This window comes from Archocentrus centrarchus, chromosome 4 (genome assembly GCF_007364275.1).
Source record: "Archocentrus centrarchus isolate MPI-CPG fArcCen1 chromosome 4, fArcCen1, whole genome shotgun sequence".
In the NCBI taxonomy this organism is placed as follows: domain Eukaryota; kingdom Metazoa; phylum Chordata; class Actinopteri; order Cichliformes; family Cichlidae; genus Archocentrus; species Archocentrus centrarchus.
The window spans coordinates 15,381,626-15,496,560 of NC_044349.1; the positions used below are offsets into that span (position 1 = coordinate 15,381,626).

A 114,935-nucleotide genomic window follows, 5' to 3' on the forward strand; every position below is an offset into this window, starting at 1 on the left:
ACACAAAAAAAAAAACTGTGCACCCTTCTCTTCTATGAGGCTAAGAAGCATGGTTCTTTTTCTAACTTCGTTCGGTGTTTCACTATGGGAATCGCCTTGGCGTGACCAACTACGGAAGCTCCAATGACACCACGTCTGTCTGCGACAGACCTGTCAAGCGGTGCTCAGGGCCCCGCCCCTCCTACTATCACGGTTGACCAGCTCCTCCCTACTCATTCTCGCTTTCTTCCCGTGAGAAACTACATCGGGCTCCCTCAGCGCGTCCAGGCTAGCTTGGTTAGCTGTTTAACAGTTCTCAGGCGTCCCGTAGAGGAGTACGTCGCCGAACGCAGTTCTCCAGTTTTCAGTCTGGATTGTGCTGAGTAAGTCCTTCGAAAGAAGTGTACTGGTAGTTATACACCCTGGATAGCGACCGCGTCGTGGTGAGCTGTCTTCAGCGGTCGCCTGGTTTTAATTAGCGGGGTAGCCGTTGTGTGTGTGTGTAACTTGGGCTAACGCGTCACGGCGAGCTTTTCGGTGTCCGGCTAGCATTAGCTTGTTAGCGGGCCAGTACCGTGTTAGGTCTGGCTAGCATTAATTTGCTAACCGACCCTAAACAGTGTTAGGTTTCAGTTAGCATTAATTTGTTAGCTGAATCCACTGGTAGAGCTCAGCTAACGTGTCACGACAAGCTGACTCTCACGGCGACTAGCTCGGACTTAACCCCGTTGCTAGCGCTAGCTACAAACAGGCTAACGTGTCATGACGAGCCTTGTATAGCTCAGTCTCACCATCTTTCCGACCACGATGGCTACGGCTCCTACCCCCGCCAAAGGGTCAGAACCGAAGGCCAAAGAGGCTGCATCCCACCCATGCCCCGCATCATGCGGTGCTTCCATTTCGGGCAGGGACTCTCATCCGATGTGCATAGCTTGCATGGGTGCTAAGCATGCTCAAACTTCTCTGGCGGACCTGCAAGGTTGCTCTCACTGCGCCTTGATGCCAGAGAAAATCCTGGAAAGGAGGCTGAGAGTAGCAGTGGCTAACAGCCAGGACCCCTGTCTGTCAGCCAACAATGCTATGATTGATATCCATCAGCTGACAGCCACAACGAGCTGGGCGGACATAATGGAGGAAGTGTCCCCGGTTATGCCCCAGTTGTTCGAGGGGCTCCTCGACCCAACTGAGGGTGAGCCGGTGGATGAGGATGCGGATGGCGATGCCAACTCCGACCTCCTCAGCCTAGAAGACATGGAGGAAGAGGAGGATGACTCCACCTTCCCTGCCCAGCAGTCCAGGCCCCCAAGTGGGGCTGAAGCTGTACCCCCAGTGGACAGCAACTTGTATGATGTTTGCAAACGGGCTGCTGCCAGGCTGGGCATCACATGGCCAGCAGCCCAGGTGGCTGAAGGGGCAGAACGTGACCTGTATGATGGCAAGAGGCTCCCTCCAGCCTCACCACCTGCAAAGCAGCTTCTGCCAGCAGTGCCTGCTTGCATGAAAGAAATGAGTCGCTATTGGTCTAGCCCTTTTAAGAGCAAGCTTCCTACCCAGGGCTGCTCTAAGCTGGAGATGCAAGGAATGGGTGAGCTGGGGCTGACCGGACCCCCAGCAGTTGAGCCTTCAGTGGCTTATCACCTTCACCCTAACCGCAGGTCAGTTTCAGCTTCTTCTAATATTTCTCTGCCCAGTAAGATGGATCGCCTCACTGCATCCATCTATCAAAGGATATACAAATATTCAGCACAGTCAGTGTGTTCCCTTAATGCGGTTACACTGCTGTCAGCTTATCAGGCAAAGATTTTAGAGGACATGGGCCGTCAACTGGACTCGGGGTCTCCAAACCCGGCCCTCTGGGATGAGATCTGTGTGGTCAACGATCTCATCCTACGCTCCTCCAGGGGAGCAGTCCAAGGTTGTGGGCGTGTAATGGGTCTTGTAGTCTCAGGTGAGAGAGCTTTATGGCTAAACCTGTCAGGATTGGGAGACACTCAGAAGGCTGAAGTCATGGATGCAGCCTATGACCCAGCCAAGGGTCTCTTTGGCCCAGCTTTGGAGAAAATGAGAGAGACAAGCACTCTCAGAAAGCAGGAGGGAGAAGCTTTCAATCTCTGCTTACCCAGAAAAGTGAACCCACAATCTCGCCAGGTGCCTAGAGTAGGCTTCGCAGCAGCACCTGCATCCGCGAGGGGTAGGCAGAGTGGGGCTAAAGTTCAGAGGCAAGCGGCAAGACTGCAGCCTTCCCACGAGGTCAAGGCAGAAAACCCAAGGCCTTGGGGCAAACACTCCTGTGCAGCGGCTGCTGCAAAGAACCGAACGTCACACCCCGGGGAAGGGAAGAAGAAGCGTTCAGCCTAGCAAGCCTGCAATGTTGTGCATCACCTCTCTCTCCTCCCCCAAAGAGGAGGAAGGTGCTGGAAGAGGCAACCACACCTCCCAGGGTTCATGGTTCAGAGGCTCCTGGGGTTCCCAGTTCATCAGGAGCCCTCTCTCGGTTCCCACACCTAGTTCAGAGAGAGGAGATGTGGGGTCAAAGGTCGCATTGTCACCATGCACTACCCCGGTTTCATTATTCACTTCAATGCAATCTATCAGTGTCACCAAGCACTGCCCAAAGTTTTCAGACACTTCATTGTGTTTCGGGGGTTCAACAAGAAATAAAGAAGAAGAAGAAAGAGCTTTATTTATCACATACATATACATGCAGTGAGATTCATTCTCTGCATTTAACCCATCACACACATGGAGTATGTAGTACACACAGCACAGCATGGAGCAGGGGGCAGCCAAGGGGCGCCCGGGGAGCAACCTGGGGGGGTGGGCTTGCTCAGGGACCCACAGTGATGCCAGCCCGAGGATTTGAACCAGGGTCCTCTCAGTGATGAACCCTCTTCTTCTCCCCTAGGCCACCACTTCCCATAAGTGTGCATTCCTGCAACCAGGCAGTTTGCCAAGGGCAGAATGTCCCCCCAGTTTAAAGAAAATGGAAGAAATGAAAGAAAGTCAGTGTCACGTCACTGTCACGACCACAGATGCATCTCTGTCAGGGTGGGGCGCAACCATGATGGGGAGGGCAGTAAATGGTGTTTGGTCTCGGAGGCTCTCTCGGGCTCACATCAATATACTGGAGCTCAGTGACGTGCGGTAAGGGTCGTGACTGGTGAGGCACTGACGTCATCACATCAGATTTACAAACATATAGCTTATTCACCATTTGATTGGCAACAGTTGTTTTGTTTAACATTAACATAGTCTGAAGCAAACCTTTTAGCTCCGGTGTTGGTCTTCCTTTAATTATTATCTTCTGCTTCGATTGAAAGTCCAGTTTAGAAAATTCTTTCAGTTGAGTTATGTAATCTTCCATGTTGAACATAAGGCCAAGCAACAGGAAAAACTAACTGGCCTTGCTAACTGTTTATGGTAGCTTGCCGCCGAGGAGTCGTAGAGTCCCTGGGATCACCAGCGCCCCCTACCATGAGGCACGAGAACTGCGTGCCTCACCTAGTGTCTCTTCGCAGCAGTTTCATGATCGCTCAACACAAGAATGCATTACACACACATACAGTTGTTAATGAAAAAAAAAAAAAAAAAACTGTGCATTATATACACCAGCTAAAATATGGAAATTTAGTTCATATAGTAAAAGTGTTAGAACATTTTAATAGCCACATGCAAAGGGAAAGTAATCCGGTCTCACTGCATAGCATGCCAGCACAGTTAGTAGTCATTGGCAATGACTATACTGAGCCGCACCACGGATTGCGCAATCCGTGGTGCGGCTCGCCGGGCTGGTGCCTCACCGTTCGTCTCTTAGTATTTGACCGGCAAATGCGAAAATTCAGCGATTTTGAAAAAACTAATCTAAAAATGGTGTAGTTAAATGGAAAAGAACTTTAAAATACAAATCACTGAATGAATATAACCATTTAATTTATTTTTTAATTTTATATTTCCACGATGACAGGTGAGGCCGTGCCTCACCTGCCTCCCCTGACTGCACGTCACTGCTGGAGCTGCACGCAGTGCGCTTAGCTCTAAGGCATTTTCTGCCGTATCTCCAGGGTCAACATGTTTTGGTGAAAACAGACAACTCTACAGTAGTTGCTTATATCAACCGCCAGGGTGGTACTCGTTCCCTGCAGTTGCACAGACTGGCCAGGGAAATAATTGTGTGGAGCAGCACAAAATTCCTCTCCCTTCGGGCAACTCACGTGCCGGGTATTCTGAACAGGGGGGCGGATCTCCTGTCCAGAGGGAACCCGTTGTTCGGAGATTGGCGACTTCACCCACAGGTGGTGGAGCAGATATGGCAGAAATACGGCCGGGCTGCCGTAGATCTCTTCGCCTCGCAGGAAAACACACATTGCCCACTGTTTTTCTCCCTGTCAGACCCAGTCGCCCCACTGGGCATGGACACTCTGGCCCACCCATGGCCAGACACACTGCTATATGCCTTTCCGCCTCTCAGCCTTATCTCTCCAACCCTAATCAGAGTGAGAGATCAGGGGCTGTCGCTAATTTTAATAGCTCCACGGTGGCCGTCGAAACACTGGTTAGCAGAAATAATTCAGCTCCTGGTGGGCGAACCGTGGCCGCTCCCCATCCGCCGGGACCTTCTATCTCAGGCGCGAGGGGAGATATATCATCCTCACCCAGACCGGGTGGCTCTCTGGGCCTGGCCCATGAACGGTCGAATTTGAATGCTGCAGGTCTGCCTCTGAAGGTTATTGACACCATTCAGAATGCAAGAGCTTCCTCCACACGCTCTCTTTACAGTTGTAAATGGCGTGTTTTTGAAGAATGGTGCTATGAAAGGCAGGTTATCCCTTTTCAGTGCTCTGTGGTGGAGTTGCTGTGTTTTCTTCAAGATTTGCTGGACGGAGGGAAAGCTTTTTCCACAATAAAGGTCTATTTGGCAGCTATTTCAGCCTGCCATGTGGGATTGGGTGATAAACCTATTGGTCAGCACCCTCTTGTGTGTCGCTTCATGAAGGGGGCACGCCGTAAGCTCCCAGTCTCAAGGCCACTGGTCCCATTATGGGATTTATCACTGGTTTTGGATGCACTCTCCTACCACCCCTTCGAGCCAATCGAGGCTGTAGGGTTGAAATTTCTCTCACTTAAAACCGCTCTGCTGCTGGCTCTAACTACAGCCAAGTGAGTTAGTGAGTTACAGGCTTTGTCCATTCACCCCTCTTGTTTGCAGTTGGCCCCTGGTCTTACTAAAGCATGCCTGAGGCCAAACCCGGCCTTTGTCCCTAAGGTGATAGAGTCATCATACAGGTGCCCCACAGTAGAACTGCTGGCATTTCACCCCCCGCCTTTTTCCTCTGTAGAGGAGCACAGGCTTAACACCTTGTGCCCTGTGCGGGCCTTGGGGTCATATGTGGACAGAACAGCTGGGTTCAGGAAATCTGATCAGCTGTTTGTTTCCTGGGCCCACCCCCACAAGGGCAGGCCTTTGTCCCGCCAGAGGCTGTCTCATTGGATTGTAGAGGCTATAACTCTAGCCTATAGCTGTAAGAGTACTCAGCCCCCGTCCGGGCTTTGAGCTCATTCTACTAAGGGAATGGCTACATCCTGGGCTTTGTTCAGAGGGGTGTCAGTCCAGGATATCTGTGCAGCAGCAAGTTGGGCTACACCACACACATTTGTGCGGTTTTATAGACTGGATGTCGCTCAGTCATCCCTGGCTCAGGCAGTCCTGGAGTCTAGTGCCTCAGGTCTGAGCTGAGATCCTGGGCAGCACTGGAGCACAGCTTCGGGAGGGCTGGCGCAATCCGGGAGTGGGCTATATCTCCCATAGTGAAACACCGAACGAAGTTAGAAAAAGAACGTTGGGTTACTTAACGTAATCCCTGGTTCTTTGATAACAGAGTGAGGTGTTTCACCATCACTTCCCTCCTTGCTTGGGCACGGAAAGAAATCTGCTTAGAATGAGTAGGGAGGAGCTGGTCAACCGTGATAGTAGGAGGGGCGGGGCCCTGAGCACGGCTTGACAGGTCTGTCGCAGACAGACGTGGTGTCATTGGAGCTTCCGTAGTTGGTCACGCCAAGGCGATTCCCATAGTGAAACACCTCACTCTGTTATCAAAGAACCAGGGATTACGTTAAGTAATCCAACGGTTTTACTGCTTCAAAACACAATGAGACAAAACAAAGAAATAATCTATACTACTATAGAGCTATACTGTTTAAAATCGGCCTCAGTTTTACACAATGTTGTGGGTTGCTAGTTGGGCTTCTTTGGGGCTTGTTTTCATAGAGCTGGTTGCTTGTTTCTGTCACAAGATCTGGCAACACTGATTGTTGTTTGTTGCTCAGGTGTCACAGGGCGACGGGTGGGTACACCATGTGCAGGTCACCAGCCTGTCGCAGGGTATAATATGATTTATTATTATCTCAGATCTCCTTAGCATCTTGTCTCAAAGGTGAAGAAATGAAGGAGATGGAAAAAAGGTGGAGGAAGAGCAGGTTATTGTACTCCAGGTTAAAGTGGAGAAACAGAAGAAACTCTGCAGAAAAAAACAGGCATGCTTTTGCTTCTTTTTCAGGCAGTGTTTCTGTAAATCTTTGTTCTGCAGTGTGAGGTTTTCGACCTCTTCAAGTTCCTTGCATCTTTTCTCAAGTTCTTGTAAATTTTTTTTCCATCTCTGCATGCTTTTTCTTCAGTTTGTTATATTTTTCTTCCAGCGCTTTCTTTGCCTCATGCAAGGCTTTATTGCTCTGTATTACTTTGCCATGCATGTCTTGCAACTGCTGATTTCTCTTCTGCATTTCTTCAACTGCATTCTGCATGTCTTTGTGTGTTTTCTCATGTTGTTGTATCTCCATTTGCAGTTCAGTGTTTCTGTTACGTACTTCTGTACATAGTCCTTGCAGTTGTGTAGTTTTATGAGCCATTTTTTGGATAATACACTGCATCTCATTGCATGTTTTTTCCAGTTCTTCTATTTTTTTCTCCTTCTCTGCATGCTTTTTCTTCAGTTTGTTATATTTTTCTTCCTGTGCTTTCTTTGCCTCATGCAAGTCTTTATTGCTTTGTATTACTTTGTCATGCATGGCTTTTAACTGCTGATTTGCCTTCTGCATTTCTTGAAGCTCACTCTGCATTTCTTTGTGTGTTTTCTCATGCTGTTGTATCTCCATTTGCAGTTCAGTGTTTCTGTTATGTACTTTTTTACATAGGTTTTCGTAGTTGTGTATTTTTATGAAGCATTTCTTGGACACTACACTGCATTTCATTGCATCGAACCAGCTCTTCATGCTTGATAAATGTGTCCTTGTCTTGCACAAAGTCTTGCACTTTGTGCTTCAGCGATTTGTTCTCTTCCAGCAGTTGTAGAATTCTCTTCTGTGCGCCACTAAGCAGTTTTTCCCAACCTTTATTTATGATTTGCAAGTTGGTTTTGCAGATTTTGGTCCTGTTTGGAAATTTCTCTGAGGTGCTTATTTTGGGCCTCCATCTCTCTGTTCTTCTCCTCCAGTTGACTTTTCTCCTCCTGCATTTGTTTAATCATATTGTGCAGCTCTTTATTTTCTTTCATAATGCAATAATATGCCCTTCTCAGGGCTGTATTGTCACCTGGGCCATTTGGCTGACCACTGCAGGGAGGAGGGTCAACGTAATTGCTCTTTCTTTGGCACTGAGACATTTTCTTGAGATCTTGAAACACTGGTGCTGTAAAAGAGTTGATTTGATTGCTGTTGTGTAGACTGAAAACTTATGTCTTAAAGGTTATCAAAGGGTTCTGGAACGTAACAAAGAATTAAAAAGAATTGTGTCGTCATCAGCCCTGAGGCCTGTGGCGAACAAATGGGGCGTGTACAAATGAAGCCTGTGTCGTGGCCCGTATCGTTTTTCAGAATATGACATGACAAAAGCCAAACGCGGCACCGGAGCCTCGTTTTTCATCCGATGGACCGAGGTTCTCTCGTGTTAGTGTGGAGCATGACGAGTCACTGTAATCAGCTTGACCCACTCTGTCACCATCACAGACAGGCTAAAAGTTTGTTATAAAATATATAGTTTATTTTATAATGCCTGCTGTCATCATTCAGACAACTTGAATTTTTATCCGATGAAGCTGAATCCTAATTTTACATTTATTTTAAAATCTAATTTAGGGGTGGGGCTTTAACGCGTTAATTTCGATTAATTAATTACGGGGAAATTAACGAATTAAAAATTTTAACGCATTTTAATCGCACTTTGCACCGGAACGTTTCTCAGTGCACGAGTTCCCGGCATACAGATTATATCGAGGCACGATGTCAAAAATTCAGCGGCCGCATCGTTCAAAGGACCCGGCCCACGTCCTTCGCAGCCCACGAAGACCACAAAGGCCGGAAGTGAGCGGCTAGCCTTCATATCAGCGTCGCCTGCCCTCACCTCTGCGTAGCTCATGTCGCCTAGCAACCGTGAGTGTAAAAGCAGCTGGTTAAACGGAGAACGAACTTTTTCTCCTTTTTGTGGTTTAATTTTAAGTCTTTATTCAAAATAAGCTGTTAAAACAAGCATAACACGTTTCAACATCAAGGAATACAGCTGAGTGAATGATTAATTTCCAGCTATATTAAGTGAGACATTAATGTTGAATAAAACTATCCAGTTATGATGCTTAACTTTAATTTCAGGAGTTTGCTTATCACAGGAGCACTTCCACCCTTCGTTGGTCTGTGAAGTAGACTGGTGGGAAAATAAACACAATTTTGAAGTTTAAGCTTAGGTATATTGATTCATTCATCAACCAAACTTAAATTAATATTTATCATGTTAAATATTGAAATGTGATTAAAATGCGATTAGTTTCGATGAATTAATTACAAAGCTCCTAATTAATTAGATTAATTTTTTTAATCGAGTCCCACCCGTAATCTAATTATTCAGACAGAAACTCAGACAGAGAGAAAGTGAAGATTAAAAATGTGGAGAAACAGGTCAGACTGAGTTTACTGACGGACCTGTGTGTTACAGCAGCAGACCCCGAGGGTGGAGCTGACCTCAGGTCAGTTTTTATTTAATAAAAACTCCTTTTATGACCATTTAATTGTTTAAATAATAATCCAGTACAAGTGGAATCTATTGATGGAATAGCAACCTTGCTTTATTCATTTTTTTAATGGAGAATTTCATTATTTCTGCCATTACTGGATAAAAATGGGTAATGAGATTTACAGAAAAACTACTTTAATATTTCCAGTTTAACCGTTTCTAATCTGATCTAAGATCAGCTTCAGATAGATGACGGCTCTCTGACAGCCACAGCAGAGATGTTTCACTAAGTTACTGTTAAAGGTCAGAGGTCAGTCATAGTTTCACATTTAGCTGAAAACATGCAGGGCAGCTTTCCAAGTCTGTGATGAATGTAAAATTTTACCAATAAAGGCAAACATGTTATAAGAATGCTACAGTTTGCTACATTAACTACAATAAATGTTTCAGACAGGTGGTTCAGGTGCCGCAGGAGGGGAGGAGTCAGAGAGACACTCAGAGTTTGTCGGATAAAACCTACCAGCGAGCAGGTCAGGTTCCATGGTAACAGACTCAGATTTGGCAAACCCAAACCCAGAGTTTTTAGCTAAACCTGAACAGGGCCGTAGTATCATTTAAATAGCTGAAAATCAACAGAAAAGCAGCAGAAGCTGTTTGCTGGAAATTAAATATCACACTCCGCTGGTACTGCAAGTTACTGCAACATCCTGCTTCAGTAACATCTCCTTGTGCTCAAAGTGTAAAAAGTTTTTTGTGGCAACCTGTTGTTTATGGGTAGGTCAGCAGGATTTTCTTGTCACTCTTTGAAGACAGCTTGAAGCAGCTTGTTTTTAATTGGTGGATTCAAATTCAGACACATGAGGCAGGTGGTTCAAATATGGGCAGTTAGTGCTATGTTTTTTTTTTTCCTGCAATTAAGTTTGTTCAGCAAATTAAGTTCAATTTAGGCCCTTCACTGAGAATTTAAGCCGTTTTGGTTTCCAGCTGTTTAAGCTGGTTCAGCAAATTAGGTTTCAGCTTTTCAAGCATTTCTAGGCAGCTTTCAGCATTCACATTGCATTTTCACAAGGGAAGGCTTTTTTCTAGTCATATCTAGAAAAATATCACAGGTTTTCTTTTTTATGCCGGACGTATTGATTATTTTGTTGTATTGATCCACTGAAAAGAAGAGTTTATTTGACTGTGTTGCTCATAGCAATTACTGTATTTTACATATATAATCAGTGGTGGACAAAGTACTCAACTCTAGTACATGAGTAAAAGTAGTGAAAATACTTAAGTATTCAAAAGTACAAATTATATTTTCTGATATCAGTACATTGCTGTATTGTTTTCTGAGTGCTTTTACAGAACCTTGGTAACTTGCTGAAACCACCTGATGTATTGACATGTAGAACCACTCTGCAACAAGAAGTTTACACCACCTGTAAAAACTTGAGCGTAAAAATGCAATAAAAAAGGACGGACAGCCATTTTTGTCATTTTTCCCCATTTAAAACATCCCCACCCCCCAAAAAAGAAAAAAACAAAGAACAAAACAGAAGACTTTTTCTCCCAACTAACAGTAACACTGGTAACTAGAACTACCATACTTAACATAGAAGCTTACGAAACAGTGAAAGCTCTGCACAGATTAATCTAGATTAATACCTGAATCAACAACTTTTTCAGCAAGACAAACTCAATAAAATAAATACAATTAAAGGACAACAATATTTTATTACTGACTAAAACAACATCCACTCAGTTTTTATAAGATGAATGTAGTTCATTTCTATAGATATCAGCCTGGTCAAACTATTCAAATTTAAAGAAGTCCTTATTCAACTTCAATAGAAGCCGGTTTTCAAAGTTGTGCGAGTCTATTCTTCTTGGGCTGAAGATCGATCCAGCTACACTGCAAAGCCTTTCACAGGCAGCAGAGGCTGGTAGGGCAGTGTTTACCTTGAGTGACAGGCTGGATACAGATGGGTAATGTGGCTTTATCAAGCTTGCGCCGCACAGTAGTTCGAGACATGATGGAGCAGTTTGGCTGCAGATCTTGGACAAGGCTCTGAAATGCAGGCTGCCCAATAAGAGAGAATGGCTGGAGACCATGAACTATAAAGTTGAGTACTGCCTTGCCGACGTTCTTCTGAGAGACTTGCTTTGTTTCTTCTAGCTTCATGGGTTGAAGATTCGTGGAAGATGTCCCACCCTCAGATTTTTTCTCACAGACTGCTGTAGTCAGTTCACTATATTTCTCCAGCTGTCTTGTATGCTTCCTCTATAAAAGGGAATCTTGAACTTCAGTTAAAAATAGCTAACTCAAATTGGCATCAAAAGGATAACACATATTGATAGTGGTAGGCAACTAAATAAAGAACAAAATTTCAATAAAGTTTATTACTATTACTCACCTTTAATATATTAATGCAATTTCACCATACTGTAGAGTAGGGCTGGGGGAAAATTACTTCAAATAATGTCACAATTAATTTAACATGTTACCTTGTTTACCATAGCCTCACCGAACTCCTCCTCCCACACCCGAGTTTTTGCGTCGGCCACTGCCCGAGCTGCGTTCCGCTTGGCCTGTCGATACCTGTCAGCTGCCTCCGGAGTCCCACAGGCTAACCAAGCCCGATAGGACTCTTTCTTCAGCTTGATGGCTCCCTTCACCTTCGGTGACCACCATCTGGTTCGGGGGTTACCACCACGACTGGCAAACCATCAGGCGACTCAGGAGGGGAAAGCAGTGCTCCACTCACACGGTTTATAGTGCGGGTGGGGTGCTGCTGACCTCAACTGAGGCTATAGTCGGGCGGTGGAAGGAATACTTCGAGGACCTCCTGAATCCCACTGACACGCCTTCTGTAGTGGAAGCAGAGTCTGGGGACGAGGGGGATGACCTGGCCATCACTGGGGGTGAGGTCACTGAGGCAGTTAAACAACTCCTTGGTGGCAAGGCCCCTGGGGTGGATGAGATTCGCCCTGAGTTCCTGAAGGCTCTGGATGTTGTAGGGCTGTCTTGGTTGACACGCCTCTGCAATATCGCGTGGAGATCTGGGGCAGTGCCACTGGATTGGCAGACCGGGGTCGTGGTCCCCATCTTTAAGAAGGGAGACCGGAGGGTGTGCTCCAACTTTCGAGGGATCACACTCCTCAGCCTCCCCGGAAAGGTCTACGCCAGGGTGCTGGAAAGGAGGGTCCGTCTGTTAGTCGAACCTCGGATCCAGGAGGAACAATGCGGTTTTCATCCTGGTCGCGGAACGCTGGACCAGCTCTTTATCCTCTCAAGGATATTCGAGTGCACATGGGAGTTTGCCCAACCAGTCTACATGTGCTTTGTGGACTTGGAGAAGGCATTCGACCGTGTCCCTCGGGGTATCCTCTGGGAGGTCCTGCGGGAGTATGGAGTGTCTGGCCCGTTGTTGCGGGCCATTCAGTCTCTGTACAACCGCAGTGAGAGCTTGGTCCGTATAGCCGGTAATAAGTCGGATTCGTTTCCTGTGGGTGTTGGACTCCGTCAGGGCTGCCCTTTGTCACCGATTCTGTTCATAACTTTTATGGACAGAATTTCTAGGCGTAGCCAGGTGGCGGAAGGCTTCTTCCTTGGTGGCCTCAGAGTCTCATCTCTGCTCTTTGCAGATGATGTGGTCCTGTTGGCTTCATCAGGGGGTGGCCTCCAGCTCGCAGTGAAACGGTTCGCAGCCGAGTGTGAAGCGGCCGGCATGAGAATCAGCACCTCTAAGTCTGAGGCCATGGTCCTCAGCCGGAAAAGGGTGGAGTACCCTCTCCAGCTCAGGAACGAGTTCTTGCCCCAAGTGGAGGAGTTCAAGTATCTCGGGGTCTTGTTCACGAGTGACGGGAGAAGGGAGCGGGAGATCAACAGACGGATCGGGGCTGCTTCTGCAGTAATGCGGACGCTGCACCGGTCCGTCGTGGTGAAGAGGGAGCTTAGTGTAAAAGCGAAGCTCTCGATTTACTGGTCGATCTACGTTCCTACCCTCACCTATGGTCACGAGCTTTGGGTAGTGACCGAAAGAATAAGATCGCGAATACAAGCGGCAGAAATGAGTTTCCTTCGATGGGTGGCTGGTCTCTCCCTTAGAGATAGGGTGAGGAGTGCAGCTATCTGGGAGGGGCTCAGAGTAGAGCCGCTGCTCCTCCACATCGAAAGGAGCAAGTTGAGGTGGCTCGGGCATCTGATTAGGATGCCTCCTGGCCGCCTCTTGGGTCAGGTGTTCCGGGCATGTCCCAGCGGGAGGAGGCCCCGCGGCAGACCCAGGACACGCTGGAGAGATTATATCTCTCGGCTGGCCTGGGAACGTCTTGGGGTCCCCCCGGATGAGCTAGAGGAGGTGGTTGGGGAGAGGGAAGCCTGGGCTTCTCTGCTTAGGCTCCTGCCCCCGCGACCCGGCTCCGGATAAGCGGAAGAAAATCGATGGATGGATGGATGGATGGACCTTGTTTACAACTAATTAACAATTATTTTAGTATTCTTTTATTGCTAGTAGTCATAGATAACTTAAAGTTACTGTTGCAAAAAAATGTATAATAGAAGAGCAGATATTGTTTTTAAAATAAGTGAAAGGATGCAGAGTTTAATTACATATGGTCATTTAAAGACTATTTTAAAACATATTTAAAAGAAATAATTTGTATAACTGACATGAGCAAGACTACATTGATTATTGGTTCTGAATGTTGTTTAATTGGCCAGAAGAGTCAAAACTCAGTCAATATACTCCCCCCTGTGCAGATGTGTGGATGGATGAAGATCTTCAGTTCACAAAACACTCTTGTAGTCTCACAGCAGAAAACAGCCTTGCAGCCAAATCCAGTTTTCTGCTGAGACTCCATGCGCCACGGTACTTTCTGCCTCACCCTGTGTATTTTCACCGTACATTTATGTCTGATCACAAAGAATAAACATGTCATTCATTCCATATATCCACGGGTTTCTGGAAGAGCGTACGTAGGGTGCCATGACAGACTGCTACTTCCGCTGTTCGGTTTTATACTTCCGGTTACCCAAAGTTACAGCCAGAGTTAATGACAAAATTAGGTTACTTTGTGCTGTAACAGGCGGCTTTATTAGTTGGAACATGAGCTCAGATTCAACTTGTGCTGTTGTCGGTTGTCACTACATCAGTCTGTAAATTTTTTTCAAATTATTTTATTCTGTAAATTTGTTCTTTCCCCCCCCAAATTATTCTACCCAGTTGCACATCCTATTACTGTATTTTTTCCTTATGTTTTTAAGTTTTCCTTTAATGTACAGCCTCTTATTTTTTTACGTTATTTTATTTATAGTGTGACACTACAGCATACAGCCTACACAAAGCTTAAACAATGCCTGCCTTCATGTAAACACGTAGCAGTTAGCAAGATGACAGCTGCGTGTCTCCTCGATCACAGCCTTCAGCCAGTCCAGTGTTTATGTTTCAGTGATCTGAACACTCTGATATCCAGATCAGTGATTTACCTTCCACAGAATAGCTGCAGCATCACTACATGATTTCCCTAATCAGCAAGACTGGAACAGCTGACTGTCTCCACCACTCCACTTTCCCTTAGCATGACCCATGCTAAGCGCTTAGCTTGGCCGATGCTCTACAGCTGCTTTAAGGAAAACATTGCCTTGTTTGTTCAGCATTACTTCGTTGATTTTATTGCTTTGAAGGTAATCTGGTGCTCTTATAATTATGTGATTCCTCGCCATCAACACCTTCGGAAAAAACAAGGTAACTGATAATGTGGATGTTGCTGACTTCAGGCCATAATTTCATGTCATTTAGACAAGTGACGGGTGAGGCACTGTTACCTTGCTGCTTTTTTAAAACATCCTTGCAATATATCCACCTCTGATGTGGTACCATTTAGGCCAGGTAAAAGAAACTGCAGTGTCAAAATGTTTCAATGAACGGCAAGTGTGTAAGCCCGCAACCTAAACAACAGCGCAAACGGAAGGAAACTACCGGCTTCCGCTATGAATTATGGGTAGTGGCGCGAAGTCAGGAATACTGTGGATAAGACAGACTGTGGAACATCAGCATGTGTAGAACGTGTAATCAAACATGTATAATGGCTATATAAAGAGAGAGCAATTGGCACGCGCAAACTGTCTGCTTCATTTAATGTATGTGACACAGCACCACCAGAGGTAAGCCGCAGCACTGCTCTGTCTCACCCCACATTTCTTCCATGTGCTTGAACAGGCGATGGCTAAATTCCGCATTTTGACCATTAAAGTGGTGAAATAATTCAGAAAACACTTTTATAGAACAGTCAAGTGGTCAAATATGTTTTCATTGTTAGTATTTTACTTGTCATGATGACAGGGAAGGAACTGCTTCACCTGCCTCTTCTGATTGTGGGCAATATTCGTAATTTGGGCGCCGAAACAACCATAGTTTGCCTTTCACTTGTCACCAAGCTTAGCACACTAACGGTCGGCTTTATTTCAATTATCGGTCATGGCATTAAACCACAACCACTTAAACCTCAGTCAACTTCATTTAAACTTTTTAATGTAAACTGAAAAAAGTTTGCTTGTGCTCTCTCAGGATGAATGGCGAGTTCTTAAATGCAGAAATATAGTTTGTTCGCAGTAAACACAGAAGACATTTAAACTGATACAAACTATGTTTTAGCCCTGAAATCTCAAACATCTAGCTGATGCGATGGTTTCTCCGCTTCCGTCTCCATTGCTAAGTTCTCTTTGAATGAAAGCGCGAGCGAGTCGACGGTGTCGTAATTCCAAATCCCAGGTGTGAGCGGCGACTGTGATTGGTTCCCCTTCTAGCGAGGAGCATAGCCTGTGGCCAATTGCATTTCAGTAAAGAGAAATAGCGACTACAAAGCTATGTTGAGCCAAAAGGAACTAGTAACGATAAGCTTGCTAGAAATGTAGTGGAGTCGAAAGAACAATATTTGTCTTTGAAATGTAGTGGAGTGAGTCATAATCCCCCCCCCCCCCCCCCCCCCCCCCCCAAAAAGGAACTTAAGTACAGTACTCAAGTAAATGTACTCAATTACTGTCCTCCACTGCCTTCTTTTGTAACCCAGCCACTGCCGACTGCAGTAATAACACCCACTCCTCTGCGCGGCTGCCTCTGCATCCTCCCTCCACGCTCTCGGGACTCTGCTGCTAACAGAGTTAGTGTACTTCAGCAAGGGACTGTGAGAGCACAGCAGAGAGGAAAGGTTTGTCAAACTTTACAACTTGAGATGTGAAGACGGCGCAAAAAGGAGAGAACAGTTCAGGTAAAACAGCTGCTTTGCTTTAGTGAAAGAGACTCGCAGGACCAGGAAATCGATTTGGATTCTCTGCTAATGTTTCTTTTTTTTCTCTTCTTTTTTTCAGGATGCACAGGTTATTGTTCTGCATTCTGGTCCTGCTTGTGAGTATCTCAACATCTTTGTATCTATATGCTTTTCTCTTATTTTATGTTTCAAGTTACAAGTTATTTGTAAGTTAGCGCCATATTGTATACTTTGATGTATAATTTTATTCATGGTGTAAATGCACAGAAAATCCAGAAAATTATAATTTTGATCATTTTAATTTTGCTGGTAATTTTAGAGAAATACACTTAACGGCCTTCATTGAAAGTCGTCCAGCTGTATGATCAACAGTTTTAATACGGTTTAATGAATATAAAGTTGACATTTAACATGTAAATGGGTAAATGGGATGTCTGTCAAAACCACGGGGAGGCGTTTTGAAACCAGCCGAAGCTGGCAGCAGGAAGAGGTGCCACCTGCAGTGTTTTATCTTATTAGAAAAGAACTGTCTTTTATTGTTTCATACTTTTACAAATGAGCTACATAAACACATGTACTTTGTCTTACAGGTTTGTTTTCACAGTTATGAAGGAGGTGAGTCTCTCTCTTTCTTCACCCATAACTTAACCAAAGCAGGGAGATATTTAGGAAGTTAGTTTATACAGCTGTTGATACAGTTAGGTGCATACTTTGTTGGACGGAGTCACTTTTGTACTTTTGCCTCTGTACACTGCCACATTGAATTAATAAAACAGTCAATATGTGATTGAAGTACAGACTTTTAGTTTTCTTTTTTTTTTTTTTTTTTTTACAAGTGTAAGGATTTACAGCTATCTTTATACAGAATATCAAAATGGTTTAGGTTTATTTTGTTTTTTCAGCCTAACGATGGCCTCCCTCACTTGCACTGACATCTACTTGGGCCTCACATTTAAAATGACAGCAGGATCCTATGAAATACAAATTCAACACTTTGAATCAACTTCAGATACTATCTCTGCTTTATTTATCATAACTTAACAGGGGAACAGGCCTCACCTGGCCACCACATTCAGTTAACTGTCTCATTAGCTTTGAGCCTCTGAAAATGGAGGGATGTGTATAAAAAGTGTAATTCCTTTTTTTTTTTCTTATAAAACCCCTTAATTTAAAGCTGAAAGTCTGCACTTCACGTGTGCTAACTAGTGTCAGTAGAGATCCAAAGGCAGCAAAACAAAAAGATGTTCAAGTTAAAGTTTTTTAGTAGGGGATTTTGAGGGATACACTGAAAGGATATGGCAAAAAAAAAAAAAAAAATCACACGAAGAAACAAATAAGGTAGATTTCATACAGTAATTCTGGTATAATATCCTGATCTCCCAATCCTAGCTACTAGAGTTTTTATTTTCATCTGGGAAATATGTGTGAGGAAAGTAAAAATAAGGGTCTGTCAGAGAGGGATGCAGGACATTGGTACAGCTAAGTTTTTTTTTTTTTTTTAATGTTTATATAATATTTTGGCTGGTGCCTAGTTGGAAGTAGCATTAAAAAACAAAACAAACCTAAGTTGAGTTCAGGCAGGTGCGTTCACTTTAGTCCTCTCCTCTGTGTGAACTGAGAGGCTTGGAAAAAGGACATCATTACTTGGCTGGTGACTCGTTCTGAGTTCTGGATGGAAAATGTAATTAGATGTCATTAGTATTGTTTTACATGATAAACCACCATGTCTGGCCTATTCTCACAAATGTAATTGATCATAGGCCTTTAATCTCTAGTTTATTTATTTAATTTTTTGTTTGTTTGTTTTTGTTTATTTACTTTTATTTATTTACACTCTTTGTACAGCGTCCTTAGGGTTCTATATAAATGTAAGATTATTATTATTATTATTATTGTGTTGATTGACCCTGCTGATATCAATAATCATAATAATGATATCAGTAAGCTCCACTAAGGATCTGGACAGGATTAAAACTTCACAGGAATCTCAGATTCAAACTCCACAAGGAGTTTAAGTCTGGGCACAACCGCTCACCCATCTTCTTTTTTTTCTTTTTGAATAGTCTTTCTGCTAGAAACCAGCGCCCAGACTTGTGATGTGCCCTACTATGAGTATATTCCTGATCGCCTGCAGTGGAACAGGGCTGGAGAAATGTGTAACCAACGCTCTGGAGCTTTAGCTACTGTCTCCAACCCAGAACAGAACCGGGAGCTTACCACATTTTTAAAATCCTTGAACATCTCTCAACCTGTGTGGATTGCCAAGAAAGTCATAACACACATTGCAAGTACGTTCAGTGTCTTTCTAAACTTTGTGTTGACATATTAGTACCTGTCCTTTTAAAATTGCTTTCTCATTGCTTTTCTTGTCCAAGACAAATTCCTGCTTACTTAATCAGCTGTTTACAATAAGGATGGGATTATAAAGTGGAATTTTAAGATTAGCTCCAATATTTTCCAATATTTGTGACAGCATTTTTCCTTAATAGTTGTTTCCTTCTCTCTATGTGTGGTGACACCAAAGCTTCAAGCTCCAAAGCCCTGATTCTGAATTTCACCAGGCGCTCTAACAGGAAGCACACCCGTCTCCTGTACAAGTTCCCCTCCATGGGTTCACTGACCGTTTGCACTCTTCTGCGCTTCAATCCAAACTGCTTTGGAAATTCCACAGTCTTTTCTTATTCCATTCAGTCATATATTAATGAGTTCCAGCTCCGTGCGAACCTCATCCAGGACAAGCCTGTGCAGCTGGCTCTGCTTGTCCATGGCATTCACGGGCCTTACCAAGAGGCCTTCAACTATGATGAGTCCTGGCACTCTGTCTGCGTTTCTTGGAATCAGAATGGTGGACGCTGGGCAATATATACTCCTGGGCGTGCTGTCTCAAGTGGTGAAGGCCTAAACGGTACGGACAGCATTGGACCTGATGGCCTTTTCATTATCGGGCAGGAGCAGGACACCTTTGGAGGGTCATTTAAGAAGGACAACTCATTCTCAGGGAGCATAACAGAACTGCACATTTGGAATCGGGTGCTGAACAGCAGTGAAATTTCCAGCATGGAAAAGAAGTGCTCACCCGTTTCTTCTGGGCTGGTGTTCAAGTGGAGTGAAGCAGCCATGGAAATAGAGACCTCCCTTACAAAGCTTTGGAGTGACAACCCATGTCGAGGTACATTAGTAAGGATGCAACTAGAGGACATGGTAAAAAGCTGAAGGGTTTTTAAAGGCTATGACAAAGCAAATTTAATCACCAATTACAGGAAAGTATGGGACTTTGTATTATTTAGTGTATAAAAGACAGAAGAGACTCGATCTGTCCTCAAGATCCAGTGGTATAGCTAATTACTTATGCTTGGTGTTTACAGTTTAACTAGTTTGGAACTAGCACTGGGTGGGGCTGCTGTACAGAAAAATTATTACATAGAGACCATTTGAAAGTCATTTTTGACTGCAGTCTTTTCAGTAACATGCCAATATCTACGTTGGCCTGTTGTAGTAAACTCCACCCGATAATCAATGAACATAGTACTTTGTATCTCAATATTTTCTTTCTAACGTCTGTCTCTCTCCCTCGCTCCCTAATATGAATAGGGGAAGCTGGTGACCAAGTTGTAATTGGCAACTGGTAAGCCTTCTGACGGTTCTCGTAAATGTTTTTTGACTCAAATCACCCTGAGTCCCACCCTTCAAAACAGACGTCTCCTCTTATGACATCATGGTCCCTAATGAGCAGTGAAATTCCAAAAATCTCCCTCTCCCTTCTGGAGCCGAGCATGTAGAAAGGCAGCATACTTGCATTCAGTCAGTTATTTTCACTCACACTCTCATAATTTATTTTCCAGTCTTTTAAAGACTATCTCCATGTGTGTGATGTAGCTGTTTGAAAAGTGGCTGTTGCCTTCGGTCAGTTATGGGACTATTAAAATCTTGGCAGTGCCTGCTACTCTGTCAGGCAGGTTCATTTTTCCTTCTGTCTCAGACACACACAGTCCAGCTTCAACATTAAAACCTTCTGCCAAATAGTGCGTAGATCACCATTTATACATCTAAAACAATTATGTCTTGGAATGTGCTCCACGAGGCCTCGAAAAACATCATGTGTTATCAGGCACCGAGATGTTAGCAGCCGACCCTTCAAGTCCTGTTTGTTGGGAAGTGGAGGCTTCATGACTTTACACATGTTTTTCCAGTGCATACCAAATATGCTCAGTCATACTTGGGGAATATATGGGTCAGGCCAACACCTCAAACTTTTGCTTTTAATGTTGTGGCAACCTGGCGTAACATGGAAAAGTCCTCTACAGATGCAAATTATTAGAAATTATATCAGCTTTACACTTAGAAGTGCAACATTGTTTTAAACTAAATTAATTAACAGTTAACAGGTTATGGCCATGATTGTTCTGTAGCATAAATAAAAGTAACAACAGTGAAGTATAACTCCACTCGTGCTCATTTTGAATTGAACGGTAGCACATGTCAAAGAAGTTTTGAAATGCTTTCCATCATCAGTTATTTTCTTAACAAATGAAATGAGGAGACCTGCTGCTTCTTTTTGGGGTATTCAGCTCAGCACCTAGACTCTTTTTACTACAGAGCTGAATGTGGTTTGGTATTATCTTGCTGAAACAGACAGGCCTTCCCCGGAAATAATTCAACAAAAAGCAGACATGTTACATATATTACTTTTAATATTAATACTAATACTTTTAATATTACATGGATGGTTTTCAGCCTGCAAGCTAGTTCAGGCAGACAACCCATGCACAACATAACATGCTGGACTCGCCTCCCAATTTGATGGCTTAGTTCCTGCTATTTCAACCCCTCAGCCACCCCAGCATCTACCTGCAGGCTCTGGGGGATGTTTAGGGTTTACTCCCCAATTTCTGTGTGTAGAGCCTAGAGGCCAGACTCTAATAATATTCTTCTGCTGCAATAGGTCATTTTTAACCTGAGTTGCCTGACTGAACTCTTTTTCTTATCCTGGTATCAGATTCATAATGAGCATATATTTTTCCTAAAAAACATTAAATTTGAACACGTGTTTTATGTTTCTTCTATTTTCAATTAAATATAGGGTTTAAAGGATTTGCAGACACAACAATACAATCTAATACAGTATTTTACAATACAAGGAAAAATTTTCAATATCAACAAAACAAAACAGGTTTAAAAATTTTAAAACTAAACCTTATTTATTTTAGTATGAGTGTATTTCTTTAACTCAAATGACAAACTTATTCCCTCTCTGACCGTGGAGAGAACAGACCAGGTAATGCTTATCTGGGCCATTTTAAAATCACCCAACTTAGATCTTTCTATATTGTATAAGACTTGTTGATGAAAGGGTTTTTAGTTAAACAAACATTACAAGCATTTTAGAAGTAATTCTGTGTATTTTTAGTCTTATGTTTGTCAAGCGTTGCATTCTCCAAACTAAATAAATCAACATAATATAAAGTGTTGATATATATCCTTTTGTCATTTTCAACAGTTTAACAATATGCCTCACTGTTCCCTTCACTGTGTTTGCAGGGAGTCAAAGAATTGATGAGGATTGTGGCATTTTTGACCCTCTTACGGAGAGCACCCGCCTAGCCAAATGCAACTCCTCCAGAGGAGCTGTCTGTCAGTGTAGGCAAGGTACAGGTAATAATTATCATGCCAACTGACGTGATTGAATTTAGTGGCCAGAATTATCCAGTGCAACTGTCTTGTTGTAATTGCTACGTTTGTTTACCCTTCTGTGTCAAAATGTTGAATCCATGAAGTTTTTAGACTATTGTGTGTGTTTTTTTTGTGCTAATAGATTGCAACATATTATATTTGTGTCTGTTTCTGCAGAGAGGCTGGTTGTTTTCGGTTTACCAAAGACGCCATTCTTCACTAGGCTGAACAAGGATCTTCTCACTACGCCTGTGAGTCAGGCAATTGAGCTTTGAGCTAATTAATAATTACTTTAACTTTTACTTTTACTTATAAACCAAGAGGTATTCATGTTTGTGAACAGATCACCAACAAGATTAATCAACAAAGAATATAATTTCAGTCATTATGAAGTTTGGTCTCATTCTGTGGAAGATGACCTTTCAGATAATGTTGGAGCCATCTGATCCAATTTTAGAAGACTAATAACAGTCTCATCTTAACAGTGGATTTTTGTTTGGACTAACTTGTAGGATCAAAATCCTAGAGGATCCCGTGTGCTTGGTGAATGGATGTGATTAAACTCCTGATATGTGTGGACAGGGATCAGTGACGCTGCACTGCAGTTAAGTTGATACAGCTAAATACAATTCACAACCTTGATCTATTCTATTTGTTCAGGTATCAGAAGAGTTGAGTGCCAGCACCTCCTGGAAAAAATTGACCTTGCTGCAGCAGCTGACCCAAGCTGTCCTACACACAGTAGATGCTAGTGGCCCTCTCCTCCTGACCTCCAACGATGTCCTTTACCTCTCCCAGATGATTGACGTAACTGCACTAGCTAGCTTTCACTCCGCCGGAGATAATGCAACAGAGGTCATGGTGTCCATTGCCGCCAACTATCTAAATATTGCAAATTTGATGCTGGAGCCACGCTTGGTTGCACAGTGGATGGGTCTGACAGATGATGGGGTGAGGAATGATCTCCTTCTATGGTGAATTCTCTGTAAAATCCTCAAATGTTAAATTAAAATAATGTGAACCTATATCTAATCAGTCAGAAAATATTTCAGTTTTTTCTTATCTATATATAAGAAACTTGCATAATTTAACACTGTCTGTGTTTTTATCCTTTATTTATGATGCAAATCTAGTACAATTTTAAGAAATTACTTTAGTATAATATATCCCTTTGTGATTCCATTTTGTTAACTACTTATCCAATTCAGGACCACAGGGAGGCTGGAGCTTATCTCAGCTATCATAAGCTGGGTATACCCTGAAAACATCACAATTACATCATAGGACCAACACGTAGAGACAGCCATTCATGCTCACATACACACCTATGAGCAATTTAGAATCACCAGTTAATCTTCCATCTGAGTCTTTGGATTGTGAGAGGAAGTCAGAGTACTTAGAGAGAACATGGAAAGGCCCAGACAGGCCCAGCCAGCTCGTAGATACAAACCCAGGACCCTCTTGTTTTGAGTTGACAGTGCTAACCACTGTGTTGCTCTACCTACTTATTTAAATATAATACAGTCCAAATATAGCTATTCACCTCCATTAACTTCTGTCTTGATTGATTTTTTTTTTTTTTTCTTTTTTTTTTTCAGGTCAGCGTCGGGCCATTTACTATTGTCAAGAGCATTGATAATCTCACTGAAGCACTTGCAGACATCCTTTGTGCTGAGGGAAGAGGCTTCAGTCTTTCTACCAAGAATATAGGTAAAACACACACACACACACACACGCGCGATCACTTAATGATCCAAACATTGGTGGCTCTTGGCTTTTTAAATGTATTAGAAAAAAAAAGCTGTCCTTCATTTATAGTTATGGTTTCTGTTAGTATTTTCATTACGTCTGCCTGGTTGCTTGGTTGTCAGATGTGTACATGAAGTGGCTGAAGTTGTCCCAGAAGAGCTGTAATCAAGTGTACAAGCCATCTGCATTTGGCTCTCAGAAGCCCGGCAGCAGGAGTCTCGATGAGTTGCTCATTCCTGACACCGAGCTTCAGAGGATACACACACTAGGTAGTTAAGACACACACGCCTGCATGCCGGGAAATGCACTTGTCCTAAGCACTAGTTTTACAAAACACAACTTTTAAGAGTTGCAAATTCTATAGAATCTTAATATGTCCATATTACATGCTCTACTAGATGAAACACCAACCAACACAAACTTTGGTATTACTGTGTTTTGTCCCCTATCTCTAAACAGGATATGAGGAGGTAATATTTATTCATACCCATTACCGCCACCTCAGTGAGATTGTGCCAGGAACAAAGGAGTCTGCACTGAGTCACCAAGAGAAAGCAAAAAGGTTTTCTGTTGTTTTGTTTCACTGTTTTTATTTAATTCTACAACTTTTGGGATAAAAAAAAAAATTCTTATCTTTGTGGTCTGGCTTCAGCTACTTTAGCTTTAAAGAATGGGGATCATTCTGACAGTGTATCCTGGTAGCTTGGATTGAAGTTTTCATATATTTTTGTAAGATATATCTAAGTGGTAATTATTGTCTGTTTTTGCAGGACTCTCCCAGGACATCTAGCTTCGGCTGTCATATCAGCCACCGTCCGTGATGCCTTGAAGGCCCAGACCATACCTGTTGCCATTCAGTACACCCTTTCATCATCACAGGTGGCACATTCTATTGTGCAAAGTCTGTCACACAACATGATATTAGCAGCTATGCCATTTTGAAATGCATCATTTTATTCTATAGTAATTTTCATCTCTTCGCAAGCAGCACATGACTGTGGTTCATGTTACTTACAGCTGGTTAGCGTCCAAGGTAGTAGAAAGAAACTAGAAGCACTCAGAGAGCGCAAACCTCCGCCAAGGCCATAGGGTCACTGACGCTGTAATACGTGTATCTAAATGCTGTGAAATAATCTTTCATCTTTCCCAGACAACAATAACCCCCTATCCTGCAATAGTGAAGATTCATTAAAAAATTCCTGGATCCAGATCACCGCCAAAATTTAATCACTTCTTCCTCTTGTCATTTCCAACCACTCCACAAAATTTCATCGAAATCCGTTCATAACTTTTGGAGTAATCCTGCTGACAAACAGACAGACAAACAAACCAATGCGACCGAAAACATAACCTCCTTGGCGGAGGTAATAATAGTATGAAAAATGAGCCAAAACATGATGACCACTCACAGATGAATTAAAAAGCAGTGACTACTTTGTATGGGATATATCAAATGAAAAGTCAGTAATGGTTGGTTTTTGTAGCGAGTCGAGTATGCTGAATGTAGAAGAAATGGGTAAGTTTCTGGAGTATTGACTGCAAGCAGTGGTACTTAGAGTGGCCACAAGAAAGACAAAAGTACCAGAAATAGGGAGTGTTAGGGTACATGCTGACTGGTAGTGTCTCAAACAGGATAGGCTCTGCTGGTTCTCAAACTGTAGGACAGGACCCACTGTTGGGGCAGTCAGCCACTAAAGGTCAGGTGTGGAATCCAGATGAAAACATAAGTTGAAAGATCGTGTTTTTTTTTTGTTTTGTTTTTTTTGGAGAAAATAATTAAACATGAGTTTTCTGGTGAAATTTTTGCTGATCTTAAAATTCAGCTTTGATATGTTTTTATTGTGGGGTGTGGTGCGTGAGCTTTTTTCAGCATCTGACATGCCAGAAACCGTCTTGGTGCCAGATACTACGGTGCATTTATGAGCCTTTATGAGTTGTGGCTGTTTTAGTGGCATGCAAAGAGGACCACCAGCATATTAGTCAGGGGGTAGTCATGATGTTCTTGGCTCATCAGTGTGGATAGTGAAAGAGGAAAACAAGTGCAAACATATGATTTTTTTTCTAGGTGGAGTATTCAAAGAGAGTTACTCCTGTTTGTGCCTTTTGGAATTTCACCCTGATGTAAGTTTGACCAACAGCACAGTCACACAAATATCCCTGAAAAATGAGTTAATTCAGTAAAGGTGATTAGATAAATGATGGGGGGGAGGGGGTAGTCTATTGTTTGATGTTCATTTTATAAGACATATTACTATTCCTGCAGCATATCTCAATTCTGAACTTGACCTTGATTCTATATATTTAAAGCTATATGCTTAATCAGTGAGTGTGTTTATGCTTGTGTTTTGTGCTGTGCAGGCATAACCATACTAGTAGCTGGTCCAGTGAGGGCTGCACAGTGATCTTTGTTGGCTCTAGTGTCACATCCTGTCTGTGTAACCACACAACAAACTTTGCAGTGTTGATGAATTACCTTGAATCACAGGTAACTCAAATTAGTTTGTGATGCATTAATTAAATCAGACATATCCAATTTTTGTTTGCCTGAGGTCAATTGTAAACAGTTTTGTAAAGATACAAGTGCTGTGCTGCATTTTTTATGGACTTCATATTATGTCACATTTTAAAGTCATGGTTAAAAAAAAAAAGAGAGTGCACCATTTTTAAATTCTAAGGTTTTACACATCAGGGCATAATAAAATGTTGTAAATACAACCTCAAATGATCTACAAACATGACCTATTACACCATGTCTGATCAAACATTAAGCCAAAATGTGGAAGCAGTGTGTGAAAAACACTGTGTAAGGACTTGATACTTATGTCCTGATATGTGAAACCTCAGAATTGACACTTTCTTTTTATCATGACTATACATCTAAATCCAAATCCAGGTTCAATCTTTGATTTGGCAGTACATTATATCAGCCAGCAGGTGCCACTCACTGTGTGCTTATTGTGTTGAATGCATAAGTAAAGCTGTTCTTTCTGTTTACCTAAAGGCCATAAAAGATAGTAAATTAAACAAGGAGCAATGCCACCAGCAACACTTTGATTAAAAAATATATACACATGTTTTGTCATTTTACCTGACAGATCCAGCGATGAAGTAAAAACTCCCTTTAATTCAGATTTTTCAGTTATTTGATGGCTGCTTGTCAACCAGTACGACACTCTAACAACATTCTCCTCTCTTTCATCTTTCTCTCACTACTGCCTTTCCTTTCGGTCCCAGTGGAGTCCAGAGGAAGAGCTTATTTTGACCAAGCTGACATTCATTGGCTCTGGCGCATCTCTGTGTGCTCTGTTGGTGACCTTGATGCTGTTCACTGTGCTGGAGTAAGTAACTGATTTTTCCTGACCTGCTTATCTATGATGCGAGAATAGCTGCCTGTTTTCTGTTTGCCTGAGCCATGAGACACGAGGCAGCTTCACCTTCTTTTGTGGTGCTAAACACAGGAGTCGCCTTTTTTGCGCTTACGTTCTCTTGCCAGGCCTGATGCAGTGGGTCTATGATATGTATTTTATATTGTATACTGTGTCATTTTAGTCAAATACCCATATCATTTTGAAAATGAAATCATCATCATCATCATTTCCAAAGTCAAAATGACAAAAAAAACTCCAGTATTTATGTTTAAATGGTATATACAATTAAGAAAATTAAGTCCAAATAAACTCTGTCATAGTGTCCCTGAAAATGCTAATAGCTTATAATTTGGGCTAATTTTAAATTCTAATAATTTGTCTGGCAAGAACAAAGGTTTTCTACTGATTTTATTCATGTTAGGGAAAATGTACTAGTCTCTGTTAGTAATCATTATGTAGCAGTAATACCATTTAGGGATACTTGTGTATTTGTTTTTAACACCACGCTGTGATAACTGTTCAGCAGCATCGTTGCTGGTGCTCTGTTCCTAAAGCTCAGATAGTATTGACTTGTGCTAATTCAGTAATTACTGTTGTCTACATGTGAGTCCACCCTGAAGGTTTATGGTGGTGTTCTGCAGCTGTTAATTAACATTACGGTCATTGAGGGCTCACAATCAGCTGGAGAGGAGCTACCTTGACAATTTATGACTGTTCTAAAAACAGAGAGCGCAGCCTTTCATTTCACACATGCTGATGTGTGATGTACATGTGTCTGTGCACTTAAATTTACACACAACCAGAGACAAAACAGAGGCGCACAAAGCTGAGCACAGTCATATTCATACAGTCATACAGTTGTATTACAGTGGTCTCAAGCAGTGATGGAGATATGAAATGATATAATGGGCAGAACCTGTCAGCAGACGACAATAAGCAGTGGTCTGGCTGCCTGTATGGTTTTCTCATTGTGCTGCTACTGACCTGCATAAAGGTTGTTGTTAGTATTTTAATGGAAACTGTCGCATCTCAGAACCAAGTCAGTCTGTGACTTAATGTAAATTATGCTTCCAGAAATACTTAAATGCTTACATATTTTTAGCAAATGCACAGCAAAAACACAACAATGCATAAATCTCAGTTTCCCATTTAACAAATTCATTGAACTTAGCATAACAATAGTATGAAATGTGGTTAAAGCTGTGTACATTTATCTGTTCATTGCACCATTCTTAGAGCATCTCTTGCTCTGCTGCTTTATTCTATCTGAAAAGCTTTTCTTTTCCCACCTGAAGGCAGCATTACAGTTAACTGTTGATCAATCTGCAGCTTATTTTTTGACAAATGCAGCATCCCTCATTGTTTACCTTCATTAAATCATATGTAAACCACACCAAAGAAAATAACCACACATTAGTTACTTGTTATGACCGGATATATGGCTCATTTATGGCTAGTGCTCATGTGTTTCAATTGATATTGAGATTGACATACATAGCAATGCTGCAAAACTGGACAAATATGATAAAAGTATGACTGAGATATACATTGTTTCAGCAGCCTCAGGAAAGCATGTCTTCCTTTGAATGAGGTTTTGTTATCCCCTTCTGTATCTATAGTATCCCCAAATCCGACAGGACGTCCATTCATAAGAACCTCTTCATTGCCCTTATCTGTGCCCAGGTCATTCTGCTCTGCAGCGGCTCAGCTATTCACAACAAGGTAAATGTTATGCTGATTTTTAACAGTAAGTTGTAAATTTGAATATGCAGAAGGTAGAAATATTGTTAAGGTTACATCTAGTTGGAATATTTTCACAGTGAAATAAGTAACTGATCTATCTGGATTAAATTAAATCTAGATTGAAAAATGCCTAACGTTTGTAACATCTACAGCAAGTGCATTGTACAGTCTTTAGCTGAAGATTAGGTGAGTTTGAAATGACTGTCTAAATGTGAAAGCATGTTTTTTTGTCAGTGCTGTGTGCTGATATTTGAAATCCTAGAAAAATAAATGCTTAATTGTCAGAAACACCCCCATAAATGACTGCTGCTGTTGTGTAACTGCCATTCATTCTTTTTGTGGCCCGTTGACATTGGGACAGGTCAAGTTGCCTTTATCTGTTTTTAAATTTTTTTTTTAATTAATTAATTTTAATCTACATTTTTGTTTTTTTCTTTAACAATTAGTTAATTAGAAGGGCTTTGGTATTTATTTATTTTTTTTAAATATTTGTTGCATATAGAAGTTAAATTTTTTATTATATATTTGCAACATAATCATTAATTAATTCAAAACTAAAATTGGTTACATTATGAACAGGTTTTGGAGAACAGAGGATACAAAAAGCATGCATCAGCATACAATAATTTGTGATGTAGAGATTGATGGTGTAAATGGGGTATTTCATCCTAAAATTATAGATTGATTTTTGACATTTTGCATTTGTGTGTGTATTACAGGGCTGTAGTTTTTGTTACTGAGTATCACTAATGCAAGCTTCGCCTTAAAATGAAAATTCTTATATTTATGTGTTTTAAGGTGGCATGTACACTTGTAGCGGCGTTGCTCCACCTCTTCTTCATGGCGGCATTTAGCTGGATGCTGGTGGAGGGTCTGCTGCTTTGGAGCAAGGTGGTTGCAGTCAACTTAAGCGAAGAACAACATATGAAATATTACTATCTCATCGGCTGGGGTACAGTTGCTTAACCAAACCACATGTACACGTGTACACATGTACACTCACTGGCAGGTTTTTGGTGCTGGTCATAACGATGCCTAATATGGACATTTTTAAGTGATGTATGTAAACCTGTAACTGGTCAGATAACTTTTTAATGTTTTAAATCAAATAGTGTTTGGATTTACATAAATCTAATTACATAAAACTATTGTGCTCAAAGGAGACTTGTTTTTGATTGTGATTGTAACTATTTGCATCACAATAGTCTCTTACTGTCTGACCCCCTTTAACCCTTCCTTGTAATTTTGTAATTTTAATTATTGTCTTTATATAGAAACCATGAGTAGCTATACAGAAAAATAGTATAACACAAGGCCATGTTTTACTGGCTTGAAATTCTGCTGCATTTGGAATTTTTGTTCCCACATTTTGATTAACTTGCCATCACAAAGTATAAAAATTGTTATTTTGCATGTTTTGGTTACTTGTGTACATAGCAGTCTAGGCTTTTTCCTCAAGCATGAAGTGCACCACACCTGCTAGAGCATTGGCCTTGTCTGAAATGTGGCAGATCTTTTTTGTTTCTTTTTAGTTAAGAAAACAGATCATTTTGCTGAAAATTGGGTTGTAGTTTGGATGGACATGGTTGGTCTGTTACACTACATAATGTGCACTGCACTAAGTTCTGCGGTTTGTGATGCTGCCTCCCTGTGCATGCAGTTCAACAAAACATCAGTACCTTTACCTCTGTTTATTTTTTTTTTACGTCTCACTCTAACCAGGTCTGCCAGTGCTGATTGTCACCATCACACTAGCATCAGCACCAAGCAAATACTCAGCTGATGGCTACTGTTGGCTCAGTGTCCAGAATGGCATTATTTGGGGTTTTGCTGGGCCTGTCATCTTCATTATCATGGTCAGCAAAAGATATTAAAATCTTTTTATGCACACTGTTTGAACTGAAATTGTTAAAATAGAACCTAATGGGCACATTCAGCTGTAATTCTGGCTTAAGAATTGCAGAATTTAATAGTCCATGGTAGGTTTTCACTAAGAAAGCTAATGTTACTAACAAAAAGGTCTTTCTCTCCCAAGAAATTTGTGTTTATTTTCACATTCTTTTCTGCTTGTTTCTGTGTAATTTCTGCTTCCCCTCATTTCTCTACTCTCCTTATTTTATTTTGTAGGTGAATATATTGGTATTAACCAGGGTTGTGGTCATCACCATCTCCACAGCCAAGAGAAGGTCCATCATGTTGGCCATGGGAGCCAGTCCGGTGGAGCGAGCCTATGAACAAATCAGGTACCAACCACAAGGAGGCACCATTTGTCCTCTTTTTAATATGTATTCACCTGGGCCAGAGGCCTTGAAACAGACAAGCAGTAGTCATTAAGTGATTGTACTGCATTTGTCATTTTAAATCAGTAGCTTTTGTTTATCTGGCAAGATAGGAATACTTTTGAGTAAATTTTATTAGTGATGGTTATATAAAGGGCTTTTGCTTTAACTGCTTGTAATGTTATAATATCAGTGTTTAATATCTTTTAAGTAGTGACAAATGTAATTTTACACTGTTATGTCTTTTGGTGATATATTTAATTTCTAAACACCATGTTATATCAGAGATCATGTGTATTTGTCAGAGAATTCAAGAGTTATTCTGGTGTTATTCTATTTTACATTATTGGTATATTAATCAATATTCTTTTAATGTAAAAAAAAATCACAATACATGCAATACATTTCTTAGCTATTTTTAGTTTTGATTAATTTAATGGTAATTTGAAATGCAGTACGCATGAAAGCCACTAACCAAAGAATTACTTATCAGGTGGACTCGACCTTACCTATGAAAAAGATAACTTTCCTAGTTTCATACCATGCTTCATTGGTAAACTTGCCTTGGTACATTGATGTCTCTGTTACTATTGCACTGCAATGTCCATATGAAAACATTATACCAGTCTTTGCAGTTGTCTTTTGCTTCCTTTTTTTTCACTTCAGTCTCACTGGAGTGAAATTCTGCTTCATTTATTCCCCAGCAAACTTCTATATGATCCTATCAGAGGAAATCATGATAGTGGGTATGTTTGAACCTACCTTAGTCCACTGGGGCTCACAGTAGGTGCTTTATGAAGGTTTTCAAAACAGGCCTTGAACTATTTGCCTGGGTGGCAGCCGTCTCGGAAACTCAAACACATTCCTCCGCTGAATAAACTAGGGCCCGTTGCATGCCATGTCACATACACGAGAACACACAGACAGCTGTTGCGGTTTGGCGGGCACCTAAGCGGAAAGCTAATTCCACTCTAAACAGAATTAAGGTGGATTTAAGGTGGGAAGTTTTCACCCCATGAGCTTTCCAGCTGCATAGAGTTGTGCATGGAACAACCAGCTCACCACAGCGTTTCAGTTTTGACCAAAAAAAAGAAATGAAAAGTTGAGAAACTTGAATTGAATACAAGATGATCAAGCTCAGTGAGCTAGTTTAGAGTTTATATGCTGCGTTTGCCAATATTTGCCAATGCACTTACAGTTTTGTGGTGCGTTTTTTTTTTTTGTGTTTGTGGGTACAGGGCTGCAGTCAAAGCAGTGTTGGTGTTGCTGCCCATCCTTGGACTGACTTGGCTATGTGGTGTTTTGGTACCTCTATCCATTGTCATGGCCTACATCTTCATCCTCCTCAACTCCCTGCAGGTATACAAACACACACACCTAAACAATATTCACAAAAATCTGTGAATACAAGAAGAATCGTATCCATCATGAATGCAACACGTTTATGGATGCAAAACTAGCCTTTTGGTCATTTGTGATATAATATACAGGTGATTTATACTATAATCAAAATGAGAACGCTTTTGAAATACACAAGTCAAAGCATGCATAATTCTCTCAGTTGTAATATTAGTGATAAAAGATGTATTTTAATTTTTGCTAGCCACGTACTTAAAAAAAAATCTTGTCATAAAGAAAAAAAATTGAATACGGTTGGAGTGAAAACTTTTGAACAACTTAAAAAAAGTTCAGACTTTTAACAGCTTTTTTTTTTTTTCATCGGTGAGAAACAGAAAGGTTTTCCATTATACATTGTAATTCTGCCCTTCTCACATGGTGAGGGTACACAGACTGTCAAGGTTTTTATTTGTCAGTGACAAGGCTGCGGCAGAAAGGGGGAAAAAGAGCTCCGGTCTGGCTTGTGTTAAGGAGGTGCTTCATTTTAACAAGGAAAGTGGGTTTGTATTGTTTGTTTGATTATTTCTATTTTATGTATTCAGAGGTCAGCATTACTGTTGTTTGTGGCTCATCAACACTGGTTTTAGGCTTTTAGTGCTGAAAGTCAACAGTTCGATCGTCACAAACTTTGAACAAATAATTTTTTTAATAGATTTTCCCATGAGAGATGTGCCTGTGGGCGTTACAGCTCCACTTGAAAATAGCCATAATTTGAAATATTGGTTTTGACATGGAAAAAGAAAGAGTTATAGCTGTGAAGCATTATCTTCCTCAGCAGTGATCACAGAGAAGGCTCAGATGAAATCATGTAATTCTCTCACTGCAGCAGGCGGCCCCGGGTTAGCCAGCCTCGGCAGCCTCTCCAGAACTGCGATTTGTAGTTATCTTTTAATCAGCTCTATCTTTAATTGAGCTGTATATTTAAAGAGTAAATCAATAGAGATTTTAGTTGCAGTCTGATCATTAAGTTAGGCTCCTTGGTTACCATAAATAGTTTCTGTTTCTCCCTCATATCTCATTATATTTTTTCTATGTCAACAGTAATTAATGCAGAAGGTTTTCTGGGCTCCTATTATATGAATGCACTGCTTTACATGCTAATACGTAATATGGATTTCTGTTCTTTTTCATGCATTTGTGTGTCTGCTGCTGTCCAGCCTCTCGTTCTGTTGCCTTTTGTTCTTCTTTCCAGCAATGTATTGTGTCTGTTGTGGGTATACTGCATTATGGCAAAACCAGATCACATCACTTTCTTTAACCCTTTTGCAATATACTGTGTCAATCACATTAAATTCAGTGTTCAGATTTTATTTACACCAAATTTTAAAAATATCCATTGTTTTAACCTTTGTTGCAAGTTAAAACGAAATAAAAGAAATAACAGAAGTTTGAGACCAAAATATATAATGGGTTGCTACAGAATTCCTAAAGTATCTGAATATGATACATGATAGAGACAGCCTATCTCAGGCCTAAAGTTCAATGAAAATATTCCCAGTTATGCTTTTGACATCACAAATTTGGCCAAATATGGCACAGGTCATTCACATTCCTTTCTCTATTTCTGTGTGTGTGTGTGTGTGTGTGTGTGTGTGTGTGTGTGTGTGTGTGTGTGTGTGTGTGTGTTTATTTATTGGTGACGATGGGATTTTTGGGGTAGCTATGAGGTCTCTGGTAATACCCAGCTGCTCTGTGATAAAAGGGCTACATAGTGGCTCTTTCAAAAGCATCCACAGTTCAGGAACCCTACCAGTCTGCATTTTGCTCTTTTGACCCCACTGGTCTCACTGTTGTAATTTTCAGCACTGTGGCAGAATTTCAATACGCCTCAGGCTCTGAGGACTTTACCTATGAAAAGATCTACCAGATTACAGGCTAAATACAATGAAAATGATAGGATAAAAACTTTTAAATGTTTAAAGGTTTCAATAGGTAGTTAGTGGCCTCGCACATGCTCATATTTGTGCTTTAATTTTCCTTGCTGACAAAAATCCTAAAATCTGGGGAGAAACTGGAGTCAGGATGTTATTTTTTTGGTTTTCCTATTGGCTAAAAGAGGCTCTAATGTGGTTTATCAGTGTCTGTCAGAGTCTGCTGGTGAGTCTTGGTCAAATATTGGTCCACATTGAAATATCTTGACATCTCATAAACTCGTGTCCAGAGGATGAAGCTTTTTGATTTTGGCACCACATTCTATTCAGATTCTTTGATATTTTTCTCTCGCACAAATGTCAGAAATCTGGTACAGAGCTTCATTCTTCAGTGGATGAATTGTAAAATGTTGAGATGATAATCAGAACATGTAGTACATGATGTAATAAAAACATGTAAACAACCCACAGTGCCTAGAGCACAACGGACAACCTAATGTTTTAAAACTAAACAAAACCTCCCTTCTGCATTTCTATCATCTCTTCTCTTTAATTCCAACTTTTCTCCTGCTTATACCTCCTTATACCAGCCATGTCTGCTTGCAGGTGCCACTGCATTGGCATTGCCACTAAAAGCCGGCTAACTATTATCACCACACTTTTGAGCCCCTAAACCAGAACGAAACAACTTTTGTTCTAGTTTAGGGTTTAGTAAAGAAGAGGTTAAAAAAGAGAGAAAAGAACAAAAGTGCAAAGGCCATTAAATAATACAGATTTCTTTGAAAACCTTTTAGGATTTGAAGGTTTAGCTTAAAGATTTGCTTGTCTTTAATGGAGCCTGTTGGGGCTATATAGTCTCATAATCTTGTTTTTATATTTTCCTTTGTTTAATGATCCTCTTAATATGTTAATTAGGGCCTGTGTTACAGATGGTCTTGCCTTCTATACTGTTATGGATCCCTTTGGTGTGCGAGAGTACAGCAAAATATGGTCCCGCTGTAATGATACTCATAAAGATGATGAAATGTGTAAAACCTTAACAATGATGCATGTAGAACCTGAGCTATTGAGCAAGAAATAGAAATAAGATAAAAAAAAAAAAAAAAAAACAACACTCAGGTTTTTTTAGGAAATCGTTTTTTATTTGCAGCTGTTGTATTTTCAATGGGCCGGCCAAAGCAACATAAAGCTTAAGCGGCAAGCCTTTACTGTTAAATCAATAAAACAGATAATGTTGACAAGCCTTTTTCATTGCGCTCCCTCATGCCCTCCTCGCTCCTCTTCTTCCTGCTCCCTTCTTCCTGAAGTATGTCTACTCCTACTGTTATTTCTCAGTGCAAACCAGCTGCAGCAGGGCATTATGAGCAAACATACTGAAGACCTGGCACATAAACGCACTGTATGTCTGCTTCTCTGACCTCTGCAGCACGCGTATCGTCTGTGCAGAAGTTATTTAAGTTGTTTAAAAATTCTGTTTGGCAAAACCAGCAGACAGAAATATTGATATTTTTCCTGATTAGTCTGATGGTTCATGTGCAGAGAAGTATATAGAGATATAGAGAAGTATTATTATACTTGTTTCCAGTTTTATTTAATCCTGCAACACTGTAAAGGCAAACTACATTGTATGTATTTCCAATACTTGTAATGCCCAGCAGATGCAAAAATCCCACAACAGCAGCTGCATGTCACATTTCATTTCAAATCAAAGACATCAAAAATGAAGAAAAAAATTGTAGTTGGCATTTTACACCATTAAAAAAGACTATATGGAGTTTTGAGCATATGATGTTCCCCTGAGTCAATTCTAACTTCCTACTCTGAGCCAGTAGTTTTTATGAACATCTTCACCATAAATGCAGACATGCCTCATCTGCCTCCTTATCAAGCTAGAGATAAATAGCATAGAGTGGTGTGTGTTTGTGTGTGTGTGTGTCAGCGAGAGAGAAAAGGGGAACAGGGGCTCTCTGGGTAGCCCATAAATTGCTCCATCCTCCGTCATCCAATCTCCTGGCAATGTCATTCAAAATCCCCACACTATCCATTACCTGGGTATAATAGGCTCCTGGCCATGCAGTGTCCATCTTATTATTAGCCCATAACTTTAAACTATCAATAACTTTGAGCTGCTGAGAGAGACAGTGGGGGGTGGGGGGTGGGGGTGGGGGAAAGGAGCTGAGGGAGAAAACAAAGTAGAGAGGAAGGAAGTTACGGAGTTGGAAAGAAAATGTTAGGGTAACGATCGTCCTCAGTAAGTTCTGGAGAGTGCGTTGAGTCCCTGTGGTTTGTTTTGGTATTTTTTCAAGAATATATCCTTTTATTTCTGTTATGTCGATTTTCTTCCTGCGGAGGGCAGCCCTGTGCCTTGTCATTACACCACAAATATATAGAGAAATCAATGAGAGGATATATCTGAGCGGCTTCATTCATATCACATTAAGTTCTTTTATATCATAGGAACTGATGACAACAAAATCTTCAGTTTTCTTATGAAATGAACATGCTGGCGAGTTGTAGAGAGTTTACAGGCGTTCTCTCGAGCTTTAGAGGTTACCTGTATCATTTCACTCAGGGATAAAGATGACTTTAGAAAAGATATATGTACAGGCTAAGGAAGAATGCAGTAATTGTATACTAGTTTGCTTCTGTCAAAAAGTTGTCCATGTAACTGTTTTACACTCCTGCCTCTTAAAAATTACGAATGGCCTCTCTTTTGCTTACAATAACATTACATTGGACTGTAATTACATATGCTTACACAGCAAACATAGGATGCCCGATAATCCAAAGAAACACTGACGGTAAAATTGACTTTTTACCTGAAGTGTAATTTTATAAGGTTTCAAAAGAAATATTGTTTGCATTGTAATGAACCCTGACCCAATCCACTTATATCAACACACACTTAGATGCACTATGCTGGTGGACATCAGTATGTATGCATAATATAGATATGATCAATAGAGTCTTGCGCTGCTTATTGATTTTTGCCACATGAGAGATTTGTTGTATAAGTAAGCTGTGCTTTTACAGCATCCGGAGTGATTGTTTGAGATAAAACTGAGATAAAATTTGATGTTTACACATTTAGTCTGTAATTGGATGTTATTGAATTGACTGGACTTCATAATATGCAAATGTTTGACTTCTGCTCACACCAATTCTGAGTGAATTGTTGTCAGAAACCACAACAAAAAAAGGTTTGCGTTTACCGAAGTAAAGTAAAAGTAAAGTTTTTGTTTTAAAACTCTTGACCAGCTGAAGTGTCATAGTCAAAGTAGTGGCTGGATGAGCTGTCATCTAAACAGCTAAACAGAAAATGGGGAAACCTTACTCAGCTTTGGCATGAAAGTACTTTACTTTTGACTTAATGTTGCCTCAAAATATGAACTGATAGCTTTAACACAGAATCACTGATCATTTACCAGCTTTCCAAAACCATAACCTTGGCCTCAGCAAAGTTTTTACCTGGAGGGAACAAAACATTGAATTTGAGATATGATTTTCAGTGATTTATGACCACTGATGAACCTGAAAAATATTATTTCATTAAATTTCCCTTTCATTAGATTCCATTACATTTTGAAGTTTTTGCTCAAACTCTTGTTTTGTGCTGTCATTGAAATTTTCCCAGTCTAAAAGTACCAGCTCAGTTAACTATTTGCTAATAGATCAAGCTTAGAGCTAAATCTATAAATACAGAAGTCTACCTAATTTTGCAGTTGTTACCCAGCTTTGCCATGCGAGCACTAATTCAGAAGAAATGAAGGAATTGAAAAATGTAAAGATTTTCATTTCCTGTTCTTCTGTTGTTTGTTTTTGTGCAAATAAAGCAAATGGCAAAGCAAATATCTTTGTTTATTTTATATGGTTTTATATGGTATATTTTGACCATTTCCTCAACTCCATAAATAATACACAAAGCGCAAAAAACCTAAAAGAAAATAAACCCGTGTATGAAAAGAGGCGGTACATAGTGATTCGTGTGTGATCCTGCATTTCAGGTCTTGTGTAAAGACCGGCTGTTTTGCTTAATGTAATGCTCTCTTAAGCATTCTAAATGTCTGTGTGTATGTGTGTCTGGATAATGTGTGTGTGACTACTTGTCACCACTACCATCAACACCCTACAGACCAAGGAGTTAGAAGTTATTTTAATTTCTCATTTGGCAGAAGAAACCAAAACAGCAGGACCTGGATTCAGTTTCACAGTCAGGCAACTCCAGTCCATTCATCTGGACTTGCACAACTAGTCCATTCAAAGCCACAATATTCCTCTCCTGTTCTCCTACTTATGTTTTCCTACTGTACCATTTGTAACTGAGGCTTGCCACATGTTCTTTTTAGGAATGCTCCTTTTTAAGTGTGTAAATACATTAGGATTTTTGCAAAAGTTATGCTCATGGAGTTTCTGTTAAATGCAAAGTTTCAATTAAACATATGCAAAATATTATCAGCAAATCTTGCACTAGTCCACTCATGCAGTGACACACTCAGGAGCGTCGATATGCACACATGGCAAACCTCTCACTGGTCAGATTGTGGAGGGAAATGTTTTTCATTTTAGACTGTTTGAGAAAACAGGAACCATATTCCCCTCAATTCCCCTGACATCCTTATTCATTGTCTGCCGTATCTTTGATCACACGCAATTTAAAACAACGCTGCAGTGGAACTGCAGTGGAATTTACTGCATGTACTGAGGTAGCAAGTGATTGTGAATTTTAGGCTGATTTTATACTACTTCACTAACAAAATATTGTTATTCCTAGTACTGTTTTGTACCACAGAACCTAATAATAATGTGCTTTAAATATTTTTTCTAATCATTAAATTTAAGTAGTTTAAATTCTTTATATATTATAAACAGCATTTAAACTAATGCACAATTATTTTTCTTACATAAATATTTTCTGTAAAAATGAATTATTATTGTTATTTTCAAATGTCTGACAATAAATGCAGCAAATTGTGTTTGGATGATGAAAATGTTTAAGTTAATGTAGTCATAGGTAAAATCATGGAGATTTATTTATAAATCCATATTTTAATTAGTCTGTTGGATAATTATGAACAAAGAAATAAATACACTACTTGATTGTTTGCATTCCCACTGCCTGGGAAAATAACTTTCCCTTTGAAAAAGAGTCCACTGTTTGTATTGCATTCTCAATTACCAGGCGCGGCATTAAAACAGTATTCAAACGGGATACCAAGGTCAGCACTGATTCCCACCATGCCCGTCTGAGATGGCACTTATAATGAGGATGTAGCACAGCTTTTTTTAAGTAGTATATTTATAGTGTGTTTTTTCTCAACTTGTACTTATTTTTCCCCTGTTGTCTCTTTTCATCTTTTTGTTATATTTTTTGTGCTTCTTTTAGTTTAAAAAAAAAATTAAAATTAGAGCTGTGTTGAAATATTTCATATAGCCGTATGTTCACCTGTTTGAAGGGAGGATTTCTTATAGATTGAGGCTTATTTCAGAATTTTAGCGTCAAGGTTTTTGTACAGAAAATACTTTCCAAAAATGTTCACCTAAGCACCCTTGAAATTAACTGAAAGGAACAATATCAGCTTTCATTCTCTTATAATGTAAATATTAAGTCTAGAAGTAAAGAGACAGACCAGCAGAACTGAAGAAGGAGCTGCAGCAATTCAGATGGGGAAGGACTGATTTTTGGGGTGGGGAATTTTCTTGCAGAGATCAGTTTTAAAAACTAGCCAGGGAAAATAAAGCTGTGAGAATAATAGGCTTCCTGTCAAAAGAAGCGAGAGAATTTCTGTCATTGCTCTTGCCGCCACCCCAAAGACCTCTCCTTGTGTTAAACCTGCTGGCATTTATTTGCCTTAGAATTACCTGCCAGCTCAATTTAGTAATAGACTGTGTCATAAGAAAGCAAACCATCCCCTTTGCCCCCTGCCCAATGATAACTATGTGTGTGTGTGTGTGTGTGTGTGTGTGTGTGTGTGTGTGTGTGTGTGTGTGTGAGAGAGGGAGAGGGAACGAGTGACAAAGAAAAAAAGAGAGTGCAATTACTCTGTGATCTTAATGCACATTATACTTTGTGTTTTATTCCATGCTTTGATGCTATTAGTAATCTCTGTTTTTGTGTGTGTGTGTGTGTGTGTGTGCTTGTTATCCCATCAGCTGACTCTAGACTTCATGACCTCACTCATCCATCACCCCGCTGCCTTCCCCCTCATCCAACCCACACAGCTGACGGTGTCAGGAACAATTCCGACACCCGAAATTACCCACGTCGAAACAATGACCGTTCTATTTATAAGTTCACCGCCTTGCCTTTTGTATTGGCTGACACCACTTCTCACACACACACACACACACATATCAGTAACAGCTCAGGGTGACTAGGTTAGGGATAGTCCTGGTTTTTCTTACCCTGCCATGTTGCTGTAGATCTGTAGATTTGCCCAGCTTTGATGTATACTTTGTGGGCAATTAGTGAGAACTGGGTCAGCACAGGGCAAGAAAGCAAAACCCTGTTGTTCCTTTAGTGGGTGAGTGGGAAGGAGGTGATGAGGAGGGGTTGAAGAGGGGCTGAGAGTGTCGGAAGGTTAAAAGACTGTCAAATATCGGTTCCAGTTTACGTGTGAGCCGTTTTCTTTTTGCTGCCTTAGGTTTAGGGGAAAAAATACTGCTCTGAATTTTTTTTTTCTTTTTTTTTTTTTTTTTACATCTATTTAAAATAGATTTAAAAATGTGACAATTTCTAAAGTTATCAGCCTAATAGATAAAATAATTAACTGTTATTGTCATTTACATTGATTAGCAGTTGCACTGACTTACAAACCAATTGGTGCCGGACTTGCCATACAAAGTGTTCATCTGGAGCTTTGTGTTTATTGTGTTTGTAAAATAAGTTAAAGAAGTGCAGTTTAATAATAATAATAATAAAATAAACACAACATGAGACTAATTAAATTAAATCAATTGATCCCCATTAGTCAAAGGTCTGTTCCTTTCACTTCAAAAGTACTATGTGAATTCTCTCCTCATTTTGGCTAAGGTATACATGCTGGCATCATCACTGTTAAGTAGCCGTAATCAACAATGTGAAGTGTAAATTACAATTTAAACCTACAGAATAGTCACAAATTTGATAAGTGATTTACACTGATCAGTCTTGTCACGCACATTTTGACAAAACTCAACTATTTTAAATTAAGATCTCTGTGAGAATATAATAAATTATAATTTCACTTAAACATGACAAGTCCCATTTAAAACTTTAATGACAACTGTACACAAAGGCAGGTCATTAGGAGACCATTTAGTACTTTGTATATACCATGCAGAGGTGATTTATGACCAGTGTGTGTGGATGTGTCTGGGAAGCAAGGCAGCTACCTGTGTAGTTTACTACCAGTACAGTGTAGCATTGTGTGAAAACAAACTAAACAGTGCGATAGGAGCTGGAGAACAACAGCTTTAGCAGCAGGACATTGATTGGGATGTTGATGTCCCCACTGGCCTCTTGCCCTTCCTGCTGTGGCCCATAGCCAGTCCTCCACAGATACCCCGGGTCATTTCCTATGCATGTCAACGCACATAGATATACACTCTTCCCGTTGAGTGTTTACAGCCACATGCTGATTCCTATTAATCTGCTTCTCGTCGGAACAGCAAGCAGGGAGGGTCCTGAGGGTTTGTGCTGGACAGGGAGGCCACTGAAGGTGGGTAAAGCATTCACACACACAACCTGAAAGCCCTGTCTGACAGATTGCACCAGGCCTGGACTTCTTTTTACACTGAGCAGATGTGGTCTCCCACTTGTTTTCCTTAGTAATTATCCCTCATTAAGTGAAAGCATGTGCCAATCAAACAGCTTAGAGTGAGAGCAGAGCCTGGGACAGGGTACAGAGAGGGAGAGAGGCAAGAAGACCTATACCAGGATCTTCAGGGTTTTTTCTTTCTTTCTTTCTTTCTCTCGCTCTCTTTATTTTAAGCATGCTGTCGTTTCAGAGTCATTACTAGATTAAAGGCTACCCTTGCCTGTGCGGCAGCAGTTACGGGACTGGCATCATTATGTCTCAGTTCACTTTTTAGTGGTTACAAATTTTAAGATCAAGTTTAACACTTGCCATTGTTCAATTCAACTTTTCAAACTGAAAAGTTGAACCGTTCTCTGGATCGCGATTCGGGGAGAGAAGCAGGACAATGATGTATGATTTTATTTTTATTTTATCACTAAAATTTCTACCTTCATATGCCAAATATGCCACAGTTTTGCACATGTAATGTCATTGTCTTAACTTCTAAGAACTTGTGAGAACATGAGTTGGAAACCACATATCTCATTGGCACAGTCTGTAAAGTAACCTCCTTTGGAGATGCAAAGGTCAAGGGTTTAAATCCCCAGAGTGCAGCAATTCATGCATGGGTTATGTTTTCAACTGCTCACTGAGGTTAACAAATACTGATAGTTTAAAAGCTCAACCGCATTTCATATTTATTCACAGTATACATTTATGCTTTGCTTCTCTTGAAATGCCATTTTTACTATTAGTAATTAGTAACTTGGATTACTATTACCTCATTAAGCCCAAAGGTTTGCTGCTTGATTAATAGCCAGACGTAACAAAAGATTAGAGATGCAGGCATTTTTGTTGTACATGTGCCAAAACAGCTGTTTTATTTTTTTAATTTTTAACAGAATTACTCTGTGATGCCCATGTTGGCAAGGTAGGCTGATATTTAACACATGTCAGCAGAGCTTGATAAACCAATATTAGTATGAAGTTCACCAATGATATGGTGCAGTCAAAAAAAAAAAAAAAAAAATTAAAAATGGAGGAACAAAGAGAGAAAATGCAACCCCCAAAGACATATAAGGAAGGCGATACTATTGTAACAAAACAGGAGATAATACAAATAATAACAAAAAAAATTATAATAACTCCTTAACACAAATATAACTTCACAACATACATAACTCACTGCTGAGCTACTCTTAGAGCCCTCTTGTGGCCATACAAAGCCTAATGCAGCTTTAAGTCTATCGCAACTTTTACTGACACACTTTACATGAATCTAATTTGCTGGAAAAACAAACTGAATCTGTTTCAGGTGAAAACCTGAGAGTTACTACTTTAGATTATCTTACAAATTGGAAGGTTGGAATGTTTTTTTTTTTTTTTAACTTTGTGTGTCCTCCCATGCCTTTCAGGCACTGACAAAAACAACGATCCTCACAACAAAAGGGCGCTGGGAGAAAAGATACAAGTCTGTTCCAAAAAATAAAAGACAGAAAAGAGCAAAAAAAACGAAGATATATGAAGTCTTCATGTCGATGAACTATCATTCATTTTCACTTTGAAGTCCTGTGAACCGTAGTGAAGTGTGATTGCATGTGACAGTCACCGAGTCTGCCGGTTTATCATGATGGATACACCCTGCCACCACGGTGGTGCTGTACCACACATGTAATGCGCGTACATGCACGTAGACCGCTGGATGAATATAGAATGACACAGAAGTGGGATTATGTGGGTAGGTGTACACAGACACGAACTACAAACCCAGTTGTTACACTCACACATACTCACATATAGACACACATTAGTTAAGATCCTCTTTCTAATTGTGCATTTCTCTTTTTTCCAGTCTTTAAGATGTTATTTTACTGCCTTTTGACTTTACTTTCTTCTTATGACTTTAATCTAGATATAATTAAATAAAATTAATTTCTGGGAACCTTTTCTTTAATGTATGTTTTAATTTGGAAAAGAAAAAAATGATTAAATTACTACACTACCCATGTAATGGCTGTAAGACAGAAGCAGATTGATGGTGACACAGTAGGTATGTGAAGCTCCTGCTGCTTTGTGGGGACACCAGATGATTGGGGGGGGGAGGCATTACATTTATTTTATTGCTCTATTTATTTATTTAGAAAAACAACAGATTCAGTCTCAGGAATAGAAAATGACTCATTAGTTAAAAATAATTCATAGGTTTTTAGAGCACATTATTTTTTCAAATGCAGCTAATGTATCTTTATTCACTTGTGTCCCTTATGAATACAAGGTCACAGATACAGCAGTAATAAAGGACAAGATGCCAGCTATTCACGTGCCTAAATAAGGGAAAGACGGTCTGTCTTTCTGTCTTGCTCTCTCTGATTTCTTTCGCCAGACATCACTCACCTACACTTCGCAATCTTAACACGTGCCATTAACCTCGGCTCGGCTCACCTTAGTTGAGAAACAGCAGAGCAAACGCATCCCATAATGCTACGTGGAGCAACGTTTTTCCTATTTTGTACCCAAAAGCAAGTTGTTCAGACTTTGCATATTGCATCCATTTGTCATTGTTAGTCAAGGGCACAGCAACATGGACTTGTCAGTGGTTCAATTTGCGCAGAGTGTTCTGTTCAAATGTTACTGTGCATGTGCAAGAGGTGTTTGTTTGTGGGTTCGAATGCATCTTTCAGGTGCTTTAAAATTTTGTTTTCATACCCATGAATATATGCATATGAAGAACTCGTGTGCTTACCAGCACAAGAACAGTAGACCAAAGGCCAATGTTTCATTGTTCTCTAAGTAAAGGATACACTCTATAGAAACCCCCCCAAATCAAACAAACTAACAAAAAACTAAACAAAAACATAATTGTACATATTTGGTCTATTAGGTTTGGCACACTTTCATAGAAAAGTGGGAAGCTGAGGCTCAGGTGGTGTTCACTTCCAGAGACTTGACTCTGATTCAGAGCTGGGTTGTACTTAAGAGTACAATTACTGATTGGAAGCCAATGAGAGTGTCTCTGCTGGAGGTTGTATCTTGGAAGTCAGTGTGTGTGTGTGTGTGTGTGTGTGTTATACCTTTCCAGCTCCTCACTGCCATGTGACAATAGGTGGCTGGCAGTACATGTGTATATTATGGCTGTCTGTTAATGAAGAACTCCTTCTGACTTGCAAAATTAAAAAGACATCACATTAAAGGTGTCACCTATTTCTCCTTGCTCCAGATAGTTTGCATTATTTTGTATTACAGTGCAAAATAAACAGTACATGTCGTAAAATATGCAATTTATGTACACTGATTGTTAAGTTACCGTGCAAATTGCAAATTTATGCATGCATTCTGTGCAAAATATCTGGCATCTTCCATATTTTGGTATCCTGAGGAAGCAATTTATATAGAAAAAAATATAACTTTATGAATGACTGGTTCTTAACTGTGAAATGATATTTGAGCTACTGTTGATACTGATAAATCAGAAAAGTGCAGATTACAGGAAAAAAATAACTTAAATATTTGGTGTAACCACCCTTGTTGTTTTTTGTGACCAGGACTTGCCATCTCTGCTAGGCTTATCAAAAAAACAACAAAACAAACAAAAAACCAACTTATGCACAGTGATCAGTGGCTGTAATCCAAATGGTATTTTAATAACAGGTGTAACTATAGCAGGAAGTGCATTCATATTACTGTATCTGAATGAGCATCTATACACTATAAACTTACTCAGTCTCCAGCTGCTGTTTTGTGGGACTTGTTCTCTTCTGACCCCCCCCCCCCCCCCCCGCCCCCCGTCAGTGGAAAACTATGAAATTAAAAATACCTCAAAAGATTGACAGCCAGCTCACATACAATTTGACAAGAGGGTGCCCCAAAAAGGCCTGTTGGATACCTAAGTATTTTTAATTAAACAGCTTTCTGCACTGGCTGCAGGCTTTCCCTCACCAGTTCAAAGACTCCTGCTTTGACCCATGTGTTAAAAGTTTGTATCAGTTTTCCATGGCTGTGTTTTTCTTGGCGCCCAAGACACGCAGCTTGAAATTGTCTTGTTTAAAAGCTAGTTTGTTTACAGTTCACTCTCTTTCTCGTGCTCTCTGCACCACTCCCGCATTACATTTCCACATGTGTGCAGTGTGATCAGGTTCAGGGTGTAGTTACCAACTCTCACTGATCTTGCAGCAGGCTTCAAAATTTGGTTTATATTGAAGAAAAATCATCGCAAAAGCGAAAGGAGAGATCTGCCACGTGCCAATTACTGTCTAATTTGCCATCATCCTGGTTTATTTAAACGTTAAAAAACAAGTAAAATGAAGCGTCATTTTTTCTGGAACTTCATCAATAACATTTGTCCATCTGATGTAAAATCAATATGACATACACTGACACAATACCAGAGCAATGGCAAGTGTGCCGTCATTTGTCATCGAGTGGTAATAAAGATATGTCACAATTGATTTTCGACCATTTTTCCCCCCTTTCTTCATCTCTCTCTCTCTCTCTCCTCCTTTCTCTTTTCCAGTAGTGGTAATAGAAAAAAAATAAATGAATGTTATTAGGACTAAATCGTGGCCAGCCTTGCCAAATTCAATTAATACTGGAGCAAGGGGCTGTAATAATATGAAGACCTGTGTGTTGCGTTTTCATTGAGATGCCCTACCAGAGATTTTTAAAAGAAAAGAGGAGGGATTCATGGATGGATGGATGGATCTCTTCTCTGGGAAGAAAGATTTTGTTTTGGCCTCGGCTCCATTTTTTTTAAACAAACTGCTTTGTCTCCTAAATATATTTGAAGTGTAGTTGCTAGTGTATATTGCACTAGGTATAAAAATAATTAAATCAGATTATTTAAACAGAGCGAATGGCAACTAAGAATAAACTTCATATAAATCGTTGCTTATTGGTGTGCTTATAGACATCTGCTGGTGCTGCTGTTTTCCTTTGTAAATTTCGTTCCTCTACATTTTTTTGTGGCTCTGTGATGTAAGTGTGTGCGCACCACTCTGTGTCCGGTGTGTGTGTGTGTGTGTGTGTGTGTGTGTGTGTGTGTGTGTGTGTGTGTGTGTGTGTCAGTTTTGCCATCGCAGTTTGTTGCCGCTGGGTTGTGTGTACCCAAGTTGCACTGGTGGAAGCGAGCAACATCTGTTTCTGGCTTGTTGTTCCTCTTGGCTGCTTTTCAATTGGATTTCCTCAAGCAGGGCCAAAAGCTGTCACCTCTGCCAGGCTCTGTTAGCGATCACCGCCGGCCCCTATATTAAGTAGGTGGTTCAGGGCTAAGCTAATAACTCTCCCTCCTCTCCTGAGCCATCACACACCAGTACTGGTGTTGCTGCTGGCCTCAGTGTGTGCCTGTCTGTGTGTGAACACTGTCAGTTTTCCTCTGCAGCTATACACCCTCTGGAGGCAGGCTGGCTTGGGGGTCCCCTTCTCAATGTGACAGCGCAACTGACTGGATGTGTGTATGGGGAAAGAAATAGGGAATCCTAATAGCTCTTTTCGAAGAATAACTTATCCACTTTCCCTAATAATGTACAATAAGAAAAAAAACAGGAAGAAAAGTCTGGCGCTTACCAAAATCAAATGTCAGCTTATTCCAGTTGTAAGGACTTCACGTCTTTGGTTGCAGTTTTATCAGTAGTAGAATATTTTGCATGATGATTTATTTTCACATGTAGCTGTACAGTAGGGTGGGCCATGGTTTCTGAATTTGTACCAATAATGAATACAAAGCTCACGTGGGCAATCTCGGGTTGAAAGATGTGATGCCACCCAAATTTTAAAAGCCTCCTTGGTTTTTTATTTTATTTTCCCACATTATACAGTCTTTTCCCCTTCATACCTTGAGCAGCTCTGGGTGCTACAAAGCATTTATTGGGCGGTGTTTACCTCAAACTGACAGAGTGGCAGGCTGCCCGTCTACCTGCCTGTCTGCCTGACTTCACTTCATCTTGCCAGCATCTCTGGCCAGCTGGAGCAGTTGCGTGGAGCTGGATTTGAACCGAGGGCCTGCAAAGTATCAACTCCTTGTTTCACAGCTTTGACAGACACTTTGATTTGACATGCCATGAGCAGTTAAAGTGAAAGTTATGTATACATGTTAATTAAACTGTTTATGTGTGGAGGGGTCAGAGACATTAGCAAGTCCCAGCGCAGAAGTGTGAATTTCTTTTCTTTTCCTCCATCACAGTGTTTTAACCTCTTCTGTCTCTCATTTCCTTAATGATTACCAGGTGTGAGGGCAGAATTTTTCCTCCCCTTCTTTGCCAAGTGGAGATGCAGATAGCTCTATTTGTGAAAAGTGTCTCTGTGTGTTTGAATTTAGGCACGGATATTTGACGTCGAGTCCAACTTGTTCAAATAGCTCTCGTTTTTGGCAGAGGGTGTCTCCGAAGCCTGGAATTAACTGAAAGGATGTGGAGGCAGTGGTCTTCAGTTGCTTAAGAAAAGGCTGTTGGTCTGATTGAAATATGTAATTTGTGAAAACTGTATCTATTTTCATTTGTGATGTTGGGTTAGACAGTGTAGACATGGTTAGTATAAATCATTTCTGACATTAAGCGATTGCAGTGCCTAAAGCGCTCCTTTAAACTGTATGGAGCATGGGGTTTACAGTTTCTAAATATAAGCAAGTATCCAAGTACTGGTAATTTATGGAATAATACTGCATGTGTTTTTATTACTGAAATGGAAACTAGAGGTTTTTCACTTGTGCATCTCTATTGTAAAGGAGTCAAGAACAGCTGTTATGTATCTCATGTATTGACATAATAGATTCCTTTAATCACTGTAGTCTGTGAAATCAAAATGTTTCATTTTAAATTATTTCATTGAGAAAAGTTGTAAAATTTTTCCCTGTAGTTGTTGAAAGGTGATGCATATTGTTTTTGAATGTCTGCTCATTTATTGCAAACTATACAGTACTGTGCAAAAGTCTTAAATCCCTCATTTCTTTATAATTTGCTAGGAAACAGTGAACGGGTGCAGAGATTAAATGAAACAGGTGCAAACATACCTTTTATTGCATTATTAACATCACCTTTTTTCTTCAACAGAGCCTGAACTCTCTTAGGCAGCTTTCTTGTCAGTTCTTTAAATAGTCTTCAGCAATTGTTCTCCAGGCTTCTTGAAGGACATTAAAAGCTCTTCTTTGGAGCTTTTAATGAGCTCTGTCTTTTGTTCTGCTCCCTGTCAAGATGATCCCACACTACTTCAGTAATGTTGAGGTCCGTGCTCTGGGGAGGCCAATCCATGACTGATAGTGTTCATACTTTTGACAAGATCTCCAACACCACTGGCTTAAATGCAGCCCCAAACCATGACAGAGCTGCCTCCGTGTTTTATAAATGGCTGCCGACACTCACTGTTGTACCTCTCCCCTGACCTTCTCTGTACATATTGATGATGATTTGTACCAAAATCCCCCCCCGTTTCCCTTTCTTAAGAATGGCTTCTCGACAGCCACACTTCCACTGAAACCATTTCTGATGAGGCTTCAGTGAACAGCAGATGGATCAACTGAAGGGCCAGATGCATCTCTTAGGTCCTGTGTCAGGTCTTTGCTGGATTTTTTCCGTCTTTTAAGGATATGACCTTCAGATATTGTTCATCTGCTTCACATAGTTTCTTTTATGCCTCGCTCTTCTTCTTTTTTCCTCCACTTGTCCAGTTTCCTCAAATTTTTAAAGACTTTCTGTGCTTCATGCTGAGATATGCCAAATTTTCAGATAAGGTGATTCTCAATGAGGCATTATCAGTGTAAAAATACTTTTTTACGCCTGCCAAACTGTCACATTTGACATTTTTTATATATATTCAGCAAAAGAAATTGGGTAACATTTTACAATACTCCCGTGACTAAGGCTGTAAGTACATGTATTTTACAGGGATGTACCCTGTAAGTAAATTTAAGTTCTGTGTAATTTCTATATTATAAAGTGTTACCAGAAATTGGAACAAATGTGTTTTTGTGACAGGCTGCTAGTGACAAATTGCCAAAAGATCCAATTTAAAATTGGTTCTCTGCTAAGTTATGTGTAGACACAACACTGTTTATCCCTTGAGTTAGGTGCCTTTTTTATGCTTTAGTGATTCACAGGTCAGTTTTAAGTGGCATGACAATAAACAAAACAAAACAAAACAAAACAAAAAGCATTCCTCCAAAAGTGGTCAGATACAAAGACTGGTGTGAAAATGACTGAAAAAGCAGCAAATGTCCAAAGAACAACTTTGAAAGACCTTCAGTAAACCTGGAGAACTATTGCTCAGGACATCCTTAAAAATAATAAGAATGTCTGGCTCCTTGGAAGCAAAACATAAAACAAACAACCAACCCCAAAAAAATGTAGGTGGCTGAAGACCTTTCCGCAGTACTATAAGATGTCTATTACTGAAAATCATGAGGATGGGTAAATGACAAAATTTCAGTCACACTGGTTCTTTTTTCAAACAAACAGACAAGGCATTAGCCCTCATGTCATTATATCTGATGTTAACATTTAAGCTCCTTCTCATACAGTGGGGCGCACTGGATTGACAGAGACAATACATTCCAGCAAGAAAGAAAAAGCTACCCTGCCAGTCTCTCTCCCCTTGCCAAGACACTGCCCTTTCACCTTAATCATAGTTTTCATATCTGTACATTGAAAATTTGTTTCCCAAGGACAGTGCCATAAAACTGCTGTTTTTTGAGATTTTTACCTGCCAGTGCTCTGCTCCCTTTCTCTACAGAAGTGGGGAGGTTGATGGAAGTGGGAAATAGGGGCGCTGAAAGTAAGCGAGGGGAGAAATGTAGAGGTATTGTTCTCTGAGAATTTGTAATCATTTACATGGAAAGGTAAAGGGCCTAACACCGCAAATGTTTGTGTTGGTAGCGCTGCCTTAAAGTGTTGGAAACTGAAACAGATAAACCCTACAAAAGTTATTTTTTTTGGTTTTGTTTATTGTTGAAGGGCTTTTTAAGAAACATACTTCCACTACAATATGCACTCTGTCAAAGTGAGGACAGCTGTGCTGGGGAAACTTGGAGCTATCCATCCATCCATCCATTCGCTTCCGCACATCCTGTTAAGGGTCGCGGGGGGGCTGGAGCCTATCCCAGCTGTCATAGGGCGAGAGGCAGGGTACACCCTGAACAGGTCGCCAGCCTGTTGCAGGGAACTTAGAGCTAATGCAGGGAATTTAAAAAGGTTTTTCTCAGTGTTCATATTCAAGTTTGTTGTGGAGGTCTGTGTGACTGCTGCACATGTACAAGAGTGAATTCTCAGTATTAAACACAGGAAATACCTGCAGATGTGGAAATTGGAATTAACTATATACTAAAGTAATTTGTAGAATTTACTATATTGGATGTTAAAATACATTTTTGTAGAAATAGAAACAGTAGAAGATGTGTACACACTGTTTTAGCAGCCTTTAGTGGTCAATGAGTGTGTAAATTATATTTTAGATCATTTATATTTAAAAGGTTATGAATTTTCTTGTGTTTATTTTGCTGAGCTATTGTTGTACTGTGCTGTAAAACACACTGTAGTTCAGGATACATCTATAAGTACATCCATCAGCAGTCTTATATTCTGTAAAAATTATCATTGAGTTAAATATTGAATTCCTACCTGCTCATTCACTTTGTCTTCATAAAATTAAATGACTTTGAAGTATGTGAAAGGCCTCCAGTCACACATGCTTTCTGGCACCTGAGTCAGTTAAATGAAAATTCAAATACTAAAAAAAAAAAAAAAAAACCAAACAGCTTTTTTATCTAATAACAAAAGAGTTGTCAATCTTAATTCAAACAGATAGGCAATAAAGACCAAAGATCTGTAGCTTTTGACATTTGAGGGAGATAAGCTTAATTTAACATGTTCTCTCACAAAGCAGCCACTTAAACACTGGAATAAAGCTTGTATTACAAGTATAACCAGTGGTTAATGGATCATCTTAAATATTTAATGCACTCAGCTGATGCTTTTACGAAGAGTGAGTTGCAAGGACAACAGAGGTAAATTTCCAAAGGAGGTTGTCGACATCACAAACAGCCAGTAGTAAACAATATCAGGGCTAGTCGCTTTAAATGGCTTGACTCAGAGTTCTTGAAAGTAAATCAATGTCTGACTTTGATTTGTTCTTTCTGCTTTCCAGACAAAGCTCTCAGTATCTCTGATAAGTAGGATTGCGCTTGCACATTTAAAACAAGTGCACTTTCCTGCCTTGCATTGCAGCATAGTGCATCTCTCTGGGGTGATAATGTTTTTGGTCAAACACAGTGTTTGTTAGCTTTAACTTTTTAAACATACAATTGTTCCATAATTAGGGAGATGCTAATTAGTTTATGCTCCCCTGTTTGATGTACAGTATGGCAATACTTTGAAAGCAACTGTGTTCATTCTTTGCATAAATTTGTAGCATTTTCCACAGAGTTCAAAAGAAACGCCGCTGAGTTTAGAAAAGTACACTTGCCTTTAAATAATGCGCCCCATTTTCTTGTCTGTTTGTTTTTAGGGATGATATTAATGAATTAACATTTTAAACAATCCGTCATTACTGTTGTGCTCCCACTTATTTTTAACTCAATTAGATTTTAATAGATCATTTTTCCTAATGTGCACGCTATGTTCTCCCCACTTTGTTCACTGCACAACAAAAGATTAATTACAAATAAGAGGAATGATCAAAAACATGATAATCAAATTGCAACAATAAGTTGGGAATTGCAATTCTAATGCAGTACAATAGAGTATGTGTTGCAAATTAACCACCCACTGTCTGTTATTGTATGTGTATTGTGTTCGTGCTTATTAACGTGTGTGAAAAGAGTATGGAATTACACTGTTTACATACATGATAAACACTTTGCTTGTGCTTTTAAATAATTCTCAGTGGAGATTGTAGGCTGAGATTTAAATAAGGCTACACTAAAGTCATACTTTACCATATAGTGGCCTTATTACTACTTGTTTATCAACCTGAAGTACAGTTGTATATAAATGATACTCTAACACAGGGGTCGGCAACCTGTAATCCGGAAAGAGCCATTTGAACCCGGTTTCCACGGAAAACAAAGAGAGAGCCGCAAATACTACTGGAAGCCGGTAGCGGCTACCGCGAGTGACGCATATTTTGAGAAACAAAAATAAATAAATAGATAAATAAAATGATTTTATTTTAATATTTCAAGATCACAATAATGTTCCAATTTAAAACTACAACAAAAACCGAACTGACAAAAATAAAATGCACTTCAATTGGATACTTATAATTTACTTCCGCGAGCTGCACAGAGCTGCAGATTAAGCCTGAATGAGCCACGGGGTGCAGACCCCTGCTCTAACACCACTGCATTGATCAGGATGCTTCTGTTACACCTTGCTAGAGATGTGCATTTAAAGACATATAAAAAATCATAAAAAAGCCATATCGCTTAAAGATTTTTTGATTTTCTTTTTTTTTTTTTGTTCATAGCAGCTTTTTTCGACAGTGTAGAAAGACAGGAAGGTGGGAGAAGAGATGGGAAGCAAAGGGCGACAGGTCGGGACTTGAGCCTGTGATGCCTGCACTTCGCCTCATGGCATACATGGTCGCCTGCTCTTCCACTGAGGCACCCGGGCGCCCTACAAGCCATATCTCTTGAGCTTTTACAAAAGCCTTTTATTAACTGAAATGAAATAATAAACTGAACACTTCATTAGGTACAACTAAGATTTAATTGTTTGTTAACACAAATTTCTAATCAGCCTGTCACATGACAGCAACTCAGTGCATTTAGGCATGTAGACATGGTCAAGATGACCTGCTGATATCAAACCGAACATTAGAATTGAGAAGAAAGATGATTTAAAGGACTTTGAAAGTGGCATGATTGTTGGTGCCAGATAGGCTGGTCTGAGTATTTCAGAAACTGCTGGGATTTTCCAACACCACCATCTCCAGGGTTCATAGAAAATGGTCTGAAAAAGAGAAAATATCCAGTGAGCAGCATTGCTTCGGCTAAAAATACCTTGTTGATGCCAGAGGTCAGAGGAGAAAGGCTACACTGCTTTGAGCTGATAGGAAGGCAACAGAAACTATATTATAACCATTTTTTAAAACCAAGGTATGCAGAAGAGTATCTCTGAACGCACGTCAGACATGTCAGACCTTGGGCTAAAGCAACAGAAAACCATACCAGGTGCCATGTCTGTCAGTTAAGAACAGGAAACTGAGAGTATAGTTCATATGGGCTTGGCAAAATTGGTCAACAGGAAATTGGAAAAAAATTGCCTGGTCCGAGTCTCATTCAGATTGTAGGGTCAGAATTGACCATACGCAACATGAAAGCCTGAATCAATACTTTCATGTGGTTGTGTCTAATGGTGTGGGGGATATTTTCTTGGCACACTTTGGGTCCCCTTAGTGCCAGTTCAGCATTGTTTAGCCCACCTGAGTGTTGTTGCTGACCATGTCCATCCCTTTTAGGACCACATTGTGCCTATTTTTTGGTGGCTGCTTCCAACAGGATAACGCACCATGCCACGACACTCAGATGATCTCAAACTGGTCTCTTGAACATTGCAATGAGTTCGATGTACTGAGATGGCCTCCACAGTCACCAGACCTCAATTCCAATCCTTGCTATCATGTAAATTCCAACACCTTGTTGAATCTGTGCCACAAAGAATTAAGGCAGTTCTGAAGGAAAAGGGGGTCCAGGTGTACCTAATAAAGTGCAACCGCCAAGTGCATAAACTCTGTTGGCTTACATTATTAATCGCTAAAATACTGCAGAAAAAGGTCTAGGCTTACCATATAATAGTAGCATCTATAGTAGGTTTTTACCTTTGCAGCCCACAGTCTCTTTGAGCTAGATGGCTGACTGTTAGCTAATGCTTAGAAATTGGAGCAGTGGTAATAACAGATGAAAAGATAAATTCACCGACACACTTGAAAAGCAACAGTCTCATCTTCATTGACTGATTTATTTCTTTAGCTTGAGGACAGCGTTTTGTAGAAGTTGCTTTTTTGCAGTATTCTATCATTGAACGGTTGAAACTGAATACTTCTACGACTTACTGAATGGAATCGGGTAGTTAAAGTATAGACTATAGGATGCAACCTCAGCTCGCTGTTATTAATCACCAACCTCACCAATCTCCTCATGGTCATATTGTGCTATTGAATTTTTGCTTTTGATTCTGTTTTGTATTAGTTTGTGGCCAACATCACAAGCATCTGATAGTATGAAATGAAAATCTCAGTGTGCAATTCCGTGTTGTGACTATTGTCTTAGGAATGGCAGAGACCAGAGAAACTGTCAGTTGTAAGCAAATGGATGTCCTGAGGTGTCACCAGCCAGCACGACAGACGGGGCAATTCAGTCCCCGGAGGACAATGCGGCCAGGTGAATTTGCAGTAGCTTGGCCTAGAGGTCATCATCGTCAGCGGCTGTCGCCCTGTCACTCTGAATGGGCCCCCAAATCATGTTGTCAATGGTGATGCATCGAGATCTTCCTCTGGCAAAAATTGGATGCTCCAAACTCAGCTTGATTGATGCATTGGGCAGGTTGTGCCTGCCTGTCTTCGGGATGTGTCCTTACTCTGGTTTAAAGATGAAGCAACAGAGACATACTTGCAGAGGTGAAAGCAGAGAGATGTACTTTTAAAAGTTTTTTTTTGTGCTAGCGGTTTTCTTATCAAAGAATCGACCGTATCTCTGAGCCTTGAAATTTATAGGATTTTAACTGTCTTTTCATTTTTCTCGGTACATCTTTTGTGGCACAGTTCAATCAGTGTTCTGAGAATGTTGTTCTCACTGTTTTCATTGAGGCATCAGGATTACATTATGGCTCGAAGGCGAATGCACAGCTTCTACATTCAGTAGATGCCACAATGAAACGGAATGAAAAATAGCTGTTTTTCTGTGACCAAAAGTGCAGCCTTTATGCATCCAAGGGCATGGCATTCTTGGGCCCTGGGTACTAGCAGTGGAGTGTTGTGAACATGAAATATCTTCTTTTATGTGCCATTTTTTTCATTATGCTCCCTCTGTCTCTTTCTTTCTCCGCTTTCCTCCAATGGTTTTCCTTGATGGTCTCGTCTGGCCTGGGTTGCTCTCGTAATGTGTATGTGTGTGGCTGTGTATGTGGGACGTGTCTTTTAATATACGTTAGGGTTATATTGTCTTTATCTCCTCATTTCTTGCTATTTGCGTAGATTTGAGTTCAGATTTTCTTTTTCTTTATATATTGTAGGTGTTGTCTGTGTGTGTGTTGTTAGTACTCAATCATATAAATGTGTTTCTGTGTCTGAGAACACAGTATGAATATAGACACTTGAGGTTTTCTATTTCAATAAAACTGTGTGGAACCTTGGGTTGAAGCCTTTGATGGCTTAGTGCAGCCTGGAATGAGGAAGAAGTATTGCAGACGAAACAAATGCAAGCTGATCCTTATACAGAGGTGGCCCAGTTTGGAGAAGTTGTCCTACTTCTCTTCTCATTACGTCTCACTAAAGTCTAATTCAGCTCTATGTGACTAGAATAGACTTAAAATCCACCTTACCTGTATGTGTCGCTCCACTCATTAGTTTTTTTTTCTTTTCTTATTTTATTTTTACAAAAATGTAAGAGAGAGAACAATGGTAACAACTTTGTCCTCCTCTTCCTTCCTTCTCTCTTTCTCTCTTTCTCTGCATTTACAGGGCCTGTTCATCTTTCTGATATATGGGGTGTACAACACAGAGGTAAGTCTGCATTGTGTCTCAAGGCTGTTGGAGTGAATGAGAGAAATGACAAGTTTCTGATGGGCTCCTTGCTTAAAATCAGCGTGGGTGGGGTGCGCCAGAGTATGTATGTGTGTGTGTGTGTGTGTGTGTGAACGTGTGTCTGTGGATGGGTAGAGGGATGGGAAAGGAGGGGTGGGGACATCGTTTCCATGCGAGCGTCCCACTGCCCTTCATGCTTGGACTAACTTATATGCATCTGAGTCCAACCATTTAACACTGACACGCTGCAGTTCTCAGCCACTCATTCCTCACCCACATTGGCTAATATTTCACTGCCTCTTTAAGTTTTTAAACTCACAGCCCTCCATTTAGCATCCTGACAAAGCTGCTGGCCAGGGCTTTGCAGGGCTCCAAGCAGTACCCATAATCGAACCCCAAAAGAAAAAGGGGGGGGGGCAATATGTAACAAACAATATGCAATGAAGGGGTGATAAAATGCAACCTTACTGCATTATTACCATTTACAAAACCATAGCTGTGTGGGGGTGGAGAAAGGTTGCGTGTCTAGACAGAGAGATGTGATTTAATGGATGAGTCGCAAGTCACGAAAATCATTCTTGGTCGACTGTGGCTCTTAGTCTTGTAAATGAGGTTAACTTTAGATGTGCATCGGTGAAGCTGCATTTAAACTATTGGACATCTTCCATTCAAGATGTCCAAAAGTTCCATTTGTTAAAGGAAAAAAAAATTAAAAAGGGAACTACTTAAAATTCAAAAGTAGATTTTACCCAAATATTGGTGAAATATTAGTGAAAAAGAATGAAACAAACAAAGAAAACACAGTAAATCTGAAGGCAAATGCAGTGTACTAATGTAAATCTAAGAAATCATCTGTGGCTACTGTGAGCCACGGCTCACGATTCATTTATGATGAATACACATATGCTCTGTCTTTTCATTAACCTTTTCTTTGCCTGAATATGCAAGGTCATTGGTCATTAGTCTGCCCTCTTTCACTGCTCTTTTCTATGTCTCTTTCTTAAACCTCATTTATTTCAGCTTTCTGTTGTCATCACCTGGCCTCCTGGCCATCAAAGAAGATATCTCGAGTTTTCTGTCCTTTTTCATTTTGTTTTCTCCCTCCTTTCTTCTCAAGAGCATTGAGAGCTGTCCCTGAGTCATAGGCAAAGTACCGACAATGCAGAGCCAGGGAGGGCCGACCTTTCACACTGTAAAATACATCAAGATTGCATTCTTGCTTAAGTGGCTTTTTCAGTGCTTGGAAATACATTTTCTTACACCCGAGTTGTCCTTGACCCTGAGGTCTTCATAGTTTGTGAGCAGCTCCTCTTTATGTTTGATTTTCAAGAAGACCTAACTGTTGTAGTAAAATTTTGGGAAAAACAAAACAAAATGGAGTGCTCTTGTAATTATGTCATCTGTTCTGACTGACCTGCCATCACCTTTCAAGGAGGGGGGTGTCTTTTTGTGCTCTGTCTCCCTGCTTTTCTTTTGTTTTCTATCCTTAACCTTTTCTCCAGATTGTGATGCTTGGCACCTTTGGCTTTGGGTTTCAGCCTTCACGACCCCTTTAAAAAAATATTTGTTTAGTGGAAATTCACAGTTTTGGTTGAGGTTTTTTTTTTATTTTGAAAGGTTCCTGTGGGCAGGATCTACTATGTCCTGGCATTGTGATTCATTTTTTAAGCTGTGTTGGCAGGGATTTTAACTGACAGCTGGTAGAGCACATGGGAGATATACAAAACACAAAGAGGATGAGGCGTGTAAAAACTTTGCAAAGTTGCTGTTAGTTGTTAACATGTTAGAACAAATGAGTATAACTACCTCTGTGTGAGGAGATTTTGCTTTGATATTCTTAAGGTGTTGAATTAACTAGTGCCTGAAAGTCAGGACATGCTCCATTTATGAAGCTGGTTTCTAGGCTGAATAATTACAATTGTGTATGGTATGGAAGAGAGACTGCATCTGCTGCTATTACCCTCAAAATGCATCGTTTTAATTGCTAATTACCTGACAGTAGCTTTCCATTATTCATTGCAATTAGCTTTTCCTTGGTGGTCACCTTGTAATCCCACGCTTTGATGACCTTTTATTTCCATCAGCTCCAAGGATGTCGGCAGGTGTTGTCGGGCAGACTGCTTTAATATGGTAATCGCTTAGCACCCATTTACATGGGAAACCATGCTTTGCATCCTTTGCATCATTTTGAAACCTTGAGTCTGTGTAAAACCCCTTAAACACATAACGATCATCTAAAACAATGCCCTTCCCCTCATTGTCAAATGATTAATTAAGTTGTGTCATGTAATTGCCTCAGCACACTGGCTGCTTTTAATATCAGTGAAATCCCCATGTCTTATTTTCCCCATTAAATATTGTTAAGATAGTTTCTACCCAACATCTGCACTGTGGTGAAGACCTTCTTAGTATCTTGTCAGAAATAATAGAAGGGTGTTTGAAACATGATGCTGGTGTTGTTGATTCTGCCTTGTCACAGGGCTTAGGCTCTCTTCATTATGTCGCCCTTCAACAGTGGTACGTATGCAAAACATCTTCTGTATACACATGCGGTGTCTGAGACTGTGTGTATGCGTTCAGTGTGGTGTCATAATTTATAACACGGCGTGACTTAATGAAGCCATAAGCCATAATGCATATTCACTAACGTTGTGGGCCGGGCTGGGACGGGCTGTAGTGATGAGTGCCCAGCCACTACAAATTTACAGTTAGTGCTGACAGTGTGCACAAACACAAGTGCACGCACGCATACATACACATATACACACTCACTCTCAGAACTACCAGAGGATTTTGAAGAAGAAGATAAGAAGGTGTAACTGAACTACTGACACAATGTTTTACTTGTTTTTTATTTAATTTTTAATTTAGTTATTTATTAATATTTTGTTCCTGAGTACGGCTTATTAGTAAACAATGTAAAAACGTTTCAATATAATATAACAATGTTTCTTTGTAAATGAAAGAATAATATTGTGTAGAGTCAAAGTATAAGAAGATTAAAAAAAAAATTAGAATCAATCCTGATCATTTTCTTATTCAGTAATACTTATTTCACTGTACTGAGTGATTAGCAAAATTGAATTGTACCAAACTGTTGTAATATTTTTTAAAGTGATTTTTTTTTTAAAAGAAAAAAATGTTCTTATTTTGTACAATACATTTTTATCATGATTTAATACAATATTTTAATTAACCTTTTGAATGATTGAATTATTGCCTCATGTGATATTCATTACAGAGCAATATTTTGAAAGCATAAATATCAAAGACAGAGAAGTAGAGAAGTTCATTTGAAATCTTAAAAGATTTTATCTATCTATCTATCTATCTATCTAATATATATATATATATATATATATATATATATATATATATATATATATATATATATATAATCAACTTCTGTCTGGTATTTTATGTGTTAAATGAAGGTGTGCAGTACACTGTTTCATCTGAGTGTAAAAGTGTAATCTGTTCTGCTAGGGCAGTCCCTTCTCCTCCAATAGCTCCCATTTGTTGGTCCCGGCGCTCTGTGTTGACAGATGATAGCTTGAAGTCGTCTCCTTAGTTTGCCAGCTCTATGTGTCACTTTCAAGTCCCATTAGCCACTGGGACATGCTGGAACACACACTCACACACATACACTATCCCAACCACTGCGTGTCAGTGTCTGCAAACTAACCCTCAAAACATGTTCCTTCCATTCCACATTTTATTCTCCCTTCTCCATTTCTACACTTTGCATAGTCGCAGGTGTTTGCTGTGGAAGATATTTTGTTTTAATTCAGTGTGTGCCGCGCTTATCTCTTTCGCTCCCATTCTCTCTCGCTTTCTTTCAGGTTCGAAGCACGGTCAACAGGATCAAGGAGAGGAGAAAAGCGCTTAATTTTTCAGTATGTAATCTTCCATTTTCCTGTGAACAAGTGTGTGTCTTTATTCTTGTGTGTGTCTGTGTGTGTGTGTGTGTGTCTGATAAACACTGGTGTGACAGACTCAATTTTCCTTACAGCTTTTGCTTCTTGTGAAAAAAAAAAGAAAAGAAAAAAATCACTACTACAGCATTGCGAATGAAAGCTTGCCACAAAGAGTCACTGTACATCGGCTTACTAGTCGACAGTTCGTGTTAGATGCCCTTATACATCAAACATAGACCCATAATAACCCCCCTTCCCCACCCTCCTCACTCTCCCCATTGCAGCACGTTCATCCTAGCAATGTCAAGCTCCACGGTGGGTTACAAGTTTCTAATCCAGGACAAGCCGTCCCCTGACATTAAAGTGTCAGGCCAGTATTTATACCTTGGTGGACGCTGTTCGGCTGAAATTGTAGGATGCTGCACGTGTGTCTGTGGTGTGTGCGTCTTGGGAGATTATAGCCTAACCAAAGGACATTAAAAGTTGTCACAAGTCTGTAGCACATACAAACAGGCATACACCACACACACACACATACAGTTGTAAACCTTAACACCTTGACAAACTCTCATCAAACTTATCCCCGACCTCATCTTGCAATTGCATACATAGGTGCACATGCACGAAAACCCTCTTCTGCCCTATGAGCAGTCACATTAACACCACACAGGACACTCCTGGCCCTCCCTCTGCACTCTGACCCACACATATGTACTTTATAATACCTTATCACAAAATCATTGCTGAGCAGGAGATTTATTTTTAAAATTTCTACGTGCCTTTTGACTCCCATACCCACCCATTAACCCATGCACCTCACAATGAAAAGTAATGCAATAAATAAATCGGTTAATTAATGTTTTAGTGTGTTTCTATGTCCATGTCTATGCGTTGGGGTTGGAGGGAGGGGACTTGCTTCCTGGTGCAATCTGATATATTGGTTGCTCATGTTATCAGTGAGCCCCCCCCATCTACCATCATTTTTACTGCTTCCTCTCTCTGTGGCGGCAATTTTCCAATCCCGCTGGGTTCCACTATCAGAATGCGTTTTTTAGCCATCACTGCTGCCTGACAGTTTTTAGCTAATGCTATCTTGTGCCATAAATCCTGCTTGAAATACTGTATCTACCTGTCCTTTGGTTAGATAGGAGACATTTGGCTCTAGATGACCGCACATGCCCCTATATATTCCCTTGTTGTAAAACATAGGATTGGGTATTGTGCCTTGCCGGGTGAGGGATAAAGAGGCTTTGGCGTGTTACTGCATATGGGGTCATTTGAAGACAAATGGCTCTTTAGAGATAGAGGGGTTTATACATTGCATTATTTGCGAGTTAAAATTTAACCCACAAAGGATTATTCACAGTAACTTCATTTTAGGAATTGAAAGTGGTTATTTAAATAAAAAAGTCCATTTCAGGCTCTAAGCATTCCTTTATTATCAACATTAAGGATAGGCAGTCTGTTACGTTCCCCCTAAAAAGTCTAGGGGGTTTGGGGGAAGTAACAAAAAGTGACTGGGTTGACAAAAGAAGACATGAGCAAAATTGGTAAAATAAAAGATTTTTATTAAGATTATAACAAAAAGAGACGGACACGCTGCTATCACCTCTAAACAAAGGAAAAGAAAACACAGGAGTTATTCAACAAACATAAACAACAACATAAGGCAAGAGGCCTCACGCACCAAAACAAAACACCTCCCTCCTCTCCACTGAGCAGGAGTAAGCAGCAACACACAGTTCACAAGTTGTGCCACAAAGGCAGTCTCTGGCAATCACTGGGCCTGGATCTCTTCTCTCTCTGGCCTTAAGTGCCCCAGCTTGATTGCTGAGTTGAGTCAGCTGTTCCAAAAGGGGTGGCACCCAAGGCCGGAGAGCACAAGCCACACCCAGTGGGTCAGGAAGCCACAGCAGGCCCGGCTAGGGCCGTAACACAGTCCAAAGCCAGGTTAGGTCAAAGCCACCCTAGTATTGAATTTTGGGATATTCCTTCACCTCCAGGTTGATATTGTGTGAAATGTAAAGTACTGGGCTGCTCACTATAGTAATGTAGTGTATCTAAACAGTGCAAAGTATAAATGTACAAAAATATGCAACAGCCTTGAGCCTTCCCTCATTTCTTTATATTTTGCAAAGAGAATTGGAAATAGGGACAGAATATAAGGCAAAAACAAAGTTTGTACAGTTCTAAAAAAACTTAAAAGTCAATATATGGTATGACTACCTTTACTCAACACAGCCTGAACTCTCTTAGGCAAACTTTCTTGTAATTTTTTTATGCTTTTACTGCACTGGCAGTGTGTTTCTCACACTGGAAAATTAAGCTGTTGCCAATCAGACCTTTCCAAATTTTGTACTTTTCTACATTCATAATTCCATCAGTCTTGACCAGATGCTCAACACCACGGGCTGAAATGCAGCCTCAAACCATGACAGAGCTTCCACAGTGTAAGCTATGAGATTTAAAGTAAGCAAAGTGGAGACTGATTGGCCTGTAGTACGTGGGCAGAAAGATGATTGGTCTAGAACAATGACATCAGCTTTGAGTTTGACAGCATGGATGTGAACCATAGACTAGTAACCAAATACCCAGGAAAGGAGACAGAGGAGTGAAAACAGATCTTTTTTATTGAACTTATGCCTAAGCTTCATTTCTGATGAGGCTTCAGTGAACAGTAGAAGCAACAGCTGAAGGGCCAGATGCATCTCTCAGGTCCTGCGTCAGGTCTTTGCTGGATTGTTTCCTCTGTTTTAAGGACATGACTTTCAGATACTGTTCATCTGCGGAAACCTTTAGACAGTACTATATGGCAACCTGGCAGGAGTAGATAATTTGCCCCTGGTATGTGATAAATAATTTTAAAAGCCATTGGTCTTATCTGTTTATAGTTTAGAGATTTGCAGATGGCTAGATTTAGAATAACCAAATAAACTGTAGGAGGAAGCTGGAGCACATGGAGAAAAACCACACAAGCACAGGGAGAACACCTACTTTGACAACTTCCACCAAACCTAATCACCCACTATCCCCTTTTTAATTCCACACCACTGTTGACCTCTTTAGCCCTTTTCCATGCTGTAACCCTCTACATAGCTGTGGATCTCAAACTGCTGCTTGTCTTTTTTTTTTTTTGACCCCAGGGAGCGCGGTTTTATACACACACACACACACACACACACACACACACACACACACACACACACACACACACATGGCCACTTTGAACAGTGTTGCCTGTCTGTTTGATACCACATACCTCTTGACCCACCCTGACCTCCTTCTTGTACACTCACAGCCAGATTGCTTTGTGAAATAAAGCTGTCAGTTGTAGGACCCAAATAAAAAACAACCCCCCTCAGTGCTCCATGGCCCTGACACCACTGAAATATAGATATAAATTGGAAGTGGATTAGTTTTTTTGATCTTAATTCAAGTTTTGACAAGATATAGGAAGCTACATGTAAGAGCTAGTAGGACTGAGTCTGCCAAAGAAAAAAATTAATGGGACTAGAATTTAATTTTTACATTTGGGAAGTCCACGGTTGGTGTTTCTTTTCTTTCTTTTTTTTTTGTCTTTATCTGGGAGCATGAAAATAAGTGTTTGTAAAAGACTTTTAAATAATAAAAAGCCATTTATTTCTGCTGAGACTACTGGCTGAAGTGAATGACAGTGACACGTAGCAATGCATCTATTTGCCTGTTTCTGTTTACATAAATACAGAAGAGCAGGCCATGGATATATGAAGCATTCTAGACTGATATAGTACAGTACAAGACTTTGGCAAACCTGGAGCCCCCCCGGGTCTGTTTGAGAGCTGTGCAAACAAGTGGGTTTTATGTGATTGCCGTTTATTTTGGTCTGGCTGGTAGATGTGTGTGCGTGGGTAAAACAAAGAGCTCTTTGAGTTAAATTCATATATAAGCTGCTCATGCTTAGTGCTCACATTGTAGGAAGGATAATACAGAAGTAATGAGAAAAAAAAATGATCAAAAAACAGAATTTAGCATGGAAATATATACGTGTTCAGTAAAGAACTTTTTATGCATTTATGTACTTATTTTCAAGGTTTTACGTCAATGAACTGTGTTAATATCAGCACACTGAACTTTTTCCCTTTATATTTCTTTAACATTTTAAAGCATTCACATACATAAGAGTGCAAAGTAGAACAGATACAGAAGACAGCCTAATAAGAATGATAATGATTGCAATGAAAAAAACATTCAACTAATGTGGATCACCATTGGTTAATTTTTTTAAAAAAGCATCTGATGACACTGCTTTCTTATTTCTCACAGAACTGTGCCAGTTCCCGGCCATCCAGTTCAGTTACTAACTCTCGTCCTGTCAGTTTCCCACTTGGAACAACGCCAAGCCAGGAAGAGGAGGGTTATGCTTGCAGCACCACACTAAGCCCGGGGATGCAGGAAGAGAGGACCAGAGGTGAGCTTTGACACCAGTGTCATGCAACTATAAGACTGTAAGATAGACTTTTGGGCTCAGTATACCATGTTTGTAGTGGGACAGGATTATCTTGTTGGCACACTGCAATTGTGACTTTTGGCAGTAACCTGGAAACTATTAAACCAGATTCACAATCCTGGAAAATATAAAAAATGTGAAAAGTAGAAAATGAGAGGAGTAAATGTGTCAGCAGTGAGTTGCTGTCCAGTGATGGACAGAGCCATGTTTACAGAGCCACAGAATAGCAGTTAATCACTTATACTTTAAAGTAGAATTTCAGTTGCCCTTTTGATTAGCATTTGAGATCGCATTCTATGATTCAGTTTTCCCACACAATTTTTTTCTAGTTTTGATCAAAGGATGGGAGACAGCTGTCTTTGGAACTAAACATAATAGCAGATCACAATATTGCTTGCTAATTTGATTACTCTGCTGGCCTTGCTTCTCAAAAAGCACAACCAATCCACCATCACTTAAAAAGAGCATGGAAGGCCACCTATTGTGCATTTTTTTTCTTTTTTGTTATTTGAATGAAAGTTTTATTTCTTTAGAATAACTGAAATATTTTCTTGGTTGTGTATCTTTGTACTTCATCTTTTTAAGATGGCAGCACCTGTAGCCTTGGTTGTAGAAAATTTCTGTTCAGTAGTGGAAGTTTTCCAGTGAAGGATTTTAATTTTCACTGAACATTGCTGAGGTGAATGTAACATGTTTGGGGGGAATGGTGACAAAGTATGCAGTGAATTTCATCCAAACATCTGATGTTTTTGACGATGATGCTCAGAAGTGTCTAAAATAATTTATTTTCTGTGCATTAATTTTAAATTAAAATCTAAACTAATTAAAAACTGAAGTAGTGAGGTATAACAGCCATGCAATCAGTTCTATCCTCATTATGGTAATAACTTATTGTTGCCTAATATTAGCAGTATTACAGACCGCAGTTATTCAGCCCTGCTGAGTCTGTAAGGGTTTACACATAATATGTTTTTTCATTGTCTTTTCCCAAATTTCCTTCAAATTTGTTATGGGCCATTAGGACCAGCACTGCACTCTGAACCCGTTATTTCCAACACCCCTGATCACTGCTGATCAGTGTCCAATTAAGGTTCATTACATATCACACTGGGTCTGAAAGCCCTATTAAGTGACAACAATAATGAAAACGCGTAGCCTTTTGAGTTGCAGGATCATTGCACTATACAGGCATTATTCATCCCCTTTCCAGTGGTTTTTAATCATGTATTCAAATGTAAGACTAATGAATTGTTGCAAAATTATTCTAAAAAGGTAAGTTTTTTCCTCCGTTGCAATTTACCAGTAAAGTTAACCTATAAAGATTTTAATTTTAAAAAGTAATAGTTTTTTTTAAATTAATTTACATGTGCAAAGAAATAGAAGCCACTTTAAGTTTTAAGAGTCTCTTGTATCATCAGTTTATTTTTCATAAGAAGGATAAGGTCTAGTATATGACCTTATCTCTTCCACAGCATGCCTTTTGTCCTGTCTCTCTCCCCTCAGCTCCAACCATTCACGCCAGATGACTGTCCCTCCCTGAGCCTGGTTCTGCTGGAGGTTTCTTCCTGTTAAAAGAGAGTTTTCCCTTTCCGCTGTTGCCAAGTGCTTGCTCATAGGGGGTCGTTTTGACTGTTGAGTTTTCTCTGTAATTATTGTAGGGTCTTTACCTTACAATATAAAAAATCTTGAGGCGACTGTTTGTTGTTATTTGGCACTATACAAACTGAATTGAATTGAGTAGGTGGACACCATCTCATCCCATCAGTAAAGCATGGAGTTAGGTGCATGCTGGTGTAGGGATGTTTTGGTGCTGCTAAAACCTGAAAACTTGGCAGTGTGCTTTCCATCTTTGTTCCTTTAAAATATCACTTTATTTTGAAGAAGAATATGATGACCTCAGTGTATATATTGAAGCAAGGACATCATTGTACTTGGACCTGGATTACAGGTCTGAAGATTGGATCTTACAACTTGTGTGATCCCATGCAAGATGGTTTGTAGTTTTGATTGCAGCAGTATAAGTATATTCCCTCACTTGCATATCTGCAAGGCATTACTCCAAAGCATTCTAAAACTGAGAGGAGCGGCTGGCCTGTTGAGTGAAATCAGACATCTAAAGTCTTCTGTTAAACTTTAACACTAACCAGACACCCCGGATCCAATCTAGCTGCCTGACCCAAGCTGCACTCAGCAGATTTGAGACTCATTTTATTGTGGAAAAGATCAGTGATACCAGTTTCAAAGAACAGTAAGAAAGAGGTAGAGGTCAATTGGAGGTTTCACTCTGTCATCTATATTCTTTTTGCAGATATGATTTGCTAAAAAGTCCGTTGTATTGGAATCCAAAAGTTTTAGACCATTTGCATATTTACTTATGTTTAGCACATATTTAATACAAATTATAACTTAAAAAAACAGGTCAAAAGTTTAATCATGTATTTGAGCTGCCGTGGAGTCTACAAGTTGGAAACAAAACTGGTAACCTTTGTCATCCTAACTTGATTTGACAATTTTCAGAAGAACTTCTAAGACCACTTTAAGACGGTCTTCTTTTGAAAGTATTTTCTTCTGGTCAGAGGTTTAGAAAATCAAGCAAACATTTCAGTCCTTTTTTGTTTTAATTTTGATGATGATGGCATATAACTAATCAAAAATTCACTATCAGATTGTTAGAATTAAGATAATTTTACTAAAATTAATCAAAAAAGGATTTGCAATACAGAAATATGCAACTTCTAAAAAGTATGCAATACTCTTAATTTTTTGAGATGCACTAATGATGTTGGGATCTTTCATCCATCCATTTCTGCCACCTGCCTGGGTTGGGATTGTGGCGGCTTCCTCTTCCCAGCCATCTCCTCCAGCTCCTGGGAGACACTGCGATGCTCCCAACCTAGCCAAGAGACATAATCACACCAGTGTGTGGTGGGTATGCCCTGGGGTCTCCTCCCATTTGGATATTCCTGAAACCTAGGAGGCATATACTGTAGGAGGCATACAGGAGGCATTCTAGTCACATCAGTAAATTGGCAGCTTCACTTTGACCTCGACCATTGTAATGGGTGAGCCACCCCCCTCATCTCTAGACTTTACTTCCTCTACAGAGGGTGTGTTAGTGGGATTCAGAAGATCCTCCAAATACCTTCCACACTAGGGCCAGACTAGGGCCACTGTCAGATGACCTCAGTGCACCTGCACTACAAGACTCATCACCACGTGGTGATCAGTCGTCAGTTGAGCTCCTCTCTTCACCTGAGGATCTAAGACATTCAACTGCAGAACTGAATCAAAAAACTCTATCACTGAGCTGTAGCCTAGGGTATCCTGGTGCCAGGTGTACTTATGAAAACCATTAAGCTTGTGTTTGTTATAGGCAAACTGTCACAAACACAGAAGACCAGAAACAGAACACACCCCTCCAGTTGAAGTCCCAAGCAGGACAGTGGAGTCTCCAGATGGGGTGCCTTCCAGTATCCCACCCAGGGACTTCAGAAAGGTGGGGGCCTCTGAGCTGTTGTTCGGCATGTAAGTGCAAACAACAGTCAAAACCCCATCCCCAACCAAAAAGGTGTCCACTGGGGTCACTTGGTGTATTGCAAATGTCTGAATCCATATATATTTCATTTAAAATTAGACTGACTTTTGAATATAGAATATAGATTATGCTCTTTACATGATCTATATCAAATCTAAAACATTGCCATATTATTGGGATAGTGGTAGAATATTAGTCTGCACAACCATATTTATAATGAATAAACAATGCCCGTTGACTTACTTGAACAGGCTATTTATGGTTTTCTTATATCCATCATCTGAGTGTTTGTTTCCTAGAAGGAAATGAACTCAAGAAAATATGATTTATTCAAATATTTTAACATGATTATTGTCAAAAATTCAAAATTGCTTAAATGTGATTGCTGACCTAGAAATAGTGAAGCATCTTTCTCCTTCAATTTACTTACTATTACTTGTTAGACCTACAATAAAACGAGATGTGTATTAGATTTAAAAATCCATTAGAACTCTGTACTCTGTTTTGAATTTGTATTAGTCATTTTGTCACTAACCATGTGTTGAAAAGGAAATAGAACAATTGAGTATCACATTACAGTCTAAGTCTTCAGTAGATAAATATTATGTGGGTAACAGTTTATGACTTGTACAATAATGACATTCACATTTGAAAAGTACATATGCTGTGAGTTATTGCTCATTGTTGCTGTTCTGTGCACCTCTCAGACTGTGATTTATAGCATTTCCTTTGCAGTTGATTTGCATGATCCTCAGTAGTATTACTGCTTCTTTTATTCATACGGTACAGAGTTATTAAATCAGTCTACAGTTACATGACTGAATATCTCATGCACCAAGACAAATTAAACTGAGCAGCAAAAAAAACATGCTTTTGATATAACACAACTGTAGAAATAATTGATTGTCAGATATTATTGTTTAGCCCATTTTCTACCCCTCCAGTCTGCTTCTGTGCTATGAAATCCAATGCAAATGCAATCACCTGCATGTGATTTAGTGGGACTGGGGTTGTTGACCAAGAACTCATACAGTACCACGGCAAGCAGTACAGTGCTATTATTTTGTAGCTGTAACTGCAGTTATCGCTGTTCTGACACTGGATCTGTGATGCCGATACACCAGTTGATCTATTTCTCAGAGGGGCAAGTGGAAATTTTTTATGCTTGATTAAATCATTAATAAATTCACAAGATTTAATAAAATCTGTCTTTTTATAAAGTCATGACTTTATAGTGGTAATGTACTGCACTGTGGTACAATATGTTTAAACAGATGGATCCTTTTTCTTTTTTCTAACTATAGCCACTGGCTCTGCTAACTGATATGGGTATGTCACATATATAAGGTCAAGCCCTCCTTAGTAATTGTGTATGTAGGTGTGTGGCTGTGGCTGAGTGGGTGTAAATTTCTGCATGTTGATTGGAACAGATATCCACAGCAGACAGTGAGTTACAGTATGTTAAGGTTCAGTAAGAAATTTGAAAGTAAAACACATCTTTGGTGTGAGCTCAAGAGAAGAACATCCGCATGATGAAAGAATAGGGAACAGGGAAGTATGGGGTATTTGAATTGGAAGGATCGTGTGGATGTTGGTGTAGTGTTTTGCTATTGATCAAAAGGCCCCATGTAATAATGAGTTGAAGGTTGCGAGCCCTTTTAAATACAAGTAATGCAAGGTCACTAATGTTAAGTCACGTCATCTCTTTAGTTTAAGTTTGTTTTTAACAAAGATGGACAGTTGGTTATCTTTCATTTGTGGTTGTTTTGAAACTCAGAGGTCTATGAGCTTTTTTTCAGGTCTCGTTTGCTTCAGTGTTGTAGTGGACTGTAGATATAGGTGTTGCTATGAACTATGGCTTTGTCGCACTTCTTTGTGTCCAATTTGTGTCATAATTATTTCTTCTTTATTTTTATTATGGTTCTAACTGCGTGGGTCACAAGCACTTTATAGATTTTATTAAAGGTTTTATGTGATTTGAATTAAAATTTCAAGAACCTATAGTTTCAATTGTCAATAGAAACAAAGGGAATTAGATAAGTCACCTGCTCCATTTTTGTCCCCTGGCTACCAGGTGACTATAATGAAGAAAAGGTGTTGTGAAGTGTTGTGCGGTACTCATAACTTTATAATAGTAAACCAAATTTCTGGTGTCATTTCCAGTTTGAGCAGCCTAACTTGTAGGAACCACATGCCTGCACATTGCTGATATCTGACACCCTTTCCCTTCCTCTTTTCCTAACATGTGTTTCTCAGCATCCCATGCAATTAGGGGCCTTGTCGATAGAAAGTAGTATGGCAGAATATTGCATGCATCTTCTGCAGATTAGACACAGATCACACAGACACTACCAGGGGGTTGTCTCCCCCTTACATCCCTCCACCCGGACACCATCACTTGTCATGCATGTTTAGCCCAGTTCATTGACATGCAACAGGATCCCCTGCTCCAGAAATACACAAAAAATTGAAATATTCCCTTGTGGAATAACAGCATGTTTCAATTTTGTCTGGGCGATTGCTGTAGTATGACTTTCTGGATTTGCATGACCACTTCTGTAGACTATTGAGTATGTGGGCTACAGGACTCTGTCAAATGTAATGATATTTTAACAAATAAAAACCTAATTTATGTACTGTATCAAATGATACATTAACAGCTGTAACACTGCATTATGAATGGTAGTGAAAATATATTAGAAATACTTGAAAATCTCTCACAAAATCAGAGCAGGTGTTAGGTGACTAACACCTGCTTGGCCTCTCTATTTCTCTATGCTTTTTGCTTTGGATGTTGGATGAACATGTGTAAATTTGTCAAGTAATGATATCCTTGCAGCATGCATACAGGCCATTTGCAATTACAGTTATTTTTTTCACTTTTAAGACCAACTTAAATGACTCAAATGTGTGTCTGATGTTAGGTCTGTTTTTTTTTGGTAAAAGTAATGATTGTGTTTTCTATTAGATTAAAAGCTTTTAATAGGCCACTGTTATTTGAAGATGCCAAATATGCTTCAGGAAGAAGAAAAATCTGTTCCTCTGTGAAATGACATCAAATTGATAATTACCACAGCCAAATCACATATCCTGGAGGAGAGGTGTGCACGCGTGTGTCTTTGTGACAGAGAGGTATTTGGCCTCTGAATGGCAGCTTGTGTTCAATGTCTCACTGATGCAAAGTGATGTGTGCTAATTCTACATCTGCTTTAACCAAACAGGGCTCAAAAGTTCAGCCAAGTTCCCACAAAAATCATATCCTCACAAGTTACCTTCCCTTGCTTTCTCTCTCTCTGTGCATGAATTAAATTGCATTTCCTTTGTATTATTTTTTGAAGTGATTTTGAAGTGATAGACAAATAACGGGATAAGTCTTTGGGGTTTTGTGTGTGTGTGTGCATGTGTTTTTGTGCAAACTGAGACTTGGCTTGTTGGTTTGGCTGTTTAGAGCATGTGTGGCCCTGAAATGGGCTCCTGTCATGTGGGCTCAATCTTTGAGGAGTTGATTGTAGCCTCTTAGTGTAAATACCCAAACAAACAGCCAGCGGTCAGTTTGCCATGTATTTACATTCCTCTTCCACTCTCCAACTTGGTTTCTCTCACTCATGCTCTTGTATCTGATTTGTTAATTTGTATTCACTTTGTAGCCTTTCTTTCTTCATTTTTCTGCTCCCTCTTTGTGTGACCTGCTCTGCTTCCATTGTGCACTGTGTCACTTTTCTATGTGAAAAATCTCCCAAAAATTCTTAGGTCATTTAAAACACTTAAACAACTGCATTTCCTGAACTTGTATTACACTCTGACATTTTATATTTATCACACCCAATGAGAGAAATCCAGAGATGAAATATTGAACCCATTTGGTTGTTCTTAAGTGGCTTTAAGCGCAACTGTTTATGCATATTCGCCCAACCGCTACCAAGCGTTCCAAGCTTTACGAATTTGTTTTCCACAGCTGTTCTGCATAACAACTCCACGCTATCATGCGCAGGCGAAAGTCTGGTGTAGAGAATCTATTCATAATTCAAAGAAACAACAAGGCACAAGCTGTGGCGTTGTCAGATATAACAAATTGAGGAGGAAAAGAGTTGAATTTGTATCTGCTTATGGAGGTTGACTACATTATACATACTGCAGGAGCCGCTGAGTGTGGGGTAATAGGATATATGATGGATGGCCAAGTCGCATGAGTTCCCATTCCTCTGGGTTATTCATCTATTTATCTGCTTATTTATTTATTCCTTCACCCAGAGAGACCCTCACAAACCTAAGATTTGCCTAAGATGCCTAATAGTAAAAAAAAAAAAAAAAAAAAAAAAAAAAGGCTGAGCGTTGGTCAGTATGAGTTCTTGAAGTCCTCTGTTGAACATGTGTCTGTTGTACTGATGTGTTTCCTGATGTTCACTGGTGGTGTTGGTGGTTTAAGATGGCCAGCAATTTGTTGAATCTTATTTCATCTTTCAAGTAAACTAAACAACAAAGTTGTTTCTCTGGAAACTTTTTCCAAACCACAAACTAAACTTGTATCACACACACTGAAACAACCATGCAGACTTGTCCAATCAAATTCAACACAGCCAAGTTTTTTGTCTCTTGAAGGACTGCTGCATGCAGATGCGTTAGATGTTAATGTCCTCATGATGAAGGATGGAATCCTTCTGCTGTTTGTGTGAATCCCCCCCCAAAATATTTTATGTGTCTAGCTGCACAGCAATCCCACTATCCAACAAAGATTTTTAAATAATAAAAAAGTGTAATATTATCTTTTAGCTTGTTGAATAAAATAGGATAATCGTGAAGTTGGACCTAAATGAGATTAAATCAAACTGAGACACACGTTTGAAAAATATTGGATTGATTCAATTCAGTAGTAGCCAGCTGTCCAACATGAAACCAAATCTACTGGGATTTCTGTGACATAGAGTCAGCACCCACCACATTTAATCGTCAACTAACTGCCCATTATGTTTACCCTGTCACTGCTCCACTATCAAGGGTGTCATTCAAGGTCCTGCATGTGACCAGGGGTAGGTCACCTCCCCTGAGCCAGGCTGTTTTGTAGGTTTCCTCTCTCCTCTTCTCTAGCAGAGAGGGGACACTATACTCCAGTAAATATGCATTTCATAAAGTAGAACCACGATCTACAATATTCTTTTTTTCTATGTTTCCATCCTGTTAGTGACCTATCCAGGGTACACCCCGCCTCTCCTCCAAAGTCAGCTGGGATAGGCTCAGGAACCCTGCAACCCTGAGTTAAATACGTGGTGAAGAGAATGGTGGTTGGATGGATGTTTCCATCCTTTCTTTTTTGCTTGCAGCTATTTAATGTGTTTACACACATTACACAACACGCAAAACCTATTTTTCTGCAAGTATCTTAACATAGTGCTAAAGCATTTACCACTACTTCCATCGTGCAGCTGCCAACAGCATCCCTGTACCAATATCAGCTTCTCCACCCCCTCCCCCAGAACATTTTTCCATCATCCCAATCTAAACCGCCGATGGCAACGACATAGCTGCTAGCTTACGACAAAGCAAAGTGGGAAAAAAGGGAGAGAGGAAGGCTGTAAGGGGGTGGGGGTGGGGAGGTTAGGCCGTAGATCAGGGCAGGGAGGATGGCGGCGAGACCAGGAGGTGACAGGGGAATAACATCCCTTTCTCCTCAATCGACAGGGACCATAACTCCTGCCTCTCCAGGGACAGATTGAGAAAGGCAATAGCCCTAGGGGCTGTGAAGCACGGATGCTTAGGAGAATTGAAAGTTAAAAGAAAAACGCAGTTTGCCGAGCCACTGCCACTGATTGAGCCAACAGCAACACTCGTAGCCAGTGGAATTTTGTCTCATTTCTTTTAATTTTGGGGCAGCAATAGAAAGGCCTAAGTAGCATACCATTTATACTAATTCTCAAACAAGGCTCAAGGATTGCTGTTGTTAGAGCATTTTATGCTCTTACTAACTAGATAGTAATATGAGCATGTCTTTCGTTTTCAGTGGCCTGAAATCTTGGGGTCAATTTGGTGTGAAATGTTTTTTGATAAGACGGCATGAAAATGCCTACATAGAGTTGAACTTTACCTTTTATTTCTTTACTTCTAGTTTTCTTGTGAACTTGGCCAATAACAACCAGGCACATGCAGTAACAAAATAGTGTTTTCAGACAGACATTGTGTTGTGTTGGCCTTCTTGATACATTGTAAGTATATTATTGTACAGAGAGTTTTATAGTAATTTCAACATGCAACAAAATATTTAAAATAAAAAAAGTTATTTAATAGACCAAACCTAACCCTGTAATATAATTTTTCAAGATGCAGAAGTGACACATGATAGATGTATTGATAGACTGTATATTAGAGATGGACTAAGTGAATGCCAATGCTAATGCGGCCTAAATCTGCATTCTTTCTAATGTCCTGCAGGGGGTGCTCCTTTAGTTGTAATGCAAAATCTGATTGTGTAGAGTTTATAGTCTCTTTCAGTAGTTTTAGAGTAAGTAATAGAGTAAAAATATGATTGGTCTCTTAGTCACATCCTCTCCTTGCTTATCACGTCCGGTTTCAAAACAGCAGTGCTGACAGCAATAACACTTAGTTCACTGATTCACAGTCGGTCTTCACTAACCAATGTGTGATATTGTGGTGTCTCTTATACAGCGTATGCATTCTGCAGATAAAGTCTTTAAAATATAGGTTTGTGGCTTGTTGAGCCAGTGCTTGGTTTGTTGAAAAGGAGCAAAAATACTAATTTCTGACGCAGTCTAAAGTTTTAAAACACTCAAGTTGAATCTGAAGTATAGGTGATAGCATTCTCAGAGGATCTGCATGCAGGTGCTGGCATTATAGTTTTCTTTGTTCAGTTTAACTTGTAACCACAAATAATAAAAACTTAATTAAAAAAAAAACAAACAAACAGGAAATGCATACAAACTACAGGGAAAAGTACCATATGGGTTTCTGAGTTAAGGTGACTCAGCCAGTACATAGCGACTGGCCAGTTGTGCTGTTTAATTGTTATCTAAGTGAATGCAGTATCAGCCAATAAATCACAACTCATCTCTCCCACTCTTGTTTATATGTCTTGGTTGCTTTACATATTTCTTATCTCTCCCTTCTTGCTTTTCTGTCTTCCTTCACCCTTCCTTCCCTCTGTCTCAGTTTTGGTGTCTCTCTTTTCTGTGACTCTTTGTCCAACTCTCTCCTCCACAGTCATAATGCTATGTTTGGGTTTGGAGTGGCTGGACAGCGGAAGGAGGCAAAGACGTAGCAGCTTTTATAGCTTGATCAATGTTACAGTGGCTTATCGAATAGCTTTTAATACCATCCTTTATTTTCAGTTGTAAGCTGCAGAGTGTCTGCCGCTCCAGGGCTGATGTGATAGCTCGCTAGAGAGGGAGAGAGAGAGCGATAGACAATAAATTTTAATACATTGTCTCTGGGAAAATTACACATGTTTAATCATTGATTTTTATTGGCTCATCATGATAACATTATCCCAGTGGGTGAGAGTGGGCTCATAAAAGAAAAGAGACTGAATTAGTTATGACATTTTAAAGACTGAATATGACAAAATTAACCACTGGCATAACCTTTTTTTTCTTTTGTGTAATGCACTGTTTATGGATTGTGTGGTAACTCTTATATCTGCGGACAATTTGATGTAGTAATCATTTAAACCCTTTACTGTTGTTAAATGGAACCTTTACTAGCTACTCTGCTCTTTGCCCTAAAGTCATCCCTTCTGTTTGGAGATTCATGATTAAGTGTCAACTAAAAAAAAATGAAAAAGGAAAAATATTTGGAGGGATGACCAGGGATGTCAGTTTTTTCCAATAGTTTTTGAAGTCAGAATCAGTTTGAAGAAAAAAAAAAAGAATCAGTTCGAGAAAAAGTTACTTTAGTCACATATCTCTTATTTGCCAGTAAAGAAAACGTCATTAAGTCTGCAGCAAAGACTGATTGATAAGATAGCCCTTTGTTCTGTCTGTAGCCTTTCCAGATACTTGAAAATATCCCAACTACTGAAATTTGTTGCTACTAAGTTTATGCAATTTATTTGAACTATTTATTTGAACTTTATTTTAATGTACTTGAATATAAGTACAAATAGATTACAATACAAATAGTTTATTTCTTCCTTCCATTGCACCTGCTCTTTAGTTGTCCATTATTGTTTTTTTTATCACAATGGTCATTTGACCCCTTTTTTCTTTCCTCTTTTTTTCCATCCTTTCTCTTATCTTTTACTTTGTTTTCAGTTTTATTTAGTCTTTGTCAAATAGTCTTTGTGTGTCCAAACTTTTGACTGGTACTGTATGTATGTATGTATGTGTGTGTGTGTGTGTGTCCATGTGTGTATGTTTGTTACATGTATATACAGTATTTGACTGTTAACGAGCCTAAATTAGAACAAAGATAGAATGTATATTATTTGCTCTTAATGTAATTATACTCCTAATGTACCTGCTATACTAATATACTCTTTCTTTTGGTCTACCTGATGTTCTGCCACATTCTTTATGATTTCACCTCAGTAACTACAGTATAGTGCAAGAAAGGTGAAATTTAAGTGTGTGCACCAAGATTTATCGACTGCATATAAAAAAGATATCAGGGTCATTAAGTCCAACTGTACTGCCATCAAGCTGATGAAAACTGGCAAACACATACTCTTCATAATGCCTGTTGTGTGTATAAGAGATGTGATAAGGTAGATTGACTTCTAATATAAATGGTAGAGGTGTCTACTGACACCAGTATAGCAGTGCCCTTTGTGTCCCTGTCTGGCAACCTTATTCTGTGCTTGTGTCTGTAGCTGTGCAAGATTTCTTGAGTGTGCGTGCTGCCATTAAAGATTTGTATATCCTTGTCTTTTTTTTTTTTTTTTTTTCTGTTATCTTGTGCTTTGCAGAATACAAATTTTTGTGTGTCTTGGTGAGCTTCTGAGTGCACAAGAGTGTAACTTTGAGTAACTCTGGAGTGATGTGTGCAAATGTGTGGACTAGCTTACATGTGTACACCCCCGCACCCCGGTCCATACACACACACACACACACACACACACACACACACTGCATAAAACACACAGGTTAGCCCTCCTCTACACCGGCACCTGCTCCGCTGAAGGTGAAAGAAGTGCTCACTTGAGCTCATTGAAAAGTAGATGTGACAGTAAATTTTTCAGGCCCTTGTGAGATGGGAGATCTTGTTATAGCATTCAGGATGGGGGTCAGGGCAGTGGCTGCTTGATGATTGAGGAAAAGAGAAGTAAATTCATTCTGCTTCGGGCACTTTGTCAAGTGCCAGTAGCTTACCGTTGAGAGCCACTCACCCATCACCGTGTTACGGCCCCAGAGGTCACATCCACCACCATAAATCTGCCTCGCCTCCTCGCCTGCTAAACCTATTGCCTTACCCTCGCTGAGCACGAGTAGGGAGAGAGGCTGCAGCTGCTGCGACTGCTGCTCATAGTCGCTCAAATGAAAAAAAGACAGAGGGGAGAATATAGATTCTCCTTTTGATGCCGCTGATGGTGTAAGAGCAGGACACTGGGTGTGCTCTTACACAGCACACAGAAATGTGTCCACTGGGACAAATGGTTCTGTTGTCTGTGTTTATGTTTTAAAGGAGGGATATTTTGTGTTAAGATAGGGCCCCTGCATGTTTGCACATAGAATTTGGTATGAAGCCACATATTTTATTTGTGTATTTAGAGTAAGTTTGCACAATCTTCACTGAAGTAGGAGAGTGTAACAGACAAGTTGACAGTTTGGTGATGCACAGTCAGCTCTTGTAGTGCTTTTTAAATGACTGTGAAAGGAATAACTCGTCACTCCTCCATATAGGCATCAAATTCTTTCTCATCCTACTTTAACTATGCCCCCTGTGAAACTGCATTCCCTCACCTGTCTCTTTTACCTAGTGAGTTTCTCCTTTGCTAAAGGTCACCCAGTTTACAAGTTTTTTCACAGAAGGAATTATATAACTGCAGTTCTGAAAAAGTTGGGATGTTGTATAAAATATCAATAAAAACAGGATGTAGTCTCATAAACCCATATTTTCTTCACAATAGAACATAGAAAACACATCAAATGTTTAACTGAGAAATGTACCATTTAAGAAATAAAATAAGGTCATTTTGAATTTAATGGCATTGACACATCTCAAAATTTGGGAGAGGGCCATGTTTACCATCGTGACGCATCCTCTTCTTTTAACAACAGTTTGTAAATGTCTGGGAACTGAGAAACTGGTATAGTAACTGAGGAGACCAGCTGGTGGACTTTTGAGAGAGAAATGTTGCCCCATTCTTGAGTGATATAGAATTCTTGCCGCTGTTCTGGGTCTTCTTTGTTGTATTTTTTTTTCCTTCATGATGATCCAAATGTTTTCAGTTAGTGAAAGCTCTGGACTACGGGCACATCAGTTCAGCACCCAGACTCTTCTGCTACAAAGTCATGCTGTTTTAATAGCTGCAGTATGCAGTTTAGCATTTTGCTCAAATATGCAAGGCATTCCAAGAAAAAAAGATGTTATCTGGATGGGAACATTTGTTGTTCTAAAATCTGTATATACCTTTCAGCACTGATGGTCCCTTTCCAGATGTGAAAGCTGCCAATTCCATAGGCACTGATGCACCCCATACCATTACAAATGCAGGTTTGTGAACTAAGAGATGATAACAAGCTGGATGGTCCCTCTTAGTCTGGAGGAGATGCTATCCATAATTTCCAAAAAAGAATTTCAAATTTTGATTTGTCTGAGCACAGAACACTTTTCCACTTTGCGTCAGTCCATTCTGAATTAGCTTTGGTCCAGAGAAGACAGTGGCATTTCTGGATCATGATCATATATGGTTTCTTCTTTGCATGCTAAAGCTTTAACCTGCATTTGAGGATTGGATGGGAAATTGTGTTCACAGACAGTCATTTCCATGACAGAATCGTGCCTGTTTTTAATGCAGTGCTGCCTGAGGGCCTGAAGATCACAGCCAACCAATATTGATTTTTTGACCTTGTCCCTTGCGCACAGAGATTTCACCAGATTCCCAGAATCTTTTGACAATATTATGAACTGCAAATGATGAGATATTCAAAGTCTTCCCAATTTTACATTGAGGAACATTCTGAAATTGTTCCACAATTTGTGGATGCAATATTGTGCAGATTGGTGAACCTCTGCCCATCTTTACTTTTGAGAAACTCTGCCTTTTGAAGATGTTCTTTCTATACCCACTCACATTACTGACCTGCTGCCAATGAACCCAGTTAGCTACAAAATTTACCCAACTTTTATTAGATGTGATACTGCCATCAAATTATTTTTTTGGGGGGGGGGGGGGGGGTACTTTATTTTCCCAGAGACTTTCCTCATATTGTTAAAAGGGTAGGGATATAGGTCAGCAAATGCCTTGTATGGTGTTATTGCATGTTCAACTTGCTAATATGCTACCCAAGTTAAAAGTCCACAGAAGAGCAAAAGGGAGAATGTGTAAAAGAAGCATTGCAGAAGATGGTAGAAGACAAAGAGATTAGAGAGTGACCAAAAGGAAGAAGAAAGCTGAGATATGCAATTAGATAAGGGATCAGACTGTTAAACAGGTGGGCTATTACAGTATCTCAGATTGACCAAATGACATTTTTTTTTTGACAACCTAAGGAACTGGTACAATGTTTCATGTTTCATTCCAATACCTGAAACTCCTGCCAAGATATGAACTATCGAGCAACTGATAGATATATAGACAGTATATTACCAAAAGTATTCACTCACCCAATCAAATAACTTAATTCATGCAATCCAACCACTTCCATGGCCACAGATATATAAAATCAAGCACCTAGGCATGCAGACTACTTCTACAAAGATTTGTGAAAGAATAGGTCCCTCTCAGGAGCTCACTTAATTTTGGCATTATACTGTGATAAGATGCCATCTGTATAACAACTCCAGTCATGAAATTTCCTTGCTACTAAATATTTCACAGTCACCTGTTAAGATTAAGATTAAGATTAAGATAGTGTTTATTTGTCACATGCACAGTTATACACAGTACAATGCACAGTGAAATGTATTTTGTAACTGCAACCATATATACACACACATATAAATAAGAAGAATAAAAATAAAAAAGTAATTCACACTATACACTATACTCTATATACTATACACTATACACACTTTTTAAATTATAATATTTACATAGTGCAATAATGGTCCAGTTAGGGCTCAGAGTTGAGCAGACGGATGGCTTGTGGGTAAAAACTCTTCTTCAACCTTTCAGTCTTAGTCCTCAGGCAGCGGTAACGCCGGCCTGATGGGAGCAGGGAGAAGAGAGAGTGTCCGGGGTGGCTGGGCTGTTTTAGGATCTTCATGGCCCTCAGCCTGCACTGCTTGGTGTAAATGTCCTGCAGGTTGGGGAGGGTGGTTCTGATGGTCCGTTCAGCTGAACGAACCACCCTTTTTAGGGCCATGAAGTCCTGCTTGGTGCAGTTTCCCATCCAGGTGGTGATGCTCCCACGCATGATGCTCTCGATGGTGCAGGTGTAAAAGTTCCTGAGCACCTTGAGTGGGAGCTTGAAGTCTCTCAGCCGCCTGAGGAGGTAGAGACGCTGTCTGGCCTTCTTCACAGTGATGTTTATGTGATGAGTCCAGGACAGGTCCTGTGAGATGGTCACTCCCAGGTATTTGAAAGTGTCCACTCTTTCCACCTCAGCACCACTGATGACAAGTGGATGGTAGTCCCTCTGCTGCTTCCTGCTGAAGTCCACGATCAGTTCCTTCGTTTTGCTGACGTTGAGCAGGAGGTGGTTCTCCCGGCACCAGTTCTCCAGGCGGGAGACCTCTCTCCTGTAGGCTGTCTCCTCATTGTGAGAGATTAGTCCCACAACAGCAGTGTCGTCAGCAAACTTGATGATGACGTTGGACGTTAGTGGTATTATAACAATGTGGAAGTGATTGGGAATAACAGCAACTCAGCCAAGAAGTGGTATGCCACATTAAATCACAGAATGGGGTCAGCGGATGTTGAGACGCATAGTAAACAGAGGGGAACATTTTTTGTAGATTAGCTCAAGAGCAGTACATAGAGAGCTTCACTGAATGGGTTTCCATGGTTGAGCAGCTGCATCCAAGCTTTAAATCACCAAGCATAATACAAAACGTTGGACGCAATGGTATAAAACACATCGCCATTGGACTCCAAAGTAGTGGACACGTTCTCTGGGGGGACGTACAGTACCAGTCAAAAGTTTGGACACACTCACCCATACATATAAATGCTTCTCCATTTGGCAATGTGATGGACAAGTCTGGGTTTGGTAGTTGCCAGGAGAATGGTACTTGTCTGACTGCACTGTGCCAAGTGTAAAGTTTGATGGAGGGGGGGATTATAGTGTGGGTTTGTTTTTCAGGAATTGGGTTTGGCCCCTTAGTTCCAGTGAAAGGAACTCCTATGCTTCAGCATACCAAGACATTTTGGACAATTTCATGCTCCCAACTCTGTGGGAACAGTTTGGGGATGCCCCTGTCCTGTTCCAACATGACTGCACACCAGTGCACAAAGCAATGACCTTGAAGACATGGATGAGCGAGTCCTGACCTCAATCCTATAGAACATCTTTGGGATGAATTAGAGCGGAGACTGCAAGCCAGGCATTCTCACCGAACATCAGTATCTGACCTCACAAATGGATTTCTGGAAGAATGGTCAAAAATTCACATAAACAGAAATCTTGTAGAAAGCCTTCTCAGAAGAGTTGAATCAGAATCAGAATCAGAATCAGAAGGTTTTATTGCCATATGGGTGAACAGGTTCACAGCATTAGGAAATTGCTGCGGTACTTCGTGCTTACAGAAAAAAAACAAATAAGTATAAAAACTATAAGACAATATACAAGTATACAAATTGCAAATATACAGAGATATTAGAGCTATAACTATAGCACAATATTACAAAATTACAAAATATACAGTGCAGAGACTAATTAAAAGATAAAAGAATGTAGACTATATTCCACTAATATGTACATCAGTGCAATCAGACAGGTGCATAGACATAGGGTCATCAGCGTTTGTGGAGGGTGGTGGTAACAGTCTTAGGGTAATTGTTCATGAGTCCAACAGCAGAGGGGAAGAAACTGTTCTTATGGCGGGAGGTTCTGGTCCGTATGGACCGTAGCCTCCTGCCTGAGGGGAGAGGGTCAAAAAGTCTGTGCCCAGGGTGAGAGTGGTCGGCTGTGATCCGACCTGCACGCCCCAGTGTCCTGGAGGTGTACAGGTCCTGGAGAGATGGGAGGTTACAGCCAATCACCTTCTCAGCAGAGTGCACAACGCGCTGTAGTCTCTGTTTGTCCCTAGTGGTGGCTCCAGCGTACCACACAGTGATGGAGGAGGTGAGGATGGACTCAATGATGGCAGTATAGAACTGCACCATGGTCCTTGCTGGCAAGTTGAATTTCTTCAACTGCCGCAGGAAGTACATCCTCTGCTGGGCCTTTTTGACAACAGAGGTGATGGTGGGCTCCCACTTGAGGTCCTGGGTGATGGTAGTTCCCAGGAAGCGAAAAGAGTCCACTGTGGTGATGGGGGTGTCAGTCAGGATGATGGAGGGTAGAGGGGCTGTGTGCTTCCTAAAGTCCACTATAATCTCCACTGTCTTCTGGGCGTTCAGTACCAGGTTATTGTGGCTGCACCAGGACACCAGACGTTTGACCTCCATCCTGTAGGCCGACTCGTCCCCGTCTGAGATGAGTCCGATGAGTCCTCATAGTTGAGATGAGTCCGATGAAGCTGTTATAGCTGCATATTAAACCCTATTGATTAAGAATAGGATGTTACTCAAGTTCATATGCGTGTGAAAGTAGATGAAATACACGCACACGTGCGCGCGCACACACACACACACACACACACACACACAGAGGAAGAACATATTTGTGCTTTTTAACTCATTGGTCAGATCCCAAGTCCATGTATGAAGACTTGATTTTAATGGACAAATGCCTTCAGACCTCTCTTCTTATTTTGGTACTAGAAAAACACATTTTGTTAGACTAGAAATTCAAATTCCCATATTATAACCACTGTGAACCCAATATTCAATTTTTAATTCAGTTTTATTTATTTAGTGCCAAATCACAACAAACAGTCGCCTAAAGGCATAAAGACCCTACAATAATTACAGAGAAAACCCAACAATCAAAATGACCCTCTATGAGTAAGCACTTGGTGATAGTGGTATGGGAAAAACTCCCTTTTAACAGGAAGAAACTTCCAGCAGAACCAGGCTCAGGGAGGGGCAGCCATCTGCCACGACCAATTAGGGCTGAGGGGAGAGAGACAGGACAAAAGACATACTGTTGAAGTGAGCCAGAGATTAATAATAACTAAAGATTAAATGCAGAGTGGTGTATAAACAGAGTAAAAAGAGGTGAATAAAAAAAATACTCAGTGCATCTTGGGAACCCCCCAGCAACCTAGGTCTATAGCAGAATAACTAAGGGATGGTTCAGGATCACCTGGTCAAGCCCTAACTATAAGCTTGAGCAAAAAATGTAAGTTTTAAGCTTAATGTTAAAAATAGAGAGGGTGTTTGTCTCCCGAATCCAAACTGGGAGCTGGTTCCACAGAAGAGGGGCCTGAAAGCTGAAGGCTCTGCCGCCCATTCTACTTTTGAATACCCTAGGCACCACAAGTAAGTTAGCAGTCTGAGAGCGAAGAGCTCTACTGGGGTGATACGGTACTATGAGGTTTTTAAGATAAGATGGGGTCTGATAATTCAAGGCCTTATATGTAAGAAGAAGGATTTTAAATTCAATTCTGGAGGCCAAGGCAATGCCATTCAGAGTAAGTGTCCAGTTAGACACTGTGTCTTTAAGATTTGTGAGGCTGAGTACAAAAACTTCAGTTTTATCTGAATTTAGAAGCACGAAATTAGAGATCATCCAGGTGTTTATGTCTTTAAGACATTCCTGCATTTTAACTAATTGATATGTGTAATCTGGCTTCCTGAATAGACAATGAAAATGTATGGAATGCTTTCTAATAATACTGCCCAAGGAAAGCATATATAGTATAAATAAAATAAATTTCTAGCACAGAACCCTGTGGAACTCCAGAATTAAGCTTAGTGTGTGCAGACAACTCCATTTACATGAACAAATTGCAGTCTCTTAGATAAATATGATTCAACCACAGCAGCATAGTACCCTTAATATCTATGGCATGCTCTAATCTCGTAGCTAATTATATATATATATATTACTGCCACCTTAAAAGCCTGTGGTACATAGCCAACTAATAAAGATAGATTGACGATATATAAGATTGAAGTATTAATTAATGGTAGGACTTCATTGAGCAATATGGACTGGTGAAGGTAAATTCAGTTTAAGTAGTCTTTTAAAGGTATTTTTTGTGATAGTAGTAGTAGTAAAATTTATTTTATTTGGGAAGTCTCAGTCACTGGGGCTGCATGGATGGTAGATGGACGCTTTACTGAAAAAGAATAGCTCATAGCAGCTATATGTGAATTATGAACCATGAACCAAAGCTATTTTTTTAAACTTATGTCAACTGTATTTTGAACAAGTTCTTATAGATTGTGAACATCCACAAAACTGCCCAAAGTTTCACTATAATTCTTTTTTAGTATAGATTGTTACAGAGCTCATAAGAAAAGTATCGAAGCTACAAAACTACAAAGTCTTGTTCTCTGTCTTTAAATTGAAAATTGATATACCGTAGTATTGTAAACTTATCAATACTTATGCTAACATTTCTCTAGGATGGGGGGGGCTGGATTCAAAAGAATATAAAAGCATCCATGTCTGCTGTGGGTGGATTGGTTTGGGCTTTTTTTTTGTACACATGCTTGTCCATATACGTACAGAGTGTGAGTGATTGCTTCTTTCTGAAGTTTGTCATTGTGCACCATAATTACACCTGCCCCAACTATATGTGTTCGTATGCATTCTGCTGCCTATGTATATTTGTGTATGTGTGTGCACGCACCTTCCAAGCTTGTAATATATAACCAACAGCCTGCTTTCAATATAACCTCTTATTAGATGGTGATTATCTTGCCTGCATCTGGCTTTTTTCAGCAACTGACTGAAAGTTGGAAAGGCCAGGGGCATACTGGGTGGAAAGGAGTGAAAACTTCCCAAACCTAGCCCTGGTTCACAGCTGTCTTTTTTAGTGTAAATTTTTAGCCGAAAATTTAATGGAACTGGATACCATTTTAGACATTACTGTTATTTCACAATATCATCTAAGTGCTGCTAAATTTTATGTTTTTAAAGACACTTAGTGAAACCACAATGTAAATGTACCTCAGCACTCAGCAACCATTTTACATGATTGTGTTATCTTGATTGGCTCTTTATATTTACATAGTCACCAGCACTGTCAACACCACAGAAAGGTTACGTTTGAGAGGTAAGTAAGTAGGTAAACTGCACATATATATATATAAACATAGGGTCTTTTCCATATTTAATTTCCAATAAGCTACTGTCATTGATGACAGACTACCTGCAATAGTAGTAACGCAGCATTATCTACAGTCACACAAATGCATGATGCAAATGTAAGCACAAAACCAGCCTATATAGTATTTTCTTTAAAAAATTTAAAGGTGTAACATCTGTTTAATACTTAAATGTAAAAAATATTTTGTACCTGGGATGTCATGTTTTCTCTATATTATTGTAGGGTCTTTACCCACAATACAAAACGCCTTGAGGCGACTGTTTGTTGTAATTTGGCGCTATATAAATAAAACTGAACTGAACTGAATTGAATTGAATTTTGGATTTAGCTTTTTTACGATTTACTTAAAGTCCTGTTTTTACACCTTTTGGATTGGCATCATATAGTTGGCAAAAAAAATATGTAACCACATCAGTGGCCGTATGTTCTTTCTATCATATTGTATGCAACTAGCAAGCATTCCAGCAATGCTTTGTTGAGTCATTTGTTTACTCTTGGGCTATTAGCATTAACTGCTGCTAATATCTTCTCCTTGTGTGGCTTCATACCCTAGTTGTAATCGTCAGTTTATTTTGCTTTGAACAAATCTGTTGTGTTTCCACCTTTAGTGGAAACATAACTTATTTTGTAGTGCTTTGTTGGAGACCACTTGTAGCCAAACCATTTCCATACTGTTGAAGTAGCTCCCTTTTTAGGTATTAAATTGTCATCGGAGGTTGACACGATGTTCTCTGACATTGAACTTGTGCTAGGGAACATAAATGCATTGCATTGCTATATCATTGATATTGTGAGATTACATATTTTTAATTACCTAAAAAATGATACTGGTGTTATTGTGGGTGGTATGGTATGATACCACCCTAAAGTACTTTACAAATTATTAGTAATGCAACTAAGCCTACTTGTGGCCAATGTCGAGAGTACAATAGCACTGTGGGCAAGAATATACTATATTTTATGGACTGATAATGGTAACATTAACTTACCTGTAGATGTTTCCATTGGTTTGAGCATTTTGATATTGACATAATTTTCACAGCTGGTAATGAAGCTTTGCACACTGATGTAATGTTTGGTGATTTAGCAGTAAAATATTATAGAATTGTCAGTACTGAAAGGTGTTGTCTTTCAAAAACATGATCATTCGTGTTGGAGTGATCACCTGGACTCTGGCTGGTTATGCATTATGCACTGATTTGGTTTGTAGACAGAAGATGGTATAAATTCATACCAGATAACAAATCAAAAATAACTTATAATTTGAGTACAAACTGCCAAGGGAATGAAATGTAGAGCTCCTTGAAATGCATCTCATGGCGCTGCCCTGAAATTTGTCCTAGCGGCTGTTTCATTTTTTTTTTTTTTTTGTCTGGACGAATGCAGACAGAAATAATGTCTAATGCCTTTATAATTGAATTAGTTTTTATTACCTTGTAGCTGAAAATTATATTCAAGCCTTTTTCATCATCAACATTTTGATTAGCAACTTAATTACTTGATTACATATTTTTTCTAGTGATAGAGTAACATAGCAATTACATGTAATTTTTTTTGTTTAATTATATAACTCTGTTTCATTCAATTTACAGCTTCTATCTAGAACTGAGAACCATCTCTACTCATTAAAATAACAGTAGCTTTGCGTCCAAAACCATAACTAATAAGTTTTACATTTGGATCTGTTCCATAGCTTGCCCTTTTAGCACACACACATACTTTCCTGCACACTTTTCTGTTCTTGTAGTAAAATGATATTGAAGATCCAAAAACATGCAAATTGCTGCACTCCGATCGACAAGCTACTCCAAAAAGCAAAACACAGCCAAAATAGGAGGAAAAGAAATGAACAGTACACAGTGTGGCAGGATCCCGAGGGTCTGGCTGGGATCTTTTTAAGAGACCAAACATCAGCTGTCCTCCAATGGGCTTCCAAAGAGCCATAACAGAGAAACACAATAGACTGGACAGATGGTCCCAAACAAACTGCACTTGGTTTGATGCTATTGAAAGCTGTTTACCTCATGCCAGACGCCAGCAAGTGCAGAGGATGCATTGTGTGATCATTTATGGATGGCTGAATGTGCGCTTCTGTGTGTTTGACTACCAGCTTCTGCTGTTTCTGTAAACCCTCTGGTCTGTTTTAACCACCAAATGAATACTCATAGCTAGTAAGATGTGAGAGTGTGTGCACTTTTGTCATAATTAGGCTACAATCAAAGACAAGACATGATTATTAAATGCAAACCATGAGTGATTTGTACTCAGTGGATGCCAGCCAAGTCTGTAGGCCATGACAAACCTTTGGCTGATAACCAATAACCAGACAAACATTAAACAGACCCCCCCTTAACCTCTTTCTCTGTTGCTCCCCGCCTCCCATCCTCTCCTCCCTCATCTCCCCTTCATCTGCTTTCCTAAAGAGCAGTGCTGACACCTCAGAATGATGAACTCCTTCAGTGCTCTGACCTTTCTCCTTCGGACTAGTCACCCACCCTCCTGCCCTCTACCATGTAGATGAGACAGAGACAGATGAAGATATTTTGTAATGTGTGTGCATGTCTGGGGTTAGTGGGGATGGTGGGCGGGAGTGTCATGCAGTGACACAGTTAAATTAGTTTTGCTGTTGGTGGATGGTGGTCGTTCCACCTTCAGATCAGCAGTCAACCAGGGAGATTAATCCTGACACCGGGGGCCTGTTGAAGAGCAGTTATGACAGGCCCTGAACCACAGGAGAAAGGCAGACAGGTAGACAGACAGACAGGGCAGATGGGTTCATGACTATGATAAAAACCTACCAAGATTGTGTCCATATATCTGTGTGTAACTTTCATGTTTAACATACTGATTGTCAGACTGAATAAATATCCATAAATATCCACATCTACTTAGTAATAAAAAAAGAACAAAATAATTATTGTTCTGCCTCAAAGTACTATCTTTAAAATGAGTTGTTGCATTGTTATAATTTAAATATTATTTTCTTTATTTGTGTTAATAGTTTATGGTTTGCACACCAGTGTTGAGTAGAAATGACACTAGAGGTGAATTTTGGGGCAAATTTTTTTACCCCCCATTTAAAAAAAAAAAAATCCTTTTTACAAACTGCTATCAAGGTGGCATTTTAATAATTGATATAGTGTTGAATTGCGGTCATGTCACTTCTTCACATCATTCTCATCTTTGCAACACAGGCCAAATGAGGACATCAGATAGGTGGTGCAAATTTAAGTGAATGAGTGACAGAAGTTGGTGAATATGGTATTATCAGCCTTTTCTACTCATTTTTCTTTTTCTTTCTGCTCTAATTAGCTCCAGTTTGTAATCCTCCCCCTTCGGACCATCCTTTGTATTTCTGTCTCGTTTTCTTCTATAATTGGTTGAGATCAGTGGATCTTACAGGTCACATAGATGGAAGAATCTCCGGATCATTTATACTCTGTTTAACTTGACTGAAGGTTCACATGAATACTAAAACACCTTTGAGTTATTTTTATAATTTTGCTCAGATTTTGCCATTTGTTGTAACTAATACCTGCACAGGAAAAATAAAACATTAATTTACTTGCAGTTACTTTTTTGGTAGAGGTAAACACTGTTGGCAGGCCTAACAGTATGTACCTGTTTGTGTCTGTTTATGTGCCTGTCTTCAGTTCAGGTGTCCAGTCCTTCTGTTCCAGAGATACTAGAAAATGCCCTGAGCCAGCCCCCCAAAGACACTCATCTGGATAGAGAGGTATGTTACAAATACTCTGTTGGTTTGTTGGCTATACATGTAGTTCAGTTCAATTCAGATAATTCTGAGAAGCTGGATTAATTATTTAATTAGAAAAACATGATTCAAATCCATTGTACCATTAAAATGAACACTAAAAAAACATAATTAGTAAAAACTAATTAATTAAATGTTGTCATATGCTTCTTAATTATTGATATGTAATACAAGTTAGCATGAACATAAAAATCAACATAAAAATGTAAAATGTGGCTAAATTGTACTTTACCACAGGCATAATTACAACATTACATATTAGTGATAGTTTAAAAATGATAAAATAAAGGTGATTTTGAAATTAGAATAGAATAACTGGAATACAGTGACTTTGTAAAGAAAAACTACTTATTAGGCATATCAAAGATCCCTTTCTATATCCCATACACTCTCCCACACAGTCTCACAAATGCTTGCCTGACTCTCCAGAAGTAAATCCAAACTTCCAGCTCCCTGATCACTCTCTGCATGTCCTCATCCCCCTGGTGGCCAGCTCTAAAACCACAGCACACATTACATATCCACATACACAGTTTGCTTTATTATGGATTTTAAATGCTTTTTATTTTAAATTGAATACTGAATAACAGAATATCTACAGGCATTTTGACAGTGAAAGACTGCTTTGATAAATCTTACTTCACCCAAATGTTGTTTTACATGTTGCCTGTTTATAATTAGTGGTGCTTTCACACACTGAGAGGTTAAATACCTAACACAGTAACATTTTCATTTGTGGTGTTATCCTACTGTACTCTGCTGTACATACTATACATTTTATCTAAGTGATAAAATGACTCTGATATGGTGTTAATAAGCAGTCATGCTTATTTAATGTCATAAATTAATTAATTAGTTTTGGTTTGATGCATTTTGAAGTACAGGTGAAAGGTGTTTTGACTCCAGCTTTGGAATTTACTTCATGTGTATTTTGCAGAAATTATGAAAGAAAGCCTGAAAAATTGACAAAGTTAGAACCTAATGCAATTTTGAATCTAAAACAAGATCTCTGTAAACAAAATGGCAGCTAGTACTGTCTTTAAGGTAAAGACTGCCTAAAAATCCCTCTGTTTTTTCTTTTCTTTTTTTCTTTTTCTTTCACTGTTGGTGAATTGCTACCACTCAACAACTTTCAAACTGTCCAAAGCTGACTTTTCTCTCCAGCCGGTGTTGTTTTTCTTCATAGCCACTGGGTGGTCTATGTCTCTATTGCTTTTTCTCTCTTTTACTTTATGACTGTTTCACTCATTGTCAAGCTCACAGTGTCTGCTTCTTTTTTAGCCCTATGGGACCCAGGCCCAGTCTGAAACTCAATACCTGAGTGTACACAGTTAAGTTCACACCACAGGTTATTGTGTGGAAGTGGGGTCTCAAACAAAATGTGCCAGTTAGGATAGGTGGATGTGAGCTGTTTATGTGTGGCTGGTTAGTTGGTCAAGGCTAACTAAATGACTGGAGGTTGGTCGTCTGGTTTCAACACTGGAAAGAGTCAAAGACTGTGCCGGTTGGTTGCTGCAGTTGGAGATTTGTTTTGACAAGTTGGACTATCAAGGAAAACTTGTTAGTAAGTGCTGAAAATGTTTTCAGCTTTGTTTGATGATGTAGTAGATGTATGATTTTATATTGTCAGGGGTTATGTTCCTTGTTGGGAAGTGTATATTTATATGTACGAGCATAAACAACCTTCTTTTCAAAAAAAAGCTGGAATACTGTAATTGTTCCAATTATAGACATAATATAGTAATCATTATTATATAATCATTATTATATTTTTTCTTAGTGTATGCCAAATATAACTGTACTTGACTGTTTAGACTAGTTTAGAACCTATACTCTTTAAGTGTGACTCTGTGCTGTTGAAATACATGCTGAATCTAACTGAGGCTGTCTTCTCTGAAAGGATTTAAATGTCTGTAGAGCAGCATGTTTCTCAGAAATGTACAGATATCATTTAGCATTAATGATGCCTTCACTGATGTACATACCATCACTGGGTGGCTGATTCCTAGACAAATAGCCCCCCCCCTCCCTCTTTAGCCCAAATTAATTTCAGTTTCCGAGTCTCATTAATTGGTGCACTTTGACAGGCGTATTAATATGGTTTGAAACATATGAGAAAAAAATAGTGTGTGCACTATTGAGGCAACACAGTGTCATGAGACATTTTCATTGTGTACTGATCTAAGTCTAGAAATGTGACTAAAACCCTGATCCACTGTAAATCCATCAGCTCACTGTAAAAAGTACCTTGACTGCCTATAAAACAAGGCATCCTTTTTTCTGTCTTTTTTTAATTTTATTTTATTTAAACATCCATCAACAACAGGTCGTTGACCACAGGGACAAAGCAAACATGGCGTATGTTTTTTTTTTTTTTCCCTTTCCCTTCCCCTTGTTCCTCCTACCCCTCCCCATCTATCCCCACCCTGCTGCAAACAATGAAACAACAAAATAAAATGATATAACAGAGAGAAAAAAAAATTGTATTGGGATTCTTCTTCTCCCTTCACAGGTCTGTTCAGTTCAATTCAGTTCTGCTCACTTTTATGAAAATCCCAGTCTTACTGAGTAGTTGGGCTAGGCTCTAAAAATAAGGGGATGAACACTACGGGAAAGAGCTAAAACTTAGACACTGCGCTCATAACTGAGCCATCCTGTTGCACCATTTATGCACGTGTTGTGATAAAATCTCCCCTCTCATTCCTCTTTGCAGCAACTTTCAAATCAGGTATAAACTAAAACATGCTTTTTTTCTGCATTATTACAGTGCACTTTGCAGTAAAGTGCACAGGGCTCATGCAGTCTTTCACACTGAATATCATTATATTCTATTTTTATTTGCGTTTTGTATTAACTAGCATACTTTGTTTCAGATACTTTCAGTGATGAACTTAAGTGAGAACTTTTATAATACATTGTGATTCAAAACTGAGTAAAAAGCAACTACAGCGAAGAAAACATTATGGATGATATAACTAAATGTATCTTTTCATTGAAAAAAATCCAATAGCAATCATCTGTTTTTAGATTATATTTCTATCATAATAATTTATATTTGCACTCTTGTTCTCTACAACATTGACTCTGTACAACATTCCAAAGAGATATTTAGTTTCTTTTGGCCTGGTACATAGAACAGAAGAACTATTCCTGGTTATGCCCAGCTGGGCTCACCCCAAGTGACCTTTTCAGCCTGGTGAGTGTTTCAGTGTTGGAACTGTTTGCCACAGTTCCCTCTGTGTACCACTCACACGCGATTGGGAGTCCCATGACAGGCCAGCTGGAATCTCCTGTCCACCCCTCGAAATGCATACAAACACTAATCCTCCGTGGAGCCACCACTGGCCAGCCAGCTTGTCAGTTATTTGTTGGGAGGGTTTAGAACTGTCTATGTGTCTAAGTAACATTGTGTGTGTGTGTGTGTGTGTGTGTGTGTGTGTGTGTGTGTGGGGGGGGGGGGGGGGGGGGGGGGTTGTTGGGGTTTCCTGTTTGGCTTGTTTTAGTTCTTCCTGGCAGGGGCCTGCTGGCATCATATCTATCAGCTTTACCACTAGCAAGACAAAAAAACATGTAGTGTGTAGTAATGTGGAGATTTTGCAGTGGGTATCGGATACCTTAATCATTTTTAGTTTATCGTGATCATGCAAAATTCTTAACAGTAGCATTTAATAGAGTTGATCTGATTGCAAGTTTCTTGGCTGATTTCAGCCAAGAAACTTGCAATCAGAAATAAAACTCAACTTTTTTCAATGCAAAATATTATTTTCATAATAAAAAAATTACTTTACAATTTTCCCCCCAAACTGCGTTACGTTACAGGATCTCCCTTAAACAAGTGAAAATGAAGTGCTCTAATGTACACTCACCGATCTCACATATTTTACCTTACCAAATGAAAACAGGTGCAACAGATTTATATAACAGTTCAAATGCCAATTACACCATTTTCCAGCATGTTTATGCAGTAAATTCATCAGATAACAGGACCTCTGCACTTTTTCTTTCATCTCCATATTTTTCCTTGTAACTGCTTTGACCCTTTGACTGCTCTTACTGAGGTTCATACCTTTGTTAGCTTCTTTACCATGGCCATATTTACCTGGGTGAAGGAGATTCGAGTGTCTGATTAGTTTTGTTGTTACAAACATTTTTGAGGTGATCCCCCTGCAGTTTACTTTGACGAACTTTGTGTCTTCTCTCACAGTGAAGACCTTTCATGGTAGCAACATGCACACAGTGTGTGCAACTATTTGTCTGTGACCTGCAGGTCACTGGTCAGAGCTGAGAACACTAGAAATGAGTGGATTCCGGTTTCTGGCCAGTTGATCGGTACATCTCTTGCATTTAATCTAGAGAATGTGACTCAACCCACCCCTCAGAAAGCTAGCTGTGCTCAGAAATAAATGAAATTTCTTGGGGAAAGATTGATGCTTAATCAAACAATTCCCATCAAATTAAACTGTAGGAATTTCCCCAGACAAACATAAACACACCCCACTCTGTCATACTGTCGGGGGTACAAAATATATTTTTTATGTTCTTCTATAAAGCTAATGGCTGTCCAATATATTTATATTATTAGTAAATATTGCATACCTGGTCCTTTGTATTTTATTATTTTAAGTAATTAGCCGCAGACCTGACCCTGGATAAGCGGAAGAAATTGGATGGATGGAAGTATTTTTTATATCTGTCATATTTATTTTATTTATTGGTTTAGTTGTCTTTCCATTAGTCAGATTTCTGTGAAGATCATATCTCTTGAATGCCTTGAGAGAATTTCTTCTTCTCAAATTTGATATAAACACTCACTTAAGGGAATAAAATTAAATTTTGTTAAAGTTCAAGGTTGTGACCTTATGTCTGTCCTTTTCTTGTGAAGACGATATCACAGGAACCTGGAGGCTGTTTCATTATGTCTAGCACAGACCTGGACTCAGGTGTGAACTGGGTGGAATTTGTTGGCCAAAGTCACTGTTACCTCACAAAATATGTTTTTGGATATAGCTCAGGAATTCATCTGCTAGCTATAACACAATTTCACATAAAGTGAAAAAAATTCTGACCTGATGAAATTGTGATGGTCAACCTTACTGTGAGATCAGCATATAAAAGGAAAAAAATTGTCTGTAATTCATGAACAGAAGACATTATGAACATTTTTTCACACTTTGTCAGATACTGAAGGGGTAAAACAAATCCTTGGTGCCCACCTATTAAAGTCCTAAACTGCCATTTCACAGCTATTTAATTGCCACGTCTTAGATCTAGTTTAAACCATTTTGCGGCTCTTTCTGATATAACACTATTCTGAAGATTTTTGATCAAACTTTTCTATGAATCCTTTTCAACTCAGGACACATGCTAGGGCAGTCTTCAGTGAAATGTCTTATTTTATCTCCTTTTCTTTGTTGCCTCAAGGAAGTAAAGAGAGAGATTTAATGTAAAGTTTGCTGAATTATTTGTTTGGCAGAGTGACACATAAAGTAATTTTAATCATGTATAATATTTGTTATATTTTAGAAGGTAATCTAATACTCTTTTGCTGCACATGTCCTTACTGCTTAAAATACACATAATTATATGAATACTGAATAGGTTTACCTCACACAGACACACACATACATGAGCGGTGGGTATGCCTTGGGGGTGGGGGGTGGTGGGCGCTAGTCATGTTCCATTAATCTGAATCAGCTTGTAGTGATTGATCAATTAGCCCTACTTAAAGCTGGGGCTCAGGCTGATCAATAGCACTGATCACCAGCCAAAGGTTTTTCATTAAGACCTGCTGCTCTGCATGAAGAGACTGTTGGCACAGACCAAATGGACTGTGAGGAATGAAAAACCTGTAGTGGAAAAACATACATAAACCACGCAATTTTACCCTCTATTCAAATTATATGTATATTTGAAGGAGGCAGAATATATTTAATAGCATGTGTAATAATTTGTGTCATTTACAAATCATTAGTGACTGCCTTGGGATCCACAAAACCAACGCTAACATAAAACCTCATTTCACACCTCTGGGTACTAACTAGGTAGGTATAGGTGGTTCAAAATATTTAACAGTACAAACCATAGTGAGGACATGTTTGTTTTAATGTATATTTTTTTCATTTTCATAACTAATAATACTATAGCAAAAAATCAATTTAAAACAATGTTGGTGTATCTGAATCTATTCTTTTGTTTAATAATTAATTAGGAATGGACCATGGGTATGTGTGAAAGTACTGTGACCATATTGTCCCACACAATACTAATGCTAATACTAATACTAATGAGCTAATAATAATAATAATAATAACATAATACTAATACTAATAATAATGCTTACAGGGTGAATTTGCATACTGCCGCATTCTGAGCATATAGTCACCGCTAATCAGACCTTATAATACTGTAGTTTATACACAGTCTGCCAAATTATATGAATCACAGACCTACTTTTTAATTTCCATAAATAGTTTTTTGTTCATATATAGTCCTTTGTATGCAGGGACAGGCACATGCACATTACATGCATTTTACATACAGTGTCCCCATTTAATCCCTGCATAATCATTCATATTGCTTCTAAATATTCTTTATGGTTCCATAGTGAGTGTCTGGTTGTATTTCCTTTTTCAGCCCAGTCATTGTCAGCTTGTTTGTTAGTTACCTGAAAAAAAAAGAAGCGGATGTCGCTGTGCCACGGCGATATGTCTGATCCACGACCCCATCAAACCCACGGGATCATCCGTAGCCCAAAACACAAAAACACTGGTCAGCTACGACTGTCAAACTCACCTTTCTCACCCTTTCCTTACCCTCAGTGGGGCCAGGACCCATTGTTTCACTTAAACAATCCTTATTGAATTAAATCTGGCTGCATGCTTTGTTCAGTGAGGCTGATGCGTACTGCTGTCATGGGTCCTATCGTTAATGTGCCATCACTACACCTCATATCCTTAGCAGACACAGAACTCCATTTCCTCTGTAGGTGAATGTGCGTGCACATGTCCCGCTGTGGGTGTGTAGGAGTGACTAAGACCATACAAGTGTGCTGGTAGATAGGGTGAATGAGTAACCAGAGGTTGATGGGTGGGACTGCATCTGTATGCCTGCGTGTGTGTGTGTGTGTGTGTGTGTGTGTGTGTGTGCGTGTGTGTGCGTGTGTGTGTGTGTGTGTGTGTGTGTGTTATTCAGTATTAAATCACTCATCAGAGAAAAAAGCAGACAAGCAATTTGACATGAGGGGCTTTAGTCACTGTTAGAAATGCCACAGAGAAATGGACATGCAAACAGCCACACAGTAACATCAATTCTCACCACTAATATGGAAGAGGCTTATAAAATCCAAATAAAATCCAACCACTACATCTCTAATATAATAACCCTAACCTGTTTGGAGTTTTTAGCAGTAGACCAATAGGATAGAGGGCATGCTCATCCCAAAAAGTATTCAGCAGCTGCTACATTAACAAAAAAACTGAAGGCTTTTTAAACCCCCCCCCCCCCCCCCCCCCCCCCAAACTCTGTTATATTGAAACAATATTTTATTTAATTACTTCATCTCAGAACTATGCTGGTTTTTTTTGTTTTTGTTTTTTTTTTGTCTGACTTTTTTACCTTCAGATTTTGACCATAAGAAATGTTATCAAGACAAACCCCAACCCATTTGAGTTGTAGTTTATATATTTTGATTCGTGATTCACTCTTATTTGAGGTGACAGGTTCTCCTGATTGTTTGTGAGAGTGCTATTAAATCAAGGTCACAGGACTGGATCCTCTCAAAATCAAGACTGTGTGGCTATCCTCTTTATCCACTCTGGATAGAGACCATAAATTCAACCTGTTTACTTATTGTAAGACAGGAGCAGATGGACCAGTAGTTAAATTGCTCAAATTGATCGAGTAATCTATTGATTTTAAACAAATGTATTAATTTTGTTAATATTTGTAGATACCTCTGAATGGGAAAACTGGATCTTTAATTCATGAGTTGTTCATCCGCATGGCTAGATCCGGTGTCTGCTGGTACCTCTAATGAGGAAAGTTGGAACTTGCTAGATTTGTGTTTGAAGTACTTTTAATAAAACAATTAAAGGGAACTTGAAAGGAGTTATTAAAAAAAAAAAAAACCTAATGGACAAGGTCATTGCAACAAAATAATACTGCCTTTGTAAAGCTTATAATGTTCAGGTTATGCTGAGTCTGTTTCCTAACATACTGAGATAAACCTGTGGGCAATTTAAACATTAGGACATCAAGATTAGAATATGTTTCAGGTTTGAGCAATGGCTAGGGTTAAAGGTAGAGTGTTTTTTAGGAGGGGCATCATAATTGTGGCAACACTTGCATGTGTTTGCACACATGTGGCTGTGCCTGTATCTCTGTTTAAGCGGGAAGGAAGGGAGTTGGTCATAGAGATACTGTGGCAGACAGGAAGAGATCATCCTCATGTTACCATTGCTGGGGTTAAGCACTCTAGCTCCCCAAGTCCAAATGTAGTGTAAATGCAGAATATTACTAAAAGGTTCACACAAACATTGGTGTATACAGTGTTACAAACATAATTGTCTTCTTCCTCATAGTTTTTCACCCTTTTCTCAGTAGCAAGTGGCACACAACCATTTTGTTACTACTATAAAGTTTTTTTTCTCCTTCCTGGGTTGGGATGGCAGCACGGACGTTTCCGTGTGCAGACGATGGGATGGATGTACGGATGACACAGTATCCACCCCCACTGGGGAAAGGAAGTCCCTATCAGAACAAAACAGGAAAGAGACAAAGCAAAAACAAGTGCATGTCTTTTTGGACATTAAATCACTTCCTTTAGGACTCTGAACTGCCTGCCCCACAACCCTCAGCTTCCACCTCTCAGCAAACAACTCTTTCTGCAGACAAAGTGATCTTTTTTGTGTATGTGAGTGCACACAAATGTGAAAGTTATTCTGGGGTCATCTCTAATGTATAGTAGTGATGAACTCAACTGATTAACATCACTAAAAGAAAAGAGACCTGAGAGCCCATTTACAACAACTGTACTTTTGCTTCAGTAGTAGGATCTGATGCCCTGTGTCCAGCCAACCAGTCTTATTTATTGCTGTGAGTTGCAGATGTGATGGGAATCATAGGATGCAAGTGCCATATAAATCGATGTACCCTGACAGATCACAAGCCCTGTCTGGATCCAGGGCCTTGATCTTCATCCAAGAACAAAAACAAAGAGACCAAAGTTCTACTGCGGCTAATGCAGGAAAGGGCAGGAAAATGGTAACAGGAAAAGACAATGACTGGAGTTTTCATCCAGAACACAAACACTAGTCTCACTCCATCCTGCTAGTCACTTTTTCAGGTTGTGTATGATACTCTGTGGCTCATTTCTGATATCTAGTGCAAATCTTCTACACATTTTGGAAATGCAGCTCTCATATAGTATTGCACTCATCTCAGGGCACAGCTGTAAAAAAAAATATGACTTCCTTCCTGAAAGCAATTTCCTGTTTATGTCTGGATGCAGGTCAGGAGAGGGGTATAGTGGTTCCTACCTCATCCACCGTCATGGTTCAACCCCAGACCTGATGATGCAGGATGTTATGAAGCTCATTGCCATTATGTTGAACAAAATACCTGTCTAGGGTTGGCTCCTCCTTGAGCAAGACACTGAACCTCAAGTTCAGTGCATGTGCATAATGTGCATGTCTGCATTGTGATGTGTGAGAGTGTAGGTGAATGAGAGTCAAATTGTAAAGTGCATTGTCCTTTAAGGTAGAGAAGGGGTTCATAAGTACAGTCCACTTACCATTTTCCACCTTTGTCTTTTCTCTCCTTCTTCCTCTATGCCAAATTGAAGCTGCCTATTTTAATCCACAAAGCACAAATAAGCAGAAATCCACTAAGCAAACACACTGTTGTAGCATTATTTACGTTTTTTGCTCTCCACAAGACTTAAGAGATTTCCTCCACACCCCCAAATTGTCTCAATTGCACACACTTGGATCTTCCTGAGGTGCCCTGTTTGTTTCATTTTCTGCTGATTTGCCTAAAACAGGCAGCGGCCGCTGCTGTCAATGTTTAATTTAAGAGCTCATGTTCCCCTTTGCACAGAATCTTGCGGTTGGGAGCATAGATGTGCTTTATGAAGGGGGTGTGATGGGTGGGTTGAGGGAAAAGGGGGGGGGGGGGGGGATTGATGGAGACCCGTAGGTCTCCGGGCGCCGTCATTAAGATGGCTCCTCAGTGTGGAGATGAGAAAGCATGCGCTGCACTCTGGGCTCATTGAAGATGCTCCCCCTGCCTACTTGGAGCATCCATTATTTATAAGTTTTTCCAAATTCCATCTGACATTTTTATCATTTGTGAATATCTGTTTCTTATTTGCCTACTCTGAGTGTGTCTGTCGTGCACCCAAAAGTTTTTTTGAGCAATTTGGTATTAGAAAGCACTTTGCAGCTGGCTGCAGTTAGACATCTATAATTATGTTTAAGTTTTATTTTTTTAAATGGTGGTTTCAGAGTCAAAGGGAAATTGGTGACAGGCTTTATAACAAAGTGGCATATTAGGTGGTGGTGCACTGAACAAGTTATTAGTCATTCTTGCTTTAAGCCTAATCCCTTTGGTAACATTGCATTCAACTTTTCCTGTCAAAAGTATTAAATGTTGTAAGAAAAATGAGCATGAAGGTATAAAAGACCCTATTAGCAGTGATAATCATATATTAGAATAAAGACACGTGTACATGACTGACTAACTCAGGTCTATAAGGAAACATCTCTCTGCTGCCTACCACCCCTTTCTCGTACATCTGTGGCAGAGCCAGTATTGATCTTACCGCTGCCCTGTGTTTTGGTGTTCACAGCCTCAGGCTTCACACAGCCTCACCTCAACTTACATTACTCACCTCATATTAGACTCTCAGCTTGATATGCACTGTAAGGCTCTGAGACACTCCCATAGAGCACTTGTAAAATGTCAGTTAGTATGAACTCCAAAAAAAAGAAAAACCTCCAGTGCCCACTTGCTGTCAATCTTGCACTGGGCACTGGAGGTTTATTTAATATTGTGGCATCTATTGTTTATATGTTGTGTTTTTAAACAGTTGTGTTTGGAAAGTCATAATATACGCACACTGAAATTGTAGAAACATTCAAATTAGAGGAAAAAAAAAACAAAGAATTGCTTTAATTCTTTGTGGTGTATAGATGAGGACAGAAATATTAGTCCCCCCTAAGAAAAGTTCATTTTTTAAAAATATGTCCCAAATGTTGTCAAACAGCAAAGAATTTTTGACACAGCTTTTCCAAACATCCTAGTTTTATTTTGGATACGTTTAAATTATTACACAAAAACTACCAGAGTCAAAATTGATAGTCCCCTGATGCTAATAGTCTATTGTGTATCCTTTTGCTGGATAACAGCCTGCAGTCCTTTTGTTGTAGTTTTCAGCAAGTCTCAAACACGTCTCCTGATCAGTCCCATCATATCAATCCCAGCCCTCTTCTTTGGCAAATCTCTCAAGCTCCTCCAGATTTGATGGTCTTTTGGCATGGACCTTGCTCTTGAATTCACCCCACAGATTTTCGATGGAATTCCAGTCAGGGCTTTGTGCAGACCAGTCAATAATGTTCACTTTTGTCTTCTGGAGGTAGGTCTTCACCAGGAGGGATGTATGTTTTGGGTCGTTGTCATAAGCAGCACCTCTTTGGCCAAAGAGCTCTAGTTTTGTTTCATTTGACTATACATAATCTTTCTCCAGTTTGTCCTTAGAATACTTCAGTCTGGCTTGTCTCTTCTGCTGCATGGAGTTTTTCTTGGTCTGCAACCTCACAGCCCATTTCTGTGCAGGGTTCTAGTAATTGTCTTCTTTGAGACTACAATTAAAGAACTTGGCTAAGTCATTCACTGTAGACTTGGCAGTTGGTGGTAGTTGATTTTACAAGCTTTGAGCATTAAAGTTAAAGTACATCATTGCACAGCAGTGGTTTGTGCTGTGGCTCAATAAAACGGTCAGTTTTTCAGGGGTTAGTAATATTAACCCTGATAATTTTAATTTTTTTCTGAAATACTTCTATTATTGTGTGCAAATAGAAATGATTTATGCTTTCTAAGGAAAACTATTATGTTTAGAAATGCTATACTAAAAATCCCTTCCTCTTTTCATAGAGGGGCTAATAATTTTGTCCTCATCTGTAGATTCAACAAGGTGTTGGAGACATTTCTCAGAGATTTTGGTCCATATTGACGTGATAGAATTACACAGTTGATGCAAATTTGTCAGCTGCTCATTCACAATGCAAATCTCTCATTAATCACATCTCAAAGTTGCTCTGCTGGATTGAGATCTAGTGCCTGTGGAGGCCATGGAGTACAGTTAACTCACTGGCATGTTCCGGAAACCAGTTTGAGCTTTGTGGCATGGCACACTATCCCGCTGGAATAGCCATCAGGAAATGGGTGTACTATAGTCACAAAAGGATGGACATGCTCAGCAACAATACTCAGGTTGCCTGTGGCATTTAAATGATGCTCAATTGGTCAATTGGCCAAGCCATTGATCCATGCTCTCATGTTGTTTACACTACTCTTCTGCATACCTTGGTTGTAATGAGTGGTTATTTGAGTTACTGTTCCTTTTAGCTCAAAGCAGTCTGGCCATTCTCCTCTGACCTCTAACATCAACAAGGCATTTTCACCCAGAAAAACTGCTGCTCACTGGCAATTGTAAACCCTAGAGATGATTGTGTGGGGAAAATCCCAGTAGATCAGCAGTTTCTGAAATACTCAGACCAGCCTGTCTGGCACCAACAAACATGCCATGTCCAAAGCCATGTAAATCTTCCACATTCTGATGCTTGGTTTGAACTTCAGTAGGTCATCTTGACTGTATCTACATGTCTGAATGCATTGATTTAAAATTGGCGTTAATGAGCAGTTGAATAGGAGCACCTAATGAAGTGGCCAGTGAGTGTACACTGAGTATTATAAATAGAGCTTTCCACGACCATCAGAATAATACACAATGAGATAATGCCTTTTGGAAGAATGGTGTTCCATTTCTGTAGTCTACTTCCAGAGATTTTTAGAATAAATGCCAAGGTCCACTGAAGCTCTTGTGACAGTATACAAAGCTTCAACATCTCAGTAAGACACTTTATTTTAACTTAATTTTTTTTAACCTATCATTTGTTACACATAAAACATCTTTCTTCAGATTTTTCTCAGGATCAGGATTAGTGGCATGCCTTTTAGTTTCCACACCACATTTTTTTTTAAGTTCATGCATATACGCACTCAGTCATTTATTGACTTCATTACACAAATGGTTTTAAATGCTTTGCCCAAGGGCACCTTTGCTGTGATTGTCTAACCCAGTCAATTTTGTTTGTCTCGTCCATTTATTTTATAGCTTGTAGTAATGTGGTGTTCATGAATGACAAATGCACAGTCCTGACACTATTCTCCTGATTTTGGAAGGTTTATGTAGCTTAAAGTGATTTCAAAGATTTAAAGTGACTTTTTGACATAAGGAACTGCATATTACTCACCAGTGGTGCAGATTGGAGAGCTCCCTGCCATGTGGTGGCTTTCTGCCAGACTAAAACGAACCACAGTACAGACAGCCACGCTCAAAATAAAAACTTAGGGTCTAATGAAGGAAAATAAAAATCCAAATACACAAGAAGTTGCCTTAAATGTTTTTTTTTTTTTAATGATGGTTTTATATAAATGTTCAATTTCTAGGGTATCAACTATTGGCTGATCTTTGTCTCTAAACTGCTATACGTGGTTAAATACTGGCAACTGGACAGTCTATTTAGCTTTGCTGACCTATTCCTCCTTAAAAAGTTGTGTTGTGTACACTGCCAAAATAAGGACACATCACCTCATCAGTATAAGATGCCGTGTCATCTGTGGTGTAGTAGTCTGAAAAGTTTCAGCTTTAGGCACAGTTAGAAGGCCACTTGGGAAATTTACTCAAATTAAAACAATAACCTGGTTGGAAATCTAAGGACACAGCATTCACAGCTATGTAGGCCTAGGCCTAGGTCTAGTGTTTGGGGTAGGCCATAGTCTGGTGATGAGGGTTGCAGCTGCCTTGACATCCAGTGCCAAGCATAGTAATGACATCCAACAGTGGTTCAGCCCACACAAAAACTATGCACTCAAAACTTCTCACTGTTACCCCATTGACCACAAAGCACAAAATCTGTAAAACCACACGCTTACATCATTAATGATTTAATACTTCCGAAAGGATAAATTAGTGATTTATTGGAATAGATTCAGCTCAACAGTTTGACAGCCTTAGAACTCTAGGCAATGATAGGCAACCTTTCCTATGTTAACTTGACTTCTGGTCTTTATAAAACAGAGACAGAGCTAGTGCCAAACAGATGCTGAGGGTAGGTTCCCCAAAGATCTTCCATGGGGATTATCTGCCTAATTTTTCTTAGCTATGTTTAAGTCTGTGGTGTTGCTTCATAGGAGCTTCATTACAGTGTTACTGCTGCCTCTGGCAGAGGACCGAACCTCTTAAGAGTCTTAGTAGCTTAGAGAAACTGCTGCTGTCTCGAGAGAGGGTCAGCAGACTAAATAATCAGTTTCCCATCACAGTGACAATGTGAAAGCAGCTGTTTGCATCTGAAGGCCTGCCAGCAACTGTCTGTTGTGCTCTGAGACAGAGAAGGAAAGAAAAGAGACACGAAGGGAGTGAAAGATGAAAGAAAAGTTTCTTTCTGCTTGATTCAGGCTTCTAAAGGGTTTTCATATTGATCTCACCAACAGACCTGTAGATGAATATATAGACACATGGACAAGGACTTACTACATCTGTCTGTGGAAACACATTAGCAGACCTATGTCTACAGTTAAGCCAAATCTTTTATTTTTGTCAAATTACTAAATTATGCTAAAACAACCATACTTTTTTATTTATACCACAAATGCATTAGTTGTTTGTATAGTATTTTAAATTAATTAACTACCTAAATAATAAAATAAAATTAAAAAAATTAAGAAAGGAAGCAATGCTGGCCAGATCACATTCTTCCATTGTGTGACACCAGGCAAGAAATCCTTTATTGTACATTGTTTTGCTGTCCACCGAAGTAATTTCTCTGGGATTATAATAAATTCTATACCTTAATCTTGAACATAGTGCATGTTTACACTGCAAAAGGTTTTAGTCTGCATATGATAATGCTCCTGTTCTGTGTCTATTCCCCAACTCAAGCTGTAGGGTCACAGCTCAAGGCTATTGCTGATCTATGGAATGGATGTTTTTCACCATTCTGTCCTACTTCATGCTGTTAGCTATACATTTACTGTGAACATAAATATAAATATCCTATGAATATGAAACAAACACAAGCCCTCAAAGAATTGTAAATCTCACTGTCCCAGTGTTTTTTAAATCATTTGTTTAAGTTTATTTTTATGTACTACCTGATTTCCTATGCTTTTTATTTTTTATTTTTTGTGGTATTTTGCCTTTCTTAGTGTATGTTTTGTTTTCTGTCTATTCCTTAGTATACTGTGCCTTCAGTTCTAGCTTGTTTTAGTTAATGCTTATGGTTAGAGTTTATTAGTCCCCTTCATGTTTCCTTTTTCTCATCCTCCTGTGTTAAATTTATTTGTATCTCTGTTTCCCTGTTTAGTTTTTGTCACTTCCTGTTTTTTTTTTGTTTGTTTTTTTGATTAGCTTTTTGTGTAAATGTAGTATCAGTCTTCCCTCTGTCTTTTGTCATATCATAGTCTGTTGCACTAATGAATGAAGGCCCCACGATGAAGCTATGAATAGAGTGGCCACTCTGTGCACTCAGTTTGCAAATCTGACAAACAAAGACATCAGACAAGTGCAGCCTCATCATCTACGAGTAACCCACAAGTTAAGGAAAGAGGGACTGGTTGCTGCAAATGGTATAACCTTAAAAATGTGGACAAAGATGATCGGGTGATTAATACACATACAGTATAATATGGAGATAGGTTCTCTTCCACAAGACCCACAGCTGTTGTAGATGGCACCCTGTCAACAGGATATGGTCTGTCAAGACCAGTTTTCTGTGAGATGTAGCATTACTCTTTGCAATGTTGACTTTTTTGGCTCAGTGCCCCCAGCAGAGAAATTATTTCTGAAGTGTTACAAAATTGCTACCTTGGTATAGTTGGACACTCTTAACAGAGGCTTCACTTCAGCGGTCTTGAGCAATAGTGTTCCAGGCTTTCAAGGTCTTTCAAAAGGTTTCTTTGAACATTGGCTGCTTTTTCACTCATTTTCAGTTCAGCCTTTCACAAAAACACACAAGTTGTTGCCATTTCTTTAGTTGAATCTGCTACAGATAACACAGTCTGACAGGCATAAAATAGTACTTTTGCACCAAAAAGGTGATTCCCAAAGAGCCGAACACTCTGAATATCTGAAAACTCTGAAACCTCTGGCGTATCTCAGCATGGTGTGCAGTGAGTCCTTAAATATTTTGAAGAAATTGGACAAATGGAGGACAAAAGAATAAGTGGTAGGCCTAATGAACTATCTTCAGCAGGTGAACAGCACCTGAAAGTCATGTCCACAGGACCTGAGAGATACATCTGGTCTTTCAGTTGATCCATCTACAGTACTGTTCCTGAAGCCTCATCAGAAATGGTTTCAGTGGAAAGGTGGCTGAGGAGAAGCCATTCTTAAGGAAGGGAAACAGGGAGAAAAGGTTGAGGTATACCAAGTTACTACAACCGTCTGTACAACAAGGTGTGCATTCTGTCATGGTTTGGGGCTACATTTCAGCCAGTAGTGTTGGTGATCATGCAATGGCATCGGATTGGCAACAGCTTAATTTTTCAGCCAAATGCACTGCAGATGCCCTAAAAGCATACCTGGATAGAAAAACACACAGTGAAACACAATCATGTCAAGTCATGGATTGGCCTCCCCAGAGCCCAGACCATTACTGAGACAGCGTGGGATCATCCTGAGAGAAAACAGAACAAAAGGCAGCCGACATCCAAGGAAGAGCTTTGAATCTCCTTCAAGAAGCCTGGAGAACTATTCTTAAAAACTACTTAAAGAAATTGCATAAAAGCTGTGTAAGAGAGTTCAGGCTGTGTTGAAGAATAAAGGTGTAGAGAAAAAATATAAACTTCTGTCATAAGTTGACCCTACTTTCATGTGGAGGATCTTCTCTGGTCATGAGAGCTGAGTGTCAGGCTGTGACAAGCAATTCTGAGTTGAAGAGTCAACAGCTTTCAAGACTGAAAGGGGCAAGCTGAGTATGACCAGAAAGAGGAAAGCGCTGTTGTTAGATGGCTAGGCCTAAGCACATCACATAATATGTTGGCAGGCACGATCATGATGCTTGATCTAAAGAGCCAGTCACAATTACTAGAAGACCACCAGAAAAAGAGCAGATAGGAGAAATGTTGAAATATGGTGGAATAGTATAACCACCAGTTGGAAAAGAAATGCACTGAAATTGGGAGGCCACTCAAAACAGTGCAGAGACAGACTGTAGAATGAGAGACAGAGCAAACCAGGGATGTCTGCTTGAAGATGGCTGCCCAAATTGCAACTATTGATTCAATCTTTTAATCCACACACAAATTTACTCTTTCACAGTAAGAGCATAAGCTGCTGCACACTGACTCAGCTGATACAGTGATTCCAGGTGCAGCCTGGCAAGTGGGTATGTCATAAGATGTAATAAGGAAGAAGAATTTCTTAGGAAAGAACAGCAGTTAAATTAGTATGAGGATGATCAAAACTACAAGTGTAAAATCACTCATCCTGCAGCTGAAAATCACCTCTTCTCCTATACAGTGTTGTTTGGAGGCTTTTCTGACCACAACTGTCCAGGGGATGTTCAAATTAATAATGTAAATTGGAGTGACCTAAAATGGCCCAAGCATTCACTGCACAAAATTGTGTCAATAAATGAAACATTTATGTACAGTAAATGTGATTTTCTTCTCACCCTTTGCTCTGTAATTTTCTATTTCAATTTTTTTTTATTTTTTAATCCTTAATAGTCAGTTTCACTAAAAAATGCTCGGAGGTCATAGCAAAAATATACATATTTGTCTGGATTTTTAATAGGAAAACAATTTCTTTACCCAGAATTCTGCAGAAGATGAACAGTGTTGTGATATTCAGGTTGTCATATTATTACAGATGCCACATACCTCTTTTTGTAGCTCCCATAGAGCACTCTTTTTGATAATGTTGACGCAAAGGTCAAGATTCCACATGCAGTTATTCACCAGCATTCACCTTCGTCACTTGGCTGAGGTCTGGCATGATTAATTCTTTGTGTCTTGCCATCTCTCTGTGTGCCAGGTTCATCTTGCTTACAATGGAGCCAAGCAAACACAGGAGAGAAGTGTGTGCCTGAAAGTGTATGTGTTTTTAAAAGACATTGGTGCAACCGTTTTAACAGGGCGACTCTGTTTGAATTAGATGTTCTAACCCCCCGCTTGCTAAATGGATTTCTAAAGTGGCTGTAGTTGGAGGCTTTCAATCGGATGCAACCTTGAGTCCTTTTTTATGTGAGCTCTGTAGGATTTAAGTGCCGGTATAACATGAGCACGACTGAATGCATGCTCCTCATTTTTTGAAATTGAAAAATCTCCAAAGGCTCTCCCCATTGTGCAGGCAATTAATGGAATGCTGGCAGCGAGGTTCAGGTGCTTAAAAGTTGTATTTTTTTCTCTCTCTCTCCCGATCTCTTTTTAATGACTAATAAAGGATAATCATCGTGGAAAAAACATCATAATGCTGTAGGCTTCCTCTTTATGCACAATGATGTATAATGCATGCTTTGAAATGAAACGGCAGCGGCCTTCGAACCATTCCATCTCCAAACCTTAGTGTATTTGTTTTGCATGCCACAGTGAGGCTTTTGCATAATAATTGTGAGTGTTCCCTTTAACAATGCTTGCCTTTTAATTTGATCTTTACGTTTTTTAAAGTTTGTCCATCAGGCCGCCAAACAATGGGTCCTCCAGTCGCTGCTTGGCGTAAGTGATTGGAACGTATGCTAATTGCCTCTCTAAAGAGTTGTCTTTCTTTTTTTTTATCCTTTTTGTTCTTTATGTGTAGGTCTCAACCAATTTTAGAGTTGAAGCAGATGAATAAATATTAAAGATCAATAGAACCTGTCCCCTTAACTTTTTAAACAGCCTTTAACATGTAATGCCCCCACCCCACCCCCACCCCTCATCTATGAAGTAAAATACATATAAAAGCTAAACATTAGTTTGAAATGATATCTAGTTTTCCTAACTTTTTTTTGGGGGGGGGGGGGGGGTTCTTTTTGCTATTTCACTCATTTTAAACTTTTGAATTTTGCTTATTTAAATTTCTGCCTGTCTTTGTATTCTGCTTTTCCACCAATGATTAAGCCCCTCCATGACCCTGGATAAGCAGTTAAACAATGGATGAATGGGATGTTTAAATCACACAACATTGTACTTGTAGTGTAAGGTGGTTAAACCATGCCAAAAAGCCTTTTTTAGTGGTCAAAATAAATAGGTTCTAACTTCCCATTGGTTTATTGTTACTGCCAGAACCGCTTTACAGGTAGTAAATTTGATCACTCATTAGTCAACACTTGGGGGAGGAAGTCGAGGGTATGGGAGGGGCTCCGTTGAACATCTGCAAACTGATTTTCCTAATGTTGCTAGTGTTTATCATTGCTTTTTTTTTTCTTTTTTCTAAAAGGAGCATATCACTCCAATAGTGAAATACAAAGTTTGTGACATCAGGGTAAAATGTTGCCTGCTTTTAGTCATTGCATGATATGCAATGACTAAGTCAGTACACCCAGGTGGCTGTAGATATTTAATTAAAACTAGAAGTGAAACTCATAGCTGGGGTCAGTTTTAAATAAAGGGAATAATTGAGACCAAATATACAGTAAAAGTTCTGCTCTCTCATAAAGTCAGTGATTAATTTTATTTAGTGGTGGTGCTTGTCTCAGGCCTGTCGAGCCTGCGGGCCTGCCTGAAATTGGGCTGAATATCAAACTTACTTATTCCAGCATTCAGTTGCACGTTTTCTCACAATCTTGGAACACGTCCAAAAGCTTTCTTTTTTTTTTTTTTTTCTCCTCGTGCCCTCAATCTCTTTCTCTTTGACTGTGCTTGACAATGCAGGGAAACATACAAGCGCATCTTGGTAAATTCGAGTGATGTGGTTCCAGAGTTTAAAAGCTTCACATAACACTAGCAGACACAACTTGGGGCTGTTTGTGTGACGGAAAGGAAAACTTGTTTAGAAACTGACAGCACTGTGTGTGAGAGAGATTTAAAAAAAAATGTATGTGTGTTTATGTTGCTTTTGGCAAGTTATTCATTTGTAATTTTTTTTTCTTGCTCTCTGTGTGGTTATCTTTTGAGTTGGTTGGTTTGGAGCTGATGTCCACCTTCGGGGATGCACATAGCATGCATTTCTGAGTATTTTCACCTGAGGCTGCACTTGTTAGAGTCTGTGGATAAATGTATATACATTATTTATACAAATTCAGGGCGAGTGAAAGCAGGTTTAACACATTTACAGACAGGAGGCCAAGCACTGAAAGCCAAGCTCCAAGTGAGGATTGCAATGCTGTGTGAGGGGAATCGAGCTGGCCGCTTGCTCATCTGTGACCAGAATCCTTAATGCTGCGTGTGAACACAGATATTATTATCTTTACTGCCTCAGCAATTAAATTATCCCTTATATCAGTTGCTTCATAGAAAGAAATTAAAAGTAATGGGCTGTTAAAAGTTTGGTATTTACAAAAGGCTCTTAAGAAACCTGTTGGCATTGTTGCTGAATTTTTTATTTTCTAAAAATGTAGAAAAGTACTAGTGACTGCTCAACAACTTCTTCTTCAGTTTAGAAATTATGTATGTATCTTTAAGAAAACATGAGAAGAGATTAATGAATCTAAGAGAGGGTTGGGGAGAGGGAAAGGTTGGCTATAAGGCACAGAGAGCTGTAAGGTGGATCAAACTCAGGGTGGATCATTTTGTGTAGAACAGAAAAAACAAACAAAAAAATTGAAAATAATGAAAAAGTTTCATGAGCAAAGTCTTATGTATTTGCACAAAACTGCACTTGTTGCAGAAGTACAACTATTTAGCCTCATTCCAAGAATCACTTTGTAATAATAAAAGCATGCATTAATGTGACATTTGTGCTGTTGAAGGTTGCTGAGCAGGAGTGAGCAGGACAGCTCTCTACAATTTAATTGCTTTTGATATAAAACTCTGTATTTGACTTCAAGACCTCAAATGAAAACCTTAATTCAGGTTCATTCACTCACTCAACAATGACTAAAAGGTTTGATTTTTTAAACATATAGAATTGCTGGAAATTGTTTCCATTTGTCTGTAATATGGTTAAAAATTGTTGCAGATATTAGAAGTACCGCCGTTTGATAGCAACAAAGCATGAATAGATGAATGCTATACACACACGAGGGCCAAGAGTAAAAAACATCAGTGTCACATCAGGAAAGTCAGACAAAGTAACTTAGATGACTTGATACATTATATACAAAGTGTGGAAAACATCTGGAATTACAAGTTTTTGTTTTTTTTTGTTTTTTTTTTGATAAATTTCCAACAGTTCCAACTAATTTCACTGACAAATCACTGCACTTAGTCTCCTTGCTAGGGTGAAGTGAGAATTACCATTTGTCTTCTTCCTAATCAATGTTTTGTGTTTTTTTTCTTCATTGTTGCGCTTTCCTAAAGTTACTTGAAATTTCCCACTTACCCATCCCTCTCCTCCATCTAGGAGCCACCTCCTCCAGAAGTGGATGTCTTGCCACCTGGTTGCAGTCTTTATGTTCCCATGGACCTCGAGTTTTCAGCTTCCTGTTTTCCTCGCAGCACTGCACCTCAGAAAAGCTATGATCTTGTCCATGTAGACTGATCTGGCTGGTGGGATGATGTTTTTGGTTTTTTCATGCTTTTTTTTTTTTATCTGACATTTATCTGTCCCCCGTGATAAAAAAAAAACAAAGAACATAGAGACACACCTGTGTTCTTGATTTTTACCCTCATTTGTAGTGACTTTAAGTATTTTATTCTTTTAATACCTATTTTAAAATGCCCTGGATAGTAATGTACTGCCTCAAATGTATGGTTATAATCTAGACTTAACAATTAATGATATGTACATAATGATTTTAATTGTGGTTTTTTTTTTTTTTATATATCCTGAAAACAGTTCAAATATTTCTCATTCCTACAGGTATTCATATTGCAATAATACAAAATGAGTGCTTGAGTGTAATTTCCCACAAATAACAAACGAAATGAAAATGGGCAGCATTAGTGTGCAGAGGAAATCTGAATCTGGTGTTACAAGCATAACAATTATTTATTGAGATATGAGGAAAAACTCAGCCTCATTGAGAGACACTGCCCAGGACCAGGTAGTGACGGGAGCATTCAGAATGTCAGCAGGAGAGGAACAAGTCAATGTCAAGCAGAAAGGAAATAGCATTTAGATTTTTTTTTTTTTTGTCTCCATGTGTTGACAGTGTACACGAGCATATGATGCACAAAAGCAGTCATTGTTTGAGTCCTGTCACAAATCCATGTACAAGTCTGTTTGACAATGACTAAATATTCTAAAAAAATGTCTTGTGAAGCAGTCAGGTGGATTTCACACCATTTATTATAACTTCTCACTGTCAAGTTACCAAAAACACTTCGTCAGAGCATTTATTTGACTATCTCCAAACAGAATTTTCTTAGGGGTTGGAGCAGGACTGCAGTGATGTTACAACAAACATGCAGTAAAAAGCAGGACTTATGCAATGGCCACATTAGTGGCTGTATTGCCTACATGAGGTGAGGATTCCACTGTATGTTATGATTAGGTTCATAATTTGTTGGACAAAGACAGTTTTTGTAGTTTTGCCTCGCTACATCACATTACAGCCATTTTTATACATAGTCCCCCACTATCAAAGGTCAGATTTAACTGACTGATAAACAGCTTCATGGCCAGGTGAGGTCTGTTCCTTCTGAGTTTTATGATAAATGAAGCAGGCAAAATATCTGAAGTTGAAGTGTTAAATTTGTATTTTTTAGCTTTTCACTGCAATTTTAAATATGAGGCCTGAAGTGATGTCAGTGCAAGTGATGGAGGCCATTGTTAGGCTGAAAAAAACAACAAAAAATAAACCTATCAGAGAGAGAGAGCAACAGTCTGGTTCATTGTTAAAAAGAATGAATGCACCGGCCAGCTCAGCAACACCCCAAAAGACCACAGAAGACAACTTAAACTACTTGATAACTGAATTATTTCCATAGTTAAAAAAAACATCTAAAAAGTCAGGAAAACTCTCGAGGAGGTAGGCATATCACTGCAATAGTCTACAATCAAGAGGCACCTTTATGAATGGGAATGCAGAGCGTTTACAACAAGGTGCAAACCACTGGATCAAAAAGACCTGATGAGACTGTTCCAGAAACCACCTAAAAGTGCCTGCACATTTCTGGGGAAAAAAAAAAATCTTTGGACAGATGAAACTGAGATTGACATGTGCCAAAATGTTAAGAGTTAAAAATATGGAGAAGGAAAGAACTTGTGACTCGAAGCATATCACATTATCTGTCAAACATGGTGGTGGCAGTGTTACGACATGGTCACATATGGCTGCCAGTGGAACTGGGCCACCAGTGTTAATTGATGATGAGATTGCTGATAGAAGTAGCATACAGGCCAAATGCTGTAAAACTGATCAGCTAGTGCTTTACAGTGCAACTGGATAATGACCCAAAGCATACTGCAGAAGGAATCCAAAGAAAAGAAAGGAGACATTCTTCAATAGCTAAGTCATTCACCTGATGTCAACCCAACAGAGCATGCTTTTCAGCTATCAGATACAAAACTGAAGACAGGGAGACAAACAAGCAGCAGCTGAAGGTGGCTGCAGCCTGGCCTGGCACTGACTACAAAAGATTTTCACCCAAGTATTAAAACAGTCCTTATATTTAAAATGATGCTATTTTGTACAATTCATTTTGAGCCTCTGAAAACGGGGTTCTATGTATAAAAATTGCTGTACAGTTAATGCAAAATTTTTGAATTAAAGCTGAAAGTCTGCACTTCAATGACATATTGATTGTTTGATTTATAATCCATGTGATGGTGTTGAGAAAGTACAAAATTTGCACCTTTGACCAACAAATTGTGGACCTAACTGTGTATGACGTCCATGGCAGCTGCAGAACCTAAACACTGAGTTTGAGAAAGTGAATGAGAGGTAAGATTGTCTGACCAGAAGACAAAATTAATGACAGATCGTGAAGCTCAGAATCAGAAATAACTTAGTGACTTTTCTGTACATTAAACATGCCACTGAAAGACTTTAGATCATTCCACGACTTACTAACAAAATGCTGTCAAGATAAACAAAAAAACCTGCACAGGTTGATGTGGGAGGTAAGTGCCGGGACATTTTGATAAACAACTATTATACATATGGAGAAACTCGCGAAGAGAATAATTTAGGCTGCCACGTTTAAAAAAAAAAAAAAAAGCTGCTTTTCTTAATTTTGGACACAATAATAGAAGTCACAGCTCACAGGGGAACGATGCAGTCTTTGGTATAAGAGCAAACTGGACAGAACGATGATGCAGGATGTGAATAAGAAAAACTGATGTAGCACAGACATCTTTCACATCTACTCACTAAAATACAATACTCGTTTCAATGTACAGACTTGCATGAACATTTAAAAGACTGAAAATTGTGGCGATTTTTCTTCCCTTCTTTCATAAGTTTTTTTTCTCTTTTTCTTTTTTTTTTTTTGTTTTTTTGAAAGCCTGTTATTTTTGCTCCAGACTCGCATCATCAAACTACTTATGGAAACAAAACAAGAACATGCTACAGTAAACAAATTTATTCTGGCGTGGACACCTTACGTCATGTAACACAAAGATGGAAA

The 114,935-nt window shown here is 39.5% G+C and overlaps 1 protein-coding gene across 4 annotated transcripts; it reads left to right on the top strand.

The window, feature by feature from the left end:
* Positions 1-234: 234 nt before the first annotated feature.
* LOC115779202 (adhesion G-protein coupled receptor D2) lies at positions 235-111,996 on the top strand. 4 transcript variants are annotated; one of them, XM_030727730.1, is made up of 26 exons: positions 235-362; positions 16,028-16,225; positions 16,326-16,362; positions 16,816-16,840; positions 18,289-18,513; positions 18,750-19,394; positions 21,764-21,871; positions 22,073-22,146; positions 22,556-22,846; positions 23,494-23,605; positions 23,767-23,913; positions 24,104-24,206; positions 24,415-24,523; positions 25,710-25,765; positions 26,003-26,129; positions 26,879-26,982; positions 28,632-28,734; positions 29,554-29,707; positions 30,478-30,611; positions 30,883-30,998; positions 32,273-32,393; positions 56,737-56,778; positions 60,642-60,695; positions 65,019-65,163; positions 89,884-89,966; positions 111,766-111,996. In XM_030727730.1, exons 3-26 carry the CDS (start codon positions 16,327-16,329, stop codon positions 111,901-111,903), a joined length of 3,252 nt encoding a protein of 1,083 aa, XP_030583590.1. In that variant the 5' UTR covers positions 235-362; positions 16,028-16,225; position 16,326; the 3' UTR covers positions 111,904-111,996. The 4 variants fall into 4 exon arrangements, with proteins under 4 accessions (XP_030583590.1, XP_030583592.1, XP_030583591.1 ...); XM_030727731.1 differs by lacking the exon at positions 235-362 and adding an exon at positions 15,002-15,122; XM_030727732.1 differs by lacking the exon at positions 16,326-16,362 and having other exon boundaries at positions 16,028-16,165; positions 16,830-16,840.
* The last annotated feature ends 2,939 nt before the right edge of the window (positions 111,997-114,935 follow it).

What these genes read in the sequence shown, in the direction of transcription:
- LOC115779202 (XM_030727730.1), top strand. Translation starts at nt 16,327, where the DNA reads ATGCACAGGTTATTGTTCTGCATTCTGGTCCTGCTT. An exon ending in TGGGTCTGACAGATGATGGG is followed by an intron (nt 22,847 to 23,493) that starts GTGAGGAATGAT and finishes TTTTTTTTTCAG; the next exon opens with GTCAGCGTCGGGCCATTTAC. An exon ending in TCAGAGGATACACACACTAG is followed by an intron (nt 23,914 to 24,103) that starts GTAGTTAAGACA and finishes ATCTCTAAACAG; the next exon opens with GATATGAGGAGGTAATATTT.